General features: G+C 43.2%; 2 protein-coding genes across 9 annotated transcripts; both read right to left on the bottom strand.

Moving 5' to 3' along the window:
* Nucleotides 1–31,959: 31,959 nt before the first annotated feature.
* On the bottom strand, nt 31,960–72,766 carry FHDC1 (FH2 domain containing 1). Of its 3 annotated transcripts, none has more exons than XM_033059964.2 (12): nt 72,539–72,766; nt 67,290–67,921; nt 58,550–58,611; nt 57,937–58,039; nt 49,124–49,209; nt 48,947–49,047; nt 46,265–46,335; nt 46,040–46,147; nt 45,049–45,119; nt 41,961–42,078; nt 38,688–38,852; nt 31,960–35,597 (listed from the first exon to the last, which is right to left on the bottom strand). In XM_033059964.2, exons 2-12 carry the CDS (start codon nt 67,770–67,772, stop codon nt 33,555–33,557), a joined length of 3,411 nt encoding a protein of 1,136 aa, XP_032915855.1. In that variant the 5' UTR covers nt 67,773–67,921; nt 72,539–72,766; the 3' UTR covers nt 31,960–33,554. The 3 variants fall into 3 exon arrangements, with proteins under 3 accessions (XP_032915855.1, XP_032915854.1, XP_032915853.1); XM_033059963.2 differs by lacking the exon at nt 72,539–72,766 and adding an exon at nt 72,502–72,525; XM_033059962.1 differs by lacking the exon at nt 72,539–72,766 and adding an exon at nt 72,131–72,228.
* A 5,785-nt stretch (nt 72,767–78,551) lies between these two features.
* Nucleotides 78,552–135,004, bottom strand: ARFIP1 (ADP ribosylation factor interacting protein 1). 6 transcript variants are annotated; one of them, XM_033059965.2, is made up of 10 exons: nt 132,889–134,663; nt 128,581–128,660; nt 120,778–120,879; nt 107,804–107,918; nt 104,787–104,858; nt 102,927–103,036; nt 97,281–97,502; nt 93,750–93,907; nt 91,307–91,481; nt 78,552–80,151 (listed from the first exon to the last, which is right to left on the bottom strand). In XM_033059965.2, exons 1-10 carry the CDS (start codon nt 133,403–133,405, stop codon nt 79,996–79,998), a joined length of 1,707 nt encoding a protein of 568 aa, XP_032915856.1. In that variant the 5' UTR covers nt 133,406–134,663; the 3' UTR covers nt 78,552–79,995. The 6 variants fall into 6 exon arrangements, with proteins under 6 accessions (XP_032915856.1, XP_032915859.1, XP_032915857.1 ...); XM_033059967.2 differs by lacking the exon at nt 78,552–80,151 and adding an exon at nt 83,780–84,279 and having other exon boundaries at nt 132,889–135,004; XM_033059968.2 differs by lacking the exon at nt 120,778–120,879 and having other exon boundaries at nt 132,889–134,662.
* Between the last annotated feature and the right edge of the window lie 9,175 nt (nt 135,005–144,179).

The following is a 144,179-nucleotide window of genomic DNA, read 5'->3' as shown; positions in this document are numbered from 1 at the left end:
GCGGCTTATATATGGACAAAGAACGAAAAGTTGCTGTTTTAGTTTGGAGGACAGGTGTCTGCTGAGAAAGGCAGGAGCTTCTCTTTGAAATGGAAAATGTGATTTCAGGCAAAAATATGGGAATTAGGAATAACAGTTATTTTCTAGGAAAATTAAAATAGAAATACAGTACTACAAAGAAACAAACCCCACACCCTGACAAAGTCAGAGTACAACCTGACACCCCATCAGGCAGGGTGTTGGTAGCAGTCCCATTCAATGGTGGCTGCAGTCCCCTTGCAGTGACAGATGTGATTCAGTTGAAGCAGTGGTCCTGTAGAAGGTGCAGTTTCCCTCCGGAGGTCCAGTGGTGATGTGGAGGAGTCCCATTTCCCTCTAGAGTCCAGTGGAGAAGGGGGTTACCTTAGTGTCTCAAAACCTCTGTTTTTATCTTGGTAGGAAATGTTGGGCTCTTCCCCCTGGCTGGAGCAACTTCCAATGAGATGAAGTAATTTTATCAGTCACACAGTGGGACTCAATGGGCCATTAGCAGAAAATGAGTCGCTGGAGGAAGGATGGGTTGTGAAAAGATAAAGAACAATGCTCCGCCTAGTTTCAATGGATGGCTCATTAGCAGAGTATCTCCCGCAGAGATAAGGATCAGTGCCCGACCCTCAACAGATGGTGATAGAATAGATACCTTTTATCACACTCTGTATGGTAACGTGCGGCTTATAATCAGGTGCGGCTTATATATGGACAAAGAACGGAAAGTTGCCAACACCCAGAAGTGCGGCTTATAATCAGGTGTGGTTTATAATCATGAAATTACTGTCGTTTGAAAGGTCAACCTTTCCATACTGCCCTGAAGTCACCCTCCAGAGATCTCCTACAGAGCTTGTAGCCACCGTCAAATCCCACAGGAAGGTCTTTAGTCTGCAGTACATTCTTAGGACCTGCCTGATCATCAGGGCTGATTTCCCACAGAATTATTCTTGGGAAGCTAATGGTCCCTGTGTTTCATGGGTCCTGGCATCAAGTCTCCAAACCCACATGCAGTTACATATTTGACACCTGGACATACACTCCTATATTGACTTCTGAGGTATTATTTGCACCATATGGCTTGCAACCAATTTATTTGTATTTGCAGCTTCCTTGAAGAAAAATTTTCTTTTCTTTTTTTTCCCCCTTTTCTTTTCCCCCAGAGATGCCCCAGGTTGCACAGTCTTCTACCACTTTACATGCACATTTCTGAATTTACTTTGGATTCATGGGAATGCTCCTCACTGGCATGGGCAAATTCTTTATGTTAAGTACTGTTAGTAATAATATTTATTATTTTTCTGTTATTTTGAATAAATGAATTATCTGAGCTGCTAGGAAAGCTCTTCTAGCAGCATTTCAGATTTCACAAACCTATACATTTTTTCTGGGGTCAAACTGTCAAGACACTGCAGTGCAGGTAGAATGATAACCTGTAGCTGAGAAATGTCAGACTTGACATTGTCTCCACTTCAGCTTGTGTGTATGCATACACCCTGTAAGTTAGATGTGTGAGTTATGCAGCTGAGGTCACAAGCAATGGACATTGTAGCTGAGGCAGGGGGTTATATATAGTGTGTAAAAAGTGATTTCAATAAAAATAAGGCTTGGTTTGAATTAAGGGACAAGAAGGAAAGGACTCAAGCAAAAGACTAGTTGAGAGGGTGTTGCATACAATTTTGTCTGTATTAGGCTGTCCACATCTGGAGGTTAAATGGCTGTCTGGCCTTCTTGCCAACTTTGACATTAACAGTATGCATGGATGCCAACGGATTGCATGCTAGCCTTGAACTCATAAGCCTGTGGCCCACGAGCTGCTGGCTGAGTGACATGAGGCATACTTCACTTCCCAGTACTTCTCTCTCCTTTCTCATCCATTGCTACTCTTTTAGATTGTGAGCTCATACACAGAGAAGCTGTTTTTGTATTCTGCCTATGAATGGCAGAGCCCTGAGCTCAGTTGGGCCTCTTAGGCACCAGGTTAATATATATAAAAATAGCTTGGGACAAAAAACCAAAGGCGTAACAGTTTCATGATGGAACACATCTCAAATGAGTTTATGTGTGCAAAGCACTTTGAAGTTGAAAGGTTCTGCAGCATGTAAAAGCTGAGCATTGCTTTCATGTGGATTTGTTGATCTTGAGGACTCAGGAAGCCACTCCAAATGTGCCTCTACTCAGCAAAGTGCAGAGTGTGAATCTCTGCTATTCAATCCAATCTCCAAATGGAGTAGTATGTCCAAGAAATTCCTATTTGAGGATGTCATAATGAAAACCGATGTCATTATAAGCAAATATCTTTAGTTTTAGCACCTGTCTGTATTAAAAACAAGGATCCCTGGGGAAAAATGCAAATAGGCTTTTCACAATCCTGCTGATTTGACATTGCCCCTTCTCCACTGCTTTGAGTCACTCTCACTTTCTGGTTCTCCTACATTAAGCTGCCATGGGAAATACAAGAAGTGTTACAACCTGCCAACAGATTGACATGAATCTTATTCATTCTGGCTCCTGAAGCTGAATTGACTTTCCAAGGTTGACTGAAGCCTAGATGATCCCTGGCCATGAATAAATGGCATTTTGTGACTCCATCCAGGCTTGCTTGGCCAAGCTCTTTCTGGGGCTGAAGCTGAAACCGAGCCCAAACATTCCCCAACAGATTTGAGACTCACACTGATACTTTGGATCATGCTTGCTGTAGTTGCTGTCATGCCTCCCCACTCCTTTTAGAATATTATATACTGTATTTCAGGGAGCAGTTTAAATCATGACTGAGGACCTATCTTATGAAGTGACACACAGGCACACCCAGTGGTGGTCCCAGAGCTCATCTTCTGACTGAGGCAGGATGCAATAACTGAGCAAAACATCCCCTAAAGAAAGCAGAAGAGTCACAGAAAAACAAGGGACTACACAGAGCAGCTTTTACCCTAATTCTGGTGGTTCTGCGTCATTTCAACTGTTCTGCCCCTTTTGTGTACGTATTATGATATTCACAGTATATGCACACTTATGCATACATCTATCAGAAGAAAGATGAACTGTAATTAAACACACCTGACAGACACCCACTGTCCCCATGGGCCATGTCCCCTCCCACAGCCACCACCGTCCTTCAGAAGCCAGTGCCACTAGATGGAGCTGAGCAACAAAACTCCTCCCAGGCCATGTGCATGGCTGTAGCAGCAGCTGCATTGCCTAAGTCACAAGTTGCAACTTGTTTCTTGCTTACTGGGCACTAATGTTGTTTCCCTGGACTGTTGATACAGGGACAAGCTGTGGCAAATTGTCATTAAGAGATTGCAAAACCACACTCCCCAACCATGCTGATTCACCCTTAGTGATGTCAGTCTGGGTAGATTTGGCAGCCAAAAATTAGTTTGGGAAATGAAAGGACGGTCTTCTGCATGGCTCACAGTTTATGGAGTGGAAAAAGCCGTCTCTGTCATAGCTTATTTTGGTTAAGTAGGGAACAGGGAGTTTGGCAGCCTCTGCCCATTTAGTGGAAACCCTTCTGCTCATCAACAGCCACCTGAGAGCCTGAGAGACTGGAGGAAACCATCTCTGCTTTCTCTGTGGTTGCCTTTCCAGCCTTTTAGATGATCTGGTGGCAGCAAAAAGGACAAAAAACTACCTTTCGTCCTTGGGAAGGGATGCCACAGGAAAAGCAATTGTAAAATAAAACCCTATCCTCATGGTCTGGACAGAGCAAAAACTTCAGGGGAACAATCAAAATGCAGGCACACCAGATAGCAAAGCACCTGTCACACCCATCCTGCATGGGGAGTGGTGCTGAGAGGCTGAAAACTTGGCTCAGTGGAAATACACTGCTCTGGGACAGCCCACTTGAAAAAAGTGGCACTAGCAGGCCTCTTTTACACAGGGGCATTGGCTGTGCTCTGTGTCCATCTCTTTGGAGGCAGGCAGGCTTAAGTCTTCCCTGCTCTCCACAGTAGAAGGGTTATTCCTATAGGGTTATTCCTATAAAGATATTAAAACCATCCCATTGATTTTGTAAACTACTTTACTTAGAAATGATTCTGTAACTAAACAAGTGTGGTGGTGGAAAACTTGTTTTGCAATTTTATTAAGATGTTATAAGCAGAGGAGATGAATGTAGAAACAAAAGGAGGGAAAAGTTAAAAAAATACGTATTAGCAAATTGGGTAATTGCAATATCAAAAAAATTTTAAGATGCAGATTGCCTGGCTAAATTTTCATTTTATCTGTTGACAAATAAAATGGACTCTAGTGAGCTAGGAGCAGAATGCAAACACAACTACAGCTTGTAACATTAAACATTATATATGTTATGTGTTAAAATGGGAATAGGGATAAGCTAACTCTTTGTAACAGTGGGCTCAATATAAAATGGAGAAACCAATGTAAAAACAGAACCAAATCATAGAACTTTGAAATACACTTATACAAATTACATGGTCATGTGAAAAAAAAATTAGTAAACCATAATGACTGCAAATATAGTGTTTCTGTCCAAGTCTAACTGCATTATCCAAAATAAGCCTATTTTTGTACCTAATTAGATAATAATTTACCTAATCAAGTGCAGCTATCTGCAAAGATAGTTATCTTCATTATTCCACATGTGTGCCATATTATGATAACTTCAGTTTAAGATTACTCTAAAATGAATGCTTTCTGCATCCCAGCTCTTCAAGTGGCAAATGTCTGCAGGCAGACACCACTGTGATGTTTTAACCATACATTATGCAAAACGGGTTGTACAGGAGTAGGTTTCTCTAATGGTAGCCAAGCGGCTAAGCAGTGGGAAGACCACTTTTTTCAAGCCAACAATGCTAAGGTGCTTTGCAGACAAGGTGTGTTACAGCCTGCAGGAAAGGGTGTGGTACACTCACAAAAGTGTGTCCCTGGCCAAGGTGTTCCCAGGAATGTGGGGTGTGTCACCACTGTCACATTGCTTAGTTGCCTGTGACAGGTGACATTTAGTAGCTGCATTATTACTAAACAGATGTATGAGTGAGCCTTGCTACATGCAGGCACTGAAGTGTGATGTGACCACCTGATGCTTTACAGAAAGCCTCAAAGAGCACACAGGTGTGGGTGTCTGCAGCATCATAGCCTGATTTAAAAAGTGCGCCCTCTGTACCTGCTGAGTAGCTGTGAAGAGATTAATAAATTTGAAGAGTGTAGCCACATATTACCCCACTGTAATGAACAGAAATAGAGTTTTAATAATTTCTAAGATAACTTGATATTTAATTTCAGAAAGCAAATCAGTATCTGCTATAATTGAAATTTGATGTTTGGAAGCTGTAAAATGAAACTGTTTCCTACCTTACTGGGCTTTAGGCAAACTTAGATGACATCCTTAGCCAAGTGTCACTGTCACATTAAAGCCTCCTTGGCTGTACAGACGTGCTCCGTTCCCAGGTCCCACATTGCACCATTCCCTGTGCCACCAAGGAGGCTTCCCTCCACACCTGCCAAGGCTTGTCAGCCACCCAGCAGGCTTGCTACTAGCATTTAGTTAGGACTTCCAGTTCTGCTGCAGCACCTTTTGGAGAGGGAAAACTCAGGTACCTTTGTGCAAGCTCAGCCCATCATACCTGTGGTGCTGAGGGAGCTGGATACAGGTGCCCCTGAGCCCCATGCACTGTGGCTGGACAGCCCTGGAGACTCTACGAGAGCAGGCAGGCCACAGGGCTATAAGCATGCCAAAGCCTGCCCCAAGAACAGACATGGCCTGAGAGGGTTTGCAAGATTTGAGTCTACCCTGTAAGAAATACATGATCACCTTGCCCTTTTGGGGGTCCTCTCTGGCTTTTGCACACCCCAGCTTTATGGGGCCTTGGAGCAGACAGCATATGGAACTTCACAGCCCAAAAGCCGAGTTCAACCGTGTCTTATGGTGCATACAGAGAAGATCCTCCTTCATCCTCACAGGCACAAGGGGATGGTGGCAGCATGGCATTGACCCAGAGGCAGAGCCATGTGAGTGTCCTGTCATAGGATATCCAGCTCCTGGCCTCTCAAACCTGATGTTTTCTTCTGCACATCCAGGCTGCAGAGGTGACAAAGAGCACTTTTTGCCACTTCCAGCCTGCTTGCTTTCCAGTACAATGGAACCCATGCCTAAATCCAAGCTGATTATAGCCTCAGGCTTCAAGCCACATTAGTCCTACTACAAGTTCATACATTGTGGTGCAGCCAAGGAGTTCTATGCAAGAAATGGAAGAAGGGGGAGAGAGAGAAATAAAGAGGGAGGGTGAGGTGGGGGTTGGCACCTGTGCTAGGGATGTGGCAGAGACCAGTTGGAGGGTTTCTGACAGCAAGTTTCAGATCACCTTTCATTTCAAAGGCAATCCTGTCCATGAGTGTCCTAGTTTGGAGGACAGGTGTCTGCTAAGAAAGGCAGGAGCCTCTCTTTGAAATGGAGAATGTAAACCCCCCTCCCTTCAAATTATTGTAATTTTGAAATCAAGGGGCTCTCAGGCAAAGATATGGGAAGTAGGAATAACAGTTCTTTACTAGGGGAAATTAAAACAGAAATACAGTACTACAAAGAAACAAACCCCAAACCCTGACAAAGTCAGAGTACATCCTGACACCCTGTCAGGCAGGGTGTTGGTAGCGGTCTGATTAAATGGTGGCTGCAGTCCTTTTGTAGTGACAGGTGTGGTTCAATCCCTCCGGAGATCCAGTGGTGATGTGGAGAAATCCGGTTTCCCTCTGGAGTACAGTGGAGAAAGGGCTACCTTAGTGTCCCAAAACCTCTGTTTTTATCTTGGTAAGAAATGTTGGGCTCTTCCCCGTGGCTGGAGCAACTTCCAATGGGATGAAGTAATTTTATCAGTCACACAGTGGGACTCAATGGACCATTACCAGAAAATAACTCCCCGGAGGAAGGATGAGGGGTGCAAAGATAAAGAACAATGCCTTACTGGTTTCAATGGATGGCCCATTAGCAGAATATCTCCCACGGAGATAAGGATCACTGCCCCCACCCTCAACAGATGGTGATAGAATAGATACCTTTTATCACATCCTGTATTGTAACCCAAGACAATGATCTACAGCACTTTACCCTGAGACACTACATTAAAAAAATCATGAATAGTTTTGCTGATGAGGGATCTTGCATCCCTGACAGAATGAAAGAGGAGAGCTGGTGAGTCACAGCATGCAGGGAGAGGTGCAAGGGAATCTGGTGTCTGTTTCCACCCAGACCCCCTCATGTCACAGCACAACTGAGTACAGGGCTTACTGATATAATAAGCTGAGTGGAAGGTATTTTTTCTCTGAAAGGCAGTGGTTTGTACTGGGAGCGGAAGGGAGAGGGCCTCTTTCAGCTGGGGGAAGACTAATACCACCAAATCCCTGTCATATGGCCATAGTTCAAAGCACCTTCCAGTTAGTTACAGAATTGGGCAAATGGCTCCTCCTTCTAATGAACAGGCTGAACTTGCCCACTACCCAATATGAGAAGGAAAAAGACTAATAAATCCCTTGTCCTCTGATAGGCTTGCACTAATCCAAACTGATGTGTGGGTGTGGGCTCAGGTAGCATCTCTTGAGTCCACCCACTGATGGGGATAACTGGGGCACAGTGACCCTAAAACCACTGCCTATACACAGGCGACTGAGAGAGGGAGATGTAAAAGTAGCCTCTTCCTCATGCACAGGGGTAGCTTTGCTGCCAGTGCCAGACTGCTGACATGCCAGTCCTCTCGGATACCAGAGTTCAGCTGGGAAAAACACTGCTCCCTGGCTGGGAGACAGGAAAATTTGGCTAAAACCTGTTGGCACATGAGAAGATTCACTAGGATGAAATGGTAAAGCTTTGCTTTGGCTCTGCTGCTGAGCTTACAGGTGATACTGAGGAGAGTTGAATAATTTGGAGACTGTTTGGCTTTCTAAGTCTGCCAGAAACAACAAGTTTTTGTCTGCCAAACTCCAAAATCAATCCTTCAGCTGCAAAACATCCAGCCAGGGAAAATGTGAAGTGAGGTATGGAAATTGGGGTGGACAGGAAGCTGGCTTCACCTGCAGATGCAGAGAGCTTCAGCTTCAAACCTTGGGAGACACCTAGCTGGGAGGAAGGACATCATTTTACATTATGGAAAGAGACTAGAGAGAGGAGTTGTCTCATGGGAATTAATATGTTAATTAGTTTTTACAAATAAGTTGTTCTTGGTTTCAGTATATGGTTGGCTGGTTACCAGCTACCTATTATGGTTTTGTTCCTTATCCTCATTATTGATTGGATCCTATGCCCTCCACCCCATTTATATACCTCTGTGCTTTCTAGGTTTCCAGGTCTTTGGAGGTTGCCCCTTGTACCACATAGTTTCTATGTTTGTTATTTTTGTTACATTAAAAGTTCTTTGTTTCAAGGCAACTCCATAGCTCCGTCTCTCTATATATTATACCACAGATTTCCCAGCTGGCCCAGTCCCATGCTGGTTGCTCGCACTGGCCATAGTGAGGTGTCCTTTCTCTGCCTTTCTCATTGACACTGTTCACCACAGGTTTAGCACTAAACATGGCAGGGTTTTTTCCTCCCTCTCTCTTCTACTCTGCTTTATAATCCCCACAACCGGTTCCTGCACTTACCAAGGAATTGTGTGTCCTCCTAGGATAGACAAGAGTTTTTTTTTAAAGTACAGTATCTGTCAGTTTTTACAGTGAAAGCTTCAGGTTTGACCTGAAACCAGTGCAGTGGCTCTGAGTGTTGGAGAACATTGAATTAACGTAAATCTTTCTGTATTTTCCTCATGTTTAACTGCAGGCTCCAGTGAAGCTTTCAGAGACGGACAGCAAAGGAAGACATGAATGACACACACACCCAGTTATACCTAGCTGCTAAAATTAAAGCTGGCAAGAGCAGTGTGAGATGCCCTAGAGGTAGCAGGATGGTGTCTTTTTCCTAGGACCCTTTCAAAAGGACAACTCTCAGGATGTCTCTTGCTGCCCTGCCTTTACATGTGAAAGCTTTGTTTGCTTTGCCAAAATAAAGGTGGTACATCTCAGCAGCACAGATCTCATGCCTACAAGTGGCCTGCCTGGCCTATCACAAGGTATCTGTTGTGGTCACATCCAAAGACCCCAAATCAAGATTGGAGCGGGGCTGTTGTAGATGCTGCAAAGCAAAATACTGGTGCAGGAAGTCCCACACCCTGTCACAATTTCCATGCTGGTGTGGAAAAGGACGGGGATTCCAACAACTGGCTGCGGGTATGGTCATGGCTAATGGCAACTCAATCAGCCTGGAAAGCATGTTTTAGAAACAATTTGATCTTTCAAAATCACTCATAAAGGAAACCAAACAAACCCTTATACAAATAAAGCCAGTTAGCTTTAGTGTCCCTCACAGGCTGATGAAGACTGTCACAGCCTTTGTGGCCCCACTCAATGTGGTCAGGGTAGCACAGACTGCTGCAAGCAGTGAAGAGACCTGTGAGAGCAGGGCAGGTGACGCTGCAGAGCTGCCCCATCCTCTGCCACAGAGCATGTGCCTGCTGGTACCTCATGCCTTCAGTTACTCTGTGACCACCAAAAATTGGGTGAAGGGAGCCTAACCCCACACAGCTGCAAGCTGGTTACAATGGGAATGCAAATTAAAGCCACCCATTTATGTAAACTAAATATACTGAATACAAAAGCAGATGCATAGAAATAGATTTGCAATACCAGTTTCAGGCAGGATCTACTGGAGCATAAGATGAATTATATACATATAGGATTTCAAAGGAGATCATTAGGACAGACTGAATTCTGCCCACATCTTAATGACCTGAATAGATTAGCCTCTCCCTCCTCACTACCTTGTGCTACTTGGCTGAGGATTGACACTGCAGAGATTTTCACCTTTGCTTCAGTCCTTAAAACAGAGCTACAGCTTTGAGGAGAGGGCAGGGGGCAATGGTGTCTTGCTGCATCCCAAGAAGCTCCCAGCCACCCTGACGGGTGTGCCTTGTTTGCAGACACAAACCCTGGGGTCACTGTCAAAGTAAAGGAAACAGGCAAAGTGAAAGGAGAGAAAGCCTAGCTGAGTGCACTTGGGTGGAGAAGTGAGGACAAGGGGAAATAGTGTCTAAAATGAACCTTTCTGTGGTATTTCTCAGGCATCAGTAAAGTGAGAGAAAAGAGAATAAAGAAAGGAAAGAAACGATGAAGGAAGAAGAATGATGTTAACAGATGGACAGTTTAAACAAAAAAAAACCCCAAAACATTAAAGGGATGCACAAAGGGCATAGGAGATGCCCCTGCACCTTGCATATCCTTCCTTACAACACCTTCCCCCACTTCTGTAAAAGAAGTGCCTTCTGTTCAGTGGGGGAAAGGCTGAGCATGGCTCCTCGCAGTCTGCGCAGTGCCAAGCAGCTCTGCCCTTCCGGAGCACAGGTAAATAATCCCATGTGTACACTCCTTGGGGTGAGTACATTTTTCCTGGGTGACCATAACTTTCCAAGTGATTAAAATAGGATAACGAGGAGTAAGAGACCAGATTATACAGCAGAGCTCACAAATTTCCATGGAAGGGCAGGAATGCTGTGCCACAGGTAAACGCTGCAGTCACCTCTGTTTTTTTCAAGACCCATTTCCAAAGGTAATTTTTGGTTTGCAATAAACAGCCTTGGAGTCACCCCAGATTTATTCTCTGTAGATCACATCCACTGATGTTGCCCTTTCAGCGTGGTCGGTGTCCTTACGACTCCAAGCCTGTAGTCCCTGAGGGAGCCCTCCTGCAACTACAGCAAACACCCCATCAGGTCTCCTATGTCCTGCATGCAGCACAGAGGGTCTGGATGGCTTCATACAAGAGCCCACCCCAAAAGTACGACTCGTTGCAAAGCAGCAGAGACCTTTGGGTAGGGCAGACCTAGAGCCAATGTTAGCATCATTTAACCCAAGTAGGCAGGTTCACATGAGGCAACCTGACACAATCTGTGTTTTATCTGTCTCTATGCCAAGAAAAAAGTGCAGCTATTTGGGTTCCCATGGCATTTATTTTATATCCTTTTATCCTAAGCTCTGTGTTCTTTCATGTAATAAACAAATCACAAGTCTTGTTTTACATATCTTTGCACATGAAATCTCCTTCCAATTCTTCTTATGTTTGTCTATGAAGTGCCTAGCAAAATGCTGCATTAAACAAAAATTAAGTCAAGGTTAGGGCTCCTGTACCCAGAGCCCTGAGGTTTTATAGAGCTTTTATTGTGCAGCTACTATTTCTGTCTGATTTAGTTATCTAATTTTCAGAGGTTAAGCTATCTAAACTGACTGGGTACTAAAGCATTTAAAATGTAAATGCACCGAGCTTTAGTCAGTCTGCAGACTACACCCCTCTTTCTCCATCTGTATATATGTGGGAGCTGTTTCCTTGCAATTTCTTGATGTCACACCTGCATCTAGTAGCATCTCACATGCCACAATTAACCAGAGTGTGGAGTGAAGGACAAGGTGTCCAGGTGTATGGACATGGACTTTAGCGAAGCTAAATGTGCAGCTACAGCAGCTAAGTTGTTCCTGTGTCCTCCCTGTGTCCTGCTACCCTCACAGCATCTTCTCTGTTGGTACCCACACTGTTAGCATGTCCTTGGTCAGGAAACACTGCTGCCAGCATGAAAGTCAGGGAGAGGAACAAAGGCAAAGACACAACTCCCACATTAACGCTCTTCAGACAAGTGAGAGCTGCCAAGCTCTCCTCCCTCCCTCCCTCCCAGTACCTCACTGTGATATTTAGAAATCCTTTGATTTTTACATTTGGGAAAAATCCTTACAGAGGGAGTATTTCCAGTTTGGCACGGTGTGCCCTGGGAAAAGAAGACACACTAAAGCTGTTCTGCGGCTCTGGCCCATAGGGGTTATGGGGGAAGAGTGCAGTGAGCCTGATGCTACCCTGTAAATGCCAGCATTAGGCAGCTCAGGCACTTCCCAGGCCACGGGCAGCATCTGCAGCAGTATTTCTACAAGGCCTCCATAGCCTGCTGCTACCCTGCAAACGCCAGCATTAGGCAGCTCAGGCACTTCCCAGGCCACAGGCAGCATCTGCAGCAGCATTTCTAAGAGGCCTCCATAGCCTGCTTTCCTATTAATTTGCCTGATTGAGTTTTGAACCAATGTATAGTTTCAGCACCTGAAGCATCCCATGGCAGTGAGTTCCACTAATTAATTATGGTTGGGTGAAAAAAACACTTCCTTTTCTACACATTAAAAAAATATCTGCCTTATTATTTCATTTAGCATCCCTTGGTTCTTGCCTTACGAGCAACTGCAGCCATTCCTTCTGCTGTTTGTTACATTGCAGACCTGTCACAGCCCTGAGTCCTCCCTTTTCTAGGCTAAATCTGATTGATTCAGTCTCCTTTTGTACAGATAGCATTGTGCATCTCTGATCATTCCTGTCATACATCTCCCTGCCTTTTCCCATTCAAGTACAGCCTGATTTTCAAGAGTGCCACACCCCCATAATCCCAAACTTGTTCAATAGGAACTGAAGGCATTGTGCACTGAATTCTTTAAAACAATCGTATTTTCTGCTGTGGGTTGTGCTCCAAAACTGACTGCAGCCTTCTCAGCAGATGTCCTGGAGGCATTCAGCACTAACCCTGTGTTTGGTAGAGGGGTGCTAGCACCATGCCCTGTTCCCAGGGCTTCTGCAGAAATCAGCTCCAAAGTGCCAGCCACAGCCAGCTCTGGCATTTGCTTCTTGGCATCACGGTCACTAAGCCCACAAACAAGAGGTGACTGCCACAACATTTGTATTTGAGATCACAGGTACAATAGAGGTAATACGTTCATTGAGCAACTGTGTTACCTCAATGAAACATTTATAGGTGCTTGCAATAGAGATATTGCAGATAGGATGAAGAGATGACCTCAGACAGAATCAAATATGCAAAGCTAACTGTAGCTGTGGACTTCTCCCACAAGATAAACAAGTGGCTAAGGCCTTGAGGGAAATAGCAGGAAGGGGAATCCCAGCAAGCTATTCTTGTGCCGGGTATTTTTTTGCAGGGCTTTAGTAGGAACTGTGTCTGGGAATCCCAGGATGGCCTTGCCCCTGCCTGCCTGCAGGAGCCCTGACTGAGGACAATGCTGCTGGACTCCCATTCCCTCAGAGCCCCTCACCCCAATCCCTGAATGGCACAGCAGGCTTGTGCCTACTTTGTGTCAGCAGTTGTTTGGAAACTGGACAGGGCACAAATATAGGCACAGTTTTTGAAGGGAGAGAGGGAATGTTTACAAGAGCCCAACACTTAAGATGACTTCCTCTTGCTCCTGAGATGTAGAGGTGATTCCAGTGTTCCATCCCCTCCAAGACAACCACAAGGAAGAAAGACAAAATGTGGGGCAGAGAAAAAGCTGTGATTCAAAGCACTATGCACACTTCTCTGCATCTCTTGGGATAACAACCCACCAGCCACTTCTCCAGGCACTACAACTCCCAGGGGGCTGCACTGGACCTGCTCAGAGATTATCTTTGCCATCTCGTGGCATTTTACTAGTTCAGTGTATAATCCATTTTTCTTTAAGTACTCTATTTTTCTTAAACAGTGTTGCTATTCCCTTCGAAATATTACCCCGTTTATCCAAAACAAGCAATGGCTGGTATCACACCCTGCCAAATGGCAACTGTGTTGCTGCTGCGTGGCATTTGACAGTGCTGAGTTGCAGGTGACAACTTCTTTTTCTACTCAGTGAAACAGGCAAGGATATACCTATAATAAACCACCTCTTATCTGTTGAGGCAGAGATTTTTTTCCTCTATTTGCCAGCACAGATTTCAGTCTGAATCTTCCTTTTCTTTATCAAAAAAGCATTTACAGACGTTTCACCATTCTTTCTCTAGAGTTATTCTGCAAAAGATGAGTGAAACAATAAATTGTTGGCTTAGCAGGGGATTTTTAGACAGGGGATTTTGATTGCACCCTGTTACTTCAGCTCTTTAGAATATTCACTAGACAGAATAATTTTCCTGTCTCTGAACAATGCTAAGCTGTAAGACTCCTTTTAAAAAAGGTAGTGCAGCATCTTCCCTCACAAGTGCACTTTTCTGGGAGACTAACAAAGAAAACCACCCCCACATTTCCAGTGGTCACTTCGAGGTAAGAAAAGAACTGTGTCTGATCATGTAAAGCCCCAGCACTCAGGAATTCGTCCTAGCAAGATCGCCAGTCCAGGAGAGTCAGCCCCACCTGTGAGCATAATATCAGGAGGCTCATTTAGCAGCTAAAATAACCCGTCCTGCAAACATTTTTCCATTTTATTTTAAACAGCAATGAGGCTGAAATTCAGCCTCAAATAAGATGGGGGGATATGGAGGGTGAGGGCTTTGGACAGGGTAAAAAGAGATTACACAGAGCCCTCCCTTGCAATCAGCACAGACACTATCCATCTTGTTTGGATAGTCGGGGAAACAATGTTCTCTTTCAGGGGCTGCAGGTGGCTCTGGACATTGCAGAAAAGGGACATTATGGCTTTCTATGATAGTGTGGTTAAAGGTTTGGAGCCTATGTACAAAAAAAGCCTTTGCTGCTGCATCAAGTATCAAGGAAAGCTGCATCTCTGCTGTTATGAATCCAATCACCACACCAAATGAATGGGAAGCATTAAGAGTAGCAAAATAGTATTTCAAACTGCAATGAACAGCACCCAATTCATCAGTGGATAGCAGGCTTGGGTCAGTGAAAGAATAGCTCTGATTAAAAGAAGTATGGAAGAGCCTTGAGCAGTCTGCAGGAGCAGATGTGTGAAAGAAGTAACCAAAATTACAGGCACTTCTGAGGTCTCGTGTATAGCCAGCTCCAAGCCTGGAAGTCTGGCTGGGTTTAGGATCTGCAGCTCCTTGCATTAACCAGTTTACAGGGCCTTTAACATCACCACTCCCTTGTCTTTGGAAATAAGCTTCTCCAAAGAAGAAAAACAACCTCTATGTGCAACAGAATTTTATTCCTGCAGTTTACCTCCAAATGTCATGGTCAATCTTTCAGAAGCCAAACTGGCATGAAAAACATGAAGGCATTATCAACATTTTTAAAATTAGGCAAAGAAAGGGCATGTAACAAAGCCAGAAGCAGAACTTGGATGTCCCAGTTTCCCATCCCTAATCCTGACTGTGCTGCTCTACCAGCCCCTGCTAATTTCTAGGATTCTGCAGTGATGAGGGCTGCAAAACCCAAAATAAAGCTCTTCTTTCTTTCCACCACTCCATCAAGAGAGCCCAGCCTCAAGTGGGTGCCAGGGACCCCTTGTAGGACTGAACACCTGCTTGCCAGAAGCCTCAGCCCAACTCACCCCCTTGCCAGGGCTCAGCAGGCCCTGCGCAATCTTCTGCTAGGTGAATGGGATGCACCTGATGCTGGTGAGACCCTGTTGATGGCACCCTGCCCACATCTACTGCAAACAAAAGGGAGGCCAGAAAGGCCATGTTCTTGGCAGAGAGTTAATAGGGACTTGGGCTCTTGGCCCAATGGCTGCTAGTCCCTGAACTGCTGGGATGCCATGGGGCTGAAATAATGCCAGGACATGTCCTTCCAGTTTTATACTTCTTTGCTGTGCACAATGGACTTTTACCCAGAGACTTTTACTCTGGCTGACCTCTCTGTGGCAGATGCTGTCTTCAAAGAGTGGTGACACAGACACAGTAAGACAACTGATAAGGTTTGATGGCTCTTTATTTAGGGGAAATCCTCCTAATGATTGCCCCAGGCAAATAAGACTCAGAGGCTTGAATCCCCAGAGGAGGCATTGATGCACCAGATCAAAGACTGCTCCCCAGTTGTCACCACGAGAGCATCACCTCCAGCCATAACAAGAGGTCATAAAAACAAAGTCTCTCCCTGACACATCCCAGGTTGCTCAAAGAAACCAACTCCAAAGAGAGGAAGGTGACAGAGCAAGTGCACTGGGACTCATGGTGCAGGGGCAGGCTCCCAGAAACACTGTGAGGTGGGAGTTTCAGCCCCAGGGATGCACCAGAGCCAGGTGGGAGCTGGGGCAGGGCAGCATGTGTTGCTCAGCTCTGCGTATTTCTTGCCTTAACTGCTGTAGGCAGGGATGCATCTGTTTGCTTTCATTGGTACATTCTCACACAATGGAATTTAAATCCAGAGCACTGTGAGACTTGAGTTCTTAGAAATTCTGGGGGATAGTTTTTAAACCCATGGTGACATGGGGTCCTGCTGCTGGTAGGGTGATTTCTCTCAGGTGGAAACTTTCCAAAAAGCCTTGCCACTGATGACACCTCATAAGGAGCCTGACTGCAAGTAGGCACAGACTACATCAGCCCACTTGTAACCGACATAGGATTGTCTTGCAGCGCACTGTGTTCTCATGGCAGTGGCTGCCTCTTGAGGATGGGCTGCCAACACTGCTGGCACAGATCATGTCAAGCCAGTGTCAGGAACAGCTGGCAGCCCTGTGGAAAACTTGCCTAGTGCAGAAATGCCAAAGAGTGGTGTTAGTTGACATTGCTTTAATAATTTATATCACATTTTATAGCTGTTGAAGTTACAACTCCTTCAAGGCATACTTCAACATGAAAGACAGCAAGGTCCCTGCCTCAGAGACCTTACAGTCTAGTACAGACAGGTAAACACAACAAGTAGAAACATTAAACTTTAGATAGGGAGTGGAGAAGACAGGTTGAGGGAGTATGTATAGAAATAATCTTTGGCACATCAGAGAGCTGGAAGAAGTCCATTAGAGGAACCTTTAGGTTATTTATGTATTTCGGGTAGCAAGATAAAACCATGAATAATTAGTTCCTGCAACCTCTTTGCAGAACCAGGACTGAAAAACAGGCTTACAGAGAGACTTCCCTACAAATCTATGGCTTATGGAAGGGGAATGTGGGAATCCAGGACATCCCTCTGGGTGCCCTGGATGGTTTGAGACCCAGACAGGGGGCTCAGGAGCCTTGGCACAGTGCCCAAAACCCCTGTGCCTTGGATTTCTCTCCCTGGGAAAAACTACCACCCTTACAGGAAGAATTACAAGTCACAAAAAGTAAGTAGAGTCTAAGTTAGATTATTATAAGGTGAAAAAGTAGGTTTTTAAGATTGTTTATAATAAGGGTCTGGGGTCAAGATGGAGGAACTTGGGTGTGTTCTCTCCCTCTTCCTCCTTCTTCCTCGCATCCATCTTTTAGGTGATGTTGGCATTTCTAGATTGGTTTAGAGCAGAACCAGACTGTACAATATAAGTGATAGGTATTGGAAGATAATTGTAAATAATGTTTACATAGTTTTTAGTATAAAAGATAGTGCCCTCCCAGGGGCAGTTGGAGTGTGCCTGGGCTCACTAGCTGGAAGGACTGTGGCTAGTCAGGGAAAGAACTTTTCGATTAGATAAATAAACCACCTCTATAAACAACAGAAGACATCTCCTGACTCTTTCTCCAGTGCTCAGGCTGGAACACAGAGACTCTAAAACACACACAAGTGGTTGGCTCAGGTTCGAGAGTCACCACTGGTCACAGGAGAACACTGAATCTTCCCCAGATTTAACCAGTAATGAGAAAAGAAGTAGAAGGCAACACATCAGCATCCTTCCAGGAGTTGGTCCCTTTCTGTGGCTATATGATAACGTTGCTTATTAGCCCAGCAACATCCTTAGCATCATTCTTTTTTTCTTTCTTTTCACCACAAATGGCATTTTCTGAACTTTCAAGCTACCTACCATCCCAAAACACCCTATTTTGAAGGCAAAGTTCCCACTCTTTTATCCTGCCCTCCCTCACTATACCTGATCCATCCTGTCTTCACTCAATTATTGCTGACAGAAGGAAGTTACACATCAAAGAGTGGAACAACTAGACCCAGTTTCAACAGAGTTTGCTGTCCTCCAGCTGGACAATCAAGGGGCCATCACACCAGTGCCTGCCTGCACAGATTCTCTGGACAGGGCAAAGGATTCAGACCCATCCCTTACAGCCTTTCAAAATTCCAAAATATTGCAGAAACCAGGTTTTCCTGTCTGGAACACAAAGGCAGATAACCCACTTGTGCTACACTGTCAGACAGCGGGATGTTCAGGCATCTGAGTGCCAGAGACAGCTTGGGCACAGACCAGGAGATGTTTCTTGATTTGTTCTCATTTGTGTGGGCTCCCTTGAGCAGACACAGGACACAAGCTCCTTCCATTTCGATGCAAAAATGTATCCCCCAAAAACCTACAAACATATGTAGCAGCACTGTTCCACTATCAAACAGATCCAGCCAATACATTTGATCTGATTTGATCAAATCAGAGAGGAAACCTGTGGGTCCGGAGCTGGAGACCCTGTTCACCAGGCTGATGGAGTTCTGCCAGCCAAAGCTCCATAGCTATGGTGTGGAATGCAGGAACAGAAAAAAAGCAGCTCCTGCCCACTCTGCAGCTCCCAATTCCTGTGCTGTCTCTCTCTCCCTGCCCGCCCCAACACCAGCAAAGAGCTGAGTGGAAAAAAGTGTGAACTTCTGTTTTCAGAAGTGTTAAAAAAAAAAAGTGCTAAAAAAGTGTTAATCATCTGAAAAACGACCTGGTGAAAGGCATTATTTCTCAGATAAATCAATTTCATCCCTTAACAGCTCCTGTGAGCGGACTCTGTCAGGTTCCATTCTTAATCACCCCCAGGGCAGCTAAGTTAGGACTCTTCTACCTGGTGGCAAATAATTGCAAACGATTGCCACAATTTGGTGGTTTTTTCTCTTGCTGTTTGTTTTCTCTTGCCCAGTTTACTGGTCTCCATCTCTGTTGTGGTTGCTATGAGTCAAGGAGCTTGGTGGCATTATGGTATTTTTGGCCGCAGAATGTTCTTCTCAGATAACTTTGCTTCCCCACAGCATGACCTCAGGGCACACAGAGACATAGGCAGAGCCATGCAACCCAACAGAATCCAGCCACGACAAGGCTGGGGTGGTGAAGGGGCAGAAACCGGGCATTTGCCTTTGCATGGCTGGGGACACAGAGGGCTATTGAAAGGCTTCATCTGCCTTAGCCACCTGATAAACTGAGATAACTGTCAAATTTCTTTTCCATCCTTTCTCCACTTGTGCTCACTTCAGTCAGGACTACCAGAGATCTGCTCTCGTGAATCAGCTAGATGAGACCTCCCTGTCCTTGCAGCTGTCCTGACACCTCTCCCCACCATGGTACCACCCACTGGTTACACAAGTCGGGAACCCCTCCCTCCCCATTCCTTCCCCTCACCTATAGCAAATACCCCCTTGTTTTCCTTCTGTTTTGACAACTTATCGAATTGCTGTGGCAAAGTGGAGGCAGATCTCTAACATCTCCTCTTCGGGCATGGGGATAACAGGGACAGCAGCAGGGATAAGGCACAACCTCCTCAGCCTCTTGAACAGCTGCTGCTATCTACAGAAGGCATACAGACTACCAGACACAAAGTACTCCACAGTATATCTCACAAGGAGTTACAAAAGGCTTTTAAGTTACCAAATGTTCTCTTTCCCACTTATTTGGCAGTGGACACTAGAAATCCATGGTACACTGTAGACTGCAGGTCTCTGAAGATGGGGTCATCTGTTTGCTCTGCTGGGCACAGAGCCCAGTGCTTTAGGCACATTCCCATCCCTTCCAGGCTCCTCTGCTAATTAAAAAAAAAAGAATTAAAAAGCACCAGATAAGTGAGAGGAATCACCAGCCTCTTAAAGGCAAAGTAAACAATCAGAGGGAGAAAAAAGTTTGCAAGTGGGTTGGCCAAGAGAAAAGGATGTTTGTTGCACAAATAAAGTGAGTGGGAGCAAGACTTTCCAGCCTGACTGGTTAAGAGATCTGTAAAGCAAGACTGGAGCTCCTTAGCCATGTATATGAATCAATTAAAGCTCTCAATGAATCATTTATTTTTTACATAGGCAATCAGAAACAATGGTTTGATGTTCAATTGATTTCTCATTTGTCTTGCTCCCCTGAGTAATGATGAACAACTCACCACTTACATAGTGCATGCCTCAACCTGACTGCACCCGGAGCAGCTGCTTCTTCAAGGAGTCACATTGGGCACCTGCTCTTACCTGCTGAATTTCATACCTCTTGGTCACTACCTGCTGATGCCTTTGGCTCCGCTTCTCTCACTCATGTCATCCCCTATGCTCTTCCCATCATGTTCCTCATTCTTTCTCTCTTAAAAAAAAAATTAAATAGCAAAGCTTTGTTTCCAACATGAAGCGAGATTTATTTCCAACTAGAGCGAGATTCTTCACTAAGAAGCATCAGGATTCTACTTCTCAAAAGCTCAGAATATAAAAAACTGCCAGAAAAGCAGCATTGGTCTGTGATGTAAAATAGTCTGAAGAAAGGAGGGAGTCTTGAGCATATTTTCTATTAGATACCATACCCACACTCATTTCCTTCATCCAAAGTGCCTTTAGATAAAGTAGTTTGTGTAGACCACTGCCTCGTATTTTGGACACCTCATGGTGCATTTCACTAGTTAGATCCAGATGTATCCAAAAGGAAGCCCCCAGTTCACATGCTGGGCTACACTGCAGTCTCAAGCGATTAAGACAGCAGCGAGAAGTCCATCAGTCACACAGTCAACTTTAGGGCGTGCCATTCACATGGCCCCAGCTGGCCATCCTGAAACAAGACAGTGTGGCTGTGGCTGTTGACTATTCCTGATGAATACAAGGTACCTCTGTGACTGGGCCAAGAGGAACACAAGCATAATCCTATTATGATGAATAAACTGCTAAAAGACAGGGGAGGAAAAAATATTGGGGCACACTGAGCTTTCTCATCCGTGAAAACATGGTGCCTGCATCCAGCTTGCAGAGCAAAGCATGAGCACTGATTTTGGGGCACAGGGAATAAGTTTCCTGGAGGTCCAAGCCCCCACCATGCTCACTTATGTCCTCCTCTGTGGGGAGGGTGGAAGGCAGAGGTGAGACCTACACTGCCTCATATACCTGGCAGGACTGCGTCCTCGGCTTGGTCACTGCTGAATATCAGAGGTGTACAAAGTGTGCTGCACCTCTATCTGTGTACATTCACCCTGGAGCATCTCCTCCCCAAAGGATTTGCTCCCTGGCATGAGGCTCTGCGGCTCCTTTTCCCCTCCAGCACACCAGGCAACCAACCAAGAGATCTTGCTTCTTTGTCTTTCCCCAGCCCTGTGTAGCTCTTCAAAAATTATTTTTGGCCCTATTTCCACATAGAGCAGGTCTGGGTGAGCTGTGGGATCATAAGCAATTTGTTTCCTCTGTGCTCAGAACATTTCCAAACACTTTGGCTTTTCAGCCACTTCAGTGGAGAACATCTCAACCTCCCCCCTCTTCCATTTATAGCCACAATTCAAAGATTTTAGCTCCTTTGCCCACCTTCTCATCTCTAAAGCTTTCAGAGAGCAGGGACCACATTGGGGAACCAGCTGCCAGTGTCGCACTTCCAGCATCCATAGGAGTGAGATGTGGAAAGCAAGCAGTAACTAACCCACACCCCTTCCCATGCACACACACTCTGACCTTTTAAAGAAAAGTATCAGCATTTTCAAGATCACTCAACATGCTGCAGGGAAAGCTATTGAGACATCTCTCCCAGCATGTGAGCCTGGTGTAATTTGCTGCACTTGGACAGCACCACACACACTGCAGTTATGACTCAAAAGAGCAAGCACAGCAGCTAAGGAAAGTCCTTTCAAAAGGCTCCAGATTCTCTATGGAGTGGGCACATTCAGAGTTCACCAAGCCTGAATTTGATGTTAGCTGTCTGATGTCATCACAATTGCAGCTCACTTCCTTAAAACCCTGCAAGCCAGAACAGAGCTGGTATTCACAGAAGCCATGCAAATTGCACTCTTGGTGCTCTAGCTCCGGCTGGGGCCATGCTTAGATGCACCCTTCCCCAGCAAAGTAGCTCTCCTGGGAAAAGTAAAGAGCCTTTTACCTGATAGCTTCCATCTTACCTACAAAATCATTAGAGAGCTTCCCAGGTCATGCAGTGCATCCCACAGGCTTCTTTGTTCTAGTATAGCAGCTCATCCCCTTTACCCACTAAGCAATCAGGCTGCCATGATGTCAACAAATGAAACAATCTGAACAGAAGAGGAAAACATAGCAGGCAAATTTTCACAAGTATTTCAGCTGTGGTACTTGATACCATTGGACCAACCTGCTGCTGAGAACCATCACATTTATCCTCAGTTGAGATTTTCACAAGGCTTTTCCATGAGGCAAGACAACACCAGGCCTGGGGAATGGAAAATTCATGGATGTGAGTTGCGTGGTCCTGTTTGATGGTCGATAGTGAGGGAGTCCCTTCTGGGGGAGATTTTCTGCAGTTCCATCAGTGCTTACCCCAATGATTTCATTATCTAACCTATGCTGTTACATGTGGTTAGCCATCTAACAGAGTCAAGGAACGGAAAACAGCTGCCAAAATATTACTTTGGGGATTGTTAGCACTGTCCCATTAGCACCAACACATGAAGATGCCTTGCCCAGGAAGAGAGATGATGTCCAACACTCACAATTCAAGGAGCAAATATGTGCAGAATTTGAGCCCTGCTGACTGCTCCTTGCAGCAGCCCACTGGCTTCCCACTCATGCTTTGGAGCAGATGTGGCACCTTGAAACCCCAAGGATCTCTGAGAATAAATTTTCTCCACTTTCTCCCGAGATCTGAACTCCAGCTGACAGCAACAGAGGCAAGAACCAGCTTTGAGCTGCCTCATTGTCATAGATGCAAATTCCAACTTCATCAAATCCACCCCCCAACCTTTCTTAACTAAAAAAAAGTTGATTTAAAATATTTGTAAAATTATCAGCCTTTTACAATTTCAAGATGATTTTTAAAAGTTCACCAGTTTTTGCATCGGTTTTGACTTTAGAAGTTCATTCATTCAAAATAACTAGCACTTTTCATAGCATTTAAAGATTAGTCTTACAAGAAGGAGGAAAGGTTTATTATTTTTTATGTTTGAAATCAGAAAAGACCACTTGATGCCTGCTCAGAAATCAGCAATTTTTTAGAAATAACAACAAATCCAATTGCAATGGAAAACTGCCACAAATTAATTTTTTAGAAGGGGCAAAAGCACTTTATTTCAGCGAGAGGAAAACTTGAATAAATCCTTCAGCTGGGTTTGGCAAGTGAGTTTGAACTGGTATCACAGTAACTCAGTTCCATGGGCTGGACACAACGTGCAAAGATTACATCACAGACTTTACATTGTGATCACTTGGAATAGGCAATACCACTTGAAGAATCAAAAAGGAGACAAAAACAATCAATGCAAAGAGAATTGCTTAAAGCTAAGTCCTTTGCAGACTCTGTACATATAATTCCTTCTTGCTTTACATGTTTTGTTATGAAAGTCGCCTCAAATTAATTCTTTGTAGATTGCAGTACCTTCCTTCCTTTCTTCCCTATGAAGGGATCTTTGCCCTGTTTGGTCCTGTAATGCTGAATCACATGGCCGCTTAGGTCACCTGAAAGCTCTTTGCTGGGGTGCCACACTCCTGGCTCCGGCAGCAGTGTTCCATGTGACTTTATCCTTATTCCCCTCAGCAGGCAATGAGATCATCCTTCTGGTGGCCCAGGAATTGTTGCAAGTCTCCTCAGGCTGTAGTGATTCATGGGGAGGCTGCTGAAGGTGGCTTTGGTGGAGCATGGCACCTGTGACTCATTGCAGTGCTGGATAAACACCCGCGCTGGCAGGGCTCCGGCTGCAGCAGGGCTGGTTCCTAACAGCAGTTCTGGAGTCCTTCCTCCCTCCAGCCCACTCCAGCTCCAGAGGGTGCAACTCCTTTGGTTGCCATGGCATGGGACTCTGCAATAATATCAATAAAGGAGAACAACCCGACATGAGGCCACCTGTTTTATAGTCACCTTGAGGCACTGCAGCAAATGTGTTGTGCTCAACTGAGAGACCTTTCATTTCCATACCACAGTGAACAGGAGCAGTCAGAGAGTAGCACAGCTCAGGTCTGTTTAACAAAAAAAAAAAAAAAAAAAAGTGGGAAAAAGGAAAAGAAAGGAAAAAACCCAAGAGTTCTCTCTTCTTAAATGCACCCTTAAAATAGAGAAAAATGGTCAATTGAGAAGCAAGTGGTATAGTTGCCATTTAATCTGTAGTATAGCCCAAGGTTTTTCATCAGCTTTCATAGGAATAAAACCCAGGAGAAAAGGGGACAGAGTTCCCTTTTTAAAGGATGTCAGTAAATGAATCATTAGATGTTATCACTGTCTCCTTAATTACATAATGCTCAACACAGCCACAAAGGGAAGGGAGAGAGGTTTACTGAAAAATACATATTCCTTACTTAGGGACAGGAGGATCAGGCCAAAGAGCTGCAGGCCAGTTGCAGAAGACAACAGAGGGGAAGGTCATAAAGTTTATCAGCATCCACATTGCCCCAATCAGGGAGAAAGGAACAGCAAGTGTAACAGGTCTGGTCAAACACAGCCCTGGTGATTTCCAGAAGCATGAAGACTCTTAACTGGCCAGAGAGTGGATGCCTGGTTAAATAACCTTTTAAACACAACTATCATATATTTCTGAAACAAGTCCCTTTTCTTAAGGACATTTTTAATGTAAAAGAGACTGAACTTGGGTTACCTAGAGTGGTTTTGGGAGACCACTGCAGGAAACACAGATCCAACCTCCCAGAGCTTCCACTTAGCTTTGCTGTCAAACTTAACTCTACTGAACAGGTTTCTAAATTGTCCCTGTGGGTCTCCCCGAGGCCAGCAGGTAGGCAGCACCCTGCTAGCCAGGGTCGCTGTCCCATGGCAGCCTCTGACTGCATGGAACTGAGGGGGTACCAGCCCGAGGCCAAGAGCCAGTGCGTGTGAGCAGCAACAATGCCCCCAATGCCAAAAGCCACCACAGTCTGCTGAGAACAGTGTTCCCCCATCCCATCTTGGCAGTGGGAGTACATTGGTACTAAACCTCCCAAGTATTTCCACACTCCACATTGTCCCTGGAGCACGGGCTGGCCCCAGATCCGATGTGAACCCTCAGTGGGGGAAATCACAACTCCTTTCCTGCAAAGGCTTAATCAAGCAGAAATATGATAATAACAGCTTGCCAGTTTGGCACACAATATTGTAACAGATCCAGTTAACAGCAAGTAGACACTCCACCCCAATTAATTTGTGCTAGAAATCCAATGACAGTTTTAAACAGAGAGCCTGATTATGTGTTCAAACTATTTACCAAAGGTTGGGGTGATTTCTCTGTCATTTAAAATGTTGTATATTAAGGCTGGACATTTTATTCAGAGATATTTACTGTACTTTAAATGAGACATACAGAGAAGTACTTTCATTAAACAAGCATTTAAACTCAATCATACAATGGACCTCTGTGATTAGTCATGCAACCCACTGCCAATTCATGTTGAATTTTCAAGCTACACATTCTTGCAAATCTCTGCTTTATGATCTTTTTGAATATTGTTGGTTGCTTCTACAACTACAAAATGTCTCCCGCTGTATTTCCATATGTCCTTCTCCCATAGGCTTTTTATGCCACATTTCACATTATTTCAGATACTGTCTTTGTGCAGAGTTGAAGATGACACAACCTCTGGGGCCACAGGGCTGTGTCCAGTGGCCTTCCTCTTCTACTTGTTGCACAGATAAGGAACAGACCAAGATTTCATGGATATTCCTCACAATTGTTTAAAGAGCTCCCCTGGCTAACACCCCTCCCACAGTCTCTGTGACGCATCTTCAGTTGACAATCTGTAAATTGCCTTGCAGGGTCTGATTTGGTGGTTATATTGTTTAGTAGATCCAAGTAGCCAGTGAAAATTGGTTACATTCCTACTGGAAGGTACACACAGAGAGGACAGAGGTTAAGATTTGGTTTGTGCAATTCACATTCTCCCTACTGCCATCTCCTTTGCTGCCTTACTCAATATCAGGTCCTTCAGAGCATGAATTCTGATCTGGAACCATCTCCACATGAACCAGTCTCATATTTTGCAGAGGCCACTAAAAGCATCATCAAGAGCTGCTAGATGATCCAGCCCATGCTCCATCCACTTGAGTTTCAAGTCTCTGGCAACAGATTGGATCAAATCTCTCACAGTAACTCAGGCAGTACTTTGCAGCAATGTAAAAATATTTCCTTGATTTCTAGGCTTCCTGGTTAGCTGGTATTTTGCACACTCCATACGAGCATTTGTACTACTTGTGATGACCACAGCAGCTCTGCTATAAGTGTGAGGGGGTGCTGGCTTAATTCATAAAGGCACATTGCAAGAAAAAAACAAGCATCAGAAGTATCATGTTTGCCAGGAGACTTGCTGCTTAACGGTGTATACATAAAGAGGCATCCCATCCTGCAGGACACAAGTTAGTCATTGGGAACACACTGTAACTTGCTATTCTACTTGGTCCTTAATTCCTTTCAGAAAAGGGTAAGCAAACCTCTGCCAGGAAAGGTTGAGCTCCCAAGGGTCATTTCTCAGCTTCACACAGATTGATTTTGGTGGTGATGGCACCTGTCCACATTCATCTGTGCTCATATTAACAGTGCTGGACCAACCCTCAGCCTGGCTAGTGAGCATCTCACCTCTCTTTCTTCATCTAAACTGCAAATGTCCTCTGTTCACACAAGCCTTTGCAATTTTCAGTATTCTTTTTTTTACCTCTGGTGTCCATAAAGCCACAAACTTCTTTCTTTCTTGCATTCAGTAGGTTGCCTGCTGCTTTTCAGGTTTCTCTCACATTTCTTGCCAAACTCCTGTCTTTACCTGCTTTACTGACTTCACAGTACCATCAGCCACCTCAGACAGGTTAGTATTAAAAATTGCAATATACTGCCAGCTTTCAAGCCACAGCCTACACAAGACCAGTATTTTCCTTAGGGTTTTCTCATCTTCAAAACCCTTATTTTAGTAGCAAAATCATACTTCTCCCTCTTATAATTACTTTGTGCTATGAGCAACACCCTATGGCCCTCAGCAAAGTGACCTGCATGTGAAGTTAGCTCTTCTTGGAGCAGGAGGCTAGGCTGGGTGACCTCTGCAGATGTCTTCTCAGCTCAGTTTTCAGTTGCTTAGGCTATAACCTCCTGGGAGGAAAGACTTCTTAAACAGGATTCTATTCCATTCAGAAAGAACACATGTGAGCACCAAGTACTTGCAGCAATAAGCAGTGCTTATGGTATGAATATACCATGTGTTCCAAATGCTCTCCCTTTCACATAGTGATTAGCTACTTTCAGCAGAAGGAAAATTCAGTACACATTCTTCAAGAGCTATCTTTGGGCTTTCATGTACTCTTATAAAAAGGTTGTCGTCCTAACCCTATCAGAGAAACCCAAAATATCCTGGAGCCCTAGTCTATACCATGAAAAGTTAGGTGCAAATTTAAGAAATAGTAAAACAATTACTATTGCACAGGTGCACAGGGAAGCAGCACCAAACTGACAGTACTAATGCGTTTGCTTTCATACCAAGACTATGGGTGGGGCTAGAAATTACTTCATGAAATGGCTTTTGAAGCTGTCCTCAACAGTCTTTCATTAGGGCTTTTTAGACACTGCAAGGCTAAATTAGTCACCCCTTTATTTGAACAAACTTTCCTCATCCACCTCTGCAAAATCACCCCATTTGCTCAGATTCTCAGCTCTCTCATAAGCTGCTCAGCGACGGGGTGAACATTCACATAGAAAAGACACCAAGGTGCACTTGTCAGTAACGGCCTCCCCGTGACTAGCTTGCAGTAACAAGGTAAAGCTGCAAAATACAGACATATAAGCCCTAAAAACCCGAGTTCATTTTGTTCCTCTATTCCCACACCTTACTGGATGCTGGCAACAAAAAGTCTCAGTTTGCAGATTTTGCAGACAGACATTGGGGAAGGACTCACACAGGCAGAAAGAAGAAAGCGATGGAGCAAAACAGCCACTGGAATCAAGAAACAAAGAGAATGCAGGATGAAGCAAACGCAAGAGTACAGAAAGCCTGCCACATGAAAATAAAATTATGAGAGGGATGAGCTTTTAACAGATGATGGAAAATGTAAGAGGAAGATGGAAGATTATAACATAGGAAACAGAAGTGGGAGTATGCAGTCATGGGACATATAGGGGCAAATACAGCTGCAAAAGTGTGGGGAAAAAATCTAAACTACGTTTACACCCATTTTTCTTCCTTACAACAGGGATTAAAGTTTTACATAGGGAATACATCTGAATCAGTTTAAAATGCTGCATGAGAAACACCAGAAACCAAAACATGAAGTTAACATGTCCTATTTTCAGGCCCAGAACTCAAGTGACTCCAGCAGTTCTCAGGCAATTGCTTTCTGCTGTGATTCAGTGGAGTCAGGCACAAGGGAATCCTGGCTTCTCCTGAAGACTATGGTTTAAACCTAGAGTTGCCAGAAACAGCAGACAGAAAGGGACCTGTAAGGGTTCTGAACGCTTGTCTCCACTTGTGCCTATTTGTTGGTGTCACTTCCTTCCTTACGCACTTTTCCCTACAAAGCACACCAGTTACTGGCCTTCAGTAATTCCTAACACTAATTGAGCACATATCCGCCTTAGATATATAATTAGTTCCTTCCTGCAACTTGTGCTAGCCCACCTGAAAGATGTAAAATCCTACTCTTTTGAAGAAACTACCAAAAGTGCACATAGAGTCAATTAATCTGTTTCACCAAACCTACAGAAAAGAACCATGAGGAGTAAGCACCAGGGAACTGAAGCTGATAGTAGCTTTGTATCCCTCAGCCCTGCTTTACTGCTCTCTCTTGAAGGTCACCTTTTTAATTCTAATGACAAAAAATTGAAGAATAAAGGAAAATAAAATTAATTGTAAACAATTATTTAGAAGTGGAATCTAGCCAGCTCCTCTTGGGTGATGAAATAAACATTGTGTGGGTTCAGTTGCTAGGGTTTGTTTTCAAAGAAGAAACAAGCACTGGGAGGTACTCGGGAGCTAAACAGAGTTCTTGCTTTTATGTTTACTTTGCTGCTGGATCTCTGCAGCCACTGAAAATATCTGTTGCCCCTGTGCAGCAGAGTTATTTGAAGCTCACAGTTTTGTTTATGAGTCCAAGTCCTATTGTTTAAAAAAGACAAAAACCAAACTAGGTAGTTTGTATCTTTGCCCCACTTGACCCACGAGGAAGCATCAAAGTTTATTGCTTTTTTCCCCCCTCCTCTTCCCAACAAGAAAGGTTAGAATAGGACAAACAAGGAGGTATTGTTCAGACCTGATCAAAAGCAGAATAAACACATCTCTGTTCAAAGGGAATCTGTCTGCTTCAGAGGCTGTGAACAGTCTCAGAAACTGACATAACTCTAGGCTCCATGCACACAAGGCCACCTCTGCTGAGCATTTGCTCAGCCACTGACAACTTCACCCTAAACGCCATCACTAAAGTCAACCTGCTCATATCTCCAGTGCTTCAATGATGAATGTTAGGACATCAGCAGCTGCAGATTGAGGATTTTGGGGTTTTTTTAATCAGAGCAAGTAGCCAGATGAGGCAATCAATGCCTATCCTGCAACCTCAGCCTTCAAGCTGAAAAGGCATGGAAACCAATTATATGGCAAGGAACAACCACTGGCTTGAAACAATTTTCTCTGAGTGGAAGTATTTGATGCTGGTGGTGCCAATCACACACCTGGCAGCAAGTATCCTTACATGTCCTTCGCCTCAGCATCACTTTCTTTTAGACTTGCACAGATACTTCCTCAGCTGCCAGTTTTAACAGCATACAAGATTTCCAGAATGCATCTTTCAACCAGAATACCACGAAGTTTTTACTATCAGCTTATGAGTAATAAAAAAGTAACATATTCTTGACTATTTAGATAGCGAGGTGGCTAAAACAAATGTTTCCAGCAGCTGTTAACAATACCTATAGGGAGCTGCTCCCAAGGCACTGATGGCAGGAAGATGTAAACAGCATGTATCAAGTTAATGGAAAACACTGTGCAGCCAAATCTGAAAGGAGCAGCGTTTAGCAGGGCCCCTCTCACAGGGATCTTCTCTCACACAGCAGTGGGCAGGCCTTGGTGGGAGCAGGCAGCCAGGGCTCTGGGCAGTGCTGGCGGAGCAGCGCAGCCCAGCCGGAGGCACCGAGCCTGGGAGTATGTGCAGTGACAGCCCTGGAGTGGGAGCTCGGGATCAGCGCCCCCGGAACACCTCCAGCAAGGAGCTGGCTCGGAAAAGGTTAGGCAGGAGCCAGCGTGTGGCTGTCTGCATCTGTCCACACAGATGGACCCTAAGATTAGAAAGATACTGACAGGTTATTTTGAATTACACAGTCCAGGCTTGTACACTCTGGGAGGTGTGATGGGAACCACTTCTGTCTTTCTTGATAATTTAATGAGCTGTTGTAATGAGGGATCCACCGAGCCCCTCATTTGTATGCAGTTCCCACATGAGATGTAAATATTAAATTCCTCCAAGTATGAATCAGCACCTCTTACTCCCACAGCCTTCCTCTATCTTCAATCTTCACCAGCTCCAAATTTCTCTCACAGTCCCCTGGGCTCCCGCATTTCACTGCCACCTCAGCAGCAACCAGAGGAGATTGAGGCACCCTGGTCACATTCAGAAGCGTGTGTATAACACTGCATTCAGAAGCATGTGTAGCCACTCAGTAGAACAAAGTAGGAGACAAGGTCTCAGCTCCTTCTTGAAAGCCAACTGCAACCAGGCAAGTGCCGTGCCCTGCTATCCCTTGGGAAAATTGTATGACATGGGAAATTTAACCTACAGGGCATTGTTGTCTCTGACACCTAGCAGTTTAAATAATGAATTGGTAATTTTAAACCCTTTTGACATAAAAATAAAGTTTAAAAAAGCACACTTTTGAGACATCTTTTGCTGGCAAAGAGCTTTCCCATGTAGATTCCATCAGCAGCTGTCACTTAGCACTGGCAGACAGCAGGTGTTTGCCACTCCAAACAGGAAGAGATACTCACCAAACTAGAAAAGTCAGGGGCTAAAGAAGTTTGCAAAAAAATTCCAGCAATTCCAGTCCAGCAATCATTTGCATAGCAGAGAGGAGGAAGTGTTCCCTGAGGACAAGGAGGCTGGCTGGATTTCACTTTTTTTCGGCTGAATAGATGTTTTTTTGTATGCAAAATAAAGAAAAAAATAATGGAAGAATGGGACAAAACTGAAAAATTCACAATTGCAGTGCCAAAGTCACCATCTGGTTCTGCAAAACAGGCTGTTCTGCATTTCCACAGTCCTGGGAGTTGCAGACCAGAATTTCTTGATAAAGTGTGCTAAGCTCAAAGGCATGAAGATAGCAAACAGATTCAGACTTGTTTGTGCCATGAACATTTATCTTGGCCACAACATACAGCATGCACACAAAGTGCTGCATCTACCATGTAATGCCTTCCATTTTATACCCAAACCTATCCAGAAAGTCCCAACCCAGAAATGTTCAGAAACAAAAGTTCAACTGCATGTCTCAACACAAAAACAAGTCCAGGACTTCAAAAACCACAATTTCTGCTGTAGAGTCCTTTCCACAATCACTCACCCAGACTTGGTTGGTTGAGATCTCCAGGACCAAAGCCAAGAGTGTAACAGGAAGGAGAAAGTGCAAACCTCATACCCAGTAAATGGGAACTTTATTAAACTACCAAGTTACTCCGAAATGTATAAATGTTCCATTAAATACAGTCAGTTTTCTTTTATACAGATTTATAGAAATTTATTTACATGTTCCAAATACATTTAAATTATTTTTCAAGTTTACTACCAATAAAATTTGTTAGTTTCTTTAAAAAAAAGGAAAAAAGTCAATCATCTGCTGTTGCAGACGTGCATACATCCACACAGATACAAATAACAAGGGAGATGCTCTTGTACCTAACACACAATGAATGCAGCATCCAAAAAGTTTATTGAAGAAGCAAAAAAGCAAAATATTTGTCCTTGCAGAAAAGAGGGCTCTATAAATTCTCCCCGGGGACAGACGCAAACAAGAGGCCCTGTGCAATACTTTAGTGTTTGGATATGATGCCTGCATCCAGATTGACTGGTATGTGGGAGGAGCTAAAGGCCCCTTGCCTGATTCAAACCTCAAAGTTAGTTGTCGTGATACCAGCTGGTGAGAAGCACGTGAGCTCATTCTCACTGAATTATGCTCTCCCAGCACAGAGGGATAGAGCAAACAAACAGATCTAGCACAAATATGTGAATGCAACTTGTCCAAAGAGATTTCCCTTTTGTTTTTTATTTTATTCTTAAATGAGGCTTAATTAATAAGTGAATAAAAGGCAGTTCTTTAAGTAAAATGCTTGGGAGAACAGCACTTTCCTCACCCTAAATACATTTCTCTTAGGAAGATGCACAGCATACTAAATGAGCTTTCCCTCATTCTCTGTATCTTAGTCTGACAGAAGTTCAAATTTGTATCTGCAAGAAAAAAGGGGTGTTTTTACTTTGCAAAAAGCTTATTAAATGCTAGTTTAATTCCTTTAGTCTTTAAACATTAAAAACCACATTTGAAGCAACCAAAGAACTCTACAAAAACATTGTCATACATTAGCTCTGTGTTTCATGCTAAATATTCTTGTTGACAAGGAGAAGGAATGGAGGAGGAGGATGAGGAGGCAGGGAAACTAATGGCTCAAACAGAACCATTGCAACATTCAAGTAGTTTGGTAGCATACATACCAGTGGAAACATGGAATGGTAAGAAAGTGCTCAGCACTACACTGCAGCCTTCAAGAGCTGAGCTGCAAACATCCTGATATGTATCATAAATATATGGCACTTCTGTATGACCAAAAGCTGGCAAGTTTGCTTGTGATCAAAACAAGTCAGGAGTAGTCGTCATGCCAAAGGCTCTTCCAACAGGCATAGCCTCCAGCTGCGCTATCCAATGCAGCACCAGCCACATCCACTTGTGCATGCAAGAAAATGCTGCCGCCTTCTTGGAGAACAAGCCTCCTGCCCAGCAGAAAGCCTTCCCCAGACACGCATACACATTCATAAAAAATGCTATAAATTCTTCAGGGAGGTTAAAGATAGCCACAAACAGCACACAATTTTATAATTTTTGGCCAGAAGTTCCCAGTCTGTCCAATTGCCAGCAATGGACCTTCCAACAGGCAAAAAAGAGCTCCCAAATCCAAGGAACTGAAAGCAAAGGAAAGTACAGTCACCTAAGTTAATTTCAGTACTGTTTCATAGGATTCCTTTTGACATCAAATAAGCAACAAGCACAAAGGCTTGAGTCCTAGGAAGAATCTTATGTACACAAAAACTGGCCTTAATCCATGTTTTCTGTCACAAAGTGTTTCATCCCATAGTTAAAACTTCTTAAAACATTTTGGTTTCTGGTATTTTTTTTTTTAATCAGAAATGCAAAGATTTTCTGTTCTGCTCACATTCCATCACAGTAGCTTTAAATACATTCAAATTCATAAAAAAGGATTTAGACCAGAACACAGCTACTTGCCCTTTTCCAACAGTGTGCTGTACTTCAATAAGCACATGATACCATGTATTGGCAAGGTTACTGTTTTAAGGAGTTTCACTACACAGACATCCAGTGCTTGGAGAAGTGTTCACATTCCAAGGTTAAAAAAAACCATGCCCCCTTATTTCAATAATGGCTTCAGTATTTTACCAATTGTGGTTTGGTTTGCACCCTTCAGTTTAAGAGATGCCTTTTCCACTGTTCCCTGTTGCTTTGGTGCAGGCTCTGCTTTCATGCTGACAGCTTCTTCCTGCAGGATGCTTCTTCCAACCACTCTGGCACTACTTGCTCTCTTCAAGGTACTCACACTGTTCTCCTTAGGATTTGGATCATCAGAGGTTACTGCTGGCTTCACTTTAGGCAGCCTCTGGGACACAGACCTTGTGATGGGTGGAGGTCTGGATGAGCTGGATAGATCCACTTTTGCACGCTTTGAAGAAGAGGCCACTGTATTCCTTGCAAAGTTAGGGACAGTCGGTGGTGCTTTGGGATTACTGATTGTGACAACCTTGATGTCATCCACAGGGGTCTGGGGTTTTACACTGGAGCGACACATCTTTGTTTCATCTGTCTTTGATTTGACATTACTCCTAATAGGTTTAGAGCTTGGTTTCTTGAGAGCGACTCTGTCCCTATCAAAATGAGCACTGCTTGAGGTGACAGTGCCCCTTCGTAACTTCGGCTCTTCTACTGACATGCTGTGCCTGTAGGGACTTCTTGGCAGTGTGTCTGTTGTGCCTCGGACAGAGCTACGATGAGACAGTCGACTTTCCACTGTACTGCTTTCACGAAGGGTTGGTTTGGCTTCTGGTTTTTTCATGCTGCTGGGTGCCCTGTTTGACCGAGAAATAGGCACCACTTTCCTCATACTTTCGTTCTCAGAGGCATTCAAAGTTCTGACAGGTCTGGAAGGAGCTGTGTGGCCTGGGCGAGTGCCATTGGATTTTGTGGAGCTTGGAGAGCGATCTTTTAGAGAGTTTGTCTTCAGTCCTACTAGATCTTTATTTTTAATGGATTTTTCTTTAGGAAGGGTGTGCTTGCTATCAGCATCATCCTTATCACTGGCAGAAGTGTGAAGAGACAGGTCCTTGTCAGATGTGGAGTTCAGGTTTGAGAAGAAAGATCTAGCCTTGTGTTGAGCATCATTGCCAGAAGAGTATGCTTTGACACCCTCACTTATTTCATTGCCTGATGCTTTAAAATCATTTCCCTCTTCAGAGTCTAATGTCAAAGAACAATCAGTAGTGGTATCTGACATGTAGCACACTGGCCCATCTTCCCTACTTCCTAAAACACTTGTATCCATAGACATAGGGCTGCTGCTGCTGGGCTCTAAAACTTCATTCTTGCAACTCACTGCCTCGGCTTGATGGTTGTGGGCCTCTCTGGAGCTTCTGCAAGATGGAGGCAGCTCATCATAGGCAGTGCTCAGGGAATGAAAGCTTAGATCATCTAGAGTCTCCAGGTCTGTCCCGCCAGCATCCTCTAAATATATTAAAGGTGCATCTTCTGCAGGTTTTGCTCCTTGAATATCAAACTTACATAACCCTTTAACAAGTTCATGCTCCTCAACTGCAAGAGCCAGAGCATTTACATCTGAGGACTCCTCACAGGACATGCTGGAAGTGTGCAAGTTGTAGTCAGTGCTCCTCTGTGAGTAATGGGCACCAGGACTGGCTGAGCTGCTGAGGTGACTAGGTTGAGCTGGAGGCACCTGCACAGGGCCACCACTTTTCACTTCCATTTCAGACTGTTGGTGTAAGTGCAAGGTATTTAAGTTGAGATCTCTGGTTTCTTTGGATTCCATCCAGGCTACGTTTGGTCTTGCTTGTCGGGTGTTTGCACGGGGAAGGCTGTTAAACTTGTTTGGATCCTCGTCTTTTGAGATTTCCAGGAAACTCTGCAACTCCCTGTCTGCAGTCATCCCCAAAGAAAGTCGAGACCGTCTGGAATTTGTGTTTCTGTACAAAGGGCTTTGAGACCTCTGCTGCAAGAAGGGAAGAAATTCTCCAAGTCTGTTTTTAGCCAACATCTCTACATCATTTTCACTACTGCTACGCCCAAAGCTCCCAAGCTCTCCAGCTGCCCAGGATCGACGCTTCTCCTCCAGCTCCTTTCGCCTTTGCAGACTATGATGTTCCTGGATCTCTCGCTCCCTATTTTCCTGAAGGAGGAAAACCACAAATACGTGTCTCAGAGGACAGTGTCCTATGAATAAGAACAAGACACACTCCTTCCTCTCTCCCTTTATTTCTTCCCATTGAAGTTAGCTCCCACTGCTATCGCCCACTCCCAACTTCCAATACATACACACGCATGAAATCACCATGGCAAGCACAGCCTGCAATCATTAACCCTATGGAGAGCAGCTCCCTGCATAACTAATGGGATAACAGATCCATCTGGTCAGCATATGCAAAAAAAAATGCACCAGACCTTGCAAAGACCAACAAATTGACCCATCAAACCCAAGCAGATGTCACATCTTAGAATTACAGTATATGCTAAGTTGGAAGGGACCCACAGGGACCACTGAATTTAACTCCTGGTCCTGGACAGGACCATCCCCAAGATTCACACCATGTGTCTGACAGCATTGTCCAAACACTTCTTGAACTCTATCAGGCTTGGTGTTGTAATCTCTTCTCTGAGGAGCTGTTCCAGTGCCCAACAACTCCTTGGTTGAGCCAAAGAGTTCCAGATGTAAGATGGAGAGTATCAAGTCCTCACTAAGTTTAAAGGTGGCAGTCTTATCTAAACTAATATTTACATTCATATTTTAAGACAAACTTGTTTGACCAGCACACAGCCAATATGGTTTTTCCAACCTACCTTACTACAGCTGCAATTGTTCCTTAGCAAGTCCAATTTCCACACAGTCCTACTTTCCTCTAACATTGCAGACTGAAAATTTTGTGAAAAGGCATTGCTTAATTGAATATGAAAGCAAATAGAAAAGTTAACACAATGCCTCATGATACTTAGACACCAACTGACACCACTTTAGGACCATCAATGTCTCACTCCAATTTTGGATCTCATAATCACTGTTGGTTTCAAAAACTGGCAACTGTAGTACAGAGATTGCCCAGGACAGGATAGAGATTTTGGCAGCTAAGCTGAAGGATTCTGGTTCAGGAAGCCATAGAAGAGGTAGTTTGAATTTGAAAGACAACACAGTAAACACTTTTCTACTAAAATAATGAGCAGTGATTTACTGTGAATATCAGCATTTTAACTGTTACCTCTAGGCTTCAGATTTAATTTAACTGCACCTTTGGTTGATCTTTCTGGGTTACTTTCTGAAATGAAGCACAGTTGTAGCAAAAGAAGGAAGGAAGAGGGTAGTCTTGACAGAGGATTCAAAAATTACATGATTTTCCAGCATGTTGTTAAATCTGGTCTAATCAATGACACACTGTTTACAAAAAACATGCCTTTATTTGTCTAAAGCACTGTGTAGTTTAATCATCCTGTTGTGACAACAAAAGAGCTGCACCACTAGAAAAAGTCACCTGAAAGCTTTCAATAAACAAAAGCCTAATGCTTTGCAATGAATCGATTAATCTACACCTCTTAAAGTGGATGTGAGATTATGTAAGATATATAAGATATATATTAGAGACATATGAAACCTGAACATCTAAAAAAGCAAAAATAAAACCTTGCATTTCAGGAAAAATGTTTGGCAGGAAGCTTTCTTTCACAGGTATGGAATTACAAAATTAATTCTTGCCAAATGCTAAACCTTAACTTTAAATATATCATTGTGAAGAAAAATGGTTAAAAATAGTTGCAGATATTAATACCCTATTCCATATAAGAAAAAGAATATTTTAACCTCATCCAGAACATATTTCAGGAGATTTTACTCAGATGAAAAAATTTATTTTAAGCACATAGTTAGACATATAAAAAAAGTGCAAAAAATGTTTAAGCATTTGAAATATGTGCACATGGCCATTGTGGTACAAGCAATCTTTTAAAACTGTTGGATGTGCTGTCTACATATCCCATTCTTTTGTCAGAACTGCCATTTTTATTCTAAATCATTCTGCTAATTTTGTAGGAACAGTGGTCCACAGTTAGCAAGCAAATCTCAAAATTTGCAAGTAAGAGTCTAATTTGTCACTTTTTAGAGCATAGCTGCTTACTACAGAGAGAGGACCTCACAGCTATCCAACAACCACTTGTAATATGCGATATGACCCAATCCCCAATATTTGAACATATATGGATGAAGTCACCTCTTGCTAAACTGACTGCAATAGCTATCACCATTTGGTTTTATACATTTGTGCAATGTTCACCCTCATGTTGTCTTGAGTGGTAAAGGATAGGTAAACTAATGGTACAACAGGCACATTAGCTGAACATCCTGTCAGCTCTCTCCGAATCAAGACTTTTTCCTTCTGAACCAAAGCTTTTATCCAAAGTGCTGTCATATGGAGATTGTAAAAGGGCAACTGATCCAACTAATTCATGCTATTTACAGAGACCTATGAAATATCTGTAACAACAGGCAGACTTTGCTGAACCAAAACTGTAACCAACGTCAATGCTGCTCCTCCATCCTTAGCACATTTTCTGAATTACTTGGGACCAATTCGGGATACTCGGTGAATGAATGCTCACACTGGGGATCAGGTATCTTGCTGCCATAGGCCTGTTTCACTTCGTAAGTTTTCACCCACAAAAATCCTTTGAAAGGAAAAAGTAGAATATACAGCCCTTACTTTATTTGGTAAAGTGTCTCTAGCCATATAAAGGAAGCTAGTGGAAAGCCCGAGCTCTCCTGCCTGAGTGGATTCAGGCAGGTACATCCAAGGAATGGTGTGCCACACCTCAAGGCCTTTCAAACAATCCAACACTACCAGACCAAGGCCTAAACAGTGAGCTGTAGTCAGGAAGTCTGTAAAATCTGTCTCACAGCTCAACTTAGCAGTCACCAGTCTGCTCACCAAAAGAGAAGGGAAGTGCCCGCTTATAAGCAGGCCAATGAACAACGCTGATCATCCCAGTGGTCTCACTTGCCTGAAACAGAAGATGCAGAGCAGCAAGGCTGCTCACAATAGCCATTTCCCACCCGGCTTCTGGCAAGGAATGCTTCCAGGAGTGCAGTTTTCTGTAGCCATTTGAACAAACAGATCAAATACTACAAGATACAAAATGCCTCTTAAGCAGAAAAAACAACTTAATCCATGTGAGCCAATATTAATTTCAAAAGTGTGAGAATCTCATTCAGGGCTCTTACCTTAACAGCCGTGTTGAATCTTATGCAGAAGTCCCTAAATATCTGGAAGCATTCATCCAACTTCATAGTTTCTTTATCTTCACAGAAAAAGTCAATAAGAGCATTTCCCTCCTTTTGCAATTCTCCTTTCTGGTGTTCAAGCTCCTTTAGATGCCTTACAGCAAACTGCAGCAAAAACCACACACAAATGAACCAGACAGAAAAATTAAAGTCACAAAAGGTGATGTATATATTAGGAACTTATGAAATTCATGTTCCAACCTAGAAGTTGTTACAGAGCCCAGGAAATTACCATTTTGAAGGAGAACTTGTACTAACAAAAGGAAACATGCCATTTCAGCAAATTGAGTAAAGAAGGTCAGGAAAAACTGATCAATCAAAATGTACATTCTAGTGACTAGGATGGAAACCAGGAAAAAGATCAAAAGCCCTTGAACAAACTTACAATTCTAGTTTTGAGATGAGTAAAATCAAAGATTGTACTAGAACACTGACAGACCTCCTGGGAGCTCCTTAAAAGCTCCTCATTCCTTATTTTCCCGTTTTCCCTTTAACATTCAACTAAGCATAAAGGATTAATTCCTCCTCCCCCTTTTGCAAAAAACACACGTGAATGGATTCATGGATATACATCACAAAATCAATTCCTTCCTAAGGTGACCCTACACCACAACAAAAATGGTTTTCATGCTTGAAAGGTAAGGAACTACTGAAAATACACATATTTTAAGACATCCAGACAATGTTACCATAAAGCAGCACTTTGAATCTCAAGCGTAGAGCAATACAGACAGGATGGGAGTAGCTTGGAAGCAGATTCAGAAGGAAGAGAATAAGGCTGTGATCAGACTTTGAGCAGCAGAACTGCTCAAAACACTTAGATCGGGTGCCCCATCTCCTCTATCTGCATCACCAGCTATCTACTTCTCTTCTTGCACAATCCCACATCTGACACCACCTGTAGCTCAAAGTAACCTGAGAAGAAAAGTTACAGTAATTTCACGAATACAAGCCGCACTGAGTATAAGCCGCATTGCCGGGTGTCAGGTGTTGGCAAACATTTCGTTCTTTGTCCATAAATAAGCTGCACCTGAATATAAGCCGCTCTGTAGTTCGCAGGGAGGACCTGCGTGCAACAAAGTTGCCAAATAGTAACAGAATCGCGGCAGGGCAGGGTTTACTGTCTTGGCTCAGCCGTGGCGGCTCGGGGTTGCCGACAGGGCTGGGTGGCCCAGGCGCTGCAGTTCGGCGGGGCCGCTCGGGGCCGGCTGCCGCTGGGCTTGCTCGCCCCATCCCGGTGCTGCCCCGTGGTGGCAGGGGGGGCACAGAGCCCGCCGGCACCCACGGCGGCAGTGGGAGGTGGGGATGGAGCCACCCTGCTCCTGCAGCGGTGGCACGCGGGGACGGGAGCCCCCCGAGCCGCGGGGCCAGCAGCATGGAGGCCCCTGCCTCCCCCTGGGCCGCAGGGCCAGCAGCACGGAGCCCCCCACCTTTCCCCCGGGCCGCGGGGCCAGCAGAAGAGAGCCCCTGCCTCCCTCCAAGCTGCGGGGTCAGCAGGAGAGAGCCCCTGCCTCCCTCCAAGCTGCGGGGCCAGCAGGAGGGAGCTGCCCCGCCTTCCCCACGCCCTGTGCTGCCTGCACGGAGCAGCTCCACCCGCCGCACAACAGAGTAACCAATCTGTAACAACCGCGTAAATGCCGGGTTTTACTGGCAGGTGCTCGACTTTGCAGTTTGCACTGACTCGGTTTGCACTCCCGGGGTTGAAAATGTCCGAAAATTATTCACATATTGGCTGCTCCTGAGTATAAGCCGCATTTCCAGTGTGGGAGGAAAATTTTGGTCAAAAGAGTGTGGCTTGTAATCGTGAAATTACTGTAATTTTTCTCTTCTCTAACTCATAGTCACCTAAATATTTTTCATAATGTAGCATTGGGGTGGGAAGGGGTGGAGGCACTGGTGACCACTTAATCCAAAACTGCTTTCAAGAACTACTTGGAAAATTATACCACTAGGATAGGAACAAATATGACTTGCTAGTCTTAAGAAAAAGAAAGAAAATAGAGGGGAAAAAAGTGCCCAGAATAAAACCTGGTCTGAAGATAAACTGGACAATTGATAAAAGCATACATCAAAAAACTAGTTCCTCCCACATATTTCAGGAATTTACTCACAAGGGTGAAATAATTAAAGCTTTCACATCAGCTTGGTGATCACATGTAATTTAGAAACAAAATCCGAAGTGTTTATGTAAGGTATGCATTTGTAAAATTGCATTTTTCCCCAACACTTCTTTTGGAATGTGGCCTAAACAAGATTGCAGTGTTAAATAAAACCACCTATTAAATTTTTTAAAATCACAAACATGTTAAAACATAACATTAAAGAGTCTGGGTGCAATGGATAAAATGGAAAAATTCAGAGTGAATGAGGACAGATATTTCAATCTTAACCTGCCCCTTTCTTCATCAGTTTTTCATCTCCTGAAAATCTACAGGGACTGTTAGCTACATTTGCAAGTTGAAAGATATGGGTAGGTTAAGTTCCAGATCAACACCTGCCTTCTTACTTTTAATAATTACCTGTAGTGTGTAACAGAAAAAAATAATTTAATTGAAGTATAATATGTACTTCTCGAGGCATCACCACATACTCAGAAAATACAAAGAACTCTGCTTCCAAGGTAAGTGCTATATACATCCAGGCCTGTAAGGTCACTGCAGTACTTAATAAATTACAAAAAGGAGAACCCACATGTATATAATGGTATGGGTCTGAATAAGAGACTCTGTGTTAAGGGTAAATGAGTAGAGAGAAGAGTCCCTTAACCTTCCAGCTTCTAACAATATCTCTTCAGCCACTCAGCAATCAAGATTCATACGCACAGCACTCTCAGCTAAAACTGAGGTACTCCCAAATAACATAACATGCAGACATTATATTCTGGGCAGCTGCAAAGTACAAAACCAGAGATCACTCCAAATTGTCTTATATTTTAACTACTAATCTTCATCAGTAATTTTGCATGTGCTAAACAAGCTTGCCTAACAAGCCTTGGGCAATGTACACTCAATATACCTCTCTGTAAAAACACAGCCCCTCCAACACTCTTACTTGACAAACAGCACGAGGCTGGAACACCTTAGTACAACTGACAGGTTAGGCATATTAAAACAGTGCTTCTGTTTATTAAAAGGTCCACACAAATTACATTCAACTGAGGAATGCTGCTGTATTAAGGTGACAGTAACACATTAACACAGATATGCTACAAACCTGGAGAAAGTTTTCCATCTGGTGAAAGAGTTTTGGGTCTCGTCGGATGCTGTCTTTAACAGATCTTGTCTTGACAGACAGTGAGTGGAGCTCTGTTTCTACACTATCAATGGATAACCTAAAAACAGCATATACAGAGAATGTTTATCAAAGGAGAAGGGTGGTCCAGAGGTGCGAATCACAACATGCTGCAAAAGTGAATGCTTTACATGTCCAGGTGTTCTTTTTCTCTGCTGGTACCTGTCCTAGCACACATTTTCAAGATGGTCACCCGTATCTGTGAACTGAAAATTAACCTAGGAAAAGCAAAAAGTCAATTTGTTCCAGATGGATCTTTTGCTTGGTCCAACTGACTACGCAAATATTTGAGTGTAGGACCTACCACAAAAGGTGGGCCACAAGAGACCGTAAGCCAGGACTACAGATTTTGGCAGTAGCATCTGGCATCATGAAATTTCATGTTACACTCTTCTAAGCAGTCACAGCAATGCAACCAACACAGTCTCAACCCTGCAGTTACAACATTTTATCCTTCTACTAAATACCAGCAGTGAAGCTGCTGCTGTGAAAAGGGAACTCAGAAACACAGTAAAGACCTCTGATCTGGTGTAATTTAAGCATTCTCCTGGGAGGCTCACATTCCATACAAGAGTTCCCACCTAAATCTCCCAGTCACTTCAAGGGTAAATGCTTCTAAACCTATGGCATTTCCTTCAAAAGAGAATTAAGTTTTGCCTAGGAACTGAAGCACTACAGTTTGCCAAATGGTAAGAACTGTACACATGCTTCTCCTAAGATTGTTTCACCAGCAGCATGACTTTCAAACACTAAAGCTGAAGAACCTGTGGTAGCCTGACAGAAATGAACATGGCAGCAGACAGTGACACATGCATAAGTTTGTCAGTATACACACAAATAAATATAATGTGTGCTGATTTTTCTCTGCATACTTCATCTGCAAAGTTTAGTTCCCTATTTTGGGAAAACATGGTGTTTTTGCAAGCTAAGAAAAGCAGTAGAAAACACAGGCTACATTTTTCTGCCTGTGAAGAAGGAAGAGGATGGTTACCTGTAAAGAACGCAGGACAACAAAAAATAAAGAAGATAATGGCAGCTGTTTTAACATGCTCTAATTGGGTGGATTGATGAGCAACTTGTACATGATAGCTCCCTCTAAAGACCTTTCTCATGCCCAGTGGTGAGGTACATATTTAATTTTGTTTCATTTTCATGTACAGAATGCACTCCCTGAATAGACTTCAGCATGAGTTACAACAAAAAATTTTCAGCATTAACAAATGTGATCAAAGAACAAAGTAGTTAGAAAATAAATACCACCAAATCTGGGATTCTACCTGCTCCTCTCCTCTTTGCCAGGGGCTTGGATGCTGAGAAAAGCTACATTCCCCAGCAGGCCACATGGCAAACTGCCAGAAAGGTGTGTGAGTTGGATGGCAGAGAGCCACACAGGTGGTCTCCCAAAAATTTTCTGATTAACTCCATAGCCACTCCTTTCCTCAGAAGATTTCAGTCTTTTGCAGCCATTACTTAACTCTCAATCAGATCTAAGAAACTGGATCCATTTTGCAGCTGGGAAAAGAACGTACAGTAATTTCACGAATACAAGTTGCACCATTTTCACGAAAATTTTGGTGAAAACCCGGAAGTGCGGCTAGTACTCCGGGGTGGCTAATATATTAACAATATTCTAAAAGCTGCCAACACAGAAGTGAGAGCCCACAGCAGCCCCCAGCCAAGCTGGAGCCCGCCCAGCCCTGGTAGAGGTGGGAAAGCCTGGCAGAGGCAGGGCCAGCAGTGCAGGGAGCGGACAGCAGAGCCCGAGCCAGCAGGGCGAGGGAGCCCAGCAGAACCGGGGCTAGCAGTGCAGGGGAGCCCAGCAGAACTGGGGCTAGCAGTGCAGGGGAGCCCTGCGAAACTGGGGCTAGCAGTGCAGGGGAGTCCAGCTGCGCAGGGGAGCATGGCAGAAGCAGGAAGCCCGGTGGGCGGGGCTGCCTGGCGGTGTGGGGAAACCCAGCAGAACCAGGACCAGCAGCGTGGGGGAGCCCAGCGGCGTGGGGGCCTGCAGTGCCGGCCAGGGCGAACAAATGCGGTGGCGGAGGTGCAGACGGGAGGGGGGGGCGAGCCTGACGGCGGCAGCAGCAGCACCTTCTGGCCGGCCCCGAGTGGCCCCGCCGAGCCATAGCGCCGAGCTGGGCCACCCGGCCCCGTTGGCAACCATGAGCGGGCCGAGCCTGCCTGGCCCCGCCCCGAGCCAGTAAACCCCGCTATGCCACGATTCTGTTACTAATTGGCAAATCTGTGAAAGTTGCACATGGATTCTCGCTACGAACGAAAGTACGGCTAATATTCGGGTACGGCTTTTTTATTGACAAAGACATCAACATTGTCGACACACCGGAAGTGCGGCTTATACTCCGTGCGGCTTGTATTCGTGACATTACTGTAAATAGATTGCCCTAAGCTCCAAAGGAAGTAGCAAAATTGGGAACAGAACTTCAGCATTGCTAACTTCCAGGTTCCAGATTTAGATCACAGTGTCTCACAAAAGAAAGTAGAATTACTGAGGTACAAATCAGCTTTAGTTTAAAATTATGCAGCTTAAGACTTTCAGCTGAAAAAATGCAGAACCACAAACCCTCCAGATTTTCCAATCAAGACAGCAAATGAAACCTCAAAAAGCATCTAAATGAAGCCAGGGCCAGCACCTGCCCCTGGTACCAGATTTGGAAAAGTATTGTAGCCTGCTCAGAGACTGATGAAAATCGGTTTAAGGAAAAACAGTATCATGCTTTTAGTTCAATCCCTTTAAAATAACGAACAGGCATATGTATTTGACAGAGACAGAATAATAAAAAACCTATGGAGATAAGGTAATAAAAACCCCTCATATCTGAAGGCACTTTGCAGGCATACTTTTGCTAGTAAATGGAAATGAAGACCTCAAAGCTACAGTAAACATTTGCAAAGACCTGTTTTTGTGCCAAGACTTTCCTGAATAAGGCTCATTGCTTCACAAATGAGAAAACTAAAATTCCAGTCATAAGTTTTCAGTTTTCTTTTAACTCACCTGGCGGCATCATGAACACCCCTAATTTTTTCTGAAAAGTTGAGAAGAGCGGCATCTTTCTTTTGGGCCTCCTGAAACAAACAGAACAAAACCAAAACATACACAACCCATTAACATTCCACCACCATGCCAAAATCCCTAAGTCTGTCAGTTCTAAAGCTCCTGGGAGGGCACTTAAAGGTTTCTTTCCTGCACTGTTTTTCTTCCCATTCAATCCCAACACAACTGAGTGGAGGACACCCCTTAAAGAAAAGCAGGGATCACAACTGGAGATTTAAACAACAGCTTTCATTTTGCAGTATAAAATAATAGCTGTTTCTGACAGTGAACAAAAGCTAGATATATTAATAAGGAAGGTCACGGAAAGAACAATTTACTGATGCCATTGTTTGAGCAAATATGATGCTTCCTGCACAAACATCAATTTATACCCTATAGTTTGCTGTCTGGAAATCTGTCAAGCCAGTTTGTACACAGATAACCAAAGCCATATAGATGCATTTAAATTCTCTCCCTTCTAAAATCAAAAAGTTGGAAAGGAAGGAAAAATAGCTTGAAAATATCCGCAGCTACTTTAAAACATCACAGCAGCTTTTAAGAAGTCACACATCAGTCAAGGGAGGAAAAAAGCTATCAAGAAAGGTGTTCAAAAGATTCAATGGGAACACTGCGAGACTTTTTATCAAAATAAGCCACTTCCACACTGTGAGAATTTGGGACAATAAGAGAAAATCTACAATGAGGAAGTTTGATGAAGGCAAGTTTCTGTATGATATAAAAAACGTAAGCTTTCCATGGGGTTCTGGATAGAATGACCAGGTACAGGCAATTTTTGTTCAATTATGTGGCAGGAGAAAAAAGATGAAGATTAGATCAAAGCTGTGAGAAAGATGGGTTTTTTCTGGAGGCACATTGTCCCTTTCATTGTCTATCAATTAATGAACCTATATTTGTAGAAGTTGCTTATACCAGCAAAATAGATTTTCTATACCAGAGCAACAAAATGCAGCAGACTCATCCCGGGTTTGTTTGCTTTTGTGTCTGCGAGCTTGAGCAGTGACGAGAGTTTAAATCCAACAGCATTACCAGCATAACCTCCCTAAAAAGAAACAATTTGCAAAAGAGCAAATAAGAAGCTGAGGAATGACATCAGAGCACTGCAATATTAACAAGGAAGTACGGTCCATCAGCCATCTCCATTTGGGATGTCACTTACCGCATTCATAATATTCCCAGCCTGAAGGACCAAGTGCAATATTGAATGCAGTTCCTCACAAGTCATTAACTCTGTAAGGAACAAGAAAATTGCTGTCTAACAATTGTTTGTTTAGAAATATAGTCAGTTACCAAGCTTCTCTTCATCTTGAGTTTTTTTTTTTTTTAATTTGACAAGAAACTACAATAAAAAGAAGACGTTGTGGGAAAGATAATGGTACCATATAATTTCAATTCAAAAGCACAACTGACAAACCTCAAGTGTATGTTCAAACTTTAACTTAGCAAGTACAGTATTTCCAAGGCAACCTCTAGCAGCTAAGGAAATATTTGGGTCTAATCCAAAAATGTATGAAGTGTCTCATGCAAGGGGTTAAGTATCCTCACCACCTACCAATTATTCCAGTGTGAGGCAAGTGTTCTCTACCCTGCAGGATCCATTTGCCCTCTGCAAGGATTGAGCTTTTGAACAGTTCCTCTTTTTTTAGGAGACTTGGTCATAAGGCCTGAAAAGCTAACAGGCTATGTTTAAATTTTCCTTGCTTATCCCACTCCCACTATGAATCATCATTTTATTTCTGTATGAGCAGCATCTGTTTTACTTGTCACATCAAAGATGATTTAGCACAAAGTTATACTCAGTGTGACAGAGTCAAATGGAATAAAACCGCCTTTTAAATTTTTCTCATTACTTCTTTGCAAAATGCACAGTAGTGTTCTATCTGAATTCATACACCTTTTCACACAGCCACATATGAGCAAAAAACAACATATGTGCAAAAACCAAGATATATGCACCAGAGACTCTGCCTTAGAAATAAGATGCGGAAATTCAAAACTGTAAAGAGTTAATAAAGAGTTGTGGCACAGCAAACCAAGCAACTCCAAATTTGCAATTACCCAAATAGCAAGAAAATCATCATGACCTGGTTTTAATGTGAGGCACTATATGTTATACTAATGAACAAAATAAAAGGTGGACTCCTTTAGATTGCAGTGTAGATACTTTAAAAAACTATTTTAGTTCCAAGTCCACATTCTATAATTTATACTGCATTCAGCTGCTCAACACAGTAATCATTTTGGAAGCACATAGCCCTTACACATTTGTATTTCAATAGTGGTAGCTGAAAAACATAGAAATAATTAAATAACCTTTGATCTAACAAGCTAGATCCAAGGTAAGGAAGCAAGGAGGAAGAGGGAGGAGAGAATAAATACAAGACTAGCAATTTTCACAAGACCAAGAGAAGGCAACTTCTAAAAACTTCACACAGCAAGAGCCTGCTCCGTGTCACTGTGACATACATCCATTTGTAGGCCAGATGAGAATCCACCAGGTTGTTTAGACCATCCTAACTCTTAGTGATTACCAGCATTAAAATTGAAGTACATATTCTCTCAGTTTAATTATAGGAAAGAAACCTAGGAGACAGCAATAGAAAAGGAGACATAATTCCTAAACAACTTCAGGCTATCAACAAACCTTGAAGTGAAAAGACCGAATGGAGAAGACACATGACAAAGTGGACTAAACATAGGGAAGGCCCAGTCAGTGATTTGCATGACTGGCCTGATGCGGGAGCTGGAGGCCATAGTGTCTTCCCCTCTGAAGGAAATTAATTCACCAGTTTACATATGTCTAGGGTGAAGGACATGAAGGACATTAAGGCATTGCTGCTTTTATACGTAACATATTCCCTCATATATGTCTGTTGCTCGAAACACAAAGAACAACGATTTAAAAGAGAGCCTAATGAAAGGCCAAACTCAGACTTAATCTTAAGGTACTGCACACTTTCCTGAGTCAATGACAAGTTCAATCCCCAGTGGTGAGAAAATGCTTTTTTCCCTTTGCTTTCATTTGAAAAGACTATTCTAATTACCTGCACTCATAGTTGAAGATTTTTCTTACTATACCTTTTGATACCACTAGAAGCAGTCTAAGCAGTGATCTAGTAGCCTGTCAAAAAATTTCCAACATGAAATAGGAATTTCATATTGAGGAACAAACAAAGAAGCACTCAAGATACTGTAAAGGGTCAGCATTAATGTTTAACTGAAACCAGGAAATCAACTATTTTCCTGCACAGTAGAAGACACCACATTACGCAAATAGCTATTTGCAGCAGTTCAAAACCAGAGAAATGTAAAGAGCAAAACAGGTGGTTAGAGAAACACAGAGAACAAAAACAGAAAACCAAGGAATGGCAACAGCATTCTCTACAATCAAGATTTTAACCTATCAATACTGCCACCTCAAAAGGAAGTGGTCTATAGAGAACCTTAGAAAATAGTAATGTCTTCCACAGATGCCTGAAAGAATGATCAGAGAGGTGTACCAACCACATTCCATCAGAGGAAGAGCAGTGCAGGAATGAGCAAACTGTATTCAAAAGATGACATCCTAATCTGGTCATAGACAATTTTGCTTCTGTCAGTTTAAGATACATTACATATAGGCTTTGAACATTAATTTGTTGCTAGTATACCCAAAGTCTCAAGATTTTTGATTTTGGAAGCAAAGATCCACCAGGCACACTCATGGCATTTGTCAAAAAGGAGTTAGCCGCCTTTTAATAGCTAAGGTACCTGAAATTCAAGATCTGGTCTTTGTAATGCAGATTAATTAACATGCTAACAAAACCAAGAGTATTAGGCATGTCCCAACATATTTAATTACCTTTTATTGCCCGTCTTACAATTTTCATGTCATCCTGTAGAGAAGCACAGGAGGGTGAGAACTGTCTCTCCAACACCATGGTTTCAATCCTAAGAGCATAGCTGGAGTACACAAACAGGTTTAGAACTGACAGCCGAAAAAGAACACTTATAAACAGAACAAACCAACTATCCTTACTTTGGCACCTGGATTAGTAAATACATGAAGGAATCAGCTTGAGACAGTTTTGATACATCTCCATCAAAGGCTTTTAATTTCTTTACCTAGAAAAGAGAAATAAACACTAGCAAAGAATTTCATCAAAGATCAAGATTAACTCAACTTCAGAAGGCAACACCTTGAAAAGCAGTAAATTTAAATGAAGGCATTGGAAAGTCCACCCAGTGGCTGAATGAATTCACTGTCCCAAGATCCTGTAATGTCCACACACCTCAATCACAAAAAAAGTTTTAAAAATAGTGTCATTCTTCTCCCAAAAAAATAGCTACACAGTCCAGCAGCAGAAACCATTCTGATTGCTGATTTTGATTTCTGATCAATGATTGTCTTCATCACTATGTTTAAGATACTGATGATGATCTGAAAAATGACCCTTAACTCTTCAACAACTGTGATGTACACTAGGGCATTGTTTAATGGTGTTCAGAATATCCAGCATAGGACTGTCTAGATCTTATTGGCACAATGCAGCTAAACTTACGGGTCTTTTCTCAAGATACTTGCTTCAACCACTTCCCCTAAAATGCTCTTAAGGGGTAAACTTCATGATCTTGAGTTTGTATTTTTTTCATTCATATGAAATATTTTAAAGATAAATGCAATCTTGCATTGTAAGTAATTTGTTGTCAGTACTCTCAGGACACCATTTACATGCGAAGGAAATACCACTGCATTAATTTTGCCGATCTTCCTTCCCAGCTCCACCAAAATCCATATATTTGCATGATCTGGAAGCCACTGATCCACCCACATACTTACTATTTGTTTATACAGAAGAACTGAAAAATACATGCACATATGTTTAAGCGTAACTAGAATTTCTTCCACATCTTCCAACAGAGTAACTGTGTCCAAAAGCAGAGCTCACTCTTAGTTACACTATTTCTTCATTTGACTAACAAATTCACACCCAGTAGCATGTATGTTTCCACTGATTTACACACCAGTCCATCATCCTTCCTTTGTGTAACATCATACTTAAAGCCCATTCACAACCACATTTACATAGGTGGTTTTCAGTTTTAGAAAGCATATTAAGCTATTGGACAGAGGGACACTACACTAAGGCATCAACAGTTACCTCACTGCCATGATTTAGCAAGATATACACAGGGTTTTTTTTAAAGAATCAGCCTACAAATTAATCACTTCAGTTATTTTCCTGCTTTGACAGTAAAAAGCAACTGATCTGTAGCAGAAGAAAAATAATACACTATGTAAAATCAGGATTCTTTTAACAGCTTTTTTCCGCTTTATTCACATTTTTTTCCACAGCATAAAAAAAAAGAAAAGTTGAGAACATATTAAAAAGAAAAATGCAAGTTAAACAGAGAATGTAAAAGAATTAATTTTCAAATTAAAAAACACATCAACAAACAAATGAAAAGGAAAAAACCTAAAAAAAGTCTTACGGTCAAGAAAGAGACGTCTAATCTGACAGCAATTTTATTCAGGCTATCTAGCTTCATTTCCTAACACCGCCATCCCAAATTCAAGACACTCAGACAAAAACTCCTTCTAAAGATAAACAGCATATCAATTTTTTTTAGGCTTGAAAAAACTCCTAATTTACTGAGTAATTCAAGAAGTCTGCCAACAAAAAAACAGGAAAGACCAGACTTGACATTCCTGATAATTTTAAGGTGTTAAATGAGAAAGAATCAAACCAAAAATAAACGCTTCTTACATCAGTAAGTAGAGAATGAGAGAGAGTATACTATCTCAGTCTTTAAAGGTGTTCTTTAACCTAGCTTCCCAAAAATAGTGGTCTGCAACCTAAAAAGCAAAAGCCTGCAAGTTCTCCAACCTCATTGTAGTGTCTTGCAAATATCAGAGTTTGACTGAAAAGGATACAGACATTCAGACATGGGAGAGAGAGAGAGGAAAGTAAGAAAAGTAGCCCACGAACAAAACACCACCTCACCAAAACCAGATCATATAAGCCACAGGTTAATTATAGGAAGATGAAATCTGAACACTTAAATTCACAAAAAATGAACAACAAAAGATCCTGAGATACAAGAATATTAACTTATTCCTGCTACCAGTACTATATTTAAATATACTGTCAATAGTAAGTAGCAATCAATGTTTACTATGTGGAATTTTAGTTTTACATGTACTAGATGAAATCCTCTTTCTTCTACCCTACTAGGAAAAACGTCTGGAGTTATACGAGTGAGTACTAAATCCCAGAATTAATTCAGAGGAGGAACATTCCTAAACATGCACAACAGAAGACATTGAAAATGCTGCCTTCTGATGGGATATGAATGTCACTATGCAAAAGGCTTTGGGTAATAGTCAGCCCAGAAGAAAGTCTGTGTAATCAGACTCTGATTACACAGACTTGAAACAAAGATGTGCTCACTATGTGGTTCCACTTTTCCCAGCCTACATCAACCGCCTTAACTCCCATTGTCTTCTCCTTAGATATACCAAACCATGCTTCCAAGAAGCATCAAGGCAGCTCACCCAAGAAGCCCAAAAGACAAGAACAGTGACCCATTCCACAAACACACAAAACAAGAACACAACAGAGTTATAAAGTCCTTTTTGCCCTGGAATTCAGCAAACACAGCCTGGTTCTCCAAACATCTCTTAAGTTTTACTTATAGAAGACTAAATCATCTGTTAACTTGGCCATAAAACAGTTAATAGTCTGGGAAATAGCAGAGGTAAAGATAGGACACCAATTATTCCGTGTTTCCTGTTTTATTAAAAATTTCGTAATTAAAAAATTCTCACCATGAAGGAAAAGTTATTTGACTTTATCACCACTACAATTAACTCAAAAAAAACCCAACCAACTTCTGAACCCCAAGGCTAAAAAACTACTGGAACACATTTTGTATATCTGTCATTACACATTCCAAGGGAGACTATTCAAAATCCCATGGGTCTGCCTCTACTTCTCTGCTGCCATATTGTCCAAAAGTATTCTAGAAAAAAAACAGAGATTCTCTGATGGCCCCCAGAAGTGGAGGTCAAATTCAAATATCAACTGCAGCCAGGAGTTGGAAAAAAACCATGGGGATTGACAACAATGTCTACTATTAATCATGTTAACAGATGTAGTGGATAGGCTGAGAACATAAGAGAGCTAAAAATGTGGCTTTATAAAATCGCAATGAATAATCCTATCAGTTCTGGCCTTGACCTCCTCTCTTGAAGCACAACATAACTTTTCCCTTTTCCACAAGAGTAGGCAGACATGTACTGAGATATGGCAGTGTAATGTGTATATTCAAGAGAGCATAATTACACTGTATGCTCAGTTCTGTATTACTCAAACTGGGTGCCAAGCTACTAACTTAATTTTTTATTATATTTGTATATGGAATAGGCATTTACACTGCCCATACATGCCCATGCACATTAAATCTGATTTTAGACACACAAGGTTCTCACATATGTAATGTACTTAATTTTAAGAACAGTTATGAAATATAGAAAGACTGATCTTTTATTTGATTTGCGAACAACAGCAGTAGAGATGCCCATTGCAAGTACGCCTTTATACCTAGCAGACACAAAAGCTACTGTATTCAAGTTATTGGTAATTTTTAACCTCCAAGTAGCACTTCTAGTGGGATTTTATTTTAAGGCATAAAACAGGTACCTTGCAGGATCTTGTAGCTAAGCAGGATCTTTGACGAAGAGGGTTTGTTGAGGTTTTTGTATTATATTATTATTAGTAGTAGTAGTAGTATTGTTATTATTATTGTTATTATTATTAAGTATCTTCATACCACTGCAAATATTTGGGGCACTTACAAAAAAGAGTTTAAAAAATACCAATGCCCCAAAATGCATCACAGTGGAATCCTACATGCTACAAGGGCATGTGGGAAAGCAGCAGATGTATGAGGCAGTGAGGCACAAGGGGCAGTGGCAAACCACTACCAGCAAATGATTAAAAAAAAGGGAGAAAAATCTGCCAGTAATCATAAAGGGCAAAAAAGGAAAAGGAGATGAAAGCTCTGAAGGATGGTCAACCCTATAAAGCACTGGCTGAGGAAAGGAGGGGGCATGTAACTACAGACATGGTTTGAAAAGGGTAGAGCTGACAGAAACAGTTCCAATAAAGCAGGTGATGGACAACCAGGGTTTGAAGTCAGAGTACACAAGTGAAGGACAGGCTTGAAACATTATAAAGGAAGTACAGACATTGTGCTAATAACCTGGGTGTGCATGTGTGTGGGTGAGCTGATTAGAGTATGATATGCTCTCTTCTGTATGTATTTAAGTACAAATTCTGGCTATTCTAGCTTGTTAAACACCGGACTCTCTCAACAGTCTGGGCCTGTTAAAGAGTCCAATAATCTGCATAAAAGTAGCTAAAAACTTCCTTCTGCTCTAGTCAGGATGCCAGTAAATAAAAGTTGTCAGCCATTTTAACAGGGTATCATACAGAAACAACTAGGAATCTTTTCAGAAGTGATATAGCATAGAAGACCACTGCTTCAGTCAAGGTTCCCTGGAAAAGAACCAAACTGAAGAAAAAGGGATGAAGCAGAGGAGATTCCAAATAGGTGTTTCTTTCTCTTTATTACAAAACTGCTAAGCAGTATGGTACAAACAGTAGGACTTCTAAGAAGGCTTAAACAAAATCAGTGATCTTATCCTAGTTGCTGATGCATTGAGAATTTTTATAAATTTGCTTGGCCCTTTTCCTAACCACTGTATAGTGGTCAGGCCACACACCCACAGAAGGCCCTGAACAAAATGTTGAGTGGAGTCTTGCAGCAAGTTCCACCATGGCCACTTGCAAGTATTTGTAAAGTTTTTCAAACTGAACATTTAAAAATATCCAAATGTTTTAAGCTGTAGGAAGGACTTCACACCAGTGTCAATAGCTCAATAATAGTCTTATTCTGTTTGAGAAAAACATTCTGTAAGGAGCTGGTATTTGCCATTTACATGCAAAAATCTCCACAGTTTTGATGGCTGTTGGGATTTTTCATAGGAACAGCTAGAAAATTAGTAATACTGACATCTATTTCTGCATGCAAATACAGTTGCCACATGACAATACTGCAAATAGAATAATTTTAAAGACAACAGATGTTAAATGTATTTGTTAGCTCAAGTACCTAGCCTCCATTGTTAGAAAGCTGGAATATCATCCGATGCCTGAGATATTATGAACTGAAACGATCTAAAATATGTTCACAAATGTCAAACAAGAGACATGGGGCACATTCAGGTAAGGTGAGTGGATATCACAACACTTCTAGACGAGATACAATTGGAGTACAAAGCTGGTGCTTATTCACACTAGGCAGACTGTAAACTTAAACTTCTTGGTAAAAAAGAAGAAACAAAATGGTTTCAACAGAGTTGCCCTTTCTACAGCTATGACCAGGAATGGCACTCCTCTCCCTCCTTTCACTTTTACAGACTAAGGATTTATGGTAAAACAGAAAAGAAAAAGCAGAAGACATCTCAAAGCACATTAATGGTGCTAAGCACAGGCCTACAGAAGTCACTTGGGTTCCAACTAGCAAGAAACCTGTGCATATAGGCAAATGTGATTGTAAATATCTGAGCTGCTGCAAAGTGCATACAAAGAGGAACTGCAGAAGTCCACTCATGGTTACAACAAAAGAATCTGCCCTGGTAACTGAATAGCTACTAACCTTTCAGGATCTGAGTGCTTAAGTCTCTGCTCAGAGTAATTCTCAACTCTTACAACAACAAAGCAGGTCTTCAGGAGAACAGAAGTATCCAAAGGGCAATCCGAGGGAATATTTCACTGAGGATGGGTGCAACACTGTGCAAGGACAGGCCAATGTGATGACAGCTTGCCAAAGCTACTTCATGTGATATGACAAAAAGAAATTAGAGAGTATTAAACTGAAGAGGGAACAGCAGAAAAAATAACACCACCTCACTTTGTATCTCCAGTGGCTCTGGATTATTTGTGGGGTTGTAAGTTTCTGATGCCTTTCCTTAGCAAATGATAAATCACTAGTCTAAGAGACAAATATTCAGACTAGGATACAGATAAACTAAGAAAAAGTAAGGGGATATAGCAGAAGAACAATGAAAGTACATTTAGAGAAAAAATGGTGAAAAAGAAAAAAAAAACAACTCAGGGGCTCCTAAAAAGAACACGTTTTTTAACTGCCTACACTAAAATTTTAGAAGCCACTGTAATAAATGAGTTACTGGACCCACCTATTCTTTGACTACACCAATCATAAAGATGTGAAGGCATAGAAACATCTTTCCATACCAGCAGAAGCATCAGGCCCTTCCATTCAGGATTTTCTCCCTGTCTTGCCTGCTGCCAATCACCCTGTTCTCAAGGGGAAATATAAAAAACACTTAACAATTATGAGAAGAGTAACAAAGAGAAAGGGAGTCTTTCCTGTTTCTGATGCATGCAGTTAATTAAATACAAACACCTGCACACTGGAAAGCAGCCTCTTTCCAACCCTCCCTCGGGAACAGCAAGAAATCTCACGTCTGATGCCCCTTAATTTCTAATCCTCTCCTGTATCATAGAATATTTTCTACTAATTTCTCAAGTGACTCCTTAAAAGTACTTTTTAAATTCTCTGGCCCCACTATCTTGAGCGACAAGCCTGTTGTCAAATCTGTTGTCAAATAAATAAACATACAGTAATTTCACCATTATAAGCCGCACCTGATTATAAACCGCATTTTCATTCGCAGGGAGGACCCGTGTGCAACAAAGTAACGAATTAGTAACGATCGCAGGATTGCTCACCCTGGCCCTGCGCTGCCCCGTGGTGCTGGTGGGAGAGAGGCAGAGAGCCCGCTTGCACCCATGGCAGCAGCAGGAGGGAGGCACGGAGCCCCCTGCCTCCCCCCCGGGCCGTGGAGCCGGCAACAGGGAGCCCCCCTCCTTCCCCCTGGGCCGCGGGACCAGCAGGAGGGAGCTCCCCATCTGCCCCTCGGGCTGCGGGGCCGGCAGGAGGGAGCCCCCCACCCCCCCTGCCCCCAGCGCTGCCAGCACAGAGCCAGCCTCCACCCACCGTGCAACAGAGTAACCAATTTGTAACAAGCGCACAATCTCGGGTTTTACTGGCAGGTGCTCGGCTTGGCACCTCAGCTCGCACTTCTGAGTTTGGAAATTTCAGAACTTTAGCCGCTCCTGAGTGTAAGCCGCATTTCTGGGTTGGGAGCAAAATTTTAGTCAAAATGGTGCGGCTTATAATTGTGAATTTACTGTACTTTTCACTCCTAGCAGTACCTACTGGTTAGCTAATGCATTTAGTTGAGCACTGCAGACAAAACCGATAAAATTCAACAAATTACATTACAATTCTAGTAGAATGACAACAGTTATATCACATAGTCTACACTAGCTGATAGATTTTCTACTTGCCATAAAATAACAACCAAGATCTAAGCCAGAAAGAGGAAAAGAAGAAAAAGTACTTTTCTTTGAGTCTGATTTTCTGACTATACACAAAGTTAATGACAAGTCACTCGCTTTCAAATTCGTAGTCCACTGTTCTCCTCTGTCTGACTTTCAGAGGAAGGAGATAAATTCTGTTTATATAATGAAATATGTACTAAAATGCAAACAAAGAGGGAAGAGAGACTGGTTTTGAGGTCCCAGAACTACTGCGACCTATTTTTTTTTGATTGATTACATTTCAACTTGTTGATATTCCCCGAACTCTAAGAGATATATTAATCAAGTATACTAACATAACACAATTTTACAAGATTCTCTGCAAAGGCAGCCTAATTTAGGGTCATAAATCTGACAGCAAAAGACTGTAACATATTCTGCTGATGACTGGATCCAAGATTTGCTGCTGCACAGAAAAAACAAAGTGCTTTGACAGTATGACCTTGAAGTGGTAAAGCAAGTGAGTTGTGGTTGATCTGTGCGTGGACCTTAACTTCGCAATTTCCTAAGTTTCAGCCACTCACCTTGATGTGAAGCACTCAAGCAATTCTAATGCTAATTTTGCCAGGTTTGTGGTTTACATTTCTCTCAAGTGTATACAAATGGGTCAGTGCCAGTAGTGAGCAGGCAAGGAGCTGTACATCATTAAGCAGGGCTCCCAGGTAAGTCAATGAAGCTTCACCTCTAACCATGTGAATAGACTTGAAGTTCAGGACCAGGAGGGGAGAAAGTTGTGCTTGGATGTTTGTCATATGGTGATCACAGGAACACTGAGAAGCTACTGTTGGTAATTCTGTGCCTTCTAAACACAACTCCTTTGAGCACTAAGCCATGTTTGCAAATTCCATGTGTGCTGCACACTGGAGGTGCCTTTCTGGTCTATGAAACCCAGTGACCAGGCCCAGGAAGAGACCCAGATGAACCAAGCAAGCAATGACCCAGAAGGCAAAAACGCAATAGCACAGGACTACCAATATTCAACTCACAGGCACTGCAATGGGAAAGCATGAGGCAGGTGCCAAAGAAGTGGAATTTGCTTGCTTAGAATATACTTTGAATCTGAATTTTCTGACCTCCCTAGAGCAGTTATCTGCACACAGGAAGGTTCCAGATACTGCTGTTTATGGGACAAAAGGGACATCACAACAACAAAAAACATCAACTTCTTAAAAGCAGGTGAAATTACTGATGTGAAGGGAATGACTACACTGTAACCTCAAAACCACAAGTCAAATGAAGGTTAAACATTTGCACTCAGTGGCTCCCAGCTCCCTAGCCTCAGGAAGGAGTTGAGATTCCTCTTTTACAGAGCTTCATGTTGGAATCCCAGTCAGCAGAACTCTACAAAAAATAAGTTCCACATAAAAACATTATTTACCTCCTCTGCTTCTGGTAATAATTTAAGAAATTCATGTAGCAGTTCAGAACCATAGGGCTGACTTCTTCCATTATAAATATCTTCAATGATGGATTCGGCAGACCTTGAAAAAACAATTGAGCACACATATTTCTAACACTTGCAAGGTGAAGAGTTACACAGACTGAAACAACCATGCCTGGGCTACTCAACGGAGTTATGAAGAGATTGTGGATGCATCAGTGTCCACAGCAGCACTGCTCTGACATCATTTTCAGTGATGCCTTTACCAAAGGGCAACATTATGAGTAATGAACAGCTCACTCTTGAAAAAGTTGCTCGTATTGCCCCTTTCTAATTGTTTATAAAGAGAGGAAGCCAGTGAAAGGCAGCTCACAGGCAGTGTTACATGAGGTAAAAGGGTTTTCCCTAACCACACCTGAAAACTCACTTCAATTGGTTAACATCAGCAAACTCTAAATGTTGGATGCTAAGTCATAAATGCGCTCAAAACTAAACATATTAGAAAACAAATTATGTCAAATTACTTCTGAGAAAACTGCATAAAACTGCAAACTCCACAAAGAACAGAGCACAATGTATATATTTTATGAGAACTACAAAGAATTCTTACTTTTTGAATTGTTTGAGAAATATCCCAATGTTCATACTTCGTTTTGTATCCAAAATGGAAACCTGAGAGACAAAGCAAGAGAGATTAATCTAACAATACCTAAGAAAATAGCATATAATGCAGATACATTTCTTAAATTGCAACAGGTAACTGTTTGCACCAAATACCACTCCAAATAAATACAGGGTCACTTCTTATCAACAAAGCTCATATACTACAAAACTATTTTTACCAGGGAAATATATAGCATACTTACATCACCTTTCTCCAAGTGATGCAAAAAATTCCATAGCAACATATAACGAAGGAAGGAATCAATATTTCTATTTCATTACAAAGTAAAAACATTCTTCTTGCTTATTTCATAACCCTGCATCTGCAAAATGTTGCTTATCATGTAATACACTATATCACATTTGAAGGCCCCAAGGTTAGTGAACACCATACTTCAAAACCCATGTAAACTCAGAGGTTTTGCGACAAATGTGAGGATGGGATTTCTAAGCAGAGGTAAGGTACACTACTGATTAAATTCATGCCAACTAACAGCCACACTGATTCAGGGGAAGATAAGCAAGTTGATCTTGAATCAACCCTGAAACATGTAATGCTCAAATCCGTTTGCTTACCTAGAAGCAAACAGAAATCCATAATAAAATGTCTCTCCCAGTTTTGTATTTCAAAGTTGGTTTGCTGTATCATCTTACATGTACAATTCTGAAGATTAGGCAGAGGGGAAAAAAAAAAAATCACTCCACAACATTTTCTCCTAATTTTGTAAAAAATTTTAAAATCAAAGTGCCTCTTCTATACTAGTTTTTCTTCCTATAACAGCATACAGGTTTAAACCTGAGAGGTTTGCCCTGTGTCTTTAAGGTTAAATCTTACCACAGCTATTTTAGTGATAACAGCTACAAAAGTAATGAGATTTACAATGACAAGGGAATTGTTTCACCTTAACAGTTCCACCTGACTGCTACAATAAAAGAGCTTAGTACACATAGATGTTCAAGACTACTGCTGGACTTGCATGCCATTAGTGGTTTTGACAACTGGAAAGGCGTTTTGACCTTTGCGACAGTGCTCAGATTAGAAGTAGATATATAAATGCAGCATTGGCATTATCACAAAATTGAATTAGCCTGCAGTCAGCTGGTGACAGTGAAAAGATAGGGATGATTAATGGGCTATCCTCAACATACACCCAGGAGACAGCCTCTTTGCCTGCTGAAAATAGTGAGTCATATTGAAAAGTTTTCTGAAATTCTGGAATTTCCTCTCTTCTGAAAACAACAAAGACTAGGAAACACAGGAAATATCAGCATATTAGTTTTAATTAGATGATAGGTAGCCCAAAGCCCTTCAGTTTTAGCATATGCAGAGATAAGGTGACAGGTTGTGGTTTACTCTCTTGTTACCTGAAGAGTTGAGAGGCCCCCAACAGCTCATTAAGGAAAAGCCCCTTAACACAGGACAGGTTCACCTATCTCACTGTCGCCCCCACCTCCCCCAGCAGTATCTTATCTTTTCCAAATGTTTTACTGCACGGACCTTTCACTGACCTCTCTAACTGTAGCTTCATACACCCCTAATTCTCTGATTTCTCTGTACTAGTTTAAGCCTGTAAGATTTACCATAATTTGGCTTTTGGGTTTTTTAAAGCATATTCATAGTTAATCTTGTGTACATTTTTAAAATCACAGTCAGCAACTTACAAGGAGACTGATCATCAGCTGAGTAAACCTTTGTTTTCCATGGCACAACTCAGATTTACAGTATAACATCAAACAAATTACATAACTTTTTTAGTATCTTCTCTTGAAGGAAAACAAGAAATGGGAACATAGACAGCTGCATTTGTCTTATCAGCACAAAAAAAAAGTCACAGCTGTTCTTAACTATCAGGATTTTACATACATTTCTTGTTCTGTATGACTGTACTCTACTTTTTCCTCTGATTTCTTGTTTAACCATCACAATCAGAACAAGTCTCACTTTTTGGTCACTCTTTGCTTGGTGTCTAATTTAAGCTTATCAAAAGTGTTTGAAATTCTTGTCACTACATAACTACCTTCAAGGAGTTTCCAGATAGGAGCAAAAGGAGGAGAAAAGGGGAAACTGGTAGATACTACATAAATACAAGCTCCTACTCCATGCACATATATACACTATCTTCCATCTCACATTCAGTTGCATATTAGATCCATAACCTCAGCCTGAACATCTGTTCACAATGTCTACTCTTCTCCACCGAGATTTCATTTGATTTCCTTTATGCAGAACACTCTCTGCTGTTGCTTTTTACCCTTTAAACATTACAACAGCTTTTTCTAAATTCTGCTCAGTCAGCTCCTGTCTTCTTCTCACACACGCCATCACAACACTATTGACAGCACAGCACATTTCAGGTCTCTGAAGTGCTGTCCACCAGTAACACCTCTGGACTTCTTGACTCAAAAAGTTACACTGGACTGTAATTGAGAACTGGGAACAGGCATTCCTAGTCCCACTGGGATTCCCTATAGCAAAAAACCCTCTCATATGGTTTCTTATTATTTACTTTCGATAAATTCAGGAGAGCTTTCTCCATTCTCATCCTCTGCTTTCTGAAACTGGAAATACTACAATTCTCTCAGAGACTTTCCATCTCCACATCTGCACTTTGCAAGCCCATGCAAAACATCACAGGTCACACAACACTTGCCACCTCTGCATTATAAACAGTGCAATCTCTAAACCAAGGACAGCAATTCACTCATTAATCCACTTTTCATCACCAGAGTATTCAATCCAGAATATTTCCAAAATCTGCAGCAGGCACAGATCACACAGTAACAGGCCTCATTTTGACAAATGTTAATCCACCACAGAAGTATTCAGTTTTCAAGGTACTATGAGCAGAGGAAAATTAGCCTGAGTACCATGGTGAAGTTGTGTTGACAGTAAGAGGATATCTGCTCCTGTATCCCAACACAAATTTGCAATCAATACAAAAGATTCAGAGGAGTTTTCTGGAAACACAAAAAGACCTGCATCAAAACTGACTTTGTAGCGCCTGGAGAAATGCAACAGGGGTTTCTTGCCATGAAATCATCAATGAGGAAGAGAAACTCAACAAAGCAGATTTATAACAGATCAGCGAAATAAAACACTGTAGATTTTCTTTGCCTAAGAACAATGGGATTTCACATGGTGGAATATAGTTTACAAATTATAGCAAGCATGGAACAACCTGGTGGCTCAGGCTTGGTGCTGAAGGCTAGGAAGGATAAAAATAACTTGCTGTTTCAACTTCCACTTCACATTACAACACACTAACCATCACTCCATGCCTGGAGTCACTGTACAGCACAACGAACCCAGCAGCTTACTAAAGAGCTGTCCCTACTCTGTGTCATCCTCCCATGTCATGTTCCTAGCCTGTTCTTTCACTTAGGCAAGCACTGGTACAGCAATTTCACGAATACAAGCCACACCAATTTGACTAAGATTTTGCTCCTAAAACAGAAATGCGGCCAATAGTCAGGAGCGGCTAATATGTGAATAATTTTCTGACATTTACAACCTCAGAAGTGCCAGCCAGGGTGCTGAGCTGAGCTGCTGCAAAGTCGGCATTTTGTGATTGTTACAAATTGCTACTCTGTTGCACCGCGGGTGGAGCCTGGCTGCCTGCAGGCAGCACGGGGGGCGGGGAGAGAGGCAGGAGAGCTCCCTCCTTCCCTCTTCTACCACAGCCCGGGGGAGAGACGGGAGGGCCCCGCGCCGCCATTGCCGCGGCCTGGGGAGGAGAGGGGGGACCCGGGCCGCCATTGCCACAGCTCTGGGAGGCGGCGGGGGACCCGGGCCGCCACTGCCGCGGCTCTGGGAGGCGGCGGGGGACCCGGGCCGCCACTGCCACGGCTCTGGGAGGCGGCGGGGGACCCAGGCTGCCCCTGCCGCGGCCCGGGGAGGAGAGAGGGGACCCGGGCTGCCCCTGCCGCGGCTCTGGGAGGCGGCAGGGGACCCGGGTCGTCCCTGCCGCGGCTCTGGGAGGCGGCAGGGGACCCGGGTCGTCCCTGCCGCGGCTCTAGGAGGCAGCGGGGGGCTCCGTCCCCACCCGCCGCCGCCGCCGCGGGAGCGAGGGGGGCTCCGTCCCTGCCTGCCACCATGGAGCAGCACCGGGCCGTGGTGACCGAGCCCAGTGGCAGCGGTGGCTGGCCCCCAGTGGCCCTGCCAAGCAGCAGCGCCGGGTTGGGCTACCTGGCCCCGTCAGCAGCCCCGAGCGGGCCGACGCCTGCACAGCCTTAGCTGAGCCAGTAAACCCCGCCCTGCCGCGGTTCTGTTACTATTTGGCAACTTTGTTGCACGCGGGTCCTCGCTGCGAACGACAGAGCGGCTTATATTCAGGTGCGGCTTATTTATGGACAAAAACCGAAATATTTGCCAACACCTAGAGGTGCGGCTTATACTCAGTGCGGCTTGTATTCGTGAATTTACTGTACTCAACTCATTTGGTTATGGCTGTCAGTTGTTCTCTGGATTAATAGGTTGAATCAGCTTTCAAGAAGGTAGAAAGAGCTTCAGAATCAGCACAGGGAAAAGAGAGAGAGCATGTCTAGGATAGGGACCAAGAGACATCCAGTTTACTCCTTCCATCTTCCTTCTCTCTCCCTCCACTAACCATCCCGTTGCACAGGTTCTGGAATTCACTGCATCCTTTCACAAAGTCATCAAAACTTACTCGAAGAGCAGCAACTATTCCAGTAGAAAACAAATGAAGAATTCCACAGCACCCTGCTGAACTGCTTACTTAAATATGTTTACAGAGGGTGCAATATGTGTATTACATTCTCCAACATCTGTCCAGAGCCAGTGGACAGGTGGGGTGGGGTGAGGTTAGAGACAGGAGCAGAGACACAGTTTGAACGAGAAAGCAAGACTAGTTCCTCTGGATGATGTTCTGCCCACTCTGCTGCCAGGATAACTATAGCCTGGGTGAGTGCCTGTTGTGCCACACTGGAACACCACTGAAGGATGGGGAAAGTAAACCGGCGTGTAAACTTAACCCTGCACCTCCTATTTTTCAGAGCCTCAAATTACATGGAACAATAGGGAAAATTAAGCCTTTAGTCAAGGAAACATGGTAATTAATATCCTAAGTGTTTGGTGAGGCATTATTTACAAAAAGGAAAACATTTGCTGCAGGAATTTGACTCAAGCCTCAAAAGGGACTTTTGTTATAATGATGACGTTACATCTGAATTCCCTGTACTGTCAAGAGAGGAATTAAAAGGACATGCAGGGTTGTAGGCTCCTACATGTGTAGAACTTTTATCAAAACTGCTCATGATTCAATAATCAATGATCTCTGTCAAAGGTATGAAACCCCATATCTCCTCCACAGTCTGTAGGGCAGTGCCCTCAACACTGGCTGAAGAGTAACTCTTCATTGCTTCCACTGAAGCTACACCATTGCACCAAGAGGGACCCCATAAGGACAACAGAGCACTCTCTGGCCCTGCCTTTCTGTGAAGCACTTTGGACACATCCTGCTTTTTTCAGATTTGAATCCAAGAAAAAGTTGAGTTTATGTGCTTGAAGTTGTCTTGAAAATTCACTGCTGACATACTAAGCCAACTAGGCTAATTCCACGACGTAAACTTCTAAGAACATATTTCATTGCTAGACCATAAAGCACTGTCTAAAATCAACTCTGTTTCAAACAAAAGGAACAGACGTACGAAACATAAAATGTTTTGCCCACCTGCCCCTGGCTGGTCAGCAACAAAGCCACACACAGAACTAAAGCTCCCTCAACCTCATACTAACACACTGTCCACAAGGTCACACTGATTCTGCGCACCTCAGCCTGCCCCCAGCTCCTGTCAGCCACTGTAGGTTTTACAAGAGTGAGCTGAGGATAACCATCTGGCATTGAAACAAGCGATGGCAGCTGACAACACTGGCCACAGGAGCCACAAACAAGGCCTGTGCTCCCATCTCCAGCCCCTTGCTGAACCATGCCTGCAGTAGGGTGAAGCACGTGGGTTGTAGTACATCTGTACTTCCGCACTTCCAGTAACATACAGCTCCTCAGGATTATCTCCTTCCCTCCATGCTAAGCAGATCGGACTGCAAAGTCCATTAACACATAAGAAATTGTCTGACACACTACTGCAGTATGGTTGACAAAGCTTAGCGAGTGAGTGGAACATTTTGCCACTTAAGTGGCATCACTCAGAGGCAAATCCTGTTGGCTCACCACTTGCCATGTGTGAAGTCACCATGGGAGCCCTGAACCAGGGTGCACAGGCACCAAGCAGTGCAAATGCACAGCACCACCATATCAGCTCGCACAAAAACTGTAACTTTTAGCAAGGAAGGGTTTTGTTTCCTGTATCTTTGTGAATCTCTGGTTTTGCAGGCCTCTGATTTTAATGTCTACCACTGCATGAGTTCTGGAGTACACTGGGGTTTTCTCTACCAATTGTACACTACGGGCCACATTCAGTTTATGAAACTTAGAGTAATATTTACTAGAACCAGATCATTATAACACAGTAGTCCTGAAAGGGGGAGCTTCTATGGAAATGCAGTAGGCCAGCGCTCTGTATGTCTGTACTCAGCACAGGAAGTCCACTCACTACACTCCTGATTCGCAGATGAACATAGCCTGAAAACACCGCAGAGGTTAATGACTACCTCTGATGATGACCACAATTACTACTTCCCGATGTCAGGCTTTCAGAGGCTACAGCACACATGCCTTTTTAAACCTTTAATTTCAATATGTACACCATGCGTGCTATCAGTGCATTGGTTTCTCATCTTGTCCCTTCTGACCTTATTTTGACATCTCCTGAATCCTGCAAGATATCAGCAACTTCATGTTCCTATTTTGTCACTAAAAATTGATGCATTGTTACATCTCTTAAGCCTGTGCCCTATTTTGTTTACAAGCTAACACGCATGTAGACATGAACTAGTGATTAGACATGCATTTCAACCCTCCAATTACTTCAGAGAGATCACTTGAGACAATTAAATTCAAGCTTCATGAAGCGGCTGTCTATGAATGAGGATTTAAGAATTAGAAAAACTACTTCTCAGTTCCCTGGAGAGTGTCTGAACCTGAGAGTACTTGGTACAGAGCACTCCTCACCACCAGAACAGGAATCAGTGGCAATCTTGGGACCTTCTTGGAAGGTTATCTTCATGTCCACAAAAAGCATGTGAAAATGAAGTAAAGTTTTTCTTAGCAGGAAAGTAATGTTTTTGAAAGTGGAAACTTAAAAATTATCAAATAACAAATATGCTTAATCACTATATTATGTTCTGTATCCTTGCTGCCATACTGGCACTTCCCTTCCTGATGTCTCTAGGATACTGTGGGCATATAAAACACTAACCCTCGCAAACAGGACTTTCTTCTCTCCTGCCTGGTACTTTTGCATGTACATCTTGTTTGCATCACAGACATAGAGGAAGAGTTGAAGAGACAATACAATTGTCTTCCCCACTGGAAACTCATGGGCTATCCAACATGAGTAAATACAGATGCTTTCAGCTCCCTCCACTTACAGTAATTTCACGATTATAAGCCGCACCGATTATAAGCCGCACTTCCGGGTGCCAGCAACTTTTCATTCTTTGTCCATACATAAGCCACACCTGATTATAAGCCACATACAATACAGAGTGTGATAAAAGGTATCTATTCTATCACCATCTGTTGAGAGTGGGGGCAGTGATCCTTATCTCCATGGGAGATATTCTGCTAATGGGTCATCCATTGAAACCAGGCGGGGCATTGTTCTTTATCTTTTCACAACCCATCCTCCCTCCAGCAAGTCATTTTCTACTAACGGCCATTGAGTCCCACTGTATGACTGATAAAATTACTGCATCCCATTGGAAGTTGCTCCAGCCAGGGGGAAGAGCCCAACATTTCCTACCAAGATAAAAACAGAGGTTTTGGGACACTAAGGGAGTCCTTTCTCCACTGGAATCCAGAGGAAAACCAGATTTCTCCACATCACCACTGGACCTCTGGAGGGAAATTGCACCTTCTACAGGACCACTGCTTCAACTGAATCACATCTGTCACTGCAGGAGGATGCAGCCACCATGGAATGGGACTGCTACCAACACCCTGCCTGATGGGGTGGCAGGTTGTACTCTGACTTTGTCAGGGTTTGGAGTTTGTTCTTTGTAGTACTGTATTTCTATTTTAATTTCCCTAGAAAAGAACTGTTATTCCTAATTCCCATATCTTTGCCTGAGAGCCCCTTGATTTCAAAATAATAATAATTTGGAGGGAGGGGGTTTACATTCTCCATTTCAAAGAGAAGCTCCTGCCTTTCCCAGCAGACACCGGTCCTCCAAACTAAAACAGCAACTTTTTGTTCTTTGTCCATATATAAGCCGCACCTGATTATAAGCCGCACTTCGGGTTCGGACCAAAATTTTACTCAAAATGGTGCGGCTTATAATCGTGAAATTACTGTGTTCATATTTATTTTAACAGGTGATCAAATCATAGCACTTAGCAAGTTAAAATAATAAAATACAGCTCTTTGAAAAACAAATATGTGCCACTAAGAACAAAGAATTTATGCTTCCCATCATTCCCCTTTCCTTTGAATCAAGACAAATTTGCCCTAAGGATGAAACATGACAGAGAAAGAGAAAAAGGCAAGGCAGAATTCACATCAACTCCTACAGCATTTTGTAAAAAAAGAGGTTTTACTTTAATTCTTACCTCCTCTTTAGACTCTTTAAATGAAGACTTTAAAGATCGGTTTTGAGAGTCCGGGGGTTTTGCTTCTTCCTGTTGCCCAAAAAGTTCCTCAATGGTCTTTGTATCAATTTGATACTGTGGTCTTGCAGCAATTGTCCAGATATTGTTTTTACCACGGACTTGCTCTTCAGGGATAGTTTTCCAGAAAAAGCTCCGCATTCGTTTTTTTTTGCCGTGGCTATCGTGACCATTTACCAGCTGTGGAGGCAGAGGTATGTTCGGGCCAGGCAGTGGAGGAGGGGGTGGTGGTGGGGGCAGCATTGCCAGGGGGAGTGGAGGAGCTGGGGGAGCCCCTGTGAGAGGACATGGTGCAGGGGGTGCTGATGGTGCAGGTTGAGAAGACTGAGGCGCTGTCGTCGTATCGTCACTCATTAATCCCACTGTAACTGGAATAGCCCCATTTTCTTTATCATTGACCAAGGAGAGACAATTCATAACATGCATTTTACAGCCTCCCTGAAGGGAAGAGTGTTACTTCCTTGGATGGGTTTGAAACATTGAACACTCAGTCAGGCAGTCACTAGGATCACGCCCTCTCAAACCCTATCTGTCAGCACCAGTAGCAAAAGAGGGGACTGTACCATCTCCACAACCTGCAACAAAGGACAATAGGGACACTCAGAACACAGACACTGGACATTGTCCCTTGCGTTGAAAAGACACCAAAACTAAGATATATCAACTATCAAGTTTCCAATCCAGAAGGGAAATTTAGTGAACCAAAAGTCATTCACAGGGCAATTGTTTAACATTTATCCACACCAAGATTCCAAACAGCTTTAGCTGTTTAGGTAATTTCAAGAATATATATAAATCAAGAATACCTCTAAATCACCCACAATAAGTATCAAAACTACCTATTAATCTCCATTCAGTGCTATTTTGTAAGAGAATACATTTATCTCAAATTATAAAAAAAAGTATTATTCCACTGCTAATTTCACATATGCTTTTAAAGCTGATTGCACACAGTACTAACTATGGTACTGGTTTAACTGCATCAAACAGACCCTGTTTGAATCCTCTAAACTCTCAAATGCAAACTGCATCAAAATAGCTAAAAATTTGCTGATGATTTAACAGTCTAGCCTAGCATACTACTTTTTTTTCCTTTACATTTTTCAGACAATAAGAGCAATAAGAGCAAAAATAGTATGCAGTCCTAAAGTCTCTGTTTGCTGAGCATGAACTTAAAAGTACTATTGGTCTGGCTGCACTACCTCCCAAAATACACTCAGAAAAGAAAGACCACAGTTTGATTAAGATGACCTTCATAATTTACTTCAGCATCTAGGTTGAACAGTGCCAGTTCAGTAACAGAGAGAGAGAAAGAGAGAAAGGACAGAGAAGCTGGTAGGAAAAGGACCAGGACTACACATCCTAAGCATTGCACATATGCACAGCTTTAAATACTTGAGACTTTGGGAAGGTTTTACCTCTAGATTATCTCACAGAACAACAATTACAATGGGTTTTCATACTTTTCTTATACTGTCACCTTCTAAAAAAAAATGCTGCTATTAGCAGCAAACCTTGTAAGAGCATGACTTCCACAAACACCACACTTTTGATAAGCCAAATCTATTGAAACATATTTAATTCATAAGTCTCAGAGAAAACAAATTAAAGTGTTTCAAATACATACCAATGAGGAATCTCATGATTTAATGGAAATTTGGAAGCCATCTCAAAAAAAATATTTGGGAATTTACAATAAAAAATTTTAAAAATTCAAAGATGCCACACAATACAAAATTAAATAGGAGACAGACAGTCCCTGAGCAAAACTCTCAGAAAACTCAACACAAAAACCTCAAGTAACGCACTGGCACAAAAACAACATCAAATCAGAAATTTGGCACTGACTCAGTGGTATGCTTCCTGAGCAGGGATCACATGGAGCTAATAGCAACCCAGATCAATTTGATATTGTATAATAGTGAAGAAAAACTCCACTATTTTTGCCAGAGACCATCACTAGGCTGTACATGAACAAACAGACTCAAGTCACAGAAACAAGCCTTAGGACAAATTCTCTCTAGGTCGGCAAGGACTCAGCCACTCACAGCCTCACTGAAATCAATGGAAAACAACACAAAATCGAGCACGGTACCTCTTCTTCTCAAAACCTTGCTAGGTATCAATGAATTCCTCTCTCCTGCTTCAGATTTTCTAACCTCATGCCTTATGTTATCTGGGAGTTTACAAGAATAGAAAACGTGTATAAAAACCTGTATGAGGTTTAAATCACAGGTGTGATGGAAAATATTTTAATGGCATGGTAAAAAGGAGAGAAGATATAAAGAAAGTGGATCAGGATAGACTGTTTCAAATTTAAGTCAGCATTAATACTCAGCTGCTATTACAGGGCTCTTTATGTTCATGCTTCTCCTCCCAAATTCATGATTATAGAAGCAGAGAGGCATAAAAATGCAGATGCAAAGTGGTGGAAAGAGATTAACCACTCAAAGCAATTAAGTGTTGCATTAATTTAAAGAAATACTCAACTAGGATAAACGCTTTTCCTCTCTACTACTTACTTAAAAATGAAAAATGTATTAGCTAGTTTTCCACCATCACAAAGAAGTATCCAACATTATTTTCTAACTTAGGTTCCCATTTACCCAAAAAAACAAATAAAAGAAAGAGACACAGACTGACCAACCATGCCCAGGCAACATCCAAGAACATAATTTTGAGACTTTCAATAAATCCATATGCTTTAGGAAAAACAGGATCAAATCCTAATGGAACAGAGTTGTAGGAGATTAATCATCTGAGTCCCAGCGCTAACACACAGGAGTGGAAAACAACTGATCTCAGACTTGAGTGCTTCAGACTCCTAGTGAAAGGAGTTCAAAAGGCATGGGGAAGAAAACATCCCAACCTAGATGTAAAGACAGATACAACAGGAAAAATTGTTTTCAATCCAACACACCCCATACTGCTTTAGATGAGGTAACAGTCAGAACCAGGAAAGGGGAGGAACCAGCATTTAGAAGGAAAGCATGAAACAAAAGGCACAGCATAAAGGCTGGCATTCAGCTTTGTTTTCTGACAGATAAGCACGATCCAGGTGACAGAGGATGGTGGTCTCGAGTTACAAGATACCAGGAGACTGGTCAAAATTCCCTTCTCATGATGCCTCTCTGGAGGAGTGGATCAAAGCTGTTCCCAGTGGAGGCTCCCATCACTACCATGGTGGGGAGATGAAAGAAGCTGGCAGCCAGGACAGGTTATGGGCTGCTTGCTGGTATCAGCAGGTGCCTCTGAGCAGGAAGTACAGCAAGAGGAGGTGGGGAACAGTGCAGCCATTCCAGCTGTGAACTACAGATTACCAAGACATGCTGGGACTGGGATGCGTAATAGAAGCCAAGCAAAATTTTAACTCCTAAGGAGTCTCTCCACACTTATCAAAGGATTAAAGGGAAAAAAAATGGACCAAAGAACAAGCATTTAAGATGTCGCAATTATACCTAATTGTTGCATGTCTGTTATACAAAACAGTCAGAGAAGCACCAAAGCTCTAAAGTAATGTCTTTACCGCACGTTTTAACTGGGTCCATATTTGGCATAAAAGAAACATTTTATTTCTTTGTCTCATTCATTTTTTTTAGCCTAGCTAATTTAACTTGGAAATGTAATTTTAAAATTAGAGGGTGGGGGTAAGAGAAACACTCTAAAGCAATTTGTTTCCTGCAAAAAAAGGCAGTTGCCACTGAGACGGACACAGACTGTGTTTGCATACACAAAGTAACAGGTGACATGCACGACACACTGGGTATTTCATAATTCATACTGTAAGACATAACTCCCTTTAACCCACACTTTATATTCACCCCTATCCACGATTCTGTATCAGGTGCCCTTCTAGTTCTCATGAGAACAACGTCGAGCCCAAACACAGCATTTGGATGTCTGAGTCTCAACAGCAACCCTACAAAGAGACAAAGGGAGCAACTACTTGCTGACTGCAGGCAGAGAAGCCGCAAACGCCGATAAACAGTCCTTGATCCTGCCAAAACCTGCGGGTTACAAAGAACACGCAGCTCACGCTATTCAGCGACTTCGCACTTCCCCACTTAACGCATCCCACATAAACCCAGTGCGGCACCGCGTGCCTGCCAGCCGGCCCGGGCCAGGCAGGGACCCGACGGGACTTGGCCGGGGGTCTCGACTCCGGCTATTTTTTGTTCGGGCTCCCAGGAGCCTCGATGGTCCCGCCGCAGGGAAAGGGCTCCCACAGAAGCAGCCCTCAGCCCCACTGCCGTGTTTCCCATCCGGACCAGGTGCCTGGCTGAAGTGCCCCGTGGGGCCCTGCCGCCGGGACCACCCGAGGGGCCGCGACAGTGCCTTACTCCGGAATTCTCTTCCACCGACGTCGCAGGCCACAGAGTACCGCGGAGGACGCTGGCGGCTCGGCTACACCCGAGGTAACACCCTGCCCTCCGACTCTCGCCGGACACCGGCGCACCGAGACGCGCTCAGGCCCGGAGGGAGCGGCACGACCCCACTGTACCTCACAGGACGTGGCGGGGCCACCGCTCGCCCCGCCGGAGAAAGCCGGGGCGCTCGGGAACGCGCCCGTCCCGCCGTGCGAGAGGAGCGGCGGCAGCAGCTCTCCGGTTGTGGCAAGGGTCGGCCGGGCCCGGGGTCCCGTGGGAAGGGGAGCCCGTCTCCCCGGGAGCGCTCCCTCCTTCTACGCCTCAGGAAGGCGGCGAAGAACCCGCCCGGCCGCGCCCCTCGGCAGCGCCGAGTCCTCGCCCGGCCCGGAGGTTCCCGTGCCCCCCGCCCGGCCTCACCTCGGCGCCCGCGGGAGCACGCGGCGCAGCCCTGTCCAGTACCAGTGCCGCCGCTGCCGCTTCCTCCCATCGCGCCCGGCCCGGCCGCGCCGCCGGAGTGCGGGGCGGGGCAGCGCAGGCGCGGCCGGGCGGAGCCGCGGCAGGTGACAGTGGAGGCCTAGGAAGCGGGGCCTCGATCTCCTTTGCTCGGCCTGTGTCACCGAAAAGCCCGTGCGGGAGGAGAGCGACCCGCGACCCACCGCCGGTGCTGCGGCGAACGGAGATGCGCAGTGGCGCCTCTGGGGGCACTGGGTCTAAGCCAGCTCCCGCTGAGCTAATCCATCGACACATTCATCCATCCATCACTGCCCGCACGCTGTTACCGCACTCACAGCAACTATTTCTATAGAAACAGGACCGCAGTGCTACCAGCAGCGCGCCCAGCTGGAAGGAATGGGCTCCTCTCCACGGCTGAAGCTTTTCGCCCTCTGCACACGCTCCCGAGCAAGCGCATCCCTCAGTTCATCCCGCATCCCTCAGCCGGGTGCTCTCCGCGAGTTCAACCCTGCAAGCTCGGGCAGGCAAGACGCGCCCCTTGTGACTCTCCAAAGGGGACGGTGTGAGAGAAGTGCAGACGAATTTGATGCGATCATAGCCCTGGGTTACAGCGCTCCAGGCAGCAGCGTATGTGAGTTGTGGATACTGGAAACCAAAGTGCCTTTCGCTGGTAAGACAGCAAACAAATACAAATAGTTCCAAAATATTTTATCAAGAGATCAAATCCTATTTCTAAAAAAAAAAAAAAACAACCAAACAAAAACGTTTTCCCAGGAAGAGTAAAGGTGAAGAACCTCACTCAAGTCAATTAATAATCAGCCCACACACTCCAACACTACTTTTTACTGAAGGCAAATTCCAAAGGCAGAAACACAAACTCACCCTTTCCTGAGAAAGGAGGGAGGGAGAAGGAAGAAACCTCACTTCCAGTCTTGCTTAAAGGTCACCACAACTTCTGAGCTGAGCATGGGACAGAGAAAATAACCCTTTGGCACAACCAGGGGTGGGAAGGCAGGAGCAGCAGGACAAAATTATGTCTTACCTGAGTGTATAGGGCCTCACCTGTGCTGTTTTCTCTGCTCAGGTGTTGGGAGGCAGGAACCAGAGGAAGAGTGGGAGACCAGGTGGCCTCCTCTGGCCCCAGGCCTGGAGCCCAGGCCCATGGTTGTTGAGGGTGCACCATTCCTACTCACAGTTGTGCAGCCAGAGATCTGACCTACTGGTCTGGCAAGACAACCTGCTTGAGTCACCATTAGAACAAAAGGAAAATGTAAGGAATGTGATGCCAGAACCCAGTAATTTAAGTTGAAAATTCACTGAGTGAAAATAGTTCAACTACAGTAAAAGGCAATTCTCATCACAGCACACATCTCTGCTTTGCAGGGTTAACAGCAGCTGGAGAGGACACATTCAGCTTTGAGTCAGTGTGGACATTCCTCGAGAGTGTCAGGTTAGCCGTGAGGTCATCGGCAAGGAAGCGTTTTGCCACTTCTGCTGTAACTGCTTGTGCTGGAGCCAAAAAGACATGTTTTCATTGCTGCCAGTCATAAGCACAAATGTTCTCTCGAAAAGATGGAAAGAGCAAGCCAAACAAGAGACTTGCATAATGGCATTTTATTAAAAAAATCAGAACCCAAACAGGACAGCAGAGGACCTGGGAGCCAGTCTGGATATTAAGTTAAACTCTTCACTCTTCCTCACCCTGTGTGTTTGTTCTCCCTGAACTTTTCCAAAACATGTTAGCAAATTAATTTTAAGTTTTTAGCTGTTTTTTTTCACTGAAATATGTAACGCTGAACAGGGAAATATTTTGCCCATGTGGCTAAAATTAATCTGAGTTATAAACAACTGAAAACAGGTCTTTACAGTAGGAAGTATTAGGCAACTTTAATAATAGGTAGATCAAGCAGCCCCACCTATAATAAACAACAAATGCACCTCCCTAGAACAGATAGCATTTAGATGAGTTGGTACCCTACAAAACCAAATAATAATGTTATTTTTTTAACATTTCTAGTTAATGAAATGCTCAAAACAGTATTTAGGATGACTACTTCTTTCAAGGTTTTTTTTTTTCTTGTGAGAGGTAAAAAACCACCTTGTCTTCCGTAAACTCTGCTTTTCTTCAGAGCACAGAGCTTCTAATTCTTTAGGCTGAACACAAATCTAATAACTGAAGAGATCTAATGGAAATAAAGCAATATATACCATCTGAAAAAAGGTGTCAACTTCATTACAAACCGTCAATTCTACAGAGTTTGGGCAAAGGGAGGAGAAAAATTTAATTGTGACTCTCCTGTGAGATTAAAACCAAGTTATATTTGGGTTCAAAATTAAGCACTCTGTTAGGTAAGCTTTCAAAACAAAACCCTGCAATTAATTACCACCATCCCATAAAACTAGCATGATGTGTACACATATGTAAGAAAGGCAAATCAAAACTAAATAGACAACACTACTTTTTAGCATTATTTATCTTGAGTGCTTGAATTTACAGCCCTTAGCATTCTTTAAAGGGCAGCAAGATGTATAATTATTTAATTAGCACAGTAAGACACACTATTCGTTAAGTACTAGGAACACACTGCTGATAGTTGAACTGCTCCTGACTGAACCAATGGATTTATGCTGCCATAAACAGCAAGAACAGGGAAAACCTGAACTAAAAAGTCATTTCAGGTTTATTCTGTTCTATATCTGATCTCTGCACTTAATTAAGAAATGTTATCAGACAGCCACACTGGGACCCATCTCAGTCCTACCAACCAATGTTACACGGGAACTCTGCAAAGACTCTCCTGATCTTTCTGCTCCTCCTGGAATATCAAATACTCCCTTTCTTCCAGTAGCTATTCTCTTTAAAACAGATTCTCGTCAAGAGATGAGGCTGAGTGTATTTGTATTTGCTCAGAAAACAAAGTTCTGTTCACCTACAGCCATTATAAAAAGTTGAATGCTCACTTTATGCTGAGAACAAGTACTTTACAGAAATACTCCACCGAGACCAGACATCACAGAATTGTTGCTGCTCATGTTCCCTTCTTACACTTTTTTTTTTTTTAGAAAGCCAGCTGAAGTGTAAAAGGCAATGCTTCTGTGCCAGTGCTCTCAGCCACAGGAAACAAAGGATTTGCAAACCACAGAGCTTTTCTTTCCAAGGCTAGTGCAGTGCAAAGTTCATACACTGCTGCTGTGCACCCCAGAGTAGGGATCCTAATGAAAACAGCAACACATCACTTTCCATTGCTTCTCCATCAATTTGTGCCCTTCTTCTCCAAGGCAGACACAAGCCATCCTACCTACTACTCCTACACTACAGGGTAAGCTACTTCACTCATTTCAAACTATTGCCACGATGACAAAAACATGTAAACAACCTCATCTTCCTGGCCATTTGGTTTCCACACAAGACTCATGGAAATGAAGAGAATGGACATTGGTGAAAATAGTTATAGAGAGGTGAACAAGAGCTGTTACAGACAGAGAACTCTGTTTTCTATGTATTCCTATTTTAACAACAGAGCATCTGGAAAGAAGACAAAGATGTTGAAGAACAACTAACAAGGCCAAATAGTAAGAAATGAAAGAAATATAAATCAAGCAACAGTCAAATCCTCTGTCTAATAAAGATCTATAAACAAAACCCCTTTCAATTTCATACCACTTAGCAACAAGTAGTTTGGCAATTTTAGGGTGGGAGCTACCACAAAATACAGTAAGATTCATGACTAATGTAAAAAATTTTGTGACTAGTACAACAACCCTTACACCAAGCATGCAACACGGAAAAGATAACCAGAAAAAAAACCCCAAAATGTTATGATAATTGCAGCTGAGGAATGCTAAATAATTACAATACTTTACACTTCTTGTACCATCACAACAAAGAACAAAGCAGATAAGCAAAACATAAAAAGTGAATATGCCCCCCATTCAGTTCAAAGCAGAGTTGAGGCGAACATTTAGCTTTCCTGTTACATTACTTTGATCACTTTTTAAAGGACAGACAGACTAAGATAAGGTTTTTGAGAAAACCAGTTGACTGAAGATTGAAAAAACCCTGTTATTTTTAACAATGTTAGTGTGCTATTATACTTGTTATTTTAACAATGTTAGTGTGTTATTATACTCTGCTTATGTAGATGTCTTTCCAAATAAAAACACATACACATTTTGTAACCAGAAAGGTTCTTTGTAAGGGGCTTCTCAAAGCATGAAATAGGCCAAAGAGCATTCTTAGAGCAAAAAAAGCTATTTGTAGAATTCAGATGAACAAAATAACAGGAGCAACAAGTTTCAAACAAGCCAGGAGTACAGATAACTTACAGTACAGTCACTGAGAATCAGAACTGCTCCCCAGGTCTCTGGTACAGCAGCTACAACAGCATATCTGAAAATGTTACTAATTGCTTTGAGTTCTTCATCCTAAGAAACCTCACACAACACTCCAAGTATTAATGTAAAAATTTGTTAACAGAGATGAAATCTTTCACAGACAAGTCTCTACTAGGTGGGTATGGCCTCCTCTACAAACAACAAAAAGAACCCATCTCAACAACAGTCTACCTACATAAAAGCCATATTACAACCTTAAGACACTTATAATGCTTTTTTGTAATAATCAGAAAGCCTGAAACCATAATTACTTCCCACTGGGAACACTGAAGTGTCTTTTCTCTTACAATCTCTTGATACAAGTTTCTAAATTTTGTTACATCTAAAAAACTAATTTTAAATATATGGTATGAGCTTGAATTATTTCATAAGCACATGTATTTGAGCAGTGACAGAGAAAGTTACAGTACTATAGCAGGCTACTCCCAGTTTCATAACCTTTTGATCAGCTGAACAGAGAACCCTCCTCAATGACGCTACCCATTAGAACTACTTTGCTGAGCAAAATTAAAGTAATTCTTCCTTCCCCCTTGTCTCAGTTTGAAAGACAGGTGTCTTCTAGGGAAGGCAGAAACCGCCCCTGAGTTGGAGAATGTAAACTCCCTCCCTCCGATTCCTATGATTTTGAAACTAAGGGCCTCTAAGGCAAAGGTATGGGGATACGAATAACAGTTCTTTACTAGTATGTATAACAGGACAGACAAAACAACAACTATGGAATTAATAACAAACAGAAGCAGGAACCCAGTAACACTCCTCTCAGCTGCAGGCATTTTCCCCTTTGTTGCAGTTCCCGTCGCAGCTGGCAGGGAGCGCTGGTGGCTCCCGGTGGACAGGGCAGGTGCGATGATCCCCCGTGGCTGCAGGGGGCGCTGTGGCACGAGCTCGAGGAGCATGCGCTAATGGCAGCTGTGTCTGAGACAGGAAGGGATGGAAAAGAGAGGCTTTGCTTCACGAACCCTGGGGCAGTGTCGGTCCTGGTGCTCCAGCAGGACTCTCAGAAACAGCAAGCTGAAATGGCAGGGCATCCTTGCAGGGCCAGGGTGGGGGTTCAGCAGCAGAAGAGGCAGCTCCCAGCTGGGTTATGGCAGTGGTAGTGGCGACGGTCCTCATCTAAAGCCAACAGCGAGTGAGAGAGCAACTGCCCCTGCTCTCCTTTTTTCTGCTTCTAATCTTGTGATGTCTCTGTTCCTCTAAGAGAAACTTCCAAAAATCAGAGTTCTCCCTCCTCCATCTTAATTACCCAGTGCTTCTTAGCAACTCAATGGGAAAAAATTCCACAGGTCACAATGACAAGAAAACCCAACCTCCAACACCCCTGGTATTAAACAATACACCAAACAGGTTTTAGCAAGTAATGTCTTTGGTCCCACCTTTTCTTCCACGTGAAGAGACTCCAGGAGTTTTAAGCAATTGCAAAAAGTTTGAGGATTACACAATGCCACATCAGTCAGTCTTAAGGCAACTGCAGATTCAAGTTCACTCTTACCACTTCTGACAAATAAGTTCCTTCTGAGCAGCAGCAATCCTCGGCAGGAGACACACGAATCTGAGAGAGAAACCAAGAGCATATGTTCCTTATGTACCTTTTTCCTATACTGTTCTGAAAGTTGATACTTGCATTGTGGTCAGTGGGTTTGCATTCTTCACCCCTGAAATAATGCATTTCCTGGCTCAACCCTTCAGTCGCTCAGCTCACTTTCCTTGCGCTGTCATACATGTGTGCCAGGATTCAGTGTAAGTCAATGGTTTCATAAGAACTGTAAATGAAATTAAATTTCCTTTAAATTTCAAGTAGAAAACCACATATATTGAAAGATTTGTTTCACTATGGCTTCATTTCCCATAGTGAAACTTGCTCACTGATAAAACAGCACCAGTATCTAGGACTGTTTTATAGATATTCTTGGGCAGGGGTGACAACTCACAAAAATAGGGCTAAGCTTTCACTGCAGAAGCTCCCTTCTACTTTTAACCATCACAAGTCAAGAAAGTTTGACTGCAAACATGTTTAATAGGAATACAAAATTCACGTAAGATATACATTCTAGGGAACGTAATTGAGCTATTACAAGAGATTCCGACAGAACAAAAACATAAAGAAGGCTCTGTCAAGCCACGAATTTAATGAGGAATGATTAAAAAGTTTGATTTACAGTTACATTACAGTTGTGTTAAGCACTGAAAACTTTAAGAATGTCAGCTGAAAGTTGTTTGAATGTACAGTACATAAATCATACAATCCACACAGTTGTAAATAACATATTTGAAGCATTTCATTTTACTTAACATAAAGCAACATAATGTGAAATGAGGACCCCAATATATTGAATTTAAAATGTCTGTGATAAAAATGACGTATAATTTTACATTTAAAGACTACAGAAATGATGAAGAAATTAAAAAGTGTCCTCCATTTCACCACCATTACTGAAGTATGCTTTTCAATTAAACAAAAAACATACTAGGTCAATTTCCTCTCAAAATCATACCTGTCCATGAAGTTTAACTAAAGCTTTAACTTGCTCTAAGTGTACAATGGCAATGCATTTAGAGAGTCATCTTCCCCTTGTTGGGAACTGACAAACTATTACATGAAAGGGTTCTTAGATTATGTACACTGGTGGAAAATATGATCTTATAAAAAGGCACATACCTGTGATTTAAGGCTAGTATGGTATTTGTTTCATAGAGAAATAAATATTTTAAATGAAATTAGTAAATTTAATGGTTGGCCTCGCTCAGCAAACCACTTGGTGCAAAGCAAAATCAGGCTCAGAAGCCTCAGACTGACAGTGATTCTTGCTTTAGTGTTTTTTCTTTGTTTTTTTTAGCCCTTTGATGGAAAGGTACATTTTAAAAACAGGTATTTGCTGCAATTCCACTTGTCAATGAACCATCTGCTACTGTTGCCTTATATGCAGATACCACATATAGCCCTTATATTATTCATCTGCAAAATAGTCTTTTGACTTTCTCCTTTTTTTTAAAGTTATATGAAAATTACTAAAGGTGTTTTCTGTATTCATCTAGAAAATACCAGATGTTGGTACAAATCATGTAAACCTCCATTTGGAAATATTTTGACTAGCCACCAAAACACCAGATATCACAAGCATCATTTGTCAGTGCAAATCTATAGTAGTTTTGTTTCACCTCCCTCCTTCCCTCCCCTATCCCAGTTACAGAAAAAACTACTAACCTTTACATAGAAAAGGAGTGCTCTATATTTGAAATGACAGAAATTACTTTAGTTACCTTAAAGTCACCCACTTTCCTATCAAATTCAGTTTTATAAATTCAGTATTATAAAAGGGGAAAAAATTTAAAGCTGTCTGTTCAAGAATCAGTACAACAGTCCTTCAACCCAACCCTTAATTATTCTCAGATTTAAAGAATTTTAGGTTAACATTGGGTCCTCTTCTATGCTCTGATTACTGTTCTTCAAGCCAGGATGGGGCATCTGCACCAGGAGTTTTCAATTTGATGTGGAACTGTTTAAGTGTCTGTTCAAGCTGCTTTTGATTGCCAGCAAAGTACGCAGCAATGGCATTGTGGAACAGAACAAGCTGATTGTGCAATACTTTCACCTGCAGGCAAGGAGAGAATTAAGAGGAGGAGGCTGATGTTAACATCATCACAGGTCAGTTATAAAGAAATAGGTGTATTTAAAATGCTTAGACTTCCTATAGATTTATTTAATAAAAGCTTAAAAATACAGATACGAAATGCAAATATGAATTTCTTTAACAATTAAGTGATTCAGAGTTTTCATAAAGTGTGGTTAACAGTCAATACCAACTCCGCATGCACAGAGCAAACAATTCACTAAACAGCATACTGTTATCAAATACCAAACACTTGATTACAAGTACTTGATGCCTTCAAATTAGATGCCGAACCTCTAAGATACATACCTGCAGGCCAACTAGACCTCCCTGAAACAGTACATGGCAAGGACACTGAGTATGCATTTCATGCTAAATCCCTCCAAAATAAACCATATTTTTTCAGTCCAAATTATCTGCCTCTACACTGTCAATTCCTGCTTGTGTGTGTATATGTGCATACATACATCCTTGAGCCAAAACCTGGTGAGAAGAGCACAAGGGCAGCTGGAGGGCACTACTCTTTTTCTCTTCCAGCATGGTCTATGATAACAAGCTACAGCTTTATTGATTAAGTCAAAGTTAAGCAAATGTTACATTTCCACCCTAGCACACCGGGAAACCTGACACTGAATGGACAGCAGTATGCTGAAAGGCATCTGTATCTGTCCAGTTTCTCCTGCAGCCAAATCCTGTTATTTTTGTTCCTGAGTGTACTCTCTGTCCAGCACCATCTTTGTCTTATATCAGGCCTCAAATCCCCACAGTGGCGGCCATATACCTGTTTCCAGCCTACAAGGCTGAGCCCAGCAGCAGACAGCCAACACAGAATGGAAAAGAGGAACAAGGTAGCTGAGTGAGCCCCAAGGGAAGATGTGTGAGGTAACAGATTTAAGCTTTGTCTCCTCAAATTTTAGATCACTGTCTCATGTCCCAGCACAATCCACAAGGGACAGTCTACTTCTCTCATGCTGGGAATAGAAACTGTCCTCGGGCCAGGTTTGGCCTGTGCCTACCAGTGGGCCATGCCTGTTTTAAGGATTTTGTTATTGGCTACTGTGCTTTTGGAAATGCATGCAACTCAATACAGAAGCACCTTATCGTCTTCGTTTCATGAAAGATCTCTAAACCCTCCACCATTATATTTTACATGCTATGACACCTGAAGAGTGCAACATTTACAGTAATTTCACGATTACAAGCCGCACCATTTTGACTAAAATTTTGCTCCCACCCCGGAAATGCGGTTTACACTCAGGAGCGACTAATATGTGAAAAATTTTCTGACATTTACAGCCCCGGAAGTGCCAGCCAGGGTGCTGAGCCGAGCACCTGCCAGTAAAACCCAGGATTTCACGATTGTTACAAATTGGTTACTGTGTTGCATGGCGGGTGGGGCTAGCTCAGTGCCGGCAGCGCGGGGCGGGGGAGGGAGGCAGGGGAGCTCCCTCCTTCGGGCGGGGGAGAAGCGGGGGGCTCTGTGCTGACATCCCCATGGCTCGGGGAGGAGGCGGGGGCTCCGTGCTGCCATCCCCGCGGCCCGTGGGGTAAGTGGGGGGCTCCTGCCCCCCCCGCCATGGCAGGAGCAGGCAGGCTCCGCCTGCTGTGGCGGGAGTGGGGGTGCTCCTTCCCCTCCTGCCGCTGCCGCCGTGGGTGCCGGTGGGTGCCGGTGGGCTCCTTCCCCTCCCGCCGCTGCCACCGTGGGTGCTGGCGGGCTCCATCCCTGCCTGCCACCACAGGGCAGCACTGGGGCAGGCGAGTGAGCCTGACGGCAGCGGCGGCTGGCCCCAAGCGGCCCCGCTGAGCTGGGCCACCTGGCCCCGTCGGCAGCCCCAAGCGGGCCGAGCCTGCACAGCCCGAGCCGAGCCAGTAAACCCTGTTTATTGTTACTATTTGGCAACTTTGTTGCACGCAGGTCCTCGCTGCAATTGACAGAGCGGCTTATAATTAGGTGTGGCTTATATATGGACAAAGAACGAAATGTTTGTCAACACCCGGAGATGTGGCTTATAGTCCATGCGGCTTGTATTCGTGAAATTACTGTACTCTGAAACGTAATGAATATATTTTAAAAATTCCTTGAGAAGAAAGGGCTGAGTGTGTGTGTGTATCCCTGCAGGAATATATAAAAATTCTGCACAAAGTTAAAATTTCTGATTATATTACTTTTTTTTTTTTAAACTGAATAGCAGATTCAATTTAAAAAATTAAGTGAAAACCTCTTCCTTGCTGGCCCAAATTTTCATCTAAGTTGCTCTAACACTCAGAAAACTGAAATCCCTATGTTTCTCCCAATGTTTCCCCTAATAATTCAGGTTAATTTATGCAAAGACATACCAAAGAATAGACTTTGGTTCTCATTAACAATGCAAAATGATACTTTATTCCACCAAAAGGCTCTCCAAGTAAGTATAGGAGGTATGAATGTTTAGACAGGAATTCCCCATCATACCTTTAGATGACTTTTTTTTCATTTACAAAAGAATTTACAGAATTTATCACATACAGGCATTTCAACATCTAGGAGATACAGGATTCAGCTAACTACGCTTATTCAAACAGAGTTCAAACTCTATTTTGCATCATAAAAGATGGCCTCTTCTTCAGTTTGTCTGGGCAGACAGGTACATAAATATACATATTTTTCATCTATAAAAATGTTAATTACCAAAATATTACACTTTAGAAGTGGAAAATGTTACAACAACATGAAGGGTTTGTGTTTAGAAGTTTAGATAGAAAGCACAGTGCTTTTCTTGAGCAGATTCTTTCATCACTGACATGCAAGACTTCATGAAATCCAAGCCAGGAATTCTACAGAGAAGTACACTCACTGCTATATCATATTATTAAAATGCTACAAGAGTTTTACTCATATAGTGCATAGGAATGCAAATAAAACAAGGGTAACGAACCTCCCCTCCCAGCCCAAGTTCATTAGTCTGAAACTATATTTGGTACTTTGTTAGGGTAACTTTTAACATAAACCTTCTGTGAACTGCCCCAAAATCTTCTGATAACTTAAAAAATTCTGTCAGGCCGAGGCTCAAGGATGTGTGCACACACACACAAACAAGCAGGAGTTGACAGTGTAGATAATGTAGATGCAGATAATCTGGACTGAAAAAATATGGTTTGTTTCGGAGGGATTTTTTTAACTACTAAAGCTACCTCATTGTATGAGGTTCTATCCCCTGTATCATTGTGGTATAAATTTTGTGATGCTATCAAACTGGTTACAGAGATTCAAAGTGTTACAACTTCTAGTCTCCTTCTCCAGAAGCTGATTGCTAAGTGAATCCCAAAAGTGATGGCGGGATCTTCTCTTCCGTATTTTCATTCAAGTACAGTAATTTCACAATTTTAAGGATCCGGCACGGCTGCCAGGCGGAGGGATGCCGGGACCCGGCGCGGCCGCCAGGTAGGGGGACGCCAGGACACGGCGCAGCCGTGCAGTGGGAGCCGTGCCAGGCGGCGCCAGGGGCGGGCGGGAATGCCGGGACCCGCGGCATGGGGAGGGTGCCTGGGGCTGCATTTAAAGGCTACACCGATCTGTGAAAAATGTTTGCAAATTGCGCACCTGCCAGTAATTCGTTACTTTGTTGCGCGCGGCGCGGCTCCTCACTGCAAACAAAAAGTGCGCCTTATAGTCCGGTGCATCTTATTTAATGTACAAGGTTGTGAAATTTGGCGACTCCTGGAGGTGCACCTTATAATCCGGTGTGCCTTATAGTCGTGAAATTACTGTAACTTTAAGATAAAGTTTTTCTAGAAAAAGAACACTTAAACTGTCTGACACTGTACAAAGAAGCTCTACAATGAAGCAGCAGCCAGCAAAGACAAAAAGGTTATAACACTTCAAAACACCCAATATCCACAGCAAAACCACCTGCAACCACAGCTAAGGACTGGACACCAACTGTTCATTTAAAACCAAGTTCAAATTTACCCACTTTTCCCATGAAAGAATCTCACTCCAACTTGGGGAATGGGAAATTACCCACTCCCATATCCAGTCACTGATTCCAACTTCCATACTGTATTTCACCTTAGCCCTCTGTTGGCAAAATATTCATGCAGGTACGCAGCCAGTTGAATCAGAGAACAGATCTAGATTAAAATTAAGCAGACAACAACATTATCTGCTTTAACCTTGATCAGTTCCCCAATCTGATTCTCTTCACAGCTGCAAAAACACTTTTACAAACACACAAGAGAAGGCAATGGGAGAAAGGGGAGGATGAAGGAATCACATTTTTTTTTGCATCAAAACCTTGAAACACTTATCAGATTACAGCAGTAAAGGTCAACTCTTGATCATCAAGCTTTAGCACCGATTACAGGATAGGAGTGTGTGAAGATTTGCCTCAATCAAAGAATGATAAAATACAGCTAAAATACAGCTTCCAATGTATTACTAACATAGCTGTCAAAAAGCCATCATGATTTGCAGTTGAAAAACAGTTAAAATCTTTATTCCTTGTTAATTAACTACATATATCTATCTGTTCCTAATTATATGCAAAGTAAGCACTCTGTAATACAATTGGTAAGTATCTCTCAAAACAAAACTTAACTTTGTGCATAAGCATAAAAACCAGACACGACCTATACAGGAGACTTGAGTGTCATATACAGAAGATACTATAGGTTGGATTTGACTTTTCATATGGATGCTCTTATCGTTACAGTTCCTTCTAAATACTGTCCTTTTTCCCCACCTCCCTCTGAACACTGTATTTTCTGTGGCACAGTATATGTATATTTCTATACACCCTCCTCATTCAGCCTGTTTCAGTTATTACAACAACCAAGAAGACAGCACCTCTTCGAGTCTTTCTATGAGTTTGTATCTCCTTACAACCATCACAATCCTTTCTCCTAGCTATCTTAACTTAAAGGTACTTTATCATCTGGGTCTCCCTTGGATTGCGGACTGCTTTCATTTGTGGAAGCAAGCATTTAAGAATCAAATTCTTGAAGTACAACTCATAGAAGTGAAGTCAATTTCTTTCTCTATATAGAATGGTGTTTGACATTTCTTATGTGCATCCGAGAGTAACAGGGTTTTCTTCTCAAAAGGACAAAACCTTCTAAAACTGTTTTCAGAAATGACAAATCTTTGAGTTAAACAGGCCATCATCCTTATTATAAAAAAAAAAAAATTGTAATATATAGATTTTGAATGCAATCATTCTTATAGTCATTAGCAAATGCTATGAACTTTCTACAGAACTCTGCCAGCTGAGGATAGCACCAATAAAACTTTCTATCAGCATTAAGAAAAACAAGTTCTAACTTCAAAATTAAATACTGTAATAAAAGTCAATAGAAATTTGTGTATCTTTGTTTTACAGACAGAAACTTTCAATTCCAGCTTTACTGTAAATGCAGCTCTCTGAGCCTTTAAAGGCTTTTAACTGAAATATTAGCACATGAACCGAGGAGAATAAGCACAAAGAGACTGCAGCCATGCGATCGATGCCTTTTCCCTATACAGGGAAAACCTAGATAGGCCCATCTAGATTATGGGTTCTTTGGTGACATTTGCAGCAACACAGACCAACCGGAGCCCATCAGCCAGTAAACTGGCTTCAGAGGTTCTGTGCAGCACCATTTACTAGGAAAACACTGCTGATAGTTGAACTGCTCCTGACTGAACCAATGGATTTATGCTGCCATAAACAGCAAGAACAGGGAAAACCTGAACTAAAAAGTCATTTCAGGTTTATTCTGTTCTATATCTGATCTCTGCACTGATAACATTAGGAAATGTTATCAGACAGCCACACTGGGACCCATCTCAGTCCTACCAACCAATGTTACACAGGAACTCTGCAAAGACTCTCCTGATCTTTCTGCTCCTCCTGGAATATCAAATACTCCCTTTCTTCCACTAGCTATTCCCTTTAAAACAGATTCTCGTCCAGAGATGAGGCTGAGTGTATTTGCTCAGAAAACAAAGTTCTGTTCATCCACAGCCATATAAAAAGTTGAATGTGTAGTAATTATGTCAAGACAGACTGGACTGATGCCATCATCAGTTCATTATTAAAAACTTCTCATGCCTTCTTTCAGGCAAATCCTTGCCTCATTAGGCAGCTCCACAAAGCACTGACTCCTTCTCTCCCTCTGCAAGTTTCCTTCTTCCTTCTGCATGACTGGGTAAACCCGCAGCCTGTCCCTTACCCAGCACCTAACCCTGTCTGTCCCTCACACAGCATCTTCTTACCTTGTCCGTCTCTTGCACAACCGCGTGTCCTTTACAGCCACACAGCACAGCCAGCAGACTCCATCCCAAACTGCAGTAAACTCTGGTTCTCCAACTGTAACTAGTGGCCAACCAACCCACTCTCCACTCTTTTTTAACACCCATCCTCACTGGACAAGCAAGCTATCTCCACTTCTTGGCAATCAGTACAGTTGTAATTGACTGAGGAAAATTGCCTTCTGCACTATCCCTTCAAACTATTCTCCTACAGAATGCTCACTTTATGCTGAGAACTTTACAGAAATACACCACCAAGAGCAGACATCACAGAATTGTTGCTGCTCATGTTTCCTTCTTACACTTTTTTTTTTTAAGAAAGTCAGCTGAAGTGTAAAAGGCAATGCTTCTGTACCAGCACTCTCAGCCACAGGAAACAAAGGATTTGCAAACTAGAGTGAGCTTTTCTGTCCAAGGCCACTGCAATGCAAAGTTCATATGCTGCTGCTCTGTGCCCCAGAGCAGGGACCTTGATGAAAACAGCAACACATCACTTTCCCTTTCCATTGCTTCTCCATCAATTTATGTCCTTCTCCAAGGCAAGCCATCCTACAAGCCACCCTACCTGCTACTCCTACACTACAGGTTAAGCTACTTCACTCGCTTCAAACTATTGCCATGATAACAGAATGTGGTCTTACACAACAAATAGAAAAAAATAAAATAAAGCTTACCTCATAAAATCTCTCAGCACATAAATACTGGCTTAAATATAATTACAGTAATTTCACGACTATAAGGCGCACCCTTTTGACTAAAATTTTGGTCCGAACCTGGAAGTGCACCTTATAGTCTGGTGCACCTTATATAATGTACAAAGTTGCGAAATTTGCCAACCCGGAAGTGCGAGCCATGAGCCGAGCCATGAGGGGGGGCAGGACTGGGCTGCCCCCGGCCAGCAGAAGCCACGCAGGGAGGGAGGGACCGGGTGGCCCCACGCCGCCCCTGAGCCGAGGGTGGCCCTGAGCCACAGGCAGCCTGAGCCAAGGGCAGCCCGAAGCCACGCCACCCCCAAGCTGAGGGCACCCCCAAGCTGAGGGTGGCCCCGCGGGGCTGCGGTGCCAGGGCCGGGGGGCCATAGCTGATAGGGGCAGGCAGGGCCACGGTGCTGGGGGCAGTGGGGCTGCAGCCAATAGGAGCAGGTGGGGCTGGCTGGCCGCAGCTGATAGGGGCAGGCAGAGAAAGCGGGGTCATGGTCAGCACGGGCTGGCGGGGCTGCGGCTGATAGGGGCAGGTGGGGCTGTGTTGCCACAGCTGGCAGGTGCAGGCGGGGCTGTGGCGCTGGGGCTGGCAGGGCTGCAGCCAATAGGGGCAGGCGGGGCCACCGGACCGCAGCTGATAGGGGCAGGCAGAGAAAGCGGGGTCATGGCCAGCACGGGCTGGCGGGGCTGCGGCTGATAGGGGCAGGTGGGGCTGTGTTGCCACAGCTGGCAGGTGCAGGCAGGGCTGTGGCGCCGGGGCTGGCAGGGCTGCAGCCAATAGGGGCAGGCGGGGCCGCGGGGCCGCAGCCAATAGGGGCAGGCGGGGCCACTGGACCGCAGCCAATAGGGGCAGGCAGGGCCGGTGGGGCCAGCAGGGCCATGGCCAGCACGGGCAGGCACGGCCAGTGGGGCTGTGGCCAGCACGGGTAGGCGGGGCCACGGTGTCGTGTCCAGCAGGGCCACAGCCAATAGGGGCAGGCGGGGCCACGGTGCCTGGGCCGGCAGGGCCGCGGCCAATAGGGGCAGGTGGAGCTGCGGTGCCACAGCTGGCAGGTGCAAGTGGGGCTGCGGCTCCGGGGCCGGCAGGACCGCAGCCAATAAGGGCAGGCAGGGCCGTGGGGCCCCAGCTGATGGAGACAGGCGGGGCTGTGGGACTGCAGCCGATAGGGGCAGGCGGGGCCAGTGGGGCCATGGCTGGCACAGGCAGGCGCGGCCAGTGGGGCTGCGGCCAGCACGGGCAGGCAGGGCCACGGTGCCGTGGCCAGCGGGGCCACAGCCGATAGGGGCAGGTAGGGCTGCAGTGCCACAGCTGGCAGGTGCAAGTGGGGCCGCGGCTCTGGGGCCGGCAGGGATGCAGCCAATACGAGCAGGCAGGGCTGTGGTGCCACAGCTGGCAGGGGCAGGCAGGGCCGCGGCCATCAGCCATGTAGGGGGAGCTGGTGGTGGATCCTCGCTGCAAAAAAAAAGTGTGCCTTATAGTCCGGTGTGCCTTATATAATGTACAAAGTTGCGAAATTTGCCAACTCCCGGAGGTGCACCTTATAGTCCAGTGTGCCTTACGGTTGTGAAATTACTGTAAATGTAAAGGAAGTCTTTCTATAGCTCATTTCGGAACAAAATTACACACATCCTTTAGTAAATATTTTTACATCTCTAGTGTCAAAACTAAGAAATGTTGACCACTGATAAAAAAGCTTAAGCATATGAGATTCCCTACTGTATTTATCTAAAAGGAAGGAAAGACAAAGCAATCTTTCAGACACAATTTATAGGCTGTGACTGCTAACAGAATGCTTGGTCTAATTCAAGACTGTCGCTGGAAGACAACTTCTTCAGTGTTCCCTAATCTATCTAATTTAGTTTAAAAAAATTATGGACGTGTTTTGTACAAGATGGAAATAAAATGCTTTTGCTGTGAAGTTTTCCTATACACATGAATTAATAAGTGTGTTATATAGATAATGGAAACCATGAGGATGCAAAGTAAGTCCTATTTTAAACTAATTTGACCTTAAACATCAGAATTCCTGTACAGATATGAACTGGAAGGATTAAACCATTTTAACAGAGGTACATTGTAGTGGTAGCAAACAACTAAGAGAAGAAAACAAAGGTGGGGAGAGTAGGAATATACCTTCAGCATACCTGTTTTCAACCTCTTAGTTTTAAAACTCAGTCCTCAGGAGCATTTTCTAATTAAAGTCTCAGTATCAGCATTTATATTAGCCTTCAGCTTTTTCAAGAAAATTAATTTCAATATTAATTTTTTCCATTCTTTTATTTTCTAATATTTTCAGCAGGAACCAAAAATAAACTCAGACCAATCCCAATTTTTTAGTCACCTGATGATCTGGTCCATCACTAAGACAATTTTTGATGGCTATGTGATTTCAGACCAGGGAGTCCTAATGCAGATGCTTGTATGAAGGAACAGTGCTTAGGAGCTATGTTTTAAGCATATAGTGTTCGGAAACCATAAGGTTTGCTTATTTTCTCAACCTTTTTCTTATCATCTGTTGATGGTTCCTGTTTCTTCCCTGACCTCCATTTTTATTCTAAGAAGCTGACGCAACTGAATATGTGATAATATAGTCAAGAATGCAAAATAATAATTACAGTAATTTCACAAGTATAAGGTGCACCGGAGTATAAGGCGCACTTCTGGGTGTCAGCAAATTTCTGAACTTTGTCCAAATATAAGGTGCACTGACGTATAAGGCGCATTTTTTTTTGCAGTGAGGATCCGCGCGCAACGAAGTAATGAATTAGTAATGGAATCGTGTGATCGCAGGGTTTACTGGCAGGTGCTCAATTTGCAAGCATTTTTCACAGACTGGCATAGCCTTTAAATGCATCCCCAGGCACCCTCCCTGTGCCACGGGTCCCAGCACTCCCACCCACCCCCTGTGCCGGCTGGCACAGCTTGGTTCACGGCTTTGCCTCCCCGCCCCACTGCGCGGCTCAGCCACCACGCCTCGCGGCTCAGCCACCACGCCTCACGGCTTGGCTCGCAGCTCGCAATTCCAGGTTGGCAAATTTCTGAACTTTGTCCATATATAAGGCACTCCATGGTATAAGGTGCACTTCTGGTTTCCATCCAAATTTTAGTCAAAAGGGTGCATCTTATACATGTGAAATTACTGAAATTTTAATTGGTTTAACTTGTCTCCATGATTATTCCATTAAAATGTCCTTCTTCCATGCAAGGAACACGGTTTCCTATTGACATCTGGGGCCAGTCATGAATTCTTTGACAGGCTGTTGTTACCTGTGTTTACATTTTTAAAATACATTAATTAACCCATACTGAAAATGTTAAACCACTGATAATGTTAACCCTGGATAAACTGACAACGATCTCCTAGGTAAATTTTAATCACATTTTCTTTCCTCTGAAGACATGGGAAATATAGCCACACGATTATAACCATCTCATTTAGCATGAGTATGAACAAAAATCAGATCTTGAAAGACTGTAATTTTCACATCTAATTAGAGACAATTTGAAAGGATCCATTTATCAAAGAAAGGACAGTTTAAAAGTTTTGTATGGCAGTTTTGTTTTTGGCTAGTAGAATACAAAGGGTAAGAATCCCATCATTATGAGGGTATGGATGAAATGGTAGGGTTGAAATAAACACTACAGGAAAAAATCCACCCTTCAAACCAACAGTTCAAGAGTCCTGTTTTAAATAATGAAACTATAAGGGCATTAATTGTAGGAAGTAGTACTTCACAGTTCAAATCCTTAAAGAAAGCTTTATTTTGAAGAAGCCTCTTCGTAGTTCTGTTGCTTTCTTTGTACATAACCTCCATGACAATGTTGCCAAAGGTATGTATTACTTTCAATATTACATCAGTAATTATATGACTCATTCAACCATTAAATGTGGTAAACTGGAAAAGTAATGCTTTTGCAAACTTGAAACCTCCTGTATCAACAAGAAACTTACTGCCATAATGTTTGTAGCTGAAGCAGCTTGCTTAGGGCCTTCTAAAAGTGCCTGCTCTAAAAGTGATACAACAAGAACTCAGAAAATTCAGCTTATTTTCTTTGCTTGCTCTATTTTTAAATTAAAATATATTTAGAGAGGTAATAACTTAAAACACTTCTAGAAAGCAGAAACCTCTAGAACAAAACTCCTAAACATGAGAAATAGTAGCTTACCTTATTTTCTTCCAAAAATTTCAATTTGATAGATACATCATTACGCATTTTGTCATATTTCTCTTTATGCACTTGAAACAGTTGCTGTGATTGTTCAATCTTTGGTAGAGTGTTTGCATCACGAGGGCCAAGATTCAGCTCTTCCAGGTCTGTTCGATAAGCATCGTATTCAACCCTGAGAAGAAAAAGAAGGGAAAAAGCCCCTATCTAAGGACAGTCTCTCAAAACTGACCTCACAAATAAGTCCAAGTACAACAGAGGATGAACAAAACATTGAATTACAGAAAAAAACAAAAATCAAAAAACTTCAGCAAGTTTTTTTCTCCTTCCTATTTATCAATCACATTGTATAAAACTGCCTCAACAAACACCCTGTTTTTTCTCTTCTTGTCTCAGCCACATGCTCTCACCCCTCTGCTTTATATAGACTTCAGTTGTCAGAGTTTTTCCTGGGACAGCTCGTCCTACTAACCCAGAAAAAGCTAGAAAGTATTTTCCAGGTCATTCTTCCGCTGTTGAATCAGTTCACTGGAGAGTTTGTATTGAGAGTAAGAGGAACAGCAAGAGCAGGACACCCCGTTTAAGCAGATGTGTGAGGAACAGGCCACTTACACCAAACTCTTGACCTAAAGCATTTTCAGCACGCTCCAGGCTTCTCTACATGCATTAATTGGACATTTCATAGCTCTTCCACAAATACTTTGCTGACAACTTGTGTGTCCTATGGAAAAACAAACTGCAAAAAGATGGTGCAGCCCTGCCCAAAGCATCAGTCTTTCTTCCATACTTTTTGTAGATGTCAAATAATGGAACCTAGCATATCAACCAATTTTAATGGGACAAACCACACTATTTCTGATCTTTTAAATATACTTTCTTACTGACATTTCTTAAACAGGAAACAAATCATCATTAAAAACTGGTTATAAAACACAATTTTCAGTTGATGTAACTGCTCAAAAGAGAAATACAAGTTTTTCAGAGGTAAAAGGAGTAATATTCACAGGGCTCTTCCTGATTCTCATTGCCACTATGCTTGAGGATTTATATGTAATTTATGGCTTAATTCCAAAAAAACCCCCATAAACCTAATAGAGAGCTGATAGAAGAGGGGAACAGATGAATGCTAAAGTGCAACTGGGGACATGAAAGAAGAGGCACAGAAATAAATGCAACCCATTTTCACAGTGCAAGATGATGAAATGACCATGACAGTGAAGAACCTTTATAATTCATTTGCCTTACTAAAATGGCAAAATATTTGCTCTCTTTAGTGAACAGAAAGAGATAGCAATGAAGGTATTTCAGGAGGGAAGAACCATATATTGAAAATTACTGACAAGAACAATCACAGCAGATATATTTTGTGTACATTTTCAAGGGGATACCTAGAAAATGTACAAACCAATTTTTTTTTTAACGTGTTAAAAATAAAGCAATACCTTATTTACACATTAGTTCCACCTTTCATGCCTTTGAAAGTTTACCTAAATATCAAAACAATAACTTACTATTATATTTAAAAATAAGAATTAGAACAGAACAATTAAAAAAGAGGGGGAAAGAAATTCAAGACTCAAGCAGCTTGCAATTTCTGACCTAAAAGAACCCAAATATCACAAAAAATTATATGCATAAACTATATCCTTTGTCAAATTAAAATAAATGCATTTTATTCTGGTAAGTGAAAGAATGTAACCACTCATCAAGAAAGAGCTACAAGTCCCTGGCAGGAAAAAGGTACCTGGCTTTGGAATATTACAACACATCTACAAGTACAGTAATTTCACGAGTATAAGGCACACCAGATTATAAGGCACACTTCTGGTTGCCGGCAATTTTCTGTATTTTGTCCATATATAAGGTGCACTGGCATATAAGGCGCATTTCCAGGTTCAGATCAAAATTTCAGTCAAAAAGGTGCGCCTTATACTTGTGAAATTACTGTAACCTTCTCCAGGGTAGGAAAGCCATTATTCACTCACTAAGAAATTTCTGTTTTATTTTTCCCTTTCTGACCAAGCCTGCATTTCTAACTTCTGCATAAAACTGAAGTGTGAATTGTGGGCATTGTTCAACAGAGGCACAAGAATAAATGCCTTTCAGTCAAAGAGATTATTTTACCTATTGCCAATGGAGCTAGGGTTACATCTTCCACTGTCACACTACTTAAAAAGCAACCTTAATGGAGCACATTGGAAAAACCAGCTATAATTACTCCTACAGCTAACAAGCAGAATTCAGTCTACAAGGGAACATGTACAAAACATTTGAAGATCTGTGCAATCATTTACAGTTAAACAGAAATCCTCAGTAGATGAAAGCTATATTATAAGGTTTTTATCTGACAGGTTAGTCACTCAAACACAAGGCCTAAGCTGATACAGAGTCTGCTTCCCGAGGATTAATTCATAAGGAAAAGTGCTAGACACAGGATAGCTACCTGGCACTTTCGTACTGTTTCACAGTCAACAACGTATCCTCAATTGTTTTATTCACCAATGTATTCACACTGGCAATAAAAAAGTTAATAGCCCCAAGAAGTGTTTCTCCATTTTTAGCAAGAAGTTTCTGCGTATCTGCATTGTAGCCAAACTCCTCCTATAAACAAAGAACAGATAAAACAAAGGTGTAGATCAGTTGAAATTGTAGCGTTCATCAGCAACTATATTAAAAAATGCAAACACAGATGTGACAGGTCCTTCATTTCTGTTTGGGCATGATTATGATTAATCCAATATGATTTCAATACAATATTTAGTTCACAGTTCTTACGAAATCTCTCCAACATCAGTAAAACATAGTTTATGATTTTGTTAAGATGTTAGGATACTTTTTGTTATGCTATTAGGATTTAAAATCATGTTAACACACATGATGTTAAATCCTATTTTATAATGTGATTTTTTCTGCACACTGGTATCTTGAATGTTACTTGAAAGTAAGTGGTAATACATTCTTCACATTGTCATTCAGCAGGATTTTAATCCAGCATCTCTCATGGCTGTCTAGATAATGCTTTAATATGAACAGAGACATTGCTACATTAAATACAGTAATGTAACTAAATTCACAAGGGCACACAGCATTAATTAGCTATTAAGTTTTATTCTTATATTCTGGAAAGGAGCACTGCAAAAAAACCCCAACATCTATCATGGTTTAATAGGCTGTAAATAATTGTAGAGCAGAGCCTTATAATGAATAGCAAATAAATTTTTTAATGTAGCTTATCCATAAATTTCAAAGGCCAAAATTATTTCCAATGCATTTTAGTCACATCTAGACATATGCTTTGTCCATGTCTCTGTTAACAGCATTGTAAGCTGACCAAGGCTGCAAAGATTTTCCTAATGCATGGATGCCAAATGAACCCAATTATTATACCTATGTCTTCCATATGGTATCTCCGTATTTCACAGATGGGAGTTCTCACAAAAGAGTGCAAGCCCTGGTTGTAATAAGACACACTAGATTTATATTTGAAACTTTGGTCTTTTTAGGCTTGCACACTGCCAGCAACTGACTCAGAAGTACTGTATTCTCCCAATTTCCTTTCATCTGTCCAGAAAATTAACACCAGAGACAAAGGGTATTTCATGTTAACAAGTTCATGACAGTAAGGGTAATGGGTAATGGTAAGGGAAGAGTCCTCTAGAAAAGAAGGTGCAGTGGAAGTGGGCAACTGAAGTAGAAATAAAAAGAAAGAGAACTGCAGGTTTTCATGAGCTAAACCCTGCAAAAACTGCTAAAGATCTGTCATCTTTGCTTTGTACAGCTGCTTGAGTAGCAAAAGCAGTTGGCTAAATTGCTACAGATTTTGCTGGGAAAAAAAACCAAAACAACTATTTTCCAGCTGGCTTTGCTCTAATATTGCCAGCTACATAGCTAACATGAGCGCTAGCACAGAGGAGAAAGAGCAGCATACTAAGACAGGAACAGCAGTAGGACTGCCCCTTGCAGCAGATTAGTCCCATGTATTTTTCCTCCTGGAGGCAAGACTCCAATTAGTTTTTCAGCTGGTGCTCTTAGACAGATCATCCCAGACCCAAGTCAACAACACTACTAGTTCAAGGGTGGAGGGGGTAAAAAGGATGGGACTTCAGTGGCTTGCAGTACTAAGGAATATGCTAACCAACAAAACACAGGAAATCCTTTCTTGACCAGTTTACACTCAGTTCATAATCTATGCTAAAGTAAATTAAAATTGGGATTCATCTGCCTAAATAATTAGAGGTACATGAGCTTGGAACCAGCAGCTATTTTTGTATCCAAAAGAGAAACAGCAACCCATTCACATGAAGTAATACCTCACCAGATACCACATTAAAATTGTGTTTTGTTATCATTTATAGAAGAAGCAGCATTACCTTGAGACTTGGGGTTTTTTTAAATTTTATTTAAGCTTATATGTTGTTATCACATTAAACATTAAAAACTAACTATTCAGAAATTTTACTTTCAGTCCTGCACAAGTTTGAGAGGCAAAAATCCAAATATCCAAAAGTAGGCCAGGCTACAGATGATAATACATTACAGATTAAACAGAGGGAAAACAGAAAGAGGAAAGAAGACAAACACCAGGCAAGTCTCCAAGAAGCAAAGCAAAACTTAAAAAAAAAAAAAAAGTAAAAGCAAAAACTTTTACTGCAGCAGCAGAAACCTTTATTTGATTTTCATCAGCAACCCCATTCAAGAATCTACACGAGAGATGAATGATGGAAGCAAATTCGAAGACCAATACAAGATGTTGAAAGAACCTGGAAGACCAGTACTCCTATCAGAAGTTACAAGCTAACCATGGGAAAAACCCCAAGATTCATTAAATGAGCATGATGCCAGATTCCATCCAAGTTTTGGTAGAAACATCCATCTTCAGCACATATTTCATAATAATCACCAAGTTCTGCCACAAAACACATACTCCTATGTGTAAAGAATAAACTCATTATTAAAAGCTTCTTTTAGCAGATTATTTAATTTCTTAGTTGCTAGAAGTGCTCTACATTCACAGATTTTCATCTGTCAGACTAATATTAAAAATTCCTCCACATTAGTGTAGGAGTTTCATATTTTTTCAGCTAGCTATCACTTAAGGCTCCTCTGTGCAAGCATGAACTCCACCCACTCCCTTATAACTCAATAGGGAAAGACAATTATGGAAAGACAGATGTTTTTAAAATCACAAAGATAATTTGAGCGGTTTCAGCAGCTGTTTTAGGGAATTATAAAACCATTTAATACTGGTTTCACAAAGAAACAAATTGTTTTAACTTCACAAATGCAGAACAAGCAATGTCGATGCAAGCCAGTTACTATACTCTGTAAGCAACATCCACCTTGTCTCTTTTTACAGCAAACAGCATTACTAACTGGTAACAGGAAGTGCCAGTGTTACATTAACTTCTAAACCATGGAATCATAACAACCCAGATATCTCAAGATTGCCTCTCTTGCTCAGCAACTCCAGACAACATAAGATTAGTCTTTTTAGTAGAAAAATTCTGATTAAAAAAGGACTTTGAGATCAAATCTCAAGGATTAAATATGCTACAGAAAAATAATTTACTCATATTCAATGCACATAAGTGAAGTGCCCTAATCTACTTATTTCCAGGCACATTCCCCAAAGACATTTTGTAATTGAAATGATGTAACACTCTGGAGCAGTTTGATGACATTTCATTAGGTGCACAATTAATGCATCTTCCTACAAAGCAAAATCGTCAGTTTTTAAGTTCAACCATCAACTAAAGGCTAACATTTAAGAAACAATAAAGAACTATCAGAGATTTCAATAATTTCCTACAGTTTTAAGTGAATCACATAAGCTTTCAACATAAAGAGCATATAATTTATTGTTAACTACAATGTTTATAAAACTAGTTGTTAACTAGTAGATATTCTGCACGAGTCAATTTGTCTTATCTTCATCTGTACCACTGTATTTTCTTAACACTTATAAAAACCTTACATGAAGTTCCAATGATTTCAAACTCAGGTCAGCGAATGCATCTCCAAGTTGCCTTTGGGTATGTACCATCTGGAACAGTTGCGTGGACAGTGTCTGTGCCAGTCTCAAGATATTTTCATATTTTTTTTTGTTGTCTTTCAATCTATCTATCTGAGCTTCTAGTTCCAAGTCTACTGTTCTTGAGCCACGACCCAGTTTTTCAGAGATGATCTGACGTGTACACTGCAGAAAAGAAATTAAATTATAAAGATTCAAGTATATTCAAGACAACACAGCATACACCCATTTTCAGCTTCAAGGGACATACAATTACACACAATTCTTTCACAACCACCCCTTCCAATGTAAGTTTGTACAACAAACTGAAAAATCAACTCAGTCTTAAGAAGTTTATCAGGACTCAGCAAGAACAGTTTGATAAATCTCAACTCCTACTAAGATAGATATTTAAGTCAGCAAATTAAGAGCATAACTTATTGTTTCTCAAGTAAAAGAACACTTATCTCTTTACAGGTTTGGTGAATCTCATTAGTTGAAAGAAGCATTTTAGCCACTGCATTTAAGTCAATTAATAGCAGCATTACTACTCTGCATAAAAATGTCTAGTTAGTAATCTTTTGGGCTTTGTCTACCAATTATCTGATCAGAACATCCATGCTACATTTTCCAAAAATGTTCATTTTGAGGTTTTTCTTTAGGGGGCAAGTAAGAAGGTGGTTGTTTTCAGCATGTTTTTTTTAAAGCTGACTAGGAAACCAGGAACTCTTACTGAGAAATACGCAAAAGTATTAAAATGCACTTATTATTTACACATCTATAAAATTGAGATGATTGACTCAGAAAGACTATTTCTTTTCTGTCATAAGTCAAACACTTAGTGGGCTTGCAGTTCATTAATACACTGAGCAGGATATGCGCTCTTACATGGCTGTAGACACTCTCACCCAGCCTATGGCTGTAACAGAGCAGGGTACTACCACATTTCACTGATGTGTGACACCTTCTCTGCAGGAGATTCGAGCCCAGCTTGGCAGTGAACCTCCCAAGATGCACAGTGGGGTTTCCCTTCACTGAGACATACGAAAAGTCATTTGCAAAGCACGTGTGTTGCTAAGCTATACAGTTTCTCTATGGATAACAGAATTATTTACTGCTACAGTAAGTTACTTGAAGTCAATCTGTGGTCCCTAGGCATGAACAGATAACCAACTTAGACATAAAAAATTACTGCTAGAAACAAAAGTTACAAGGAAATTAAGTTAGTATTAAAGGCCACAACTACTCTAAAAGGACTTAACCTAACCACAAAGCTGCTACTTTTAATTTTTTTTTTCTGTGAAATAATGCCAAAGTTTATCTTGTAACATACTCCCCAAATACACTACAGCACTGGATTTCCCAGGGTTTCCCAATTCAAGGACTTTAATACCATCTTTACTTATCTCCAAAGGAGATGCACATTCAACCTGCTAGAACTTACATGTTCCTTCTTAATGTAATAGATGGGCACAGGAGAGACTCAGGAATGATCAAGGATATCAAATTGGTCATAATCCATAATGTTTAGGTCACAAAATACACACTATTTGGGCTACTTTGTTAGATTCAAGAAAAAGCACAGATAATCTAGGTGACATCTGTCTGTCAAGCACTACAAATTTGGGAGAGCATAACAAATCATAACATAGAATAAAATTTCACTACCAAGAGAAATTGCAAAATATGTAATATGCTCAGAGCATAAATAAGCCTTTCATTAGGAACTATGGAAGTGATTTTGGCTGTTTTCCAAAAGAACTCATGCTCACACACAAACCCCCATGGAAATGCAAGAGGAAAGTCGGAATCATGAAAAGCAAAATTTTTGAAAGCAAGGATAAATTACAAATGAAGGAATTGTTTTCAGCCAAGGGGTGTCGCTTCACAAGTCACAGCAAAACACCTAAAAAAGCCCAGCAGAGACAAGTGAGGAAAAACCAGTAATTGGAAAGACTTACATCACATTCTTTTTTAACTCAGATGTAGAAAAACATAAAGAAAATGCCCTAATATATTCTGATTTCCTCCAATTCTAACTGGACTAGTAGAAGCGCACAAGTTGCTCTATATTCTCACTAGCAAAGAAAATTTCATGCATTAATTCCATTGTGCTTTGTTCTAAAACTGTCTCTAAGGAAAACTGTTAGGAAAAAGACGACGCGACTCAAAAAGAAATCATCCAATGCAAAGTTTAAGAAAAACAACTCGGAGAAAAAAAAAGTTACTGCAGATGTTTTGGTTCACCAATTTGAGATTTCCCAGCCGATGCACCAATTTATGTAGTGGGTTTAGTGTTGGCCAAATGCTGGTGCACACACTAGAATTATTTACTTATTTCCTCCTGTGAGATAGGATTAGGAAGAAGGCAAAGCAGGCTCCAACTTCCAAGAGTATAAATATAAACGTTATTAACAGGTTTAAAAGAATAGTAAGAATCAGAATAAAACCTTCAGAACACTTCTCCACCCCTCACACACCCTCTTTTCTTTCCCACTGGCAATGTAAAGAAATAATTCAGTTTATTCGTCAGTTTATTACTTCTAGAATAGTCTTTCTTCAGTTCACTTAGGGAGAGGAGTCTCTGTTGTCATGCTATGGAGACTCCTTCACAAAAGAAAGGCTCTCTCCTGGCTTCAATGTCACAGCGAATCAGCCACCTGGGAGAACGGAAATCTAATCACCATGTAAAAGTCCCTTCCCTTTACAGCTTTCCCCACAACTGTTTTCGAGGGCTCAATCTTTGGCTAATGGGGTACACTTTTAAGGATGAGCTATTCAGAAGCAAAGGTTTTCTTTATCTATCTTTAAGATCGCTTTCATCTCTGGGAACAGAGGTCTTCTTCCCTGGGGGCAAAGGGTCTTCATCACTCTTCTCTCACTTTGTTCAAACTTCTCATGGGAGCACAGCTACTTTAAGCTACATCTGCTTGTTCAGCATGGATGCCTTTGCTCATGTCTTCAATTTGAATGCTCCACCCCTCATGCTTTTTCAATGAGTTACAGGAAAAAAGGAATCTGAGATAACAATCATATCTTCAGCATAGCCTTACAAGAGAATTTCGGTCCAAGCTAGGGCATCTCCTCATCCCCTCCCATCTCGGACCTGACTCCATCCTTGATGCCTTCACATGGTTTCTCTGCATGTCTTCACTCTGTTCTTTTCTTTCACTGGAGTGAGGATGGAAGGTCTGCAAGTCTCATTTGTGCAGTGAAAGAGTTAATATCTCACCCGAGGCCTGAAGATGGTTGGCGGCCCAGAGCTGTTTATGGTGGAGAATTTTTTGGATCTTAGCAGCCAGGACAGCAGCAGCACGCTGCCGGTCGGTTGATGGCTTCCCCTCCCCCTGGTTTCTGGTGAAACTCAGCAGGGACAGCATTCCAGCCGAGCCATGGGCTGGTCTGGCCATGCTGCGGGGAGGGAGAGGGAACCAGCCTGCCCTCTCCCAGCCTAGCAACCACTGGGGCCCAGCCCAAATGGGACAGGGCCTGCCTAGCCCAGCCCGGCCACACAGAGGGGCCAGGCCAGCCTGTTACCTGTACTGAGGCCAGAAAGTAAAAGGAGAGATTTCCAGGTTTTGTTCATTTTTAACATATGTGTTCACAGGGGTGTGTTCAACTTTCTTAGTGGATTAACAGGTTGTCAGATCTCAAAACCAATCATTGATTGGTTTCTGACAGAACAGAGGAAGCTCTCAGCAGTTCCTCTCAGAAAAATCACCTCTGCGGACTGGCTTTAATGCAAAACCAGCAGAGTTACATGCCAAAGATGAACAGAGACATTACTGGGCATGTCTCAGAAATAAATGTTCTACTAGTCGCCCAGTGTTAGAGAGGTTTGTAAAACAGGTTTGCCTTTTTTTTCCCCTCAAAGTTTAAGAAGTTGTATGAAAAATAAAAAGATAAGTTTGTTAGAATTGCTAGAAGTCAAGAAGAGTCTTGACTTTCTTGGGCCTAAATGTTTTTGCTAGATGGAAAATTTCTTATCCAAAGGGGAAGGCATGGGCAGAAGCAAGAACAGAAAAAGATCTTGTCACTAGACTATGGAAAGAGGGGCAATTTCTCTTTACACTAAGTCATGATTACTAGAGAGCATTCAACTGGAAAATGTGAAGGGCAATGGTAGTTGCAAAAGCATTTACAGATGGAAATGACTTCTGAATATTACCCAATAATTAAGATTTCTGAACTCCTGATACAGATACCATGGTATAGGAACTATTCATGTCAGATTCCTAAAGAACTTCCTAACAACAAATTTCACCACTAACTCTCCTTGTAAATTAATGTCTGGTACATTGATAGCAGGGATTTTAAATTCAGAGGGATTCAAGTGCTGACATTTACTTCTGTCCTTTATTTCTGCATCTTCAAAACTGTGAACAGTTAGCTATTATGAGATAAAGAGGACACTTCTTCCCATGATCTTCCTGATGGGAACCAAAGCAAGACAATATGTCCACAAATTTAAATACTGTCCTTAACCATATTAAATATGCTTTTTGTTCAAAGCCTACAACACAAATGCATGGCATCTCCAAGTACAATTGCACAATACTCCATTAACTCAAAATGAATTCATAAGTTCTCTGAATGATCTTGTATCTCAAAAAAAGAGAGTACAGCAAGTCAATACAGAACTGTAGAAAGATCATAACTGACACATCTCCTTAGGCATGTTTGGGAATAGATAAAAGTAAACATGGTGTTTTCTGAAAATGCTAGTCTTTGTTCGCTATATCATTACAGGTGTGATTCGGGATCTCAGCAAGGGGAAGCCTTAAGCCATAAAAGAAATCTAAAAATCTTGACTTAGCAGACACTACAGCCAAAGAAATAATGTTCTAAATAAAGATCCAAGACCAAACATTTCCCAACATTTTTCACTAGTCCTCTGGCTGTTGGTTCATGTCCACAACTCTATCATTTAAGCTGCAAGTATAACAAGAAGCTATTTTTCAAAACTGGTCTTTGTTTAAAACTTTTGACAGGAATACATTCCCTGACAATTGTTCCTTATAGCCTTTTACTGAGAGTCACTTCTAGTAAACTGGTGTGCTTTAAGCACCTTTTCATTATTCTTACATTATTCTTTTAATTTCATCAAATCTCAACTGATCATGAAGTAGAAGCACATAAAACACATACAAATTGAAGTAACTATTACAACACTAAGAAAAAACAATCAGCAAAAATGAAACAAAACCATCAGAATAGCAACTAGCAAGTTTTGAGTTTATAGATGCCCCTGATTTTTTTCACAACTAAAATCCTATTGTATCAGCACACAACTCAAAAAGACCAAAAAGATTCAATTCCAAGCTTTAGTGTTGAAATATCTACATTTGGAATGATGAAGGGAACATTAGAAATGGAACACTCTTTACCTTGTTAAATTAGTAATACCTATTAAAGATTTTCCACATTATACCAGGGATTTAACAAAGAATGTTATACTTGAAAGAAAACTAAGCCTTTCCTATACATTCTTGCTTATGCTCACTGCAACAACAGCTTACTTTCATACAGCTCTATTCTTTGCTATCTAGTAGGAAACTCACTTATGCAATATATACATATATATACACATGCACACATATGGCTGCATACCTTGTAAGTGTTCAGGCTCCACTTTCTCACCAATTCCAGTTTTTCCATCGCTGGATTCTTTACTTCATCTGCTAACACAACAGGTCCACTCTTCTGCTGAGCTCTGCCCCCTGTGTCACACACAAAGCAAATCTTCAAGGCCTTGGGTCTGGGCTTTTTGTTTGTTAGTTTGTTTTAAGGGATTAGTGGCAGATTTGTGCAATTGCACATCCAAAAGCAGAGCAAGGCGACAATAAGAACTTAAGATGAATGAGCAGATTTTTAAAATCAGTTCCAGAAAGAAGGACTTACAGTAATTTCACGATTATAAGCCGCACCTGATTATAAGCCACACATTACAATACAGTGTGTGATAAAAGGTATCTATTCTATCACCATCTGTTGAGGGTGGGGGCAGTGATCCTTATCTCCACGGAAGATAGTCTGCTAATGAGCCATCCATTGAAACCAGTAGGGCATTGTTCTTTATCTTTTCACAACCCATCCTCCCTCCAGCAAGTCAGTTTTTGCTAATGGCCCATTGAGTCCCACTGTGTGACTGATAAAATTACTTCATCCCATTGGAAGTTGCTCCAGCCCGGGGGAAGAGCCCAACATTTCTTACCAAGATAAAAACAGAGGTTTTGGGACACTAAGGTAGCCCCTTTCTCCACTGGACTCCAGAGGGAAATCGGATTTCTCCACATCACCACTGGACCTCCGGAGGGAAACTGCTCCTTCTACAGGACCACTGCTTCAACTGAATCACATCTGTCACTCCAGGAGGATGCAGCCACCATTTAATCGAACTGCTACCAACACCCTGACTGACGGGGTGTCAGGTTGTACTCTGACTTTGTCAGGCTTTGGAGTTTGTTTCTTTGTAGTACTGTATTTCTATTTTAATTGCCCTAGTAAAGAAGTGTTATTCCTAATTCCCATATCTTTGCCTGAAAGCTCCTTGATTTCAAAATAATAATAATTTGGAGGGAGGGGGTTTACATTCTCCATTTCAAAAAGAAGCTCCTGCCTTTCTCAGCAGACACCTGTCCTCCAAACTAAACCAGCAACTTTTTGTTCTTTGTCCATATATAAGCCGCACCCGATTATAAGCCGCACTTCGGGTTCGGACCAAAATTTTAGTCAAAATGGTGCAGCTTATAATCATGAAATTACTGTACTTTAAAACTGGTATGAAGTGTATTTATATCTCACTATTTCATGAAGTAATAGGACGAATTAAACATACTGAAAGCTCAAGACCGCTTTTGAGACATATTTATTACTTAATTCATGTTTAAAAACTCCAACAGTTGAACACTCTTTTGCATTTAGTCAATCTAAAGGTCTGTCTACAACCTGAAGACCATTAAACAACATTTACTGGCATACTGTAGTCATGAAGTACAGAGTTTTTTAATCTTTTCCAATGAAAGTCACTTTCCAGAAGATGTGTTTGGCCAATATTTTATTTATTTATTTCAGTGATTATTTTCAGTGCTGTGAATTCCTAATGGCTGTCCCCATAGTCTATTGGAGTATGTGATCATTAGGGCAAAAAATGCTAAAAGTTTCAGCTTTAAGCTAAATAAAAGATTTTGGTCACTCCTATTTTATCTACTATTTGTTATTATTAATATAAGTTATAATTTTAATTTCATGGAGTAAAAGTAGCTTAGAGAGAGGAAAGCAGAGGTTAATTTGTCAACTGTAAACTGTTGAACTCAGAAGTGAGAGGCACCAAAATCCCACAGAAATTTTATTTCCAGCTAATAGTACATCAAATAATTAAAAACATGGAAGGGTTAGTACAGTGTCAGCAGAGAAAAGGGCATTATCCATCCAGTGCTTAGATACTTGTGGGAGTAATTAAATCACAACCTTGCCCAGCCAGTCTGCTAGCTGCTGCACTGCTAAGAGATACAACAGACGATGTGGGTGATGCTGAGGAATCTGAAAAAGGGACATTGAACCATGAAAATCCATCTTCCCTTAGAAGTGAATGTGCACTCTTACAGAGACATGTTTTCAAAACAAAAAAAAAATTGCTTCAGCAACTATAGAAGTATTCACAGAAAAGTTGTTGGAATTACTGATGGAAATGTTTTTTAAGACGCGCATCTCTCCATGTGAACTATTCCAAGTTTTCCTGATTAAATCTTTTTCATTATTTTTTTTTTCTGTAAGAACAATCAAAATACAACTGAAGGGTTCACCAGTGAAGTACACACTATATCCATGGAAGACTGTTATATAACAATCCACAGCTGAAAAGCTCTTTTTCAGGTCTAGGTAGAATTCAATCTGCACTGTCACTGAATGGTACACTAAAGTATTAAGGGTTGAAGTAAGCCCAGAAATTTCTGTCAATTTCAGGTACACTTTATTGACATCAGCTCTTAAGTCTATGTAAACATTCAGCAATAAGTTATTCTGAAGATCATACAAGTCATTAGCTGTGAAAGTGTGTAAACTCATTCCCAAAAGAAAGATTTTACAGCACTTGTTTTTTCTCTTAAAAAAGCAAACTAACAAAGAAAAAAAAACCCAAACCAAAACAAAAAACAACCAACTTTAAATGACCTGCACTGTATGTGTTCTCTAAGCTATTTTAGGATAAGGCTCATTACGCTTTTCAGAGCCTAGCCACTCTTTCGTAAGAGATAAATCTGAAGTGGTATCCTAATGGAATTTTCAGGATTTAAAAAACAAGTAACTTAGCTTTTCCTCTGTAATGATGAATGATCACCATACTGGGAGGAACTTTAACTGCTTTTGCTGAGAAATTCCAATATACTTCAAGGCTAGTGTGATGAGGGGAAAGAAAATCAAACCTAAACTTTGCAGTTTCAACAAAATTTAGTTATCAGTAACCCCAAAAATATCACTCAAACTACAGTAATTTCATGATTATAAGCTGCACTATTTTGACTAAAATTTTGATCCGAACCCAGAAGTGCGGCTTATAACCTGGAGCAGCCAATACATGGATGAAGTTCAGAAATTTGCCAACCTGGAAGTGCGAGCCCGCAGCAGCCCTGAGCCGAGCCGGAACCCACCCGACCCCGGCGGTGGGACAGCAGGGCTGCTCCCCGGCCCTGGGCAGCAGCAGCACGCCCCGGCGGTGGGGCAGCGGCTGGGCGGCAGCACCTCTGCCCACAGGACCCCTCCGAGCGGCTCCACTGGGCTCGCAGCCCCTGACACCGGCGGGCAGGGGCTCCGCACTCCTGCCTGCTGCTGCACAGCGCCTGGGGCAGGGCACCAGCCTGGCTGGTGACCAGTGGGGCCCGCCCAGCGCCGGGGCCAACCCAGCACCGGAGCAGGCTGGTGTGGCCCTCGGGGGGGTTCCGCCACTCGCCAGGAAACTTTCCTGCCTGCGGTCCCTGCCGCCTCTTGACAGCCTGGGGCAGCAGGTCCCCAGCCCGCCCGGTCCTGCTGCCCTCGCCTCCCTGGGCCGCATCCACCCCTCACCTGGGCGAGAGCAGAGCCGATAGGTTTAATAAAAGTGAGTGATTTTTCTCTGGTTTTTTTTTTTTTTTCGTTTTTAGGCATAAAAGTTTGACTGCAAGATCCTGCCTGAATCATTTCAGCAAGCAAGCCAAGCCAAGTAGTTAAAAAAAATCCTTATAGTTTTACAGGATATTAACACAGCCTTAAGCATGCTTCATCATTCGACATCCCCCAAATCCTAAAAGCCCTTCCTCTCTAGCACTGTCTATTTTGCATTCAAAAATGAAGCCCTAATAAGGATACTCAAAGAGAAAACAATATTTTTAGAAATAGGGCAATCATTCAACTTTTCTCCATGGTTTCATAGGAAGCCCTAGCTTTTACCACTTCTCTCTCTCTGATTTTGCTAGAACATCAGAAAGATCCAAAGAAAATATCTGTGGAGAAAATCTGTGATACCCAAACTGTCTAAAGCTCACAATTTGTGTACAGAAATTTCCACAGAACATTTGCATTTCAAGCACATTAGTGTAGCCCTATATATTCCCTTACAGGCTAATACTCTTAACAGTTTCAACAGTTATCCTAGTAATATAATACTAAAAGGCAGGAATGGTGAGCAGTTTGCCATCTGCTATAGTTTTCAGCTAGATATTTTGCTATTTTCATAGGCATAAAGAAATACAGCATTCACCTTGTGATATATGTAAAGTACAACATGTAAATCAACTGTTTTCATAGGCAAAGAATTTTACCAAACAGGAAATGAAGCAAAATGTAAATTAAATTTATGACTACGAAGAGACTTACTTTCACAGCTGCACAACAGAGATAATTTCAAATCTTTCAAATTCAGAAACTGTCAAAGGTACATAATTAATTAAATACCATTTACAAATACAGTATTGTGGTGTCCTATTGCTTTTAGACAGGAAATAGTAACATTATTGGCTTGTCTATCACTTCACATTTGTCATTGTTTAATACCACTTAAGTTCTCTAAGGCATACATTGATATGACAAGATGAATCCCAGTTTTTAAATCTACTCCCAGTAAGGGAAGTGTGTATTACAAATAAATAACTCTCCAGTTACGTTTCAAATCAGAGCAATAACTTGCAAAATTTGAAGAAAACTTCAGTGCAATGTACTAGTAAAATTTTTCAGCCTGGCACCAGTTCAAGCTGCACAAGGTCTTCCCTTCCCGTAACTGCAGACCAACTTAACATTAAATAGTTTCCTCCGGTTGCTTGACAGATACAAGTGTACCATATATTGTCTATTTTAACCACCCAGCTATAAGAGAAAAGAAACTGGTTTTCACTAATGCAAATCTCAAATGTGTATATTCATCCAAAATGCTCAAAGAACAGAACAATGTATTTTTGACCATGTAAGAATATGCCTAAGATTTTAAATTGAAAAATCCAAAAAAAAAAAGCATTTACCTTTTCTTGGAAACTGTCCTGCCTCAACAACTCCCTCTTTGGCACCATCAAAGCCATGAGATGTTATTTTGGTTTCAGAAAGTCCAAGTCCAACTGGTAATGAACATTTCAAGTTCTGGAAAATACATGAATAAAAATGGAAAGTTAAAAGACAACAAAAAAAGTTATTTAAGTGATTAAAGAATTATAATGCAGTTTCAGCATCTCTCAGACAACAATTCTGCCTTCATCCCAGAAAGTCCTTGCTGCTGTCACAGCCTTCTACTAGTATGTACAAATAAAACATAAATTAATGAGGAACACTGCAAGAATTTATTCTAGATTTTTTTTTTATATTGATGACTAAGTAGAATGCCATGTCTTAGAGAAACAGCTACCAAAAACCTGGCCAGAAGCATCATGTTATGTGGTCTGAAGATGGTCTAAGTAACCATGTCAGTTTAATAAAGTTTCCAGTTCAAAACTGACAAGGGTGCAGAATGATGTACGATTATAAAGCAGAAAACATCTTACAAACCAAAAATATTAAAGCAACTATGAAAGAAGTAATTTCATGATTATAAGCCGCACCCAATTATAAGTCGCATGTTACAATACAGAGTGTGATAAAAGGTATCACCATCTGTTGAGGGTGGGGGGCAGTGATCCTTATTGCCGAGGGATATATTCTGCTAATGGGCCACCCATTGAAACCAGGCGGGGCATTGTTCATTATTTTTCACAACCCATCCTTCCTCCAGCAAGTCATTTTCTGCTAATGGCCCGTTGAAATCCACTGTGTGACTGATAAAATTACTTCATCCCATTGGAAGTTGCTCCAGCCAGAGGGAAGAGTCCAACATTTCTTACCAAGATAAAAACAGAGGTTTTGGGACACTAAGGTAGCCCCTTTCTCCACTGGACTCCAGAGGAAAACTGGATTTCTCCACATCACCACTGGACCTCCGGAGGGAAACTGCACCTTCTACAGGACCACTGCTTCAACTGAACCACTCCAGGAGGATGCAGCCACCATTTAATCAAACTGCTACCAACACCCTGACTGACAGGGTGTCAGGTTGTACTCTGACTTTGTCAGGCTTTGGAGTTTGTTTCTTTGTAGTACTGTATTTCTATTTTAATTTTCCTAGAAAATAACTGTTATTCCTAATTCCCATATCTTTGCCTGAAAGCTCCTTGATTTCAAAATTATAATAATTTGGAGGGAGGGGGTTTACATTCTCCATTTTAAAGAGAAGTTCCTGCCTTTCTCAGCAGACACCTGTCCTCCAAACTAAACCAGCAACTTTTTGTTCTTTGTCCATATATAAGCCGCAGCTGATTATAAGCTGCACTTCGGGTTTGGACCAAAATTTTAGTCAAAATGATGCGGTTTATAATCGTGAAATTACTGTAAGCTATTAAAGATTTAAAAAACTCACTAAGCCAGGTATAGCCTTAAAATTAATAGCATCCTTATTTCTTACAAATAGCACAGGAAATCTTTTTAATATTTGACATGGGAGTGACATCCAGAAAGACATCACTTAAACAGCTTCCTTCTCAGCACCTGTTCTGCATCATGAATGTTCAGAGCACAAAGCTGCCACTTACTTTTGTTTGCTTTTGAAACTCCTTAATTTAAAATTGCCTGAGATTACCTTATTTAACTTTTGAGGGCTAGAATAAATTATTTCAACAAGCTCTCAAATAACTAAAGTCTTCACTTATGATCGGCAGCGATCTCTTTTATGGTCTGAGATCACTCACTGCACAGTAGTGGTGGTTTGAGAGTTCGTTTCGCAGCCTGGGCACCGAAGGAAGAGTCAGAAGCCGTTTTTCTTAGGTTTCCAAGGTTGTTTATTCTTTCTTATCTAAGGAATTTTCTCTCTGACTTACAGCAGTTCATCCTGCATCTCGTTCAATGCTTTCTGCCTGCCCTCCAGGGCAGGACTTCTCTTTTATATTCTAAATTACGCATACATTGTTTACAATTAATCTCCAATACATGACACCTACATTGCATTGTCCAATTTTTCCTTAAACCAATCCAGAATTGGCATTCTAACCCAAAAGATGGATGACATGAAGAAGAAGAAAGAAAGACATACCACACCCTAAATCCTCCATCTTGTGTTCAGGCCCTAATATAAACAATTTTTAAAACTTCACTTTTCTATATTTAATACTCTAATTTATACTCTACTTATTTTTGTGACTTCGTAATTCTTCATATAAAGATGGTAATTTTTCCCAGGGACTTAAATCGAACTCACAGGGGGTTTGGGCACCTTTCCAAGGCTTCTGAGCCCCCAGATTCCAGGGAAGCCAGGGGAATATCCTGGTTTCCCACATTCACTGAAACCCAGCACAGGCCTAAGAAATACTCCACACACCACAGTTCACATATCATCCTACTGCCCATTTTTTTCTGTTTCACCTACCTCTGAAAAATGCTCTCCATAGGTTTCCTGGTGTTATGGAATTAGACACAGTACTTTAAAAAAGTTTAGGTTTTAAAGCAATTTAAAACCACTAATTCATAGAAATAAAAAGTGAGTGGAAAAAGTACTACAAAAGTGAAAGCAAAATGGTAAAATACAGTTACAAAAAAAAAAAAAGCATCTAGAAATCAGAAAACTGTCAGTGTCTGAAGTCAGGTACTATTTTGCATCCCCTCTGCTTCCATACAGAAGTTAAAAAGTGGAAAAAGCATAGAGGACCACTAGAGAAAAGCTATACATAGCTTTAAGATGTCAGTGCCTAGACACATGTACTGTTTATGATACATGCAATGGTACTAATTACAAAGAAAACACAACCTTTAAAATCTAAACCATGTTTGATCTATAACTGTAGTCATTCAATCCACAAACCAGAAGCAAGGTAGCACATAACAATAATACTGATACTGCCTAGAGGCTCAGATTTTCAAGCAGTAGTTTTGGATCACAATCCCCCAGATTTATTTAGATGTCTTCAGTTTAGATAAACCCCTGGGAAGAAGAAAAAAGGAAGAACTACAAACATATGAATTCCAGCAAATTAATTTTTCCAAGTGTGTTCCAGAAATCTCACTGACACAAAAAACCCAGCATGTTACTGCAAAGAGTAACCAATTCCTACAGCCAAACTTTCACTTACATGAACAATCTATTTGCTAATACATCATGCCATATTTACGCACCTGAAGCGTTATACAAAAAAAACCCCAAAACAAACCAAAACAAACAAACAAAAAGAAAAAACAGCATGAAAAACAAATAGTAGTCAGATGCAGAACCTGATCTCTTAAGCACATCAGAACTTTGGATACATACTGTTTTCAGTCTTCACAACTGACTTAACATTGATGCTTCCATTTAAGTACTTGCAGTGGGCGGTATGCTGGAAAGCCTTTGCTTCAACTTAGTTTAGCTAACAGAGTCCATTTAACCCAAAATGCAGCAAGTCACTAGAAGCTGAAAAAGCAGAGAGACTTGAAAAAGGATAACCAGATTGCAGAGAAGATGAACTGATTTCACAAAAAGGACATGGCATAAATTATCTTTTTTCCTGAAGGCACCCTGGCGTGTTGTGTAGTTTTCAGAAATATCTAAACCTGTAGCCAAACCAATGTAGACAGCTAAGCTGCTTAAGCATGTTCACAACAGTAATCTAAGCAATCATCTGTATTTAAGGTTAAAATGCAGAACATCTGCTTTGTAAAGACAAAAGTTTGTATCTAAACCTAAGCAACTGCACTACTTCCGTAGACTCAATGTAATTCTAATTTGAAGTTAAACACAAGCTGAACAAACTACATAATTAAATAAATCAAAATACTACAATGAATCCATCTCTTAAACAAAAACTTAGTATTTGGAATACGAAAACTTTAAAGATCTACAATTGTGCTTATACGGATACCAGAGTTTTTAAAGTGAATATACATATACAGTAGTTTCACGAATACAAGCCGCACGGATTATAAGCCGCACCCCCGGTGCCTCGACAATATTGCTGTCTTTGTCAATAGATAAGCCGCACCCCGAATATTAGCCGCACTTTCGTTCGTCGCGAGAATCTGTGCGCAGCTTTCACAAATTGGCCAATTAGTAACAGGATCGCGGCATAGCGGGCTTTACTGGCTCGGGGCGGGGCCAGGCAGGCTCGGCCCGCTCATGGTTGCCGACGGGGCCGGGTGGCCCAGCTCAGCGCCACGGCTCGGCGGGGCTGGCCGGGTGGTGCTGCCGCCGCCACCGGACTCGCTGGCCCCCCTCTCCCGTCAGCACCGCCCCGCTGCCGCGTTCGCTCGCCCGGTTGGCAGGGCTGCCGCCGCCGCCGCCGGGCTCGCCGCTCGCCCCGCGCCGCGTTCGCCGCGCGCCGCGCCCGCCCCGCGCCGCTTTCGCTCGCGCCGCTTTCGCCGCGCGCCGCGCCCGCGCCGCGCCGCTTTCGCTCGCGCCGCTTTCGCTCGCGCCGCGCCCGCCCCGCGCCGCTTTCGCTCGCGCCGCTTTCGCTCCCGCCGCGCCCGCCCCGCGCCGCTTTCGCTCGCGCCGCTCTCGCTCGCGCCGCTCTCGCTCGCGCCGCGCCCGCCCCGCGCCGCTCTCGCTCGCGCCGCTCTCGCTCGCGCCGCTCGCGCCGCTTTCGCTCGCGCCGCTTTCGCTCGCGCCGCGTTTGCTCGCCCCGCGCTGCGCTCGCCCTGCGCCGCGTTCGCTCGCCCCGCCGGCCGTCCCCTCCCGTCTGCACCACCGCCGCGTTTCCTCGCCCTGACCGGCACTGCAGGCCCCCGCACCGCCGGGCTCCCCCACGCTGCTGGCCCCGATTCTGCTGGGCTTCCCCCGCTGCCAGGCAGCCCGACCCGCCGGCCTTCCTGCTTCTGCCATGCTCCCCTGCACTGCTAGCCCCAGTTCTCCCGGGCTCCCCCGCCCTGCTGGCTCAGGCTCTGCCGCCCCCCTGCCCCGCCCTGCTGGCTCAGGCTCTGCCGCCCGCCCCCACACTGCTGGTCCCGCCTCTGCCCGGCTTTCCCACCTCTGCCGGGGCCGGCCAGGCTCCAGCTTGGCTTGGGGCTGCCGCGGGCTCTCACTTCCGTGTTGGCAGCTTTTAGAATTTTGTTAATGTATTAGCCGCCCCGGAATATTAGCCGCACTTCCGGGTTTCCACCAAAATTTTGGTCAAATTGGTGCGGCTTGTATTCGTGAAATTACTGTATATGGATATGTATACAAACACGTATTTGTTCGAAGAGATCTACCTTTATCCCACTGTCAAAAAGGCAAAGTTCTATTTAAAGAAAGGCAAACTTCAATTCAAACCCCTTTTTAAACACCTATAAACCAGTCCAATTATATCTTTATGTAGAATTATATTCTTGCATATGAATTTAAAAGAAAACTTTACCATTTGGTGATTTATACATGACCAGCATTGACAAAAAGTCAGTGATTATCAAAACAATACCTTTTTGTTGTTTGCAAACATGCAAGGTACTGTTCAGGGGAGACACATTTGCATGTAAACTAAAAGTTTTAATGTCGCTCTTGCAACTGATTGTGCTTGCGTTTTTGTTTTTTTTTTTACACAAGGTTAGATAAACAAAGAAGCTAGCAAAAAAATCTGTAATCTTACTGACAAAACAGTTTATCCCTTCAATAACATACAAAGAGGGATAATTTAGAAACACTGCGCAAAATGTCACACTTAATGGAAGATATGACTGTACTTAATGTTTGAGTGGTAAGAAGACAACATAAATAGCTTTTGGTTTTGTTCCCACTAAATGCTGGCTCTTACAACATAGCAAGTGAGGACAGATTCCCCTCCTACAATATGATTGTATTTTGAATATATATTGCTCTCCTAGCAAAGTTTAAGATTTTTTTGTAAAAGGTGAATTCAAACCTTGAGAATTGCTCAAAATTTATTGATATGTGACCTACAAATCCAACAAATCCATTAAGGGATCACCACTGCAGCCATTAAGGGATCACCACCGCAGCAGTCTGTCCTGGAAGGAAAAGGTTGTGAACCAGCTACAGTAGGTAACCACATTAGGCCCTGGACACTGAGAAGCCAAGATAGATAACATCCAGTTAAGGTGTGGCAAGAAGTAAAGGAGAAGAAAAGTATTATGGGAACAACTGGGAGTGACCATCCAAATAGACTACACAACAATCTGTGATTGGTTGAGAGCTTTCTAGAACATTCCCTTTCTAGAACATATAGTCTGTGTAAGTGTGTGATCAACCCCATTCAGGGTCTTCTAAAGATGCTACATAGATCTGCGAGTGCAGTACTTTTAGGGAGCAAGGACTTTATTTCTTAGAGGTAGCTGTGAGCAGGCATTTCGGGTTATGTTTTATGTTGCACCCTTGTGCACGCCCTTTTATTTCTCCTCATATTAAAGCTTTCAATTTCTATCCCTTTAGTTGTTCTTGTCCCTTTATTTAGTCATTTCACCAATACGATCCTGGGGTCAGGGCGGGCCAGACCGCTTCACACCATGACCAAAAAACAAATGAAAAATGCTTCATTAATAATTTTCATTTGTATGAGGCTGAAACCATGTTTATGCAATTACCACCAAGCAAAAGTATTTTAATTTTGTAAGTTCGCTGAAACCCAGCGTTAGAGGTACAAAAAACCACAATTCCGAACATTCCCAAGTTAAAAGGCTGCATTACCTACCCCATTCTCAGACATTTAGCAAGAAACAAAAGTATTAAATATAACTAAACACAGTAGGTGCACTAGCTTAATTAGGTCTAGTCAAGACAGTTCAAACCTGTAAGTCATAGAACATTGAAGCTACTTTAAATATTTGTTAAAATCCCATTTTAATGACTTCAAATCACTATATTAAAGTAAACATATTTCAGTCAGGTTAGCCTTATTTACACAATTCTATTATATGGATCATCTGATGAGCCAGCATGGATTTTTGACATAGCAATCCTGTTGAGACAGAAGACACAGCAAAGAAGTTGTTCAGAATGCATGTTCACAAAGAAATGTTGGCTAAATGACAAGACTATTTCCAAAATTACACTTCCCAAACATTCTATACCTAATAATCTAAAATTATTAAGAGGGAAAAGACCAGAACTGTATTGTTTCTCCAACAGCAGAAACCAACCCAGCCAAAACTTAACTTAACTAAGGAGCAACTACGGAAACACCACTGTATTGATTTCTTAGTTATACTACGTCATTAGTAATGCATCACTAAGCATTAACTTCTGCTTAGTACCAACAGGAGGTTTAACAGATACAGTTTTACTTGCCTTTAATACCTTGGATTAAGGTATTAAAACCTCACACCAATGGATAGTTCAACAGTGGAGAAACTAATACCAGACCAATCACATGCTTGTTTGTTTTTAATGGTGGATGACATTTAAAAAAAAACTACTCAAGCTGACTTCAGGAAAAACGTAAAACATATGATTGTAAAGTTCACAATTCAAAGTGTGATTACAGTCCTATGGAACAAAAGGTTATGTAGATAGACATAACATCTATCCAGTAAGATACATGGGCTCTGAACTTTAACTTCTTATCAAAATCACGTCATGTAGAGCTCCTCGTACATACTCAGCATTCTCATCTTCTCTTTGCTCCATTACATCACTCAGTTCCTATTCTTCATTAATTAAGCCACTAGATCCTCACATCAGTATAAATTTAACATAAATAAATTGGAGAAGACCTGAAGGCTTTAATCTTTGATGAGGTGGCAAATAACTAATACTTTTCTTCTATTCATCAATACACCGCTCTTCAATCAGAAGACCCTTTCTAGTACATCCCTTTTGATTTATCTAATGTCCTACTACAATCCAGTTTTAGTTTCCCTCCCACTCTCATCATTATTTTCGGTTTTTCAGACTCTATGAAGAATGTTTTACTTTTTTATGTCCTCAAACCAGTTTTCTAGAACCAACACAGTTCTAGAAATAGATTTTATATCAGTTCTACATTTATTAAACTATAATTGCCCAAAGTAAAATTCTAACTATTTTAGTCAACATAGCAAAACATAAGAGATGAATTCAAACATTGCAGGCAGATTGTGAGTGACAAAGCTGGCATTTTTTTTTTCAAAAGGCAAAAAACAAAAGAGAATTGACCTTATCTATTTGTGCAGTCTGGCAATAAAATTACAGAACAAGACAGTGAACACATGCACTCAGATTCATCAGATACCTGATCTTAATTTGTAATTCTAGTAAAACAAATTGAAGATTCACAGCTAAGTTCATTATCTTTTTGCATCCTGAAGTTTATTATTGGTTTTATATGCATGCTTAACTATAATTTTGTTCCCATATAAGTACAATAAGAATCATGAGAAGAAGTAGTATCAAAAATGAAATGAAACAAATTCAGGCTCAAACTGATAAGAATATCATATAGATTTTGTGCAATACTTTAAACATAACAATTTGCTTACAGCTGTTTGACTATCTTTACACACAGATCAAACAGTTTTCTGAAAAATTTAGATTATTCCTATGCAGCTCTCACACTATATGGCATGTTCTTGCACATAGGAATAATAGCAATAATATACTTCCCTCACTCCTTCCTACTGTCCTCAGCTCCCAATGCCCTCAGTCACATTAAAACACCACTATGCTAATCATCATTACAAAATCATTACAACAGCATGGGAGGAAAACTGGGCTCTGGAAGTGAAGGATAAGCGAAGTAAAACAAGTGCGTAATATAATCCAGCCAGACCTTGGGACTTCTTATACAAAATAATAAGAAAAACTTTTTATTAGGAAATGCTGAAGTCTTCTATCTAACAAATACCCAAACATCAGCGAACAGTTCTATACATGAAGTTCTTAAAACTCAAGTGAGATCCAACAGAGCTTGGGGAGTTAAAAAAAGCACTATGTTAAGCTTTTTTGTACTGAAAGAATGTTAGATATTTGATCCAATGACAACTGAAGCTACAGCTTTTTTGAGTAAAAGAATTTCCATCCATCATATGGGCAGGACAAAACTTGTCTGAATTCCACAGACATGTCTTATTAGAGAATTAGAATGTAGCAGTGTATTTCTGAGATTTTACAGTTAGGAAAACACTTAAACTACCTTTTAAGTATGCATTATACCAAGAAGATGCATCACTTAATGCTATGTCACATTCCAACAAAAATGGAACACTCCTCCTTCTGAAATGACACTATGACAATCTATGCTGTCTGATGTTCTGCAAAACTTCTTTCTCTAAAGAAGGAGCAACCCTTCTTGTCATTTCCAGGTAAATACATTTGCTCTGCACTGCCCTACAAAATTAAATACTTCTCATGCTTGAATGCATACTAATACTGCATTTGGTGAAACACAAATGTGTATTTTTACGCCTGAGTAGCTTATGGACGAGGTCTGAGGGAAGTACTAAACAGAACATGACTCTAGAGGAAAGTGTAGTTTTGTAATTAAAGAATTCAAAAGAAAAGGTTGGACAAATACCTCTTTACTCAAAAACATACAATCAAAGCTGCTCAAATCTTGGTGGTAAAATAGCTGCAGAACACCAAAAAATACCGAACAATTAGTATTTTATTCTTTGCGTCTGAATTGTACAGCATCTAAATTAGTATTTCCCAATCAAAAAAATAAGGAAGCAGGAAATTAAAATAACCTTGTTCCCAAGCTTCCCAAGAAGGTGAAATCAGAATCAGCATACTGGAGTGCTCTAAATTCTACTGTGGTCATATATTCATACTGAGTACTGTGGTAACAGCACAAATTGGAGTGGTCATGGTTTCTTGCCCCTTTCTTAAGTGACCTCATAAAAAACAGTACAGTAATTTCATGACTATAAGGTGCACCCTTTTGACTAAAATTTTCCCCCGAACCTGGAAGTGCACCTTATAGTCTGGTGCGCCTTATCTGATGGATAAAGTTCAGAAATTTGCCTACCCGGAGGTGAGAGCTGCGAGCCGCGGGGGGAGCTGGCAGGGCCGTGGTTGCCAGGTGGAGGCGGGGTGGAGCAGTGGCGGGCATGCTCCAGCCCCGTGGAGGCGGGACGGCCGCTCCACAGGCACGCCCCAGCCCCGTGCAGGCGGGACGGCCCCTCCACAGACATGCCCCGGCCCCGTGGAGGTGGGACAGCCCCTCCACAGGCATGCCCCCGCCCCATGCAGGCAGGACGGCCCCTCCACAGACATGCCCCGGCCCAGTGGAGGCGGGATGGTCCCCCCACAGGCATAGCCCGGCCACGTGCAGGCGGGACAGCCCCTCCAGAGGCATGCCCCGGCCCCCGTGGAGGTGGCATGGAGGGGCGGTGGCCATAGCCCGGCCCCGCAGAGGCGGCACAGAGGGGCGGCAGGCATGCCCCGGCCCCGGTGAGGCGGCAGGGAGCAGCACCAGGCATGCCCCGGCCGGGTACAGGTGGGCCTGGGGGCCCGCGGCAGCACCCCTGCCAGGTACAGGCGGCCCGGGGGCCAATGGCTGCCGGGTTGAGGCGGGGCCTCGGTCAGCAACCGCGCAAGGGGAGCTGCGGTCAGAGCCTCGCTGCAAAAAAAAAATGCGCCTTATTGTCAGGTGCGCCTTATATGATCTACAAAGTTGCGAGTTTTGCCGACTCCCCAGGGCTGCGCCTTATAGTCCGGTGCACCTTTTGGTCGTGAAATTACTGTACCTGGCTTGTCATTTCCATAAATTGTAGAAAAAAAATCTCAAAATTTGGTGGTGCAATGCATATTGCTTTAGGTAAAAGCAAAAAATTACTTGGCAAGTAAAAAAAGAGAAAGCACAGCATTAAACATTAGAAATAGCAAACACGAAGCAAGATGAATAGAAACTAAAAATTAGAGACTAACAGATTAGTAAACACACCTCGATGTTAATTCCAAGAAGTAGATTTTCTTTGTTTTGTTTGTAAGAAGCCTTGATTATCACATATTCTGACTTCAGGTCACACATGCAGGTGTGAACTTGTACAAGACAGTTTAAAAAAAAAAATTTGACCTCACTGATCTCAGAACAAGTACTGCAAAAATAACGACAGCAAGTTCAAATATGCTTGCAGTGTACAGTAATTTCATGATTAAAAGCCACACCAATTATAAGCCGCACTTCCGGGTGTCGGCAACTTTTCGTTCTTTGTCCATATGTAAGCCGCACCTGATTATAAGCCGCATGTTACAATACAGAGTGTGATAAAAAGTATCTATTCTATCACCATCTGTTGAGGGTGGGGCAGTGATCCTTATCTCAACTGCAGATATTCTGCTAATGGGCCATCCATTGAAACCAGGTGGGGCATTGTTCTTTATCTTTTCACAACCTCTTTTTCCTACAGCAAGTCATTTTCTGCTAATGGCCCACTGAGTCCCACTGTGTGACGATAAAATTACTTCATCCCATTGGAAGTTGCTCCAGTCAGGAGGAAGAGCCCAACATTTCTTACCAAGATAAAAACAGAGGTTTTGGGACACTAAGGTAGCCCCTTTCTCCACTGGACTCCAGAGGAAAACTGGATTTCTCCACATCACCACTGGACCTCCGGAGGGAAACTGCACCTTCTGCCCCAACTGAATCACATCTGTCACTGCAGGAAGATGCAGCCACCATTTAATGGGACTGCTACCAACACCCTGCCTGATGGGGTATCAGATTGTACTCTGACTTTGTCAGGCTGTGGGGTTTGTTTCTTTGTAGTACTGTATTTCTATTTTAATTTCCCTAGAAAAGAACTGTTATTCCTAATTCCCATATCTTTGCCTGAAATCCCCTTGATTTCAAAATTATAATAATTTGGAGGGAGGGAGTTTACATTCTCCATTTTAAAGAGAAGTTCCTGCCTTTCTCAGCAGACACCTGTCCTCCAAACTAAACCAGCAACTTTTTGTTCTTTGTCCATATATAAGCCGCAGCTGATTATAAGCTGCATTTTGGGTTGGGACCAAAATTTTAGTCAAAATGATGTGGCTTATAATCGTGAAATTACTGTATAGGTTTTTCTGCAATTTGACCAAAGATTTGACCCATTTTTGTCAAAGTAGAAGTTTCAAAATATAGTTGACTCCAATCCAGTAAAAGAATTAGCATGCAGGAAAATCTACTTCAGCTTTCACATAGAAAGTTGACATAGACAAAAAACACTTTAAAATTCCAGCTTTACATTTTGCCTGAGCAAGGGCCCTAACACAGTCACCAAGAATGCAAGTTCCACTTGCTGTACATAAGCATTGCATGCATTGCCCTGCAGAAGTAATCACTATGTAAGGAAAAGGGAACTTAGTAGTCAAGTCACAGCAGCAAGGTCATCAAGTTTCACATTACTAAGTCTGTTTCTCCACCTTGATGTGAACCCAAATTCCTTATTTCAAGATGCATTTCCCAAGCTTGTCTCCCTAAACATACATCTTTATAGAAATGTAGTTTTAACTTTATTTCATTAAAGACTCAACTAATTTTTACTTTTTACATCTACACTGGTAGACCTTAGTTGAACAACAAATCTTTTGAAGGCTCCCCCCTCTAATCAGCATTTTAGTAAAACAGAGTAAAATGTTGAAGCTCTGCTGAGTACTTCTTTTAAGAATAGTTCTGTGCTGCAAGTCAATATGGAACTGTTAAAGCTTAAGAGCTTTCCTTAAAACCTAAGCCTCAGTAGATTTCAATTAAACATGGACAATTAACTGGCCTTCATATTTCCAAACAAAAATCCAAATAAAAGGAGCCCAACCCCAAATTCCCAGCACTCTCTGCTGGATGCCCAGGCACAAGCAAAACAGATTGTTCACCTGTATTGAGCAGAGGGGGAAGAATTCAGCTTTTGCCTCTACGAACGTGCCTTTTATACAAAAAAAAATTATTGCAATATACAACCACATGCTGTTATGTCAACTCTGACAACAATTATGATCTTCAAAGGAGATTTCTCAGTAAACCTTCAGAAAACTATGTCAAGTGAAGACTGCTATGCATCGAATTGTAACTTCAACATTTTTAATAATGGTACCATGGCAGACAGCAAAGAAAATTCTGACCCTGTTAAAGTTGTACTCATGAGAATCTTCCAGCTGTCCATTGCTAGTCACAGGAATTTCTGCCGCTGAATTTTTGGGAGATTCTTGAGCCATTGCACTTTCCTGTAAAAAGAAACAGGTTAGCATTTGTCTTACATTTCCAATGAGTAATCCACATGAAAATATTTGATGTATGGGTTTTGTAACGGTTAATTTTATTTCAAAATCCAACTGGAAATACTCTGATATACTCAGTCTGTATGTTTATTTAATTACATCACTGAATCACAATAATACTCCAGCACAGCTAAGTCAGAAGTAATTTAAAGTTTCCAGATCTAAGAAAAAATCTAAAATTTAACCCATTGGCATTGGGGGAGTAAGACACAAATGCGGCATGGGCTCAAATGTTTAACATGCACACTTAAGCCTTAGTATATTTTCTGTATCTCAAGTAATAACGAGCTTGGCTTAAAAAAAGCTACTCATAAACAAGAAATACTAGAGAAGAGCAATATGTTTAATCATGTGTTACACAAAATGCAATGACTCCAAACTTTAAAATAGTTGCAGTTGCTTATTTTACCATAATATAGTGCCACCTTCTGACTAAACTGTTGGTATGCAACGGTCATGAAGTCAACAGCAGCAAACCTGAAGTGAAATACAAAAGCGCCAAAAGAACTCAAAAGTACCAAAAGAAATCAGGATTCAAAGTTTGTTTCAAATGCAACTGCATCATGAACAGTAGCAGTAGCTGTGCAACCACTGCTTTCCAGTACAACCAAAGGTATAGCCCAGAAGAGACATTCCCAGAAGAATTGCACATCATTTACAAGTACCTGAAGAGAGAATGGCAGCTTAACACTCCTAAATTAAGAGGAAGTGAAAATGCAGCTTCATCAGTCATCTAAAGCGTAAACAGTAGAAAAATCAACACACAACCAAGGCAGAGTTTGTTCACTTACATAGAAGTTGTCCAAAGTCCTCAAACCAGCCTGTACAATTGCCCTAGACTGGCAAGACAAGGTGTGTACCATCAACAGCTACTTGAGAATAGGAACCCTTCTATCCTTAAAGCTCTTAAATCATCAGACTGAACCAGCTCTTTTCAGTCTAAGTGTCAGGAAGAGGCCAAGTCTGAGATCAGGATCTGAAGTACCATCAGCTTCTCCAACCACATGTGAAGCTTCACAAAGTATCAATATAACACAAAGATTTTACTGGTACTTACTGAGCATCACTTGCATCATTTTAACTGGAACATCTTCTGTCATATCCCATTGCTAATATTTCTTCCACTCTCACATATCATAGTCACCATCTGTGGGCTCTAATAAATGTGCTTCTACTGAAGCACACCAAAAGGTCTATGCTTATTTTATGAGTACTTTTAAAACAGTAATTTGTTTCATTTCATAGAATTTAGAATATCTCAAGTTGTAAGGGACCCATGATGATCATCAAGTCCAACTCCCTGCTTCTCACAGAGAGTTGCTATACAACACCATTAGACTAAATGTCCTAGTTACTTGCCACATTACATTTTGATTTGGGAAATCTGTCCAATAGCTCAAGTTTCTTAAGCTTACAGTAATTTCACGAATACAAGCCGCACCAATTTGACCAAAATTTTGGTGGAAACCCGGAAGTGCGGCTAATATTCCGGGGCGGCTAATCTATTAACAAAATTCTAAAAGCTGCCAACACGGAAGTGAGAGCCCGCGGCAGCCCCAAGCCAAGCTGGAGCCCGGCCGGCCCCGGCAGAGGTGGGAAAGCCTGGCAGAGGCGGGGCCAGCAGTGTGGGGGGCGGGCGGCAGAGCCTGAGCCAGCATGGCGGGGGAGCCCGGGAGAACTGGGGCTAGCAGTGCAGGGGAGCGTGGCAGAAGCAGGAAGGCCGGCGGGTGGGGCTGCCTGGCAGCGGGGGAAGCCCAGCAGAATCGGGGCCAGCAGCGTGGGGGAGCCCGGCGGTGCGGGGGCCTGCAGTGCCGGCCAGGGCGAGGAAATGCGGCGGCGGTGCAGATGGGAGGGGGCGGCCGGCGAGCCCGGCGGCGGCAGCCCGCCGGCAGGGCTAGGGAACGCGGCGCGGCCGGCGAGCCGGGCGGCGGCAGCCCGCCGGCAGGGCTAGGGAACGCGGCAGCGGGGCGGTGCTGACGGGAGAGGGGGGCCAGCGAGCCCGGCGGCGGCGGCAGTGGCTGGCCCGCCGGCGGGGCGACTACGTAAACAGCGCAGCGGCGAGGCGGCCGGCATGCCTGCCAGCGCCGGCAGTGGCTGGTCCGCCGGCAGGACGACTACGTAAACAGCGCAGCGGCGAGGCGGCCGGTATGCCTGCCAGCGCCGGCAGTGGCTGGTCCGCCGGCGGGGCGACTACGTAAACAGCGCAGCGGCGAGGCGGCCGGCATGCCTGCCAGCGCCGGCAGTGGCTGGTCCGCTGGCAGGACGACTACGTAAACAGCGCAGCGGCGAGGCGGCCGGTATGCCTGCCAGCGCCGGCAGTGGCTGGTCCGCCGGCGGGGCGACTACGTAAACAGCGCAGCGGCGAGGCGGCCGGTATGCCTGCCAGCGCCGGCAGTGGCTGGTCCGCCGGCAGGACGACTACGTAAACAGCGCAGCGGCGAGGCGGCCGGTATGCCTGCCAGCGCCGGCAGTGGCTGGTCCGCCGGCGGGGCGACTACGTAAACAGCGCAGCGGCGAGGCGGCCGGTATGCCTGCCAGCGGCGGCAGTGGCTGGTCCGCCGGCGGGGCGACTACGTAAACAGCGCAGCGGCGAGGCGGCCGGTATGCCTGCCAGCGGCGGCAGTGGCTGGTCCGCCGGCGGGGCGACTACGTAAACAGCGCAGCGGCGAGGCGGCCGGTATGCCTGCCAGCGCCGGCAGTGGCTGGTCCGCCGGCGGGGCGACTACGTAAACAGCGCAGCGGCGAGGCGGCCGGTATGCCTGCCAGCGCCGGCAGTGGCTGGTCCGCCGGCGGGGCGACTACGTAAACAGCGCAGCGGCGAGGCGGCCGGTATGCCTGCCAGCGCCGGCAGTGGCTGGTCCGCCGGCAGGACGACTACGTAAACAGCGCAGCGGCGAGGCGGCCGGTATGCCTGCCAGCGGCGGCAGTGGCTGGTCCGCCGGCGGGGCGACTACGTAAACAGCGCAGCGGCGAGGCGGCCGGTATGCCTGCCAGCGCCGGCAGTGGCTGGTCCGCCGGCGGGGCGACTACGTAAACAGCGCAGCGGCGAGGCGGCCGGTATGCCTGCCAGCGGCGGCAGTGGCTGGTCCGCCGGCGGGGCGACTACGTAAACAGCGCAGCGGCGAGGCGGCCGGTATGCCTGCCAGCGGCGGCAGTGGCTGGTCCGCCGGCGGGGCGACTACGTAAACAGCGCAGCGGCGAGGCGGCCGGTATGCCTGCCAGCGGCGGCAGTGGCTGGTCCGCCGGCGGGGCGACTACGTAAACAGCGCAGCGGCGAGGCGGCCGGTATGCCTGCCAGCGCCAGCAGTGGCTGGTCCGCCGGCAGGACGACTACGTAAACAGCGCAGCGGCGAGGCGGCCGGTATGCCTGCCAGCGCCGGCAGTGGCTGGTCCGCCGGCGGGGCGACTACGTAAACAGCGCAGCGGCGAGGCGGCCGGTATGCCTGCCAGCGCCGGCAGTGGCTGGTCCGCCGGCGGGGCGACTACGTAAACAGCGCAGCGGCGAGGCGGCCGGCATGCCTGCCAGCGCCGGCAGTGGCTGGTCCGCCGGCAGGACGACTACGTAAACAGCGCAGCGGCGAGGCGGCCGGTATGCCTGCCAGCGCCGGCAGTGGCTGGTCCGCCGGCGGGGCGACTACGTAAACAGCGCAGCGGCGAGGCGGCCGGCATGCCTGCCAGCGCCGGCAGTGGCTGGTCCGCCGGCAGGGCGACTACGTAAACGTAGCGGCGAGGCGGTGCTGACGGGAGAGGGGGGCCAGCGAGCCCGGCGGCAGCGGCAGCACCACCCGGCCAGCCCCGCCGAGCCGTGGCGCTGAGCTGGGCCACCCGGCCCCGTCGGCAACCATGAGCGGGCCGAGCCTTCCTGGCCCCGCCCCGAGCCAGTAAAGCCCGCTATGCCGCGATCCTGTTACTAATTGGCCAATTTGTGAAAGCTGCGCACGGATTCTCGCGACGAACGAAAGTGCGGCTAATATTCGGGGTGCGGCTTATCTATTGACAAAACAGCAACATTGTCGAGGCACCGGAAGTGCGGCTTATAATCCGTGCGGCTTGTATTCGTGAAACTACTGTACTCTAAATAGCACATGTGCTTAAGTTCTAAGACTGCTAGGAACTACAGTTCTAGTTGACATGGTCAAGTAAGGTATTTTTCAAAATGCTTGGCCTATCACACCTACTCGCACAACACAGAAGCATTAGCATAGGCCACATTCTGTTCATAGCTATTTTTGTTGTCTTTTCTACAAATTACCAGAGAACATAGTGCAAAGGAGAGTCCTCTGCTGTCAAGGGGTGCTTTGCCAAGGATCACAAACAACACTGTTTGTGTTGTTGTTACAGGAAAAACAAATACTTGACTTGGGTGCTTTTCAGCAAGTTCAATTATCTCAAATAATTTTGCAAATACTGACATTCATATCTTTTTATGCTTTTATTTAGAAATATACATGTTCAATGCATATACACACATCTTTAATAAATACATATATTAGGAAACAAAAATTCATCAACTTCTCTGGACAACTAGAAACAATTCACCTATTTTTTTGCTATTCCTACTTGAGTCAGAGAAAGCAAAAAATTACTATGTATCTAGTTCAGAGAAAGCAAAAAATTACTTGGTTATGTCAGTTCCATGTTTGAACTAGAACACTTTCCCATTGCTGAAAAGGGGACATTTCACCACTCCAATTTTCCAGTCTCAACTGTGAACCACACAGTGCCTCACTTCTCCAACACTCATGTGAGTACAGTCACCAAACATAACTCACTAACCAGGCAGTAGACCTTTTCACCAGCTTAATTTTTCAGCTTCAGTGAGTTGAATCTGTTTTCAATGAGGTCAGGCAAGCACCAAAGACATGAAATGAGCAGCTGAAAAGGGGAAGTGGCATAAACTGCTAATTTAACTCAGCAGTTATAAATAAAAAGAAACTACCATCTCCATTTTAGTCAACAGTTTAAGCTTGCACTGCTGTTAAGAACCAATCCTTGCCCTTTTCTTCCCCGCAGCAGCTTTCACCATCCCTTCACCTCCTCCCTGAGCCAGAACAATGTATTTGTACAGCAAACAACATTCTGGAAAACACTGTAGATCAAAAGAAAGTGACCTGTGCTCAAAAAGAGGATGGGTAATTTTTCCACTCCCATCAATTCTCCAAAGCAGGCACACCTCCAATACTTGTGCCTATGAAACAGAGCACGTAGTAATGCAGTAAAGAAACTACTGAGAATGAAGGACTGCCCACAGCTTACTTCAGCAGTGCAGTATCTCAAAATACTACTCTGACTGTAGACTGCCAAAGCCGGCAGCCATTTCTTTTTACCTCTGGATGTCTGTTCCTGTAACTTCACTCTACCATGGTAAGGTTATTGATATAATGAGAAAACTAAACTACCAAACCACGACAGCATTTCTGTTGAAACAGGGAGTATGATTGCTGAATCAAGTGTCTCTTCGGCAAGTGTAGCCCACAGCTGACTTAAACTAAGCATACAAAGAAATTGATTCCTCAGAAGAAAATCTGTCATATATATAAACAACCTAAAGCAGATCTAAGTAAGTTCTTAAATTTGTACTGATTATTAGGCATGAATGACAAGCACTAGAGGAAAACACTGCATTTCAGATGCACATTTTATTTTTAAAAAATAGAATTGTCCTTCAATAACAATCAGCATTTTCTTTGTACATCTGTGTTTACAAATATCAGATTTGGAAATATGCTAAATAGAATTACTATTCTGTTTTTACTGAAAGTTCAAAAACAATTCACTGTCAGTGAAACTCCAGTAGTGACAAAGTCAGCATTATGTCTTTTCATTTTTACTCTTGAACAGTCAGGAAAATGTTGACTCTATCTTTCTGAAAGAGCATCCTAAACACACTTGATTAGCTAAATAATATTGGGAACCTTAGGAATTTGTTCCTAAATCAAATATGCCACAGACTTCTCCATAGAAAAGTTGCAAGCTGTATCTGCTCTCAGGAAAAAAAAGATTCACTCCTTCAGCAGTAGACAGAATACCTTGTTATAGTGAGGTTACACAAAGATTAATGCCTTTAAAATACCAACCCTTTCTTCCTGCAATACTCACACATTTTAGATTCTACCATGCCTAAATCTATTCAACTTACAAAACAAATACTGCAGCACAATAGGCTGCTGGCTAAAGTACAGTAATTCACGACTATAAGGCAGACCCTTTTGACTAAAATTCTGATCGAAACTCAGAAGTGTGCCTTATAATCCGTTGCGCCTTATATATGTACACAATTCGGAAATCTGCCAACCCAGAAGTGCGAGCCATGAGCCGAGCTGCGAGCCGAGCCACGAGCGGCAAGAGCCACACCAGCCGCGAGAGCTGCGCGTCACGAGAGCCATACCAGTGGCAAGAGCCGCGCCAGCTGCGAGAGCCATGCCAGTCAGCACCGGGGCGGGTGGGAGTGTCAGGGCCCGTGGCATGGGGAGGGCACGATTGCATGATTCCATTACTAATTCGTTACTTTATTGTGCGCAGATCCTCGCTGCAAAAAAAAAGTGTGCCTTATAGGCCGGTGTGCCTTATATGTGGAAAAAGTTTGGAAATTTGCCGACACCTGGAAGTGCACCTTATACTCTAGTGCACCTTATAGTCGTGAAATTGCTGTCATCCTTTGCTTTGAATTACAGTAATTTCACGATTACAAGCCACACGGACTATAAGCCGCATCTCCGGGTGTTGGCAAACATTTCGTTCTTTGTCCATACACAAGCCGCATCCAATTATAAGCCGCTCTGTCGTTCGCAGAGAGGACCCGCGTGCAACAAAGTTGCCAAATAGTAGCAGAATCATGGGATGGCAGGGTTTACTGCTCAGCTCGGGCCGTGAGGGCTCAGGGCTGCCAACGGGGCCAGGTGGTCCAGCTCGGCGCTGCCGTTCGTTGGAGCCACTTGGGGCTGGCCGCCGCCGCTGGGCTCGCTCACCCCGGCCCGGCGCTGTGCTGCAGTGGCAGGGGGGCACGGAGCCCTCCGGTAGCCACAGCGGTGGTGGGAGGTGGGGATGGAGCCCGCTGGCTCCCACAGCAGCAGCGGCAAGAGGGGAAGGGAGCCCCCTGCCTCCCCCTGAGCTGCGGGGCCAGCAGAAGGGAGCCCCCCACCTCCCTCCGGGCCACAGGGTCAGCAGGAGGGAGCTCCCCGCCTCCCCCGGGCTGCGCTGCCTGAAGGAGGGAGTTCCCCCGCCTCCCCCCCGCAGTGCTGCCGGCATGGAGCCCGGCTCCACCGGCCGCGCAACACAGTAACCAATTTGTAACAATCACGCAGTCCTGGGTTTTACTGGCAGGTGCTCGACTCGGCACCTCGGTTTGCACTTCCGGGGTTGGAAATGTCAGAAAATTATTCACGTATTAGCCGCTCCTGAGTGTAAGCCGCATTTCCGGGCCGGGAGCAAAATTTTAGTCAAAACAGTGTGGCTTGTAATCATGAAATTACTGTAATTGGACTGTTCTTATTAGTGTCTCAAAACCAACCCCACCCATTCAAGATGCTGTGCATGAATTCACATCCCCATACTAACAGCATTGTGCTATGTACAGCAGAATTTTTTGGAATCTGAAACTTGTTAGGATTGGTTGATTTTACACTAATATAACTATCACCCAATCACCTCAGAGCCAGACTGGACCTCTTCTGCAGATGGATGAGATTCATCAAGTGTTGTGGATTCACTGCTGTGTTCTGACATACCTGAAAACCAAACAGGTTTGGCATGCATTAATTGAAGTGAAAGGAGCTGGATGTTGCACCTCACAGAAACCTAAGTAGGCTTTTAGAAAACATTTCTTTGACAAGTTCTGCTAGAGCGAAATGAAACGTCCTTCTTTTGATGGTGACCTGGTCTTTAGCTCTCCAAAAATCTAGGCGAGATCAGGAATACAGTCTAGTGTAAGCTTCCACTGCCAAAGCAACTTTTCCCAAGATTAGTTAACCTTGCAAAATAAAACCATGAAAGTCAAACAAGGTTCTTCAGCTGATATATATACTGCCACCTGCAACAATACACTGACTATATCCTACTATTGCAAAGATCACCATTTTGTTAAGACATAAGATTTATCCAAGCATTGCAAGATTATATTGATGCTAAGCCACTGAAACTTCAATTAAACCGTAAGTCTGTGGTGTTTACTAGAAACAGAATCCCTTTTATTTTAGCCTCGAAAACATCTCAGCTACAGAGGCAAAGAAACTTGTTAACCCTGAGCACATGTGAACTCTGTGAGTAAAGTGATCATAAAAATGAATTACATACACAGTTTTAGCTTAAGTAAGGAAAGTATCTAAATTTGATCTAAATTCGATTCCAAATAGCTGGTAACTACAGGTGACACCACAATCCACTCAGTTGTTTGAGAGGCAGAGACATCCAATCATTAAAAATTACCAATATGCCAGTATTGCATATAATCCCACGACTTCAGTTCATTAAGTCTAGCATCATTTCATACATGTTCAGACACATACCAGATTAAGAAAAATTATAAAGACATTACTATTTGTGTTTACATTGTATTTCAAATTCCTGAGCTATAAAACATTCAAATTAAAACAAATAATTAATAAGATAAGCAGCTCACATAGCAAGGGAAATAAAATAAGGACACAAAGGGTGAGAAACTGAATCACCTAGATCATCTAGGTCATATTACACTGGATAACCTATTACTTTATTTTGGAAAACCAAATACATAAGTGATTTTCTCCAGAAAAAAAAGGTCATTCAAGGCTATCAGTGAATGAAGTTGGATTTTTCTAGGATCAATATAAAATTCCCTTTGAAGTAATTAAGAAATAAGTCTAACATCCTTACATAGCTGTCTTTATTCTTCAAATTTCTTTTGAACATGGAACAATGTACAGCAGAGCTGCTGTTTGCCCACATGATCCTGTCCAAACTCTGCTTGCAGCTGACAATAACCTCTGTGCTTAACAGCTTATTTCTGAGTAACTAAAACAATTACATTACAGAATAGGAGAGTAAGTGTGATTTCTCTGCTCTACTTGTTAAACAAAAAGCTAAATTCATCTTGTAGTAAAGCCTTTATTAAGACAACCTGTTCTTCAGTTCTACCACATCACTGTTCCTGGAGTTATATTTGCACATCACACACAAGCCTATGTACCATGGTAACACTGTCCTAAACTATTAAATGCTACAGGCAAAACCCTTTTTTTGTACATTTAAGAACTTTTGATAGATTTAAGAATCTAGGGGCAAGAACCATCTCACAAATCCATGTAGAAGACACGGCATAAAGGCAAATAACTAATTTTTAAAAACCTAAATGAATTCACCATTTATCTTACAACACTGCTCCATGAGTAATTTTTTGTAGTGTTCTTTTCCTACAGGTAGTGCTAACAATTTCAATACAGCTCTGCAGGATCACAATGATCAACTTTAAAACATGAGAAAGCGAAAAATTGTAGATTAAAGGCAGCTTTCATAAAAAGTTCTTCTGCACATTCAAATTTAACTACAGAATTTCCTGACTACTGCTTCTACAGAAAAAAAATGAGAATGTAAACATCAAATACTGGATGCAAGGATGAAAATTCTTCACCAAGATTCAGAAGTGAAGACAATAATGTGAAATTGTGATAATCATGACATCTACATACATAAAGCATTTAAGGTTCCACTACAGAAATGCATGCAGACTTTTGCATCTCTGTAGTTCTTGCAGGTGCCAGCAAAGCACTGTTCTTTGTAAGAGGCCGCTAATCTCCAGAACAGAATGGATTGTGTTATCTAGGGCTTGGTCTGTTTCTTCACTAAAGCAGCCAAACCTAAGAACACATTAGGTGACTGGTGTACCAGGACATTTGCTACCTACCATCTGCTACAATAGAACAACTCATAGAGACTCTACTTTGAAAAAACATGCTTGATCCATATTCTGACAAGAACTGAAACCCTGTCCATATCACTCCTGCCCTTGCAAATCCACACAAATACTGCACCACAACAGAACAGAAGACACAGACCAGACTAAGAATCATTCCCCCCATGGTGAAGCTACCTTAAATGAATATTGGATTACAGCCTCAGTAATTTTAAGTTTTGCTCGCCATAAATAAAACCACATGATTTTTGAATCCTGGGGATTTATGTATCATTTCTTCAACTGGCAAAGTAAAAAGCAAAACAAAGCAAGAACTTAAGAACAACATAGTAAGCTTCCTCCAGGATGGAGACATAAGGAGACATTTAACCATTTATGGTAAACATAAATGACATTTATGAAGACATAAGTGACATTTAACCATATATGGTTATAACCAATTAATGATTATAAGAGCAATTTTATGTCCTTTTCATAAGAAAGGCAAATTCATATTTCCTTATTCATGAAAATATGAAGTAAATGTCATCAACAATAAATTAATTTTGAATAAGAAGTATATTCTTCACATACATCACTTGGGTAAATGACTGATGGTCTCAGAAATAAGAACCATGGGATTCTTAACAATCAGATCTGTTTTTCTAAGCAAGATGCACTGGTTTCTTCACTTACTTTTCTCCTAAATTAATTGCCAATAAGGCAACAGCAAGATATCTTCCATCTAAAATGAAGTTTCTTACACATAAAGAATGTAAAATTTTTTAACACTGTATAAACTCCCAGTGCTGGTGGGAAAACAATCAGATCCATTTTATGGATGTTTTCTTAATTTCAATTTCTAACTAAGAACACTTTCACTAATTCCTGTCAAGATAGAGATAAACCACTTTTTTTAAAAGACTGTAAAGAACTGTGTTTAATACAGTTGCAATCCTGCTGCAATCACATCATAGTTTCCTCTTAATGCTCTTGAATTCCCTGGCTGTTCTACTTGCAAGATCTAATTACACTTGGGAGTTACAAGACATGAAGGAGACAAAGACCAGCGAACAGGGCTGCTGCTGACTTTCCTACTCCCCATGCTACATCAGCCCGGCCCTAAACACCTTAATGCTCTGCTCATCTCCAGATTAGCTAAGCCATGGGCTCCCATTATGATTTCAACTTCTACCAAATCAGAAAAAGCAGCTGATCAAGATACTGACTCAGCTTTCAGTTTTTCCAATCTAACACTCCTCTTTGTTTCTTATTCCTGACATTTTAACTGTGTGTGTATATACACACACATACATACATCGACATACACACGATTCAGAAAGTTTTGGAGTTGCACTTATCAAATAACATCCTTCTCCTGCCCTGCAAAAAGAACCCTTTTGTTATCTTCTCTAGAGAATCAGCTCCTTGGTAACAGAGCCACCGACTGCAAAGCGATAACTCCTTGCTACCTTTTCCACCAAGCATAATAAGGACACGTGAGAAACTGAAACTACACATGGACTGTATGTTCAGAATTATCCTCTCCAACGACTTTCATGCCATATGAAAGGCTATTACAGGGTTGCGGTTAAAAATAACTTATTAGAGAGGTACTATAAGAAATACTGGAAGAACTGCATCTAGTTTGGAGACAATACCACATGTAACACCTGCTTGTCACACACCAAAACGTTTCCATGCTTTAAGAACAGTAAGCAAAACTCAAATTGGCACACTTAAAGCAGTAATTTCCAGGACGTGGAATAACTCCCAGGGGCACAAAATTTACACAGCATCTACAGTTTTCTTCCTCCACCAACACACAGCTTCCTCTCTCGTGAAACCCGCCTGCTCCCGAGCTCGGGGGCTGTCCTGACTGTTCGGCCGCCCAGCACCGCGGGAGTGGGGCGTACGAGCCAGGTCGACGCCGACTCCGACCCGCTGGGCATTACCAGTGCAGCCGCGGAGCCTGGGGAAGGGCGGCCGCTCCCGCGGGGTGACACGTCGAACGGGACGGAGTGCGAGGCGCGGCTCGGCCCTCCCCGAACCTGGGCCCAGAGGCTGCCCCGGCCCGGCCCATCCCTCACCTGCCGGCGGCGCCGCTGCGGCCCCGGGAGCGTCGTGCTGCAGGAGACGGGAGGGCAGGACGTAGGGAGGGAAACGTGGACGGAGGAGATCAGGCGGGGCGTCGCCAGCGACCCTCTCAAGCTTTATTTTCTTCCTTCTCCGGTAGCAGTAGGAGCCGGAAGCGCCGGGCCGGAAAGAGGATGACGGCGGCGGCCCCTCTAGGCCGTCATGTCTATGGTCACAGCCATGGCAACCACCGCCAGCACCGCCCGGGAGATTGCTCCAGCTCCGCCAAGTGCCGTGCCCGTGAGATCCGGCTGCCGGCTGAGAAAGCAACCGGAGCGGCAGAGAAGGAGCCTGCCTGGCTGTGGGCGCGGATGGGCGCGCTTGGGAGACGCTACTCGGTGCCATGGCAGAGGCTCTGCCCGAACCCCCAGTGAGGATGAAAAAGAGCATATCTATCGAGGAGAAAATTGACATCATAAGCGCTGTGGAGAGCGGCAAGAAAAAAGCGGACGTTGCAGCCAAGTATGGCATCAAGAGGAACTCCCTGTCTTAGATTATGAAGAATAAGGAAAAAGTTTTTTTGGAAGCCTTTGAAACCTTACAGTTTGATCCTAAAAGGAAAAGACTGATGACTGCTTTTTATGCCGACCTGGAGGAGGCATTAATGAAATGGTACAGTGCTTGAATGTCAATGGCCATATGTTGAGCCTCAAGGCGAATGCTTTTGCCCAGAAGCTTGGACACTATGATTTTGTATGCAGCAATGGCTGGCTCGATCGTTTCAAGTCGAGGTATGGTTAGTTTTCAGAGCTGAGCCTGTAGAAGCAGCTGCTGCTCTTGCAGTGGGTGCTCCAACTCTTTGGTACCAAAATGTGCTTCCTTATATATATATATATATATTTAAATTATTATCAGCCAAAAAATGTGTTTTTCATACAGGAGACTAAGTTGTTGTATCAGATGTTACCACATAACACTTTTGCATTTAAAGGGGAAACTTGCTCTGTAGGTAAAAAAAGCAAAGAGAGCGTCACTGTAGTGATGTAGTGTACAAATATGGCTGGCTCTGAGAAACTCCCTCTGCTCATTATAGGAAAAAGCAAAAATCCGTGCTCTTTCAAAGATGTGAAGTCGCTGCCAGTGAATTATGAAGCAAATGATAGGACGTGCGTGACTTCAGGAATCTTTGAACAGTGGATGCATAAACTTGATAACAGATTTCAAGCACAGCAATGCCGATTCTTGTTGACTCTCCCACCTCACACAGAACCTGAACACTGTCAAATTAGTGTTCTTTCCTCCAGTGTTCTTTCCTTCCTTCATGTATAGTTATGGAAGAAAGGATTATCAGAAGTCTGAAGGTTAAGTACCGGCACTGTTTTATCAAGAAACTTGTTGACTGTGTAGAAAGTAATAAGGAGTTTATGCTGACCCTTCTTGATGCAATTGAGATGCTGTACTCTACTGGAGGGAAGTAACACCAGAGACTATTGTAAAAAGTTACAATAGAGAACTTTCGAATTAGAAATGGAGATAAATTATAACAACAATGAGGTTGAAAGTTACAGTAATTTCACGATCATATGGAGCACCGGACTATTAGGCGCATCCCCTGGGAGTTGGCAAATTTCGCAACTTTGTAGATCATATAAGGCGCACTGGACTATGAGGCGCACTTTTGTTTAGCAGCGAGTAGCCATGCGGCGCGCAAAAAAGTAACGAATTACTGGCAGGTGCTCAATTTGCAAACATTTTTCAAAGATCGGTGTAGCCTTTAAATGCAGCCCCAGGCGCCCTACCCATGCAGCGGGCCCCGGCACTCCCACCCACCCTCGGCGGCAGCTGGCACGGCCCACAGCTCCCGGCTCCCACCACGCAGCCGCGCTGTGTCCTGGCTTCCCCACAGCCAATGGTGGCAGTGCCACTTCTCGCCGCTTTCCTGCGGCTGCGCCACTTGTCGCCGCTTTGCCGGGGCTGCGGGAGTGGTGCCGCCGCAGCTTTTCGGCGGCTACAGGGGCTCGGCTGGCACCGCTTTTCAGCGGCTGCAGGGGCTTCACCGCCGCCACTTTTCGGCGGCCGCAGGGTCTCGGCCAGCACTGTGATTCGGCGGCCGCAGGGGCTCGGACGGCGCCGTTATTCGGCGGCCGCAGGGGCTTGGCCGGCGCCGCTATTCGGCGGCCACAGAGGCTCGGACGGTGCCGTTATTCGGCAGCCGCAGGGGCTCGGCTGGCTCTGCTATTTGGTGGCCACAGGGGCTCCGCCACCTCTGCTTCACCGCCGCTGCTTTTTGGCGGCTGCAGGGGCTTGGCCGAGCCGCTTTTTGGTGGCCGCAGGGGCTCAGCTGATGCCACTTTTCAGCAGCCACCCAGGCCGTGCCGCCGCTGCTCCAATGCTGCCGCCGGGCGGGCTCTGCCCGGGGCTGTTGCGGGCTCGCACTTCTTGTTCCCTCCGCGCCCGGGCCAGGGCCGGCACCACCCAACTTCTCGTTCCCCCCGCCCCTGCGCCCAGGGTGGTGCCACCTGGCTTCTTGTTCCATCCGGGCTGGGGCCGGTGGCAGCACCCTTCCTCCCTGTGCGGCTCCTGCCGGCTGCGGCTGCCCGCTCCCGCCCCCCCTCGCGACTCGGCGCTCCTGTGGCACCGCCCCCCCATTGCGGCTCGCACTTCCGGTTTGGCAAATTTCACAACTTTGTCCATCATATAAGGCGCACCAGACTATAAGGCGCACTTCCGGGTTCGGGGTAAAAATCTAGTCAAAAGGGTGTGCCTTATAGTCGTAAAATTACTGTACTTTGATTTGATTGCGCGTGCACAGGCAGCTGGAGTTGAGTTTCTAGAAGGTTTGTCTTTGCAAGAATATGCAGCTCTAGATGATGGCTTGGTAACTTAAGAAGTGCCCACAAATAATGAAAAGATGTGTGCCAAAGAAAGTGCATCAAATAAAGCTGAGACATTTGTTGGTGATGAGGATAAGGATGAAGGTGATCGACTTCTGGGAGTTTGGTGCACTCAGGATAAACTGTTGACTACTTGGAATTCTTTCTTCAAGAAGATACTACCACTTCTACACAAAAATAATTTCACCAATGTTTTAGAAAATATTTACCACCTTTTGCTTATTTCAATATTTAAAACCTTTATGCTTTTGTTACATAAGCATAAAATTCAATAACACAGAAAATACATGGTTAAATTCTGAGAAGTTAGGCATTTTAAAAAGAGGTATTTTTTGCTCTTCATCATCAAGAATTCTAGTTGTCTTGCTCTTGCAGCAGATGATGAACAACAGAAAGTTACCACAGCTTTGAATGTGTTGTTTTGTTTTCTTAAAACTGCTCATATGTGGATGGGTGCATTCGAATGGTATAGTCATTTATCCAAGAGTCAAAAGGCAAACAAACCTTTACAAGGTCTTTGAAGACATCAAAAAGGAAGGTCATTCTCTCCTTCTCAGCCTTTTTGATGCATAGATTTGATGTACAGTAATTTCACGAATACAAGCCGCACTGAGTATAAGCCGCATCTCTGGGTGTTGGAAAACATTTCGGTTTTTGTCCATAAATAAGCCGCACCCGAGTATAAGCCGCTCTGTCGTTCGCAGTGAGGACCCGCGTGCAACAAAGTTGCCAATTAGTAACAGAACCGTGGCAGGGCGGGATTTACTGGCTGAGCTAAGGCTGTGCAGGCTCGGCCCGCTCAGGGCTGCCGATGGGGCCAGGTGGCCCAGCTCAGCGCTGCCGCTTGGCGGGGCCGCTCGGGGCCGGCCGCTGCTGCCACTGGGCTCGGTCACCCCGGCCTGGCGCTGCCCTGTGGTGGCAGGCAGGGACGGAGCTCCCCCTGCTCTTATGGCAGCGGCCGCGGGTGGGGATGGAGCTTCCCCGCGCCCGTGGCGGTGGCGGCAGGCGGGGACGGAGTTTCCCCGCTCTTGCCGCAGCGATGGCGGGCCGGGACGGAGCCTGCCTGCTCCTGCCGCAGCGGGCGGGAATGGAGCTTCCCCACGCTCGTGGCGGTGGCGGCGGGCGGGGACGGAGTTTCCTCACTCCTGCCGCGGCGACGGCGGGCCGGGACAGAGCCTGCCTGCTCCTGCCGCGGCGGGCGGGGACGGAGCACTCCGCCGCCTCCCCGGGCCGTGGCAATGGCGGCGCAGGTCCCCGCCGCCTCCCCGAGCCGCGGCAATGGCGGTGTGGGGCTCCCCTGTCTCTCCCCCAGGCTGCAGCAGAGGAGGGAAGGAGAGAGCTCTCCCTCCTCTCTCCCCCCGTGCTGCGTACAGGGAGCCAGGCTCAACCCGCGGTGCAACAGAGTAACAATTTGTAACAATCGTGAAATGCCGGCTTTGCAGCTGCTCAGCTCGGCACTCTGGCTGGCACTTCTGAGGTTGTAAATGTCAGAAAATTATTCACATATTAGCCGCTCCTGAGTATTAGACGCATTTCCGGTTTGGGAGCCAAATCTTAGTCAAAATGGTGCGGCTTGTATTCGTGAAATTACTGTAGTTATTTCTGTGCAACTACATGTATTTCTACAGAAATTAAAAAACAAACAAACAAACAAACCAGTATCTGCAGTAAAAAACTCACTGAGCTCATGTTTTATTTTCAATAATTGGAGGCTTTGTTATAGAATTCAATGCACTAATGTGGTTTATCACGATAGGTCCCATTAAAAAGGGGTGCTGTTTGCATGATTGCAGTGTGAAATTGTGTCAATCATGGTACATTTAAATGTCTTTGAGTATGCATTTCAAACAATGTAATAATATCAGAGCCAAAATCCACCGTGTATATGACCTTCTGACTTTTTTCAAAACCTGTTTTAAATCTTTTCCCTATTGATCAAGTTATTTTTTTTTTTCAAAAGTTGGCGATAGTTTTTCTAATTTAGAGGAAGAAGAAAATATTTTATGGATGCCCTTTACGAAGCCTGCATAATAAAAAATCTATTGTGCTGCTGTTGGGGGTTGGGGGAGTTTTTACTCTTTCCCTCGCTGAAGAAATTTTTCCCATTATCATGCTAAGGAGCTAGCCAGGTGGCTCCCTTCGCTTTTAATTGCTGAAGACAAAAGGGAGGGGTGGGGGTGGATGATTGTAGGTTGCTTTGTCCTTCCAGGAGGGGACACTCTCTCGCCAGCATGAACGCAGAGGAGAGAGGTTCTTTTTCTCCATGGTGGGACCGGGCCCTGCACTCCGGCACTGCTACAGCCTCCTGCTTCTGAGAACAGTGCTAAGAACTGAGACGTAAACAGTGAGCGGAGTTTTTTCCTTTCCCCTTCTCCCACCTGGGACAGCCCTGCCACTGCCACCTCAGCTGCCTGCTCCTGCAGCTGCTGCGACTGAGAGAAGGCTGCCTCGCTCCACTGGGACCATGCAGAGGAGAAGGGTGTCTCTGACTGGAAATGCACTGAGACTGAGTTTCGTTCTGTTTTGTCACTGATTTTTCACAGCTGATGTTGTTCTTGTTTGTCTTGTAAATATATCAGCGAAAAACTTATTCCTAAACCCATACTTTTTGCCTGAGAACCTCTTAATTTCCAAATTATAGTAAACTGGGAGGGAAAAAATTTTCACTCTCCATTTTGGGAAAAGCTCCTGCCTTTTTTCCTAGCAATACTGTTCTCTAAACCAGGACAGATCTTGGCACCCAATGTGGGGCAGAGAAAAGAGGGTAAAAAAGGAATAACAGTTCTTCAGTTGCCTAAGATTGTCTTTTTGTGTGCTAGCAACATGTTTAGCCTGGTTTGGGCTGCACGTGTTCACACGTATATCTCTCCCATTTGCAAGCCCTTATATAAACATGGGCCCTATAACTAAGGCTACTGTGGCTGCTATTCAGCTTGTTTTATGGGTTGATAAGGTGAGGAATGAATGGATTTTTAACTTCCTTTGAAAGGCAGGTACATGGATTCAGGGATATCACGCACTAACTGCATGTTTTTGGGGTTATTTTAATAATGGCACCTACTGTGAAGGAATGACACCAGGGGAAATTTTCTCCCAGCCCTTCACCCAGATTTTTGGGTCTACTCCACCAGTTTTTGAAGGGTTCAAATCTCCTCTAAATGCTAATGATATCATACAGGGGCTGGTGTTACTGGTAGGCTTGTCCTACTTAACATTTAGAGATAAGGGAAGATTGAGCTGGAAAATAACCCTGATACCTACTCCAAGAAATAGGGATGGTGCTGCAGACATTGACCCTGCCACAGAAACTAGGGATGCTGCCCCAGAGTCTGACCCTGCCCCACAGCCAACCTCAGAAAGGAACCACCTGGGGTGGGTGGGGGTTCTAGTGAAGCAGATGAGTGAGATGAGCCAGATGATGAAGGAGTACCGTTCCCCAGCTGGTGAAAAGCTCTGCCTTAAAGAGGGAGAATCCAGTGATGCTATAGTGGAACCCACAGATGTTACATCTGCCCAGGTTCCAGCTGAATTGCAAGGGCACACACAGCCAGCAACAGTCGCCCCTGTAGAAACTAGAAAGTCTAAAATGAAAACAAAGCACCTAGACAAAGAGGACCAGAGAGGAGGGCCCTCACAACCAGCAAAGGAGCCTGAGGTTGAAATCATCACTGAGTCCCTGTCATATGAAAATCTCCACAATCTGTGGAAAGATATTGCACGATGGGGCCAGGAGGCTTTTACAACTTGGTTACTTCGGCTCTGGGACCTTAGGGAAATGCTAACCGAGAGAGCTACACTAAAGTGAAAGTAGCCTCAACCTCCCATGGCCAAGGTGCTGGCATTACAGAAGGGAGGATGATCTGTCAGACCCACTTGAAGGAACCTCCACTATGTATGTCCAGGAAAGGAATAATGGCCAGGGCTAGAGGGGCCCTGCCACTAGCCAGGGAAAGGCACGGGATAACAGAGTCTATTGGATGGTGTGGATCCGATGGCCTGGCACATCAGAGCCACAGGAATATAGGGTAATACTATATATAGTTAATACTAGTTCACAATGCACCCTAATACCATCATAACATGTAGGGGAAAAGCGTGTTTCCATTGTTGACATGATGTGGGGATAACAGGAATTGACTTTGCTGAAAGCTGAGGTGAGCCTGACTGGAAAGGAGTGGCAGAAACATCCAATTGTGACTGGCCCAGAGGGACCGCACATTCTTAGCGTAGACTTTCTCAGGAGTGGCTTTTATAAAGACCCAAAGGGATTCAGGTGGGCTTTTGGAATAGCTGCTGTAGAGGTAGAGGGCATTAAGCAATTAAACACCTTGCTTGAACTGTCAGAAAACCCATCAGCAGTAAAACTTCTAAAAGTTAAAGAACAACAAGTGCCAATTGCCACCTCAACAGTTCACCGCCGGCAGTACTGGACGAATCGGGATACTGTGATCCCCATGCACAAGATGACCAGTAAGCTGGAGAGCCAAGGGGTGGTCAGCAAAACCCACTCACCCTTCAACAGCCCCATCTGGACCATGTGCAAGTCTGATGGAGAATGGAGATTGACTGTGGACTATAGTGCACTGAATAAAGTGACTCCATGGCTGAGCGCTGCTGTGCCGGACATGTTAGTGCACCAGTATGAGTTAGAGTCCAAGGCAGCAAGGTGGTATGCCACCATTGACATTGCCAATGCATTTTTCTCCATTCCTCTAGCAGCAGAGTGCAGGCCTCAGTTCGCTTTCACCTGGAGGGGCATGCAGTACACCTGGAATCGTCTGCCCCAGGGGTGGAAACACAGCCCCACCATCTGCCATGGACTAATCCAGGCTGCACTGAAAAAGGGTGAAGCTCCAGAACACCTGCAATACATCGATGACATCATTGTGTGTGGGAACACGACAGTGGAAGTATTTGAGAAAGGAGAGAAGATCATCCAGATTCTGCTGAGAGTTGGCTTTGCCATTAAAAAGAGTGAAGTCAAAGGACCTGCCAGAGAAATTCAGTTCCTGGGAGTAAAGTGGCAAGACAGACGACACCAGATCCCCACTGAGGTCATCAATAAGATCACCGTGATGTCTCCACCAACCAGCAAGAAGGAAACACAAGCTTTCCTAGGTGCCATAGGCTTTTGGAGAATGCACATTCCTGAGTACAGCCAGATTGTGAGCCCTCTCTACCTGGTCACCCGCAAGAAGAATGATTTCCACTGGGGTGCTGAGCAGCAGCAAGTCTTCGCCCAGATCAAACAAGAGATTGCTCATGCAGTAGCCCTCGGCCCAGTCAGGACGGGACCAGAAGTGAAGAATGTGCTTTGCTCTGCAGCCAGGAACCATGGCTTGTCCTGGAATCTTTAACAGAAGGTGCCTGGGGAAACTCGAAGCCGACCTCTAGAATTCTGGAGCCGGAGCTACAGAGGGTCTGAAGCCAATTACACTCCCACAGAGAAGGAGATCTTGGCTGCCTATGAAGGAGTCCAAGCTGCCTCACAAGTGATTGACACGGAAGCACAACTCCTCCTGGCACCCCCACTACCAGGGCTGGGGTGGATGTTCAAAGAAAAAGTTCCCTCTACAGACCAAGCCACATGGAACAAGTGGATTGCCCTCATCATACAATGTGCCTGCGTTGGAAACCCGAATCACCCTGAAATTTTGGAGATAATTACGAACTGGCCAGAAGGTGAAAATTTTGGTCTCACCAATGATGAAGAGCAAGAACGTGTGAGCCGGGCTGAGAAAACTCTACCGTATAACCAACTGCCAGCAGATAAAACATGATACAGTCTTTTCACCGATGGCTCCTGCCATATCATGGGGATGAACCGGAAGTGGAAAGCAGTCGTATGGAGCCCCACACGACAGGTTGCACAAGCTACCAAAGAAGAAGGTGGATCAAGTCAACTTACTGAACTCAAAACAGTTCAGCAGGCCCTGGACATTGCTGAGAGAGAGAAGTGGCTAAAGCTCTACCTTTACATTGATTCATGGATGGTAGCCAGTGCTCTGTGGGGTTGGCTGGAAAGGTGGAAAAAAGCAAACTGGCAATGTAAGGGAAAACCAATCTGAGCCGCTGCCACCTGGGTAGAGAAGCTACCTGTGAAAGTTCGTCATGTGGATGCCCATGTCCTAAAGATTTAGGCTAATGAGGAACACTGACACAACAAGCTGGTAGGTCAGGCCTCAAAGATAGAAGTGTCAAAGATAGACTTAGATTGGCAACACAAAGGAAAATTGTTCCTGGCTCGATGGGCCCATGATGCCTCAGGTCATCAGGGCAGAGACACCACGTATAAGTAGGCACGAGACCAAGGAGTGGATCTAACCATGGACAGTATTTCTCAGGTTATCCATGACTGTGAGATGTGTGCTGCCATCAAGCAAGCCAAGCGGGTGAAGCCCCTCTGGTATGGTGGGCATTGGTCCAAATATAAGTGTGGGGAAGCCTGGTAGATTGACTACATCACACTGCCTCAAACCTGCCAAGGCAAGCACTATGTGCTGACCATGGTGGAAGCCAACACCAGATGGTTGGCGACCTGCCCTATACCTCACACCACTGCCTGAAACACCATCCTGGGCTTTAAAAAACAAGTACTTTAGAGGCATGGTACCCCTGAGAGAATTGAGTCAGACAACTGGACTCATTTCAAGAACAGCCTCATAAACAGCTGGGCTAAGAAACACGGCATTGAGTGGGTGTACCATATCCCCTACCATGCACCAGCGGCTAGGAAAGTCGAATGGTGCAATAGCCTGCTTAAAACCACCTTGAAGGCACTTGGTGGGGGAACTTTCAAGAACTGAGAGAGTAATCTACCAAAGGCCACATGGTTAGTGAATACCCGAGGTTCCACTAACTGAGCAGGGCCTGCCCTATCTGAACCTTTGGGAACATGAGATGAAGATAAGGTTCCAGTGGTACACATGAAAGGTATGCTAAGGAAAACTGTTTGGGTGAACTCTGCCTCCAGCAAAGACAATCCTGTCCATGGAATAGTTTTCGCTCAAGGACCAGGTTGTACCTGGTGGGTGATGCAAAAAGATGAAGAGACCTGATGCATACCCCAAGGAGACCTTGTTCTAGGGTAAACTATCTATAATACTGTGTCTGTAACTGCATGTATGTATATAATTTAAAGGTTCCAATTTAATGTAGTATGTTAGCATGGGAAAAATTTAGAGTAGATAATGTTGGGGGTTGGGGGAGTTTTTACTCTTTCCCTCGCTGAAGAAATTTTTCCCATTATCATGCTAAGGAGCTAGCTGGGCGGCTCCCTTTGCTTTTAATTGCTGAAGACAAAAGGGAGGGGTGAGAGTGGATGATTGTAGGTTGCTTGATAGTGTCTTTCCGGGGAGACACTATCTTCCCAGCCCGAACGCAGGGGAGAGAGATTCTTTCTCTCCATGGTGGGACCGGGCCCTGCACTCCGGCACTGCTACAGCCTCCTGCTTCTGAGAACAGTGCTGAGAACCGAGACGCAAACGGTGAGCGGAGTTTTTTCCTTCACCCTTCTCCCACCTGGGACAGCTCTGCTGCTGCCGCCTCGCCTGCCTGCTCCTGCAGCTGCTGCGACTGAGAGAAGGCTGCTCTGCTCCACTGGGACCGTGAGGAGGAGAAAGGCGTCTGTGACTGAAAAAGAGACTGAGACTGAGTTTCGTTCTGTTTTGTCACTGATTTTTCACAGCTGATGTTGTTCTTGTTTGTCTTGTAAATATATCAGTGAAAAACTGTTATTCCTAAACCCATACTTTTTTTGCCTGAAAGCCCCTTAATTTCCAAATTATAGTAAACTTGGAAGGAAAAAATTTTCACTCTCCATTTTGGGAAAAGCTCCTGCCTTTTTTCCTGGCAATACTGTTCTCTAAACCAGGACAGCTGGCTATAATTAAACCATGAGAGAAACTCATGCATATGTGAATCTTCAATTTTTAATAAATAGTTTGGTTATAGCTTTGTTTACTTTTTTTTCTGTTGTAGGACAGTCTATCAATTTGTGAAATCATTTCAGAAAATGTATCAGATTGGTGGAAGACAGTGAAAATATTAGGATTGGTGAGAAAAAGCTTTTGGCTGTATGATATGAATGTTTTACTAGAACCCCTTTCAAAAAACCCCCACAAACTTCTGGTTTCTTGTTGTGATATATATTATGTACATTCCATCCAAAGGATATTCAGATTAAATAAGAAATTTCTGTTGAATTCCCAGTAAACAAAGTCCTACATGGAGATTCTGTGAAAAAGGTATACTCCTTTGAATTATCTCTTCTAGGTATTTTTTATTTTAAAATGCAAAATCTTTTAAATGAACAATCTTTGTCACATTTGGTTTGCTTAAATACTTTAGAACAAGCTTATGAAAAGTACTTTCTATTCTGACTAAGCTTATTTGAAGTTCATCTAAATCCC

Source organism: Catharus ustulatus, chromosome 5, assembly GCF_009819885.2.
Source record: "Catharus ustulatus isolate bCatUst1 chromosome 5, bCatUst1.pri.v2, whole genome shotgun sequence".
Classification (NCBI taxonomy): Eukaryota; Metazoa; Chordata; class Aves; order Passeriformes; family Turdidae; genus Catharus; species Catharus ustulatus.
Note: the sequence above shows the minus strand (reverse complement) of the source record. Positions and strands in the feature narration are given on the sequence as shown.

Bases quoted from the DNA above. Each gene is read 5' to 3' on its own strand.
- FHDC1 (XM_033059964.2), bottom strand. From the start codon at position 67,772: ATGCATGTTATGAATTGTCTCTCCTTGGTCAATGATAAAGAAAATGGG. The intron at 46,336-48,946 runs GTAATTAAATAT...TGTTCCTTACAG, and splicing joins TGTAAGACGGGCAATAAAAG to AGTTAATGACTTGTGAGGAA. The intron at 46,148-46,264 runs GTAAGTGACATC...GTTTCTTTTTAG, and splicing joins CTGGGAATATTATGAATGCG to GGAGGTTATGCTGGTAATGC.
- ARFIP1 (XM_033059965.2), bottom strand. From the start codon at position 133,405: ATGCCATACTTGGCTGCAACGTCCGCTTTTTTCTTGCCGCTCTCCACA. The intron at 128,661-132,888 runs GTGAGGGATGGG...TTTGGTTTTCAG, and splicing joins CGCAGCGGCGCCGCCGGCAG to GTATGTCAGAACACAGCAGT. The intron at 97,503-102,926 runs GTATGCAGCCAT...TCTTTTCTGCAG, and splicing joins GGAGCCTGAACACTTACAAG to TGTACACGTCAGATCATCTC.